Source organism: Panthera pardus, unplaced genomic scaffold (assembly GCF_024362965.1).
Source record: "Panthera pardus isolate Hobbes unplaced genomic scaffold, ASM2436296v1 HiC_scaffold_13, whole genome shotgun sequence".
NCBI classification, from domain to species: Eukaryota; Metazoa; Chordata; class Mammalia; order Carnivora; family Felidae; genus Panthera; species Panthera pardus.
The window spans coordinates 203853601-203991595 of record NW_026526688.1 but is presented as its reverse complement, the minus strand read 5'-3'; the positions used below and the strand labels follow the sequence as shown (position 1 = coordinate 203991595).

Sequence of the window (137995 nt, the reverse complement as noted above, 5' to 3'; positions counted from 1 at the left end):
GGACTGCAGGAAGAGGGTTTGGCGGGAAAGCACGTGCTCAGGCCCGAAGCACTCGGTTGCCCCGGCCGCGGGCGCGGGCCCAGCACCACCCCTGGATGACAAATGCGTTTGCTGTGTTTAACGGGAGACGCTGCAGAGATCATTTCTATTTGTTTGTGTGGGGTTCGGTCCGCGCCGTGTGCGTGCGTATTAACGCAGCTCTCTGAGGGAGATAAACGGGAGGCTGAGCCCTGAAGCCACACGATACCATCGAGCTCCGCAGGGAAAAAATGCCGCTTAATAATCTCGGGAAGCTTTTCTAAATTAAGACCAAACAGATGACCCGTGGCATATCGCCTGCATCAGCCACGTCCAGCAGGCTGCTCCCATCCGTCTCCGCGGACTCAGAGGGAAGACGAGACAGCCCCACGTCTCAGCCCCCACGTGGCCCAGGACGTGTCCGGCTGGAGCGCGGGGCCTGCCCACCACCCCCTCCCCGCCCCGGGAATTTGCCGGAGGGGAGGGTCCCGAGCAGGCCTGTCCCCGCGTGGAGTCCCCGCCCCCGGCCCGTCCGCCTGCCAGTTCTCTCTGTCGTGATGCTCACTCGGGGCTGGTCCTCAGGAGGCTCCGAGGCCACTTGGAAACTGCCAGGGGCCGTGGCGGTCCCCCCACCCCAGCACCTGCTCCCCTGGCCCTGTGCTAGGCCATGTTCCCGCGCCCCTGGGCCCAGCTCCGCTAGTGAGATCGGGCCAGCTGCAGGCCCCAGACAGTGTGGAAGCCATATGGAGCTGGCTGGCAGGTATGTGACAGCCACAGGTCGTCAGGAGTGCCCGGGGGTGGGGGCTCCATTGGGGGTCTGGGGGTCCCGGGCTGAGGTCAGGCTGCTGCCCGGGGCACTGGGCCTCGGGGCAGAATCCAGGCTCGGGGTCGGTGCCCCTGTGCCAGGCAGGCCTTTGGGTCGGTCTCTGCTCCGGGGTGCCCACAGGTATGCCGATGTCACCGTCTGCCTCTCAGGGTGCCCCGGAGCCCTGACACACCTGCCTGTCTGTGCCCCCGACTTCACGGCGCCCCATGGATGCCGTCTCCTCTTTCAGGCTCCATGAGCTTCGGACTCCAAAGCCAGGGCACCCCCCTCTTCAGCTTCCTGGGCTTCCCAGGCACTGTCCCGGCTCAGAGCCAGCAGGTGCCGCAGTGGGACTGACGCTGCGCCCGCGCACACTCCCCCTGCCGGCTTTCGGCGTGGCGGTGGCAAAGCGGGAACCCAGCCCGGGGCCTCTGCTGGGGTGTCACTGAGCGCCCTGCCCGCCCAGCCCGGGGCCTCAAGGCGAGGTCGTGGCCTGAGGCACAGCTTGGAGGGCCCCCAACTTGTGCCCCTCCGGTGCACACAAAGGGTAAAATATTAGGCGGCTGGGGTCAGGGGACGCACAAAGAGAAGGCCCCAAAGCCCAGCCCCCCTCTCGCCCCAGGGGTCAGGCCACTGCCCTTGCTCTCCCAGGCCCTGGCCGGCCTCTGGCCTCGTGGAAGCGGCTCTTGGGGCAGGTTTGGGTATCGAGGCCCTTTCTTCCTTCCACCCCCGACGGGAGCCTGGTGGACCATTCGTTGTCCCACAGGCGCCATCTTGGGTTGGCACGAGGGGAAGGTTCTGGGGAACCAAGGACAGTCCACTCGCTGCCCACAGCCCAAAGTCCTGGGAGCACCTGAATGGGCACGGGCACCCGTGGGGCGGAGGGGCATCACCGAGGGCTCTCACAGCTGGGCGAGGTGGGCGGGGACACCACCGTCCCATCCTGGCTGTCACAACACCGTGGCCGCCTCTGTATCTCACAGGGGTTCCTGTGCCAGCGAGAGGCCCCACCTGGACCGGCCAGAGCAGGGAGAGGGTTGGGGGCCATGGGATCCCCTCCCCTGGTGCCTGGGCACGGAGCTCCATCAGCCCCACCTCTGCCCCAAGGGTGCCCCCAGGCAGGCGGCCCTCACGGGTGGAGCCCGGCCGCCGGCACCAGGCCCGGCCTTTCCGGGAAGAGACTCAGAACAGCTCGATACCCCATCCTCTGAAGCGCCCATCGCCCTAACGCGAAGTCCTGACGGATTCTGGGCGCAGACCCCAAAGGCTGCCACACGCCTGCCCTGGGACACCGTGGAGTCTCAGGCGTCTGCCACAAGAGGGCACAGAGGTGGCCTTCCTCACGGGACAGCGGCCAGTGGTGCTGGGCCCATCCCACCTGGGTCAGCTCCCACTGAGGCCTCGTGCCATTCAGGGGTCGCCGGGCGCTTTGCAGCCCGCAACTTCAGGGCTCAGCAGGGGCACCCGCCCACCCCACCTGCCCGTCAGCACGGCCTCCTCGCCCGCCCCAGGGACGGAAGCTGGTCGCGTGGCCAAGAGCTGGCACCTGCAGCCGGGCCAGGCTGGGGTGGGGGCCTGCACGGCGGCTGGGGAGGCCACACAGCGCCCCCCCCCCCCCCCCCCCGGTGCAAGTCTCCACGGCGTGGGCGAGCTGGGGCCCCGGGGCTGCCCCTTGCCACCACACCCCACGCCCCGGCCTGGCTCCCCCTCGGTAGATCAATAGCTTTGGAAATCTGAAGAGAGCCCAAACAAAGAAGTAGGCTTGTAAGTACCCGGCTTGTATCAGCTGATAAATGGGCCCCTCTTTAAGGGACTTATCTCTTTAGGGCTCGCGGAATGAGGGATGGCGTCATTTGTCCTGTTGGCTCGTCTGGACCAGCCGAGCCGGATCTATTTAAAAGATAGTGCGATACTGTCGACAGCAATAGACAGGGTAATTGCAGAGCGACTGCCGGGGTATAAATTACACGGCTCTAAGTGGCGGAGTGGCCGCGGGAGAGTGGAGAAGTCCCTGACAATTTACTCGTCCCTCTGCCCCGCTGCCTGCTTATCACGGGCCAGCAGAAGAAACGCACTCCGGGTGAAAAAATTAAGTATTGATCAAATTAACAGTTTTTACTGATCTTTTTAAGGGAGGGAAGGAGCACAACAATTAAATTGAGAACACAAACGACGGGTCCGGATAACTCCTGACCCCAGCGTGGCAGAGTCTTCGACACCAACAAGCAGGAGATACGGTCTCGGCAGACCGCCGTCCACTCAAAATTTACGGACAGAGAGCTCCCAGCCGGCGATCGCGCGGTCACGCTGCAGCCGCGGGTCGGGGCGGCCGTGGGACGGCCCCCGCCTGTCCCCCAAAGACCAGCCGAGCCACATCCTGAGCCCCTCCCGGGCGGAGTCCCTCGTGCCCCACCCACCCCGGTTAAGGAGCCAGCAGCTGGGGACCCCTGCCGCAAGGCTGCAGAGCTGGGTAGGCAGACAAACGCAGGGGCCACAGCTCACGGCACAGCCTGGAAGGCTTCCTGGAGGCAGAGGTGGGCAGCCGGCCTAGAGGGGCAGACGGATGTTGTGGAGGGTGAGGGGAGGGAGGAAGGGGCTCAGCAGCCCTTGGGGGGCCCCGGGGGGCCCGTCATGGGTCAGAGGCTGATCACACCGCCTGCCAGATGGAGGGGCACATGGGGAGCGGGGGAGGGGCAGGTAGTGGAGACCGCTATGATCCTAACAGCTACTACTTCGGGGCTTTGTCTCTTTCTCCTCTCAAACTTCCCGAAATGCGGGCCTGTGACATCACAGTTCCGACCGGGGTTTCAGATCTGAAGGCTCACACCTGCTTCATAAGGGAGCACTGTGCTGTCAGAGAGGCCTCCTTCCTTCCCCACGCCAGCTCCGGGTGAGGGACGCCCTGCCCAGCAGCACCCTCGGGGCACAGACGGGGCTTGTCCCCAGGGCAGAAGTGCCAGTGGGGCCACAGAACCCAGAACCGCTGGGGTCAGAGGGCAGGATAGGACACTTGGGGACCCGGGGGCCACAGAGAGACGGGAAGACGGACACAGGGCGCCTCTGCTTGTCGAAGGCCGAGGACAGGGTGTGCGGGGACAGCAGGCCCCAGCCACCAGCCCTCCTGGGCCAGGTGCAGGGGCCCTGGGTCTGTCTTTCCTCTGGTCGGTCGGCCCAGACCACCACACAGCTGCCCCCTCCCTGGGGCCTTTGAAACGACGCACGTATTAAGTGGCCGTTGGGCAGGGAAGGGAAACGGCCCACCGGCGTAAACTCGTGCCATCGAACCCACAAGGCTGCTCAGGGCCCACCCGAGAACGTGGTCCCCACTCAACCCAGCCAGACCAGGAAGAGCCAAAAGGCCTCTCAGCGGGGCCCGGCTGTGATCCGCTCAGGCCCTTTGTCTCCTCCTCTCCCTTGACCCCTCGAAGGACAGCCCCAAACCAGCACCCGGGCTGCTCCTCTGGGCCACCCAGATGCTGACGGGGGCCCCTCAGGACTGGGTGGGGCCCGCGGGTCACCGTCAGGCCAGGTTGAGCACAGGACGGATGAGGGACAGAAGAGGGTGGCCGTCGGGCCTGAGGGGGCGTGTGGGGTCCCTGCCTCCGAGCCAGGCTAAGGACCCACACAGTGACAGCGGCACAAGGGGAGGGAAGACGCCGATGGCTCAGGGCCACCGCAGGCTACACCACAGACAGACGTACCCTTGGGCTGCCCGGTGAGGGGTGCGGCAGCGCCCCCAGGCTGGAGTCAGACCCTCGCCCGCCGCCCAGCTCCTCCCTCCAGTCATCCAGGCTGTGGCAGGCCCTTCCTGTCCCATACGAAGGTGTGGCATGGGGCGTGTCCCCCCTCAGCCTTGCAGGGCTGAGCCCTCTCCACGCCGCGCGCCCAGCCAGCCGCTCCCCCAGCTGGTCTGTATCACCCTCGCCGGGCCTCCCGCCCTGGGAAAGGGTCCGGGACCCCCCCCCCCCACCGACACACGGGAGGAAGCAGACGCTAGTGGGGGCGGGGAGGGGAGCCCCAAAGTCCCTTCCCTGTGGATCACAGCTGTGATCCCTGTGGGTAGTGCCCGAGCTCCCACCGGGCCACGCGCGGGCTGCAGCCACGGAGTCTCACACAGAAGCCGAGTGGAGGAAGATCTCCCTCCATGGGGTGCTGGGTGCCGGGTTCCAGGGGCTGGGTGCTGGCAGGCGGGGCCCCCCTGCATCTTTCCATCTTCAGTTGTTATTACACCTGCTGTACAACTTGTTTCTTGTTTTCTAAAACTTGTTTTTAATTAACTTTCTTTTGTGCTTTTAATTTCTCTATTTTTCTTTTATTCTAATTTTTTCGGGCTTCTGTCAGTTTAAGAGGTTTTTTTCCTTTATTTTATTTTACTTTAAATTTTATTTATTTGTTTTGAGAGACACAGAGACAGCGCGAGCAGGGGAGGGGCAGCTTCCCACTGGGGGACACTCGGGTGTGGACGGCCACCGCATGCCCGTCACTCGCTGAAGTGTCCAGCTGTGCAGCCGAAGCTTCCGAAATGATACTTCTTTAAAAAGGACAGACAGGGGCGCCTGGGTGGCTCAGTCGGTTAAGCGTCCAACTTCGGCTCAGGTCACAATCTCGCGGTTTGTGAGTTCGAGTCCCGAGTCAGGCTCTGGGCCGATGGCTCCGAGCCTGGAGCCTGTTTCCGATTCTGTGTCTCCCTCTCTCTCTGCCCCTCCCCCGTTCATGCTCTGTCTCTCTCTGTCTCAAAAATAAATAAAAAACGTTAAAAAAATTAAAAAAAAAAAAAAAGGACAGAGAGAGACGGACGCAGAGATCGGCCACTCAGGGGCCGGGAAAGGCTTGTGCTGGGACCCATGCCCACAGCCGTCACCCCACTTTAATGAGGCTCAGACAGGAGACACCCCCCCCCCCCCGTAGTCTTGGGTGGGCCCAGCAGCTCCCCTGAGCACACCCCGCAGGCGCTGGAGGTCCAGCCCCCCTGGTGACACCAGCAGGCCGTCTGGGTCCTGTTGGGGTGTGGCTCTTGCCCCCCGCCCCTCCGCAGGGTCTCCCCACCACCGCCCCAGGGGTAGAGCAGCTTCCAAACGTCACTCCGGCCTCGGCTGAAACAGGCCGACCGATCAAACCTGGCCGGGGCCCTCTGCCAAGCGCCCAAGCGCTGCCCCACAAGAGCCCGTCTGTCCCCTCCACAGGCCCCACCCCAAACACTAGCAGACGGGACCGGCTCTGTCCCCATGGCCGGGCAGAGGCCTGGAGGCCCTCGTGTGGCGGGGACCCACCAGGCGCCGCCCCCCCCCCCGAGACTCCCACCTGCCCACCGACCTGACCCCCAGCCCCTTTCTCAGAACTGACCACACACAAACCGTGCCGTGCCCTCCGAGGGGGCAGGTCAGGGGAAGAGGCAGAAACGGTCCGAACGTCCTTGGGGGCCGTCAACCCTCCGGGACATCTGCTCCTTGCAGAATGCAGTCCTCGAGCTTCAGAGGTGACGCGGCCGCGTGTGCCCGCCCGTCCCCGACAAAGGTGAGGGTGTTGGTGGAACGGGGGGAGTCGTGGCCGGCCCCCCGGCCCGGGTCCCCTGAGCCCTGGGACTGCGCCCGCCGTGCTCAGGCCACGGGCTCTGGGACACCGGTGCCGTGACTGTCACGCTGCACCCACGGACGACGGCTGGAAGGGTCACGGGGGGCGGCGGGGGGCCCGGACCCCCCCCCCCGCTCCCCGCTCTGGCCCTGCCGCTCAGATGTCCCGTCCTCACACCTGAGGCTGGTCTGGAGCAAAGCACCCCCAAACCAGGAGGGCGAGAACAGAAACCTGGAAAAACACACGGAGCGAGGGGAGGGAGGGAGGCGCGGAAGGCGCCCTCGCGAGCGGCACGTCTCTCCGAGACAATTTTTAAGCGTGGAGAGTCCCTGCTGCCGGATCCTTCTGGAATGCCCCCTTCCTGCTCGGGTGCCTTTTCTCTGCATAGTAATGTGTCTTCAAAAAAACAAGAGCCGCTGATATATGTTACAAGGAGTGTATCTCTTTCACCGAGACAGAACATTTTAATTCCCCGACACCTTTTAGTGATTGCTTCAATTTCCGAAGATTTTGATAAAATCGTGCGGTTTAAGAGGCTGGGGACGGAGCGCCCGGCGCGGGCAGAGCGTAATGAAATGCTCCCGCCTCGTACTCTTCATGACACAGCCCAGCTCCGGGGGCTAATAAACGCCGCGTGATAAATGTTGGAGCCACGATTGTAAAAATATACTTGTAATTGAGTTAATATGCCTTAAAATACTGCCCATCAGTTATCTTTCTCTCTCCTCTCTGCGGCGTGCGCAGGGGTGCGTGTGGGTGCGGCGCTGCCTCTCCGTCCCACCCCCGTCCTGCTTCCCTCCACCCCTTCCCTGCCCGGCAGACCCTCCACGTCTGTGACCGGATCATCTGGGGGCGCTGGAGGAGGCGCTGGAGGGCAGACGCCGCCCCAAGCCCCGCCTGGCGCTCTGTGGGAGCCAGCGGGGTGGCAGGAGACAGGTGTCCTCAGGCGGGAGAGCTGGGTGCACAGTGGGGTCCGGGGAGAGGGCCTCCCTCACTCAGCCCCGACTCTGGGCTGTCCCAGAGACAGGCCCCGGGTGCCGACCAGCAAGGTGGTGGTGAGGTGGGGTGGGAGGGGCAGCCCAGGAGAGGGCAGGGCCGTGTGCCCGGGAGGCCTGGGCTCTGCCCCAGAGCAGGGTGAAGGGAGACACTGAGGCTGAACTGAGGGGCTCAGATGGGACCCCAGAAGGGACCCCAGTGACCCCGTGGAGGGTTACCAGGCCCAGCCCAGTCCTTCCACCTCCCTCGTTGCCTGCTCCTGTGTGCAGAGGTGAGTCACGAGACAGCGTTGTGTTCTCTACAGCAGCCGACAGCCAGGGACTCGCCCTCTGAGTTCCCAGTGCCCAAACCGTGGCCTGGCCCCATCAGTGTCCTATGCACGTTTGTGGACTCACCGATCGGATGGGCGGGTGGATGGACGGATGAAAGGGCAGATGGGTGGATAGATGGGTGGATGGACTGATAGATGGATAGATGAATGGATGAACAGATGGGCAGATGAACACACAGCCCGATGGATGGATAGTGGAGGGAGGGAAGAAGGGGCTGGATGGACAGATGAACAGATAGAAGGATGGAGGAAAGGATGGATGGACAGATGGGTGGGTGGATGGATGGATGGATGGACAGATGGGTGGGTGGATGGATGGATGGATGGACAGATGGGTGGGTGGGTGGATGGATGGATGGACAGATGGGTGGGTGGATGGATGGATGGATGGATGGACAGATGGGTGGGTGGATGGATGGATGGATGGATGGACAGGTGGGTGGGTGGGTGGATGGATGGATGGACAGATGGGTGGGTGGATGGATGGATGGATGGATGGACAGGTGGGTGGGTGGGTGGATGGATGGATGGACAGATGGGTGGGTGGATGGATGGATGGATGGACAGATGGGTGGGTGGATGGATGGATGGATGGACAGGTGGGTGGGTGGGTGGATGGATGGATGGACAGATGGGTGGGTGGATGGATGGATGGATGGACAGATGGGTGGGTGGATAGATGGATGGATGGATGGACAGATGGGTGGGTGGGTGGATGGATGGATGGACAGATGGGTGGGTGGGTGGATGGATGGATGGACAGATGGGTGGGTGGGTGGATGGATGGATGGACAGATAGGTGGGTGGGTGGATGGATGGATGGACAGATGGGTGGGTGGGTGGATGGATGGATGGACAGATGGGTGGGTGGATGGATGGATGGATGGACAGATGGGTGGGTGGGTGGATGGATGGATGGACAGATGGGTGGGTGGATGGATGGATGGACATGTGGACAGATGGGCAGATGAATAAGCAGATGGGCGGATGGATGGATGGATGGATGGAAGGATGGACAGTGGAGGGGGGAAGAAGGAAGGGGGGATGGATGGACACATCTGGGTGGGTGGTGGTGGTGGAAAGGACGGTGGATGTCTATCGTGGAGTGCTGTAGAGCGCCTAGGGTCGACCCGGATCCGTGGGCTAGGTTGGGAGCTACTTTGCAGAGGCCAGAGCGTTGAGGACCTCTTGTTCAGACCAGGAGGGGACTCCCCACACTCCGGAGCAGGGGCCCCGGTTTCTCCCGGTCCCTGCGGCCAATGCTCATAGCTCACCCCCTCCTTGCTCCTGGCCGACCCCCTGCCCGCCACCCCTGAGGAAGTAGACACGTGAGTCCCCAAAATGGGGTGGGGGCTGGCAGGGACCGACGGGGCACCAGGGGGAGACCGGGGGCTCCAGGCCAGCTTTGTGGGGAAGGGGCCCCCTGGCCAGTGGAGCAGGTGGAGAGGAGGGGCCGCGGCTCCCACGGTAGAGACCAGGGGGGTGGGAGTGGTCGGCAGAGCCAGACCCCAGCGGTCTCAGCTTGCCCCTGGCCCCACTGAGGTACTGGGAATCTTCTGGTAGCTGTACTCCTGAGGAATGGGCCAGCCCGTGGGAGCCCACTGCCCGGACTCTTCCCTGGGCCACAGACGAGCACAAGCACGTGGCTTGGCCCGTTTCACGGGCCAGGAGGCGGGGCCAAGCGAGGAACTCCCTCGTGAGGGCCGGGCAGGCGGAGGCCAGTGGAGCTGCCAGGCTCGCCCAGGCCCGGGCGTGTTGTATGTGAAAAATCATCGTGCAGATGGCAGGGTATTTTTGAAGGATGATTCCGCTTCCCCTCTGCGGGGACCGGAGTGGTGCCCGCAGCTCGGCCCTGCCCGGAGGCCACACTCCCCCCACCCGCCCCCTCCGTCCCCCCCACCCCAGCCCCCACACACCACAGACGGACGGACAGACAGACACGCACACACGCACCGCCCTGCCCGCTCCGTGCAGGGCCCTGGCTCCTCCCCACCGCGCACCCCCAGCTGCTCTCAGCTGCTGTCACCCAGGCCTCCCCACCCCCCATGGGCGCACGGCCACCCCCACCCCTACCCCGTGCCTGGGGCCCCGCCTCCCGCCCACACACTCACCCAGCTGGGAAGTCCCTGACTTCCCCCTTTTCAGCTAACTTTGTGGAGCCCCACGGCCTCCAACGGTTTCTCCCAGAAGGAGATGAGTTTCACGAGGCCACTGGAGCTGCAGGAGCGGGATGGGGTGTTGACGGCGGGGGGGGGGGGGGGGGTGGCGGGGAGGGCAGCCGGCAGGGAGACCAGCCGGGCGTGTGTGGGGCCCCCGCTCGGCCTCCTCAACCCCGGCCATTGGGCCCACGAGGCCACACCGTCCACGAGACCCGCCGTCGCAGCCCTCCTGCTCCGGGGACACATGAGACCCGGGGCTGCCAGGGTGTGTGCGCTCCCACGGAGGACGCCAGCCAGTACCATGCTGGGCTTCCTCAAGCTGCCACTGTGGGGCAGGCGGGCAGGTGGGCAGAAGGGCAGGGTCCCCCCAGGCTTAAAGGAGCAGGAGGCTGCAGCCGAGCTGGCCCCACGCGCACCTGGCAGGCGGTGCCCAGGAGAGCGAGTCTCGTGAGTGGCTCCCTGTGTGGGTCCTGGGAGGCCCAGGTGACGGGGGGCAGTCTGAGGGTGAGGCCAAGGACCGGGAGGTACGGGCACCCCCCAGGTCACCCGGGACCTGTAGGCAGAACTCACATCTCAGGTTGGCTTCCCCGCTGCTGACCCCCCAGGGACAGATCACAGACCACCAGGCACCAGGCAGCCCAGGTGGCTGAGAGTGACTCTCCCTCACTCTGGGGACCAGGCTCAGTCACTGCCATTCAGGGCCGATGTCGATGGCGGGGCGTGGTGGCTGGGGCTGCACTGATCACCTGCTAACCTGGGGCTAAGGGTTGGCACGGTGGGGGTGACCCCCCGAGGTGAGGGGGCAGGCCGGCCCCTGATGCCGGGAGAGCCTCTCTCCTGGGGCTGGGGGAGCCTGCCCTCTGCCAGGGGGGTGGGAGGGGGTCTCTGCACCAGCTGCATGTGCACCCAGGTGCCCACGGAGGCAGACCATCATGTGCACAGGTGGGCACAGCAGCCCCCCAGGCCAGAAGGAGCCAAAAGCACCACACGGGGGGGGGGGGCAGATAGGCCAAGAGAGGAATAGCCCTCAACACCTGTGTCCTCCGCTCGTGCCCCAACCCCAGCATTGAGTCCCAGGCGGCTCCCCGCCCTGTGCACACCATCCGGTGCCCCTCTGCCCCAGGCACCCCTCGGGGACAAGTGTGCACGGGGAGCAGACCGCTGCATCTTCCACTCCGAGCGCTGTGGACCGAGGTGCCTGGCGCCCCCACCGCTCACTGCCAGCCCCGCCCCCGGCCCCACCTGCTGTGTCACCCCACTGCCCTTGCCCCGGGGCCACCGTGGCTGCGGTGTCTTCCTGCCCTCTAGGCATCTGCACGCGTTGCCCTAAGCCGTCTCCAGAGTAGGTGGCCTATGAGGACAGACGGACGGATCCCTCAGGCTCAGGCCATGGAGGGCATTGGACATCAGGGACTCCAGGACCCAGCCCTGTCCTTGGGGACCCATGGCCTGGAGGGTGGTGGAAAGGGGGCGTGAAGCTCCCACACCAGCAGGTGGGCACCCCAAAGGCCCCAGAGACCCCCCAGTGCCACACTGCCACACTTGGGCGCAGCAAAGCAAGGGTCACCTGGTCTCGGGGCCGCCTGTCCTCTGGGACCCGAGACATTCCCCGCCCCCCCCCCCCCCCCAGGCTTCACTGTGGGGCTCTCAGCCCAGCCCTACGGCCGCCACTGCCACTGGGCCTCAGCTAAACGTGGAGGGAGGAGGTCCCCGGTCCCTCGGAGCCCCAGGCCCCCGATCCCACCCTCAGCCCCCCGTCGCGTCCAGGGCTGGTCCAAGGCCAGTCTGCAGCCCCACGGGGCCGGCCTGCCTGGGAGGGGGGCCAGGGCGGGGTGCGTAATTGGATAATTCCGTCTTAAGAGACCAGGCACGGGAAGGGCCAAGCTGGGGCTCCGGCTCCCCGAATTGCCTCCAAATGAGAGTCTGTTCAGGTTGGGGGGGCGGCGCAGGGTGTCGGGCTGGGCGGGGGTGCGACCCGCCCGCAGGGGGCGATGGCCTCGCTGTCAGTTCCCAGGCCTGGAAGGAGACGACAGGCCGGGGCTCTGGCCCGCACAAAGGCTGCGGCAAATGAAACTGTGTTTGCCTGCTTATGTGCAGCGATGGAACTTTAAATGAATCGCTGACCTTTCTGGAATGACAGGTGACCCGAGCCATATCTGAGGTGGGTATCGAAAATTGCTGCTGCTGCCCGAAAATAAACAATAAGAGAGCAAATGTGGTTTGAAAAAATTGACTCACTTCAACACTGGGGGGAGAGAGTGAATTATTTCAGGCCGTCGCTCAGAGCCCTCAGCTCTGCCCTCCCCCCAGACAGCAGCAAGGCCAGCCTGGGAGGAGACCCCGTGTAGGGCATCGGCCCCCGTCCCCAGGGCTCGTGGCCGGCCCCGCGTGGGAAGGGTGGGTCGGAGGGAGGGGACATCGTGCCACCCTGGTCCTGAGGAGACGGCCCATCCTCCCGGCTGGTTCCACCGCCAGCCACCTTCCCAGGGCTCCCCGTTACAGGCGGGGGCTCTGAGGGCAGAGGTCCACTGGGAGCCCAGCGCTGGGGGACTAGCAGGGGGCCCGGGACCGCGAGGAACCTCTCTGGCTTCACTTTCCTTGACTAAGACACAGGTGACAGTGTGTGGGCTGCCCAGGGCAGTAAGCTCGAGGCCAAGGTGCCCCTTCGTGACAGGTCTACGTCACACGCTGGAACGGCACCCTCCGGGCAGCAACAGCCACGGAGGGCTGAGGACGCCCCCTCTGCAGGTGAGCAAAGGCCTCCTAGAGGTCAGGTGTCCTGGGCGCTTGGGCGGCAGGCAGCGCTGGGCTAACCAAGCCCATCATCAGAGCGGCCGAGGCCACTGCTGTGCTGGGTGCCCAGACCGTGGGCCGGCCAGGCCTCCCCCCCTCGGGCAGGCGGGAGCCTGAGGCCGCTCGGGCCCCGGGAGGGCCCCGGCAGGAGCACAGCACAGCACTGGGTGACCCCGTGGCTCCCCTGCCCCACACCTTCCCAGAGAGAGGCCCGGTTCCCCGGATCAGCCCCAGATCTGGCCCCCGAGCAGTCCAGTCGGCTTTCCTGGTGCAGGCCCACCACCTCCCAAGGGTCCCTGATCTTGGGGCTACGGCTCCCACAATAGAAGGACCCCCTACTCTGGGCAGCCCGTGTCACCTGCACGTGACCTCTGACATTGCCCCCGAAGCCCCCACCTGACCCTGGCACCGCCTCCCCTGCCCCCACCCCACACCCATTCCCCAAGAGGAGACCTCTCTCCTCGGGGGACTGGCTCTGACATGCCACTGCCGAACCCGATGGCCCTGTCGAGGGGGCCACCACTCCCAACTAGGCCTGAATGCAGGACTCGACGTTGGGGGGGTCCCTTGGGGACTCAGTAGAGGGAACCAGTCCCCTAGAGCCTGTGGACGCCCAGAGGTCATCCCACACCCTTCCTGCGGGGTCTGCCGAAGCGACAGCCCGAGTGCGGGCGCGCCCTGTCCTGGAGCCTGTCCTGCAGCCTGGTCCCACTGGCGGCCCTCACTCGGGGGCCTCCGCAGGGACGGGCCTCCACCATGGAGCCCCTCCGCACGCGGCCGCCTCCGGGGACTGTATAAACCAGAGACCGCGGCCGGCCGGCTCCCCGCGACCCCAAGTGCCTGGACCTCGGTGAGCGGCCGCCCACCCCCCACCGCGCCAGTTTCCGTGGCCACTGACCGTGTGTCTGGGCCCACGGGGTGCGCACCTCCCTTCTCCGTCCTTCACCACGGAGACCCTCGGAGCTCCCCCACGTGAGGTCTGCCGAGGCCGGCCGGCCCGCCCCTGCGCTTCCTGAGTACAGAGCAGCTCCCCGCCCCCCGCCCCCCACCCAGGTCCCAGGCCTGGCTTTGGGAGTCCTGAGGGTGGGGCCCCCACCCCACTGCAGTAGGCCCGGCCCAACACGTCAGGGCCAGCTCGTGGAGCCGTGACATCCAGACCACCAGGCAGGCGCCCCACCTGCCCTGCTGTCCACCAGCAGTGCCCACACGGCTGGCACCCTATGGGTTGGGGGTCATGTCCACAAAGGGCTTGGCAGACGCTGTGGCCACGTCAAAATGTGGCCAAGAGGGGCTCTCAGAAGAAAAGATTAAAGCGAATTTAAAGAGAAGGAAGATGGGGCCCCTGGGTGGCTCAGTCAGTTAAGGATCTGACTCTCGATTCTGGCTCAGGTCACGATCTCCCGGTTCACGGGATCGAGACACATCCAGATCTGCACCGAGCCTGTGCGGGATCCTCTCCCTTTCCCTCTGCCCCTCCCCTGCTTGCACTCACTCTCTGCCTATAATAAAAAGAGAGAAAAGGGAGAGATGTCACAAACTTGGGCCTCCTAGGGAGTGAGGCCCCCAGGGCAGAAGTTGCTGGCTGTGCAGTGTGGACAGTGAGCGACACCCCAGCCTCCACGCTCACTTCAGCGGCAGGGCGACGGGGCCAGGAGGCCCCACCCACCATCCAGCGCACACGCCCTGGCTCTGAGCGGCATCCAGTAGTGCCACCACCTCTGCCTCCCGCCAGGAATGCCCCCCGGCTGCGGTCAGGACCCCCATGGGAGCCCCACCCCCATGCCCAGGGCCAGCAGAACCCAGGAATGACCCCCCGGCTGCTGTCAGGACCCCCATGGGACCCCCCCCCCCAATGCCCGGGGCCAGCAGACGACCCCACGGAGTGGCCACGGCACCCTTCCTATCCAGACATTGGGGTGGGGGCAGGAGCCCTCGGGAAGGCCTTGGGGAGATCCAGAACCCCTGAGCACCTCTTCGGGCCACTTCAAGCTGCTTCATTCTGCTTATACCCCAAGGCTCCATGCAGAGGGCACCTGGGTGGGTTTTTTGGAATGGGAAAAGGGCCTGGGGGGCCTGGGGTTGCTGGTAGGGTAGGGTCCCCTGGAAGTGGGGGCCTGCATTGTCATGAGCTTTCTGGGAGCAGGAGGCTCTGAATCCACACAGATGGGGACATGGTCACTGCAGGGCTGAGGACAGAGTGGGAGGAGGGAGCGAGGTCGGGTTGTGGGGGACGGTGACAGCCTGCAGGGGAGAAGCAGCACCCCAAGGTCAGCACATCCCCACCGGACACCACGCCCCACCCCACCTGTTCCCGACAGCATTGGAGCCGTCTACACGGCCCCCAGCCTCTGCCCCCCACGTCTGCAGCTGAGTCTCCGCCCCTCACACAGGCCTCGGCTCCCTCTCAGCTGCAAGGGCGCCCCATTCCATCTCTCCTGCTCCCCGCGTGTGTAGACACTGACGCCCCAGGTGCCGTCCTGGCACCTCCTCTTCTCTGTCTACACTCGCTCTTTGGCGTTCCATTACCTACTGCAGCAAATCTAACCACTCCAACGGCTAGCGGCCAACGCCACAAGTTACGGTGCCCGCAGAGCCGCGGTCAGGACCTCGGACAAGACCCGGCAGGGCCGGCGGGCCTCTCTCCAGACTCTGAGCCTCGGAAAGGGTCAGAGTCTGGGCCTGACCGGAAGGCTGGGGCCACACCACCTGCAGGGTCTTCTCCCACGTCTGCGGCTGGGACCTCAGGGCAGGGCCAGCCAGAATCCCAACCTCCCCCCAGACCGGGGCCGGGTCCCAGGAGCGCTGTCCCAAGAGAAACAGGGGAGCAGTCTGGCCCTCACTGACCTTGGAAGTCACTCTGCTTCCGGGGTCGGGAACATGGGCCCACCTCCGGGGCGGTGGGGGGTCAAGACCCACGGAATGATAGCGCGTCGCAAAGCACCCGGTTTGCCCTCTGGTCACGGTTCCCACACACCATGGAAACTCCCCTTGCCCCAGACCCCCAGGGCCTCACCCCACTACCGCCACAGGTCAGGCTCTGGACCCACAGCGCTTCAACTCACACGTCCAGGAAGGGGTTGGGCTCCTTGCGGCGGCCTGAGCAGCTCCTGGGTCCTTCCTGACAAGAAGGCTGCCACGCACAGCCAGCTTCTGGCGGGGCGCCTGGCGGGGCACACGGCGGGCACCTGACGGGGGAGGCACCTGGCAGACACACAGCTTACATGGGACCCGCTCCTTCCAAAGAGTCTCCATGGCTCTCCGGACCCTGGTCAGCCCTCTCATGGGCCCTCCTGTTTCTTGAAATTCTGCCTGTGTTAGCTACTGAAGGGTTTCTCACCTTGTTCCCGCCCGTCAAGAGTTCAGGGGCCAGGAACAGTCTTCGTTTTGTGCCACCCCTGCCCTTTTTACCCCAAACTGGAAGAGCTTTCTCCTCTTTGAGCAGCTTTATTGGGGTATCTGGTACACCCTGGGCTCCTGGCTCCCCCTCTCAGACCGCTCCTCCCAGCCTCCTCCCAAAGTGACTGCCCCCCGCCAGCGTCCTCAGCCAGAGACCCGAGTGCCCTGTTCCCTCCCGCCTCCTTGGTCCGCACAGTGGTTCCCAGGGAGGGGGGGGCCTCCACCCTGCTCGGGCCGCTGGCACAGAAGCTGGGTCTACGCGTTCACACGCGGTCACGCGCTCATGCTCTAAAACGCAGCTTTGTTGAGATGAAATTCACACACCATGCAATTCACCCACTTAGACTATACAATCCATTGGTTTCTGGTATATTTCATTATTATTTCTTAATTGTGTTTAATATATTGTATATATTTCATCACTGTAACCGCTTTCACGTGGGCAGCTCCGTGGCATTGGGCACATTCGCAGCGGTGAACATCCCCAGCCTCCACCTCCAGAACTCTCTCATCTTCCCAGGGGACACTCTGCTCCATGAAACACTAGCTCCCCGTCTCCCCCGCCCCCAGCCTCTGACCCCCACCATCCACTGTCTGTCTCTATGATCTGCGTCCCCCACGGGCCTCCCGTAAGTGGAATCATCCGGTGCTCGTCCCCTCGCGACCGGCTTATTTCACGGAGCACAACGTCCTCCAGGTCCATCCGTGTGGCGGCAGGCGGCAGGACGTCCTTCCCGTTCGAGGCCGAGGAACATTCCGCCGTGTGGATGGACCACGTTTTCTCACCCGCGCGTCTGTCGGCGGACTCCGGGTTCTTGCTCGTCTTAGCTGATGTGAACAGTGCTGCTGTGAACGTGGGGTGCACGCACCTCTTGGAGACCCTGCTCTCAGTTCTTCTGGGTGCACACCCGGGCCAGACGTGGGCTTACTGGATGGCAGGGGGAGGCGGGCGTGGGCTTACTGGATGGCGGGGGGGAGGCAGGCGTGGGCTTGCTGGGTCGCAGGGGGAGGCGGGCGTGGGCTTGCTGGATGGCAGGGGGAGGAAGGCGTGGGCTTGCTGGATGGCAGGGGGAGGCGGGCGTGGGCTTACCGGATGGCAGGGGGAGGTGGGCGTGGGCTTGCTGGATGGCAGGGGGAGGCAGGCGTGGGCTTACTGGATGGCAGGGGGAGGCAGGCATGGGCTTGCTGGATAGCAGGGAGACTCTCTGTTTGATTTTGGGGGGACCCGCCACATTGTTTTCCATGGCGGCTATACCAGTTTACGTCCCCACCGACAGAGCACAGGGTCCCAGTTTCCCCACACCCTCGCCAAGGCCCGTGGACCCACTTTTCGGAGGGCCGTCTCCCCCGGGGTGTGACGTGGGGTCTCCTGGTTCCGCTCTGCATTATTGTGGAAATGTTAATAGCTAGACAGCAGTAGCGTCCCTGCGTGTCCCCACGCCCTGGGACAGGATCAGTGCCAGCACCTGGTCTGTCGGGCCCGGCCCCGGCCCAGGCTACCTGCAGTGCCCTCCCCCACACACACCTGGTTGCATCTGCCTGTGCCTCGGGGAACAGTTCTAAGAACTAAGGAGACTTCTACCGTGACCACAATGTGCCATCCGCTGAAACTGACCGCCTCTAAATCTCCAGTGTGGTCTCCCGGTGCCTCCTGGTGTTCTCCCGACGCCTGGTTTGCTCACAGCAGGACCTCAGTGAGCCCGACGCCACTCCCCATGCCACGGGAGACTGAGTCCCACCAAGCACCCCCCTGACACCCTCCCTGCACCCGGAGAACAAAATCCCAGAATCCCCAGTGCCCCCACCCGTCCTACCCTGAATTGTGTGGTGCTGCGGCATCCGGGGTCCCGGCCCCCTCCCCGCAGAGTGCCTGGAGGGCAGGGTCAGGGGACACTGGATAGTGCAAGGTCGGAACCCACCAATACCCCAGCGGGCCCTGGCCTCAGAGCGACACACAGTCGGTCCTCAGTAAAGGCCCAGTGTTCCTTGAAAGGTTCCAAACCTCTGAGCACCATAGGCTTGGGTGTGGCCAGTCTGCCAGGGGGAGTTGGGATAGCCCCCGGACAGGTGGACAGGGACACAGGGAGGCCTTTGAACCTGGTGTGGGGGGAGGGGGGTGTAGCTGGGTGAGGAGGCCGTTAGGGAGCTGCGGGCAGGGTGGCGCCTCACAGAGCCTCGATGGGATGCTGCCCCTCCTTCTCCACTGCCCTCCCGCTTCCCAGGGGCCAGAAGAGGTGGGGCCGGGGCCCCAGAACCTCGGGCCCCTGCCCAGCTGGCAGTGCCACCCACGAGGCACCCCGAGCCCAGCCTCCTCCCGGCACTCACCTGGTCAGATAGGAGGACTGAGTGTGGGCAGGGCCCAGCGCTCTGAGCTCCTCGTGGGCGCCCGTCGGCCTCTACGGAGGCTGGGACGTTTATCACCCGCTGTCCTTCACCGGCCCCCTGCTCCTCGCCTGAGGGAGAGCCATTTGGACCTGCCCAAGCTGAACAATACAATATTTCTGTTGAGCTGTGAAGTTGATTAATAATTTGGGAATGAAATCAATATGGGCCCTGCTTCTCATTCCTGGCGTATCCCCGTGCACAGGGACGCCGCCGAGGCAGCTGGCCTGCTCAGACGAGGGCCACCGGGCAGGGTGGGGGCAGCACGGCCCCGGACTCACACTCGCCTCGAGTTCAGGGCAGAGCCCTCTTCACCTCGGAGAAGGGCGGCCCTCCAGCCTTGGCGACAGGAAGCCCCCACCTGAGGGCCTGGCAGGGGCTCTGTCCCCTCCCCCCACAGGCTCCGTCCCCTCAGCTCTCGGGAAGGCCCCGACTGCGCCCACGCAGGCGTCTCCAGAAGCCCGAGTTTCCACTGAGGCCACTGACGTGGGTGCTCCGGCCACACCCCCCTGGGGCTCCCCTGAGCCTGAGCTCACCTGTGACCCCGGAGGGTCGCTGCTGACCTCCCCGCACGATCCCCACTGCAGCACTCAGGCTGCCCTGCGTCCGACTTGCTCCTCCCCTGCCCGGGACCCCCCTGCAGGGCCACCGCACCCCACCCACCGGCACACAGCCGTACGGTGCTGCTCCCCAGAGCCCCCCACGCCTCAATCCACCTACCAGCTCTCAACTGGGGGTCCTAGTCGGGTAGGGTTAGGGTTCATCTCAGGGCACAGAGGAAGCAAACAGCTGAGGGATGGGTGAACAAATGAATGAACAATGGAACGAACGAATGAATGAATGAACCAACAAGATACATCCAATGCCATGCTGAGGCCGGGTCCTGGATGAGCACAGGGAGTGCTGGCAGGGGGGAGTGGGGAGGAGGCCCAGATGCAGTGGGGCAGGTCATGGAATGGGGGAGAGAGAAGCATCCTGAGGGCCCCTCCTGCCCCAGGGTTGGTACGTTGGGGGCCAGTGCGCCTGGCCCAGAGTTGCGGCCCTCAGCTGCCCCCCAAGCCATCTACCTGGCCCCGTCGTGCCCAGCGGTAAGGGCAGGGAAGCCCAGCACCCCTGCCTGTAACGTGTCCCACACGCTGGTGCCCTGGGACCATCCTTCCTGCGGCCCCGAGGGTCCAGCGTGGCCCCTCTCCGGGACAGTTATGTGGGGGCAGGGGCCTCCGCCAGGCTGTCACATGCCCAGACGCCGTGGGCACTGCCCCTGCCCCCTAATGATGCTGCTGAGAATGGCCCGGCCTCTCCTGCCCACACCGGGTGCAAGGCACTAGACCAGACCTCGTGGCTTTGATCCCTGTCTGATGACCTCGGGTGGGTCTTAGAGGCCCCAGCCACCTTGCCTAGGAAACAGGGCACAGGACAGAGCCCCGGGCCACCTGGGGCTTCCCACTCGGTGCGGGCCAGGCACACAGGCAGCACACGACGTGGGCAGTCGTTTCCTTCCTCGCCCTCGCGTCGCTTGCTCAGCCTGGGCCGGGGGTCCAGCCCCTGGACCCCTGGAGACCCTCCCACTGACAGACCCCAGTCTGATGCCTTGATATCTGCAGTTCGTCTGCCTCTTCATCTGTCCCAGAGACCAGCCCTCGGACCCAGGCCCCGGCCATGGAGGGCGGCTCTGGCCTGGCCCGAAATGCCCTTTAACCAGCTCCCAGGGCGCAGCCGATAGGGCCTCTCCTGGGCACCGCAGGCTCAAGAGAGGACAAGCAACTTTGCCAGCCGGACAGTCTCTGCCCCGGGCTGGGCCCCGCGAGACACAGCCGGATGCCCACCGGGCCGGGCTGCACCTGTCAGCTGCAGGGCCGGGCCTCCGTGGAAGCCCGGCTCCCGAGTCCCAGGGTCTCGTCTGCTCAGCGGACAACAGGCCGGCCCCGAGGTCAGCCTGAGATTCTCGGCGGGCCCCCTGCCGCCGGGCGGGCCTCAGCACAAGCACAGCGGCCGATGACCCTGTCCGAGCGCCGCATCCGCCGGCCGGCAGCGCCCCGAGAGCCAAAGTCCCTTGACCCGCGCCGGGCGGGGGGGCCGGTTTTATAGGAGCCATTGACCGGCAGCATTGATCCCCGAGAATGTATCGCACAAATCATTTTGCACTAAACTGCGGAATCGATGGAGAAATCTCCCGGAAAATTTATATTAAAAGTCTCTGTTTGCCTAAATGAGTTCCCTGTGCCCCATATTGAATATTTGGCTGATGAATTGAATGGGTTTAAATTTGAACATTGCAGACCCATTAAAGAATGAATTCTTAAATCAAACCCTGCCATTTATGATTGAAATAGGATTTCCTCTGTGATGGGCCAGCCGCTACATAAATCAGCTGTGCGTTTTACACCGAACCATAAACAAGATATAATTCTTTTAATACACAACAGGTGCCTTAAATCTTTTGATGCATCTTGTATTTACCTGAAGTTGGGATTGCTGTATTTACACCAAGTCCCGTGGGGGCCTCTGATGGTGAAGGGGACAGCGGCCGTGCCCGTGGGACCCCGCCCGAGGACCTTCCAGAGAAGCCCGTGGGGGGCCAGGTGAGGCCACGCCCAGCGTCCACCTGTGCCCACAGCCGGGGCCCCTCAGACACCCGTGAACCGGCACACGCACGTGCTCATACATGCCACGCACAGGCCACATGTGCACACACACGCAGCCCTCGTGCGGGCACACAAGGGAACGGACCCAAGCACACACATGCTAGTGGGTGTGAGTGTGCTGCAGTGACCTGTGTGTGTGTGCACACATTTGTGCAGGCGAGTATGTGCATGAACACGCTGTGCACACACACGGAGTAGACCCACAAGTACACACTCACACACACACGCCCGCACCATTCTGTACAGATGTGGGCACACACTCGGTCACTCCAGCACGCCCACACATGTGTCTTCACACCCTCAAACACACACTCAGGCACACACACACGGCAGATGGCAGGGTACGGGTACCTGCCCAGCTTCACCAATTCACTAACACACAGTGCACACGCACACGCCCCTGCCAGTGGCTCTCGCTCCCCAGGGACCGAGGGTCTGAGCAGTGGCAGGAGCAGGGCCAGCCCCACGTCGCGCGTGGTCCCTTTCCGGGGCCGCGGGCTCCACCCCCACTGGACCTGGGCTTCCGGGGGCTGAGAGAAGCCTCCCCATCGAGGTACCCAGCTACCCCCCTGCCCACGCGGGCAGGACGTACGCACAGGTGCCCCCCGGGTCCCCATGCCCCCCCTCAAGCCAACGTGTCCTCTGGCAAGAGCTCGGCCAGGCACCAGGAACCACCAAGTCACTAGAGAAGCCAGCTGGGCACCCAGGAAAGCTTCCTGGGGGAGGCGATGCCAGCAGCAAGCCTGGAGGATGAGAGGGCTCCCCCCCTTGGCTTGGGGGCCAGAGAGGGGCTCCAGTCCAGCAGGGCACATCTCTCTTTCTCCGTCCTTGGCCTCTCCAGCCAGCCACCTCTGCAGACTCAGTGTCCCCCCCAACACCCAGGCCTCCCGCTGGTGGGGGCTCACATTCAGGCAAATGCGCTCAGTGGCCCCAGCACCCCCACCACCGGTGCACCCAGCCCAGGCTGATTCTCCACCCCAAGCCGGCTAGGCCGAGCCCGGCCCTGTCCGAGCCCCCGGGGGCAGGCATCCTCCCCGCGCTCCTGTTCTCACGCTTCTCACGGCTCCCCACGGCCGCCCGCCCCAGCCGGCCTCCCACATCCCCTCCACGTAACCCAGAGCAAGTACTCAAAACACCATCCAGAAAATGCATCAAAGTGGCTGACTTGAAAAGTCCAGCATGCCCCACGCAAGGCCCCAGAGCCAGCCAGCCCCAGGCTTCTCAAGCCGCTCCGACTCCCCTGCCTGCTGTAAGCCATTCCAGAAAATAGACGAGAGAAGTCCGCACCCTGGCTCACGAGGTGGGGATGACGCTGATGCCGAAGCAAAGCACACGCAGACAGCACGGAAGAGAGATTCAGAACCCGGACGAGAAAATGCGGGTACGTGTGTATACACGTACAGGTGTGTGCGCACAGAGGTACACGTGTGCACAAGTACAGATCCACGCATTTTAAGTGAAATGCTTCTGTGTTCTAAGTGACCCCGTGGCCAAGCAGGAGGCGCCTCAGAAAACACGTCCGTGCCTTCAGCTCCACCGAGAGCCTAAGGCACAGAAACCACATGATCATCTCAAAAAATGCAGAGTGTACGTGCTAACTAGCCATCTCTGGTGTTTTGTTGTTTAATCTCTCAAACACGAGGAATGAAGGGTGATCGGATCATCGCATGGAGAACGACAGAGCCGTGTTCCTAGCTCGGACCCCACGTAGGCTGAGGCCACATCAGCAAGTTTTGGAAACTGGTAAGAAAAAGTTGGAGGGGCACCTGGGTGGCTCAGTCGGTTGAGCGGCCGACTTCGGCTCAGGTCACGATCTCGCGGTCCGTGAGTTCGAGCCCCGCGTCGGGCTCTGTGCTGACAGCTTGGGGCCTGGAGCCTGCTTCGGGTTCTGTGTCTCCCTCTCTCTCTGACCCTCCCCTACTCAGGCTCTGTCTTTCTCTGTCTCAAAAATAAATAAAAACATTTAAAAAAAAGAAAAAAAAGTTGGAAAACAGAACAGAATAAGTGAGCAGGGGATTTGCAGAGGGAGGCTGACCCCTCCATGAAGAGGCCGACCCCGACAGGAATCAGATTCATGCAAAATCAGACACACTCACTGCTCAGATGCCAGCGCTGGCAGGGTCCCGGGGCCGGGGACCGGGGACCCGGGGTGTGGGCGGACCTCGTGCCAGGGCCCACGTGGCCGGGCTCCCAGGTGCCACGGGCAGGCTCGTCCTGTGTGGGTCGGTGGCCGCCCAGGTATCTGCCGTCGCGGGAGGGATGAGAGGGGGACAGAAGATGCACCCAGAACGGCACAGGAGACAGAGCCACACTGGGTCGCAGCTGGAAGGCCACGCGGAAGGTAGGCACGGTGGCCCAATGCCGCGGGTAAGCTCAGAACGTGCAGTCCGTTGGTGGCGTCCGCGGCCGCCGGGATCCGTCAACGCGGGAACACCGGCTCGCGGGGAAACGCAGGGTCGGCTCCCTGGGAGCGTCGGGTCACGTTTCCATCCGTGGCTCAGTACGGAGCCGTGTTCGGTGCGTACTTCCGTCCAAAGACACTTTACCTAACACGTGGTCGATCCGTTCGCACAGAGTCCCCACGTCAGCGGACCTCGCGCCCCGACGGGGCCCACCTGACACGGGGTCTCCTCCGCGGGCACATCTCGGCCTCTGGGGGGACTTGAGCAGCACGCGGCAGGGGCGGGGGGGCGGGGAGGGGGGCCGTGTCAAGCCGTGGAGTCACCAACAAAAAGCACAAAACTGCGGGAGACGTCGCGCTAGACGGACAGCAAAAAGGACCCGTGTTTACAGCGTGAGCCCAAGCGAGGAGACGGGGCGTGGCCTCCTGCCGCCTCCGGCCGGACGTGCCTGTCCCGACACTGATTCCTCGCTGCTCTGTGCGGTCCCCGGATGACCGGGAAAGCGCCAGCAGGGTTAGTCGTGCGGTCACCAATGAGCGTCCGCGGGCAGGTGAATCTGTGTCAGTCGCACGCACGGAAACAGTGCCAGGCCCTGGAGCAGGAGCCGCGCGCGTAGCGAGGCACCGACCACATCTGCAGCCTGGGGGGAGGAGCGGGAACGGGGGTAGCGGTGGAGATGCTCGGGGGACGCTGGGCCGGTTGTTCTGACACCAGCTGGCCTTGACTTCACCGCCGCCTACCCTCCCCGGGGCGCTGGGCCCCAGGCCCCGACCCACCCCGCAGGGCGGCAGGGACAACCTCAGCCACACGGGCCCCGTCTAGCCACAGCCCGCGAACAAACTTGGTCACGTGGCTGTGAAGCGGGCCACAGGCTCGCTCGGGGAGCCCTGTTATGAAAAGCAAGGAGGAGATGGTTCCCGGAGGACGACGAGCCACAGCGAATCAAAACGAAGCGTGAAACGACAAACGGGAGATGTGCCAGGTGGGGCCTCACGGGCCGGCGCGGGTGTGGGAGCCCCGCCCGACAGGTGCGCGCCCCGGTCGCCGGGCGAGGGGGGCACCTGCAGGAGTTGGCTCCGTTATTCAAAGGCGGTTCGTTATCGTCCTCATTTGTTTAAGTTAATACCCAAATTTAAGGCCAGAGCATGTGAGTTTTGATGTGTAATGTTCTCGGTATCATTATTTTCTGAATTGCCCTTAATGGTTGGGCTTTTGTTTCCTGTTTGAATCAATGGTGATTTAAGGAATAAAGAAAGAGATTAAATTTTTAGCCGGCTGTGAGGCTGTTTAGTTGGTTTGGCTTTCGTTATTGATTCTTAGCGTTATTATATTGTAGCCGGAGAATATAAATGGTGTCACTTCTGTTTGAGGAATTCATCGAGATTTTCTTTGTGGGCCATCAGATACTGCTTTTCAATGAAGGTTCCTTAAATGCTGAAAATGAAGGTGTTCTGGATGTGCAGCGTGAAGCTTGGTACATATGAACACACATTAAATTAGCTCTGAGCGACTTTACTCAGATCCTACATACACACGGGTTCTCATACGCCTGCTCAGGCCAAGGGCACCGCAAGTGTATCCCTGCGGCGGCTCCTCTGCTGTTGGAAGCGCCGTCCCTTCAAATGCTTTGATGCCATATTGTTCATCACCTAGAAGTTTATGCCTCTGATCTCTTCATTGTGGATTTTACCTCTTGTCAATAGAAATTTACTTTTTCTCCAATTTAAAGCTTCTACCTTTAATTACACTCAGCCTGCGGACCTTCTTAAATGCCCACACACCCCTCCGTCCAGCATGAGGCATTGAACGCCTGTCCCTTGAGTGTGGGCTGGACACGGTGGCCCGCGGAGGGTGGGACAAGTGATGGTGCAGGACGCAGGCGCTGAGCCCCACCCCCACCCCCACCCCAGAGAGACCACGTGTGGAGGAACAGCCACACGAGCCAGGCATCTTGGCTGCGGGCCCCGGCCCCGGCCGGGCCTTCAGATGACGTAGCCCCAGCGGACAGCTTCCCTGCCACCCGGCGCGAGACCCCAGCCAGAGCCCCCAGTTAAGCTGTTCCCAAATTCGCGACCCCGGACAGTGTGAGAGAATCAACGTTTACTTTCTGAGCTGCTGAGTTTGGGGCTAACTTGCCGCGTGGCAAAGGATGAGTAGCTCCCCTCTCCGTTCGCCTCCGTGTTTACCCGCTTGTTCGTACCCCATGAGTGCGATTCTGTCTCCGGCACACACGTCAGGTCCCCAGCAGGAGGCAGAGGCCACCCCAGCCCCAACGAGGAGGCTGGAACGAGGGGGCGGGCACCAACCCAGGCTGTGTCCCACACAGACCTGGACACAGACACCGCCGTCACGTTTTCACGGGTGTTCAACTCATCACGCCCGCTGCCGTGCCGTGTGGACTCGTCCTCGCCCGCTGTCGAGACATGTGCTTGTCACACTTCTGTACCTCAGGAGCCAGGTTCTTCCTGCTTCCTGTTCTCCCCACCTCTGCTTTTGGCCTAAGAGTTAGATTTTCCTTGCCTTTTTCTCATTAGCAATTTTATTTTAGTTTATTTTATTTTATTTTTATTTTGAGAGAGAGAGAGAGAGAGAGCAAGCTGGAGAGGGGTAGAGAGAGAGAAGGAGAGACAGAATCCCAGGCAGGCTCCACACCGTCAGCATGGACCCTGATGTGGGGCTCAAACTCACGAACAGTGAGATCATGACCCGAGCCGAAATCAAGAGTCGGACGCTTAAGCAACCGAGCCACCCAAGCGCCCCTCTCATTAGCGATTTTAGAAGTGAACACGCATCCTGGGTTTTAAACTTATGTGTGGTCACATGTGCATTAAAAACATGACCTTGAACGCCATTTCTCCTTTTGTCAGCTATCCTTATTTTGATCCATCTTCCAGGAGGACACCTTTAAGTAATTTCTAAAGGAAGGGGACACGGTGGGCTATTCTCAGTCCTTTCATACTTGAGAGTGTATTTCAATATCTTTACACGTTACGGGAATGATTAGATCATAATCTTGTTTCAAAATCTTATCGCTTATTCACTGATGAAATTATTGTTCATGTGGAAAACCCTGGCCTGGCAGGAAGCCTGTGGGACGGCCTGGCACTCACACCTTACGTCCCTTCTCGGTGTGCACTGGACGTTGTGACTCACGTCGGATGGACAGAACCACGTGGGTGATGGGCATCACTCGGGGAATTCAGCCATGAAAGGATCCCCACCTCGCTCCCCTCTCTCTCGGGCCACTCGCCTGGGGCCACAGCTGCCACGTCAGGGGGTAGGGAGGGTCTCCAGGGGGTGAGTTTGGAGGTGGATCCCCACCCACCCCGGTGGAGCCATCAGATGAGACCGTGGCCCCAGCCAACAGCGTGAGGACAGCCTTGAGCCAGAGACCCCCAGTGAAGCCACGCATGGGCCACTGACGCTTAGAAACGGAGATCGTCAACAGCTATTGTTCTAAGCGAGTAACTTCTGAGAGTGATTTGTGAAGCAGCAATAAATAACTAACATAGCAAGCAACCCACAACACAACTACTAGAACTGACAAATGGCTTTAGCGACATCACAAGAAACAAGGTCAATACACGGAATTCAATTCTACTTCTAGAAGCTGGTAGTTAGCAATTAGAAGATGAATTTTTAAAAATCTGTTTAAATGAGCACCAAAAATAAAATGCATGGAGAGAAGTCCAATGAAATATGAGCGAGACCTCACACAGACCCTGAGAAATCACAGAAGGCAGCTAAGCAGAGACACAAACCGTGTCCAGGGGTTGGAAAACTCAACCGCACTGGGACAGAAGCTCTCCCCCAAACTGTATGTAGATTTAACACAGTCCCAATCAAAATACTAACAGCCTTTTTTGGTAAAACTTGCTGAGTCAAATGGGATTGCAGAAAGACTAGAATGGCCTAAGATTTCTGGCAGAAAGAAAAAGGCCGGAAGGCTTTCACCACCTGATTCCAAGTCTTCCTGTGAAGCCACAGTCATCGAGGCCACGTGACGGGGGTGAGACAGGGCAACAGAGACAGGCCCCGTACACACGCCACCAATTCACTTCTGATGGGACACCAGGGCTCCTTCACGGGGGGTCTTTTCCAAAAATGGCACGGGGCAGCAGGTGAGTGTGTAACGTAACCCACGACAGACCCCAAATTAATCACAGATCCAAACCTAAAAGCCAAAACTATCAATCTTCTGGGAAAAAGCCATGGGAGACTGTCTCCATGAGTTTGGGGGTCATTTACACGTTTATCTAAATGATCTGGAGCATGTCCCTTCACGGCACCATTCAGGCTCTGCTTAGAGGTGGCTCATCCCACCAGGTCAGCGGGTGGTCTCCTTAGCTTCGCCCGCGGCGACGCAGTCCTCAACTTGTCCTTCACACTCAGGCTCCCTGCGGCCATCAGAGCTCCGGTGCACGGCGGAGGGAGGCCGCAGGCCCACAGAGTCCTGTACACGTGGGGACTGGGCTGGTGGCAAGGGAGCACCTGGGCCGAGGCTGGGCCCCAGGGCACAGACCCCGGACCTTTTGAGCCCCACCCCAGCTCCACACCCTGCATGACCAAAGAACGTGCCCGCCCCCCAGTGCCCACTTCAGGGGGGCCCCTGACAGGTGACCCAGGAGAGAGGCCCTGCTGGCTGGGGATCCAGGGGCTGGGATATGTGGGGAGAGGGGTTGGGGTGTGGGGAGAGGGCAGGGGGACGGGTGTGGGGAGAGGGGCTGGGATATGTGGAGAGAGGGTCTGGGGTGTGGGGAGAGGGGCTGGGGTGTGGGGAGAGGGGCTGGGGTGTGAGGGAAGGGCAGGGGGGTGTGGGGAGAGGGCAGGGGGGTGGGGGTGTAGGGAGAGGGGCTGGGGTGTGGGGAGAAGGCTTGAGTATGGAGAGAAGTCTGGGGTGTGGGGAGAGGGGTTGGGGTGTGGGGAAAGGGCAGGGGGTGTGGGGAGAGGGCGGGGGGGTGGGAAAAGGGACTGGGATGTGGGGAGAGGGGCTGGGGTGTGGGGAGAAGGCTGGGGTGTGAGGAGAGGGGCTGGGGTGTGGGGAGAGGGGCTGGGGTGTGAGGAAAGGGCAGGGGGAGTGTGGGGAGAGGGCAGGGGGTGGGGGTGTAGGGAGAGGGGCTGGGGTGTGGGGAGAAGGCTTGAGTATGGGGAGAAGGTTGGGGTGTGGGGAGAGGGGCTGGAGTGTGGGGAAAGGGCAGGGGGGTGTGGGGAGAGGGCGGGAGGGTGGGGGGTGGGAAGAGGGACTGGGGTGTGGGGAGAAGGCTGGGGTGTGGGGAGAGGGGCTGGGGTGTGGGGAGAGGGGCTGGGGTGTGGGGAAAGGGCAGGGGGCTGTGGGGAGAGGGCAGGGATGTGGGGAAAGGGCGGGGGGTGGGAAGAGGGACTGGGATGTGGGAAGAGCGACTGGGGTGTGGGGAGAGGGGCTGGGGTGTGGGGAGAGGGGCTGGGGTGTGGGGAAAGGGCAGGAGGCTGTGGGGAGAGGGCAGGGATGTGGGGAAAGGGCGGGGGGTGGGAAGAGGGACTGGGGTGTGGGGAGAGGGGCTGGGGTGTGGGGAGAGGGCGGGGGGGTGGGGAGAGGACGGGGGCTTTTGGGGCGGTGGTGAGACGGAGGAAAGGCTGCTTGGTGGCTTCGGGGTAGGCCGGCCAGCTGCTAAACGGTCACCAAATCCTCCCTTGCCCCTGGCACGGAGCGGCCTTGCTGTCAGGTGTGGACAGGAGAGCGCGCCAGAACCGCTAGGCAGACCGGAACCGGCTGGGCACAACCCACCCGCCCCCCGTGTCCCGCCGTGGGCCGACCCTGGCTTGACAATGGAAGGAACCGGGTCCCTGACCAGCAGCGGCCTCGCTGGGCTAAGCAGAGACACCCCTGGGCTGCGGGGCCCCGAGGGCTCAGGGATTCCCTGGGGCAGCTGGGAAGTGGACCCTTAATGGGTCCGATACGTAAGCGGGTTCCTGCATTCAGACACCCCGACCTGAGCTGCTGGGTCTGGGGTGGGGGCACCGGAAGGAAGACCCCGGGGTCAGCGGGGGCGGTAACTGGGGACCCTCGGCGGCAGATGGCCCGGGAGCCGCGAAGCAGCCGCACGGTGGGGGGGGGGGCCTGAGCCCCTCGCCCTCCTCGAGGCCACCCCTGGGCTCCGGCCCCTTCTAACTAAACAAATCACGAAGCTGGGGAGGGGCGCTGTCCCGCCTGCCCCGGGCCCCCGCAGCCATCACCCCACCAGGCACCAGCGTCTCCCCTGCTGGGACCTCCCACGGGCAGGGAGGGCGTGGAGGGCGGCCTCAGCTGGCGTGGGGAGTCCCTCTGAGCCACGCCGGCCTCACCCCGTGGTCTCCCTCAGCCACCTCGTGTTCACATTGTGTCCTGCGTCTCCACGTTTCCCGACATTATGTTAAAAACCCGGGGACGCCTCGTAAGGCGCCGCTTCATTTTCTCTTGATAAGTGGTTCCCAGTGTTCTTGGCCGCGGCCGGGGAATGAAATGACCCCTCCTTTCACAGAGCCTCCCACAGGCCCCGCCCCGAGCCGGGTCCACTCTGAGCCTCACACTGTTTCCACACAGGGCACTTCTCCTCGGTTTCTGCCTCGGTTGGGAACGGTGCCGGCCGATAGCCCACCAAAAACACCACCAACGAAAGTGGCTTCGGTAGGACACAGGTTCATTTCTCAAGGAGACAAGAGTTGGAGGTGGCCACACCCGGGCCGTTCTGGGCCCCACAGTCATCAGAGACACAGGCGCCTCTGTCTTCCTGCCCCACCTCCTTGCACGTGCGTGGCCTTCTGCCTCGAGTTCGCCTCCTGGTTCAAACAGCTGCCAGAGCCCCGGCCATCACACCTCTGCTCAGGAAGCGGGAAAGAAGAAATGCAAAGGGTACGGGTGCTTTTCCACTTGTAAGGAGCTTCCCCCAAAGTTCCACCCGACACTTGCACTCACGTCGGCCAGAACAGTCACATGGCCACACCCAGCTGCCAGGAAGATTCGGGAATGCGGTTCTGGGAGGGTATCCGGCTTGACCCTGACAAGCAAGGACCCCAGCAGCCGCACGTCTGCTCCCCACTCAGCACAGGGCAAGGACAGGGGCTGGGATGAGCCCCACAGGGTCCCCGCCACAGAGCCAGCAGCAGCCGCTCCCCGGGGGGGCTTGGGCGGGTCCCCCCAGCCCTCGCCCTCGCTGACCCACGGCCCCACCCTCTCCGGCACCGAGACCGCAGCAGGGCCCAACGACTGGGGCAGACGTCAGGTCTTGCACGGTCTCTGTCGGGGCACCCGCGGCCGATGGCCTGTCGGCCCCACGGTTTTCAGCACCCCTGCAATGGGGTCCGGACACAGGCCACCCTCGGGTCACACTGTCTGGCCCGTGTGACGATCGAAGCTCAGGCCTGGACACCTGGGCTGGAGACAGATGTGGTTGGACCGGCCCCTTGAGCGCCCCCCCCCCCCCCGCCGGGCCCTCCGGGGGTGGACCCCCTACCTTTTCCCTGGGGCCTCCCCGCCCCCCCCACCCCCCTCCACCCCGCCCCTCCACCCTGCCCTCTAAGCAGCCCTGCCCCTCCTCCCCGCGGGGCCCCCCAGGGCCCCCCCACCGAGATCCGCCTCGGCCTCTCTCTCCGGCCCAGCGCAGGTCCCAGCCCTCGGGGTCGGCCGCCACACTGCAGACATCCGGGGATCAGGCCTGAGGTCAGCAGGCGGGGTCCCCGGGCGGGGGCAGGACGGAGCTGCTCCTTCCCCTCCAGAGCAGCGCGTGGCGGGAAGAGGCCGGACAGCACGAGCCGAGAGGGGAGGTCCCACGTACGGGCTCGGGAGCGTCCGGAGACCCTCACGCTGTGTCCGTGCTGCCACCTCTGCCCCCCCCCCCCTTACTACAAATAGGACGCGCGGTGCTACCCCGTGGCACAGGTGGGGAAACCAAGGCACACAGCGCTCAGGTGACCTGGTGACCGTGGTCACGCAGCTGGACAGGCCCCCACAGTGGCCCTTCCCAGGAGAGGGACACTTGGCTACCGTCAGCTCCCGGGCTCAATCCCGGCCGGGCCACCGGGGACCGGGGTCTCCCGAACACCAGGCAGCTGCTCCGCGCTGGTCAGCGCTTTCCGGGGGCTCCTGCCCCTGCCCCTGCTGTGGAGGGGCTGTCGTAGGTGGACCCCCGGGGGGGGGGGCGGGTTTCTAATTCCTCGTGAGGCCCAGCCATGGCCTCGGGGAACACGGGCCCCAAGGTTGACTCGCCCGGGTTTTACCGGGCACGGCTGCGCTCCGTCAGCCCCCGGGCGGGCAATTTTCGGGAGTCCACTCGGCCGCCCACCTTCCCCAGCGTCGGAGGCCTGGCCGGCCCCTCCCGCGGAGGGTGGCGGCTGCACCAGTGACCTTGTGATAACCCGAGTGCCATCCGTCAGCGGCCGGCCGCCAGGCTCCGGAACACTGCGGCAGCTCATCTGAATTCAAATTACCCTGGGAGACGCGCGAGGGTGCCAGCCATAACTCAGCGTGCGGCAGGAGGAACGCGGCCCGCCCGCAGATTGGACATTACCATACATTCCTGGGGCGTCGGACAGGGCTGCTAATGAAAATATCAATCAAAAACTCGGCTGACTTAATGGTCAATTTAAATTAATTAATTGGGGAGGAGAAAAAAGTCGAGGGGGCAGCGTTGACGGGCTCCGTCTCCGGCGGGCAGCGAGAAGCCCGGTGCCTGGATGGGCACGGCCCCCGGCCCGGGGAGACAGGGCGTCCCCTCCCCAGAGACCCCAGGATGTCCGAGGGCCCAGGGCTGGCCTTCCCGCCTGGCGGTCTGTCTGACTGTCCGGCTTCGGTGTCCACAGGGAGAGCCGGCTGCCTCCGGAGAGGTCCCCCTGGTCGTGCCGAGGAGGAAAAAGCCACTTCGCCCACAGGACTGGGGAGGGGTTGGAGGAGTGACCCGGCTGGACTGGCTCCAGTTCAAGTCCCCTCCAGGAGGCCTCCCCGCCCCACTGGGCCTCGCCCCTTGTCCCTGAAAGGGGACGGTGGTCCCCACCACCAGGGCACTGCGGGTTAGGGGCAGGAGGGCCGCAGCGGGACTCGCGCAGTGACTTCTGAGGCTGGACCCCCCGAGATCCCTTGGGAGGGTCAGTAAATTGTCTTCGACATGCAAAGAGAGAGGGCAGGTCCCCAGAGCTCACCTCAGTATGGCAACGGTGGCTGGAGCCCAAGGTATTCCGTGTCCCTTTCGGCCATGTGGCATTGGGGGGAAAGCTCCATAAGCCCCAGGAGATGGGAGAGCAGGGTGCCAGTGGGTCCGGGCATCCCAACTCCTCAAGGGGGAAACGGAGCTCACGAGGCACGACTAGCCACTCTGAGCCCCAGATGTGGCGACCCAGGGGTCGCTGGGCCAGCTGCCAGGGAGCGGGGTGGAGGGGGAACCAGATCCCGGCAAAACCCACCAGCAGATTCCCACCCCGGACCCACTAGGAGACGTTCTAGGCCCTTGGAAGCATAACAGAATCCTACCAGTGAACAAAGGGGAGAGAGGACGGCAGGCAGGCTGGCCCGGCCCCGCTGCAGGGCACAGGCCAGGCTGCTGGGTCTTTCCAAGAAAGCCGGCCTAGAATTCTGTCCCAGCGACACTGCCCTTGGAATCAGGTGGGGCAGAAACACCCCTCCACACTCGTTCTCTCACAGCCTTTCCCGAAGGCCTCGCTCAAGGACATCACCCGCGGCGTGAGAGGTGGCACAGACCCGGGCCTGGCCCGTGTGGTCAGTGCTGGCGGAGCCTGGGTAGAGGGGCCCCAGGTGGAGGGCCGAGCCCAGGTGGCCAGGGGCGATCGAGGGGTCCGAGCCCCCTGCCCTGCTCCCAGTGTAGGCTCCTACAGCCGCTTCCTCTGCAGGAGTCTGCACGGTTGTCTGGGAGGCTGGCCAGGGTGTCCCCACCCCCTGACTCAGGCCAGAGACCTGACCTGACCAACAGGACGTGGGGGGATGTGATGTGCTGCGTGGTGGGCCTGCCCCCTGCCCTGGCCCGGGAGGAGCTGTGCCTGGCCTGCCCTTCATGGGACATTAGCGACACCCTTGCCATCAACCCGCGTTGGGACTGGCGGTCGCGAAGCAGCATCACAACAGAAACTCCTGGGCTCACGGGCCCAACAGGAAAGCCCTACCTGCCACAGGATCCAGGGGGGTCCCCAGGAAGGGTCTGTCAAGGACTTGGAGCAACTCAGACAGAAACCCGAGGACGACATCCTGGGCACAGGGGTCGTTCATCCAACAAAGGCTAAAGGAGTCCCGAGGCAGGGATGGGGTCTCTGTGCCCCTGTCTGGGGAGGAGGGGCCGGCCGCTCCCCCAGGCCCCCAGGTGGGCAGGCTGCCCCAGCACAGGGCTGCGGGTGGGACACCCGGGGCTTGGAATGGGGTGGCCCCCAGAGAGCAGAGCGAGGCCCCGGGCTGAGATAACAGGTAACAGACAACGGGTTTGGGGCAGCTCCTGCCCATCCCCCCCCCCGCCCACCTGTCCACCTCCAAGGGCTGCAGCCATAGTCAGGAGTGGGCAGCTCCCATTTGGGGTCTCTTGGGCTTTGGGAGGCTGTGGGGAGGGCCGGAGGGTCCCGGACCCCTGACCCCCAGCAGTAGTGAGTCTCAGTGAGGTAACCGGAGGGTAGGACGGGTGGGGTGGGGTTAGGGGGAGGCACTAGGGTGGGGGCGAGCCGCGTGGGCTCGGGATTTGGGACGGGTGGCGGTTGTGGCTGGGTCCAGGCTCAGGTGGGATTTGGGGTCAACCCCGGGGCTGCTGCGGTGGTTGGCTCAGGGTCCCGGGTGGGCTCTAGGCAGTCCCTCCTCCCCCGACACGGCCCGCTGCTTCTGCCGGGCCCAGGGCCTGAGGGAGATCCTGCGGGGGTCCAGAGAGGGTCAGAGAAGGGCACACGGAGGCCTTCGTGTCTGGTGCCGGGCCAGGAGGGTGCGGGGGGCCACATCTGCCCGTGAACCATTAGGCCCCAATCTAGGCGCTGCCTCTGGCCCCTGCCGGGTCTGCAGAGGCTGTGGCCCCCTCGCCCGGTGCCCACCCCAGCCTGGCCCGAGTCCCCCCCACGGCTTCCGTGGGAACCAGCCAGTTTCCCACAGGCCGAGCACGGGGGATGCGGGACCCTTCCTGGTCCAGCAGGGAGGGGACTCAACCCCCGCCCTCCGCCCCAAAGGGCGCGTCTGGTCTGGCCGGGCCCGACCCTGCCAAAGCCACAGGCAGCCGATCAGCCGGTGGCCCTGTCCCTGACCAGCCACACCCTCGAGTGACAGCTGGGATCTGCCACGGACTGCCTCTGGATGGCACACTTCCCAGGACCCTTCTGCGTCACGGTCACTTCTCCGATAGTCTCAGGATCAGTGGCACCAGGGGCCCCAGACTGAGGGAGTCCGAGGGTGCCCAGCCCGCCACCTTCTGAGCCCACCCCCCACAGGGCCTGGGTCTGACCCTACTTGTACTCCCCAACCTGTGACAAGAGCCAGTGGCCACACCAGGCCAAGTGGCCAAGAGCTGCAGCCAAGGCCAGTGTACAATGGGGGAGGGAGCCCAGGCGAAGGCCCTCACTAGCACCCTCCCTCTGGAGCTCCCCTCCAGGGGCCCCAAGCCCCTCACGCCTCCCCTGTGGTCCCAGCAGCAGCCCCTCTCAGGCTCTCTGTTCAGTGGGGTGCCCCCCCCCCCAGGGTCATGCAGCAAGTCAGTAGGGGCCTGGGGCTTAAAACTCCATTTCCTCAGAACCCACATGGCTCCCCCAAAACCACGGAGTGACCCCTGGAAGATTCCAGCTCTGCTGTGAGCTCTGTGGCCTCAGGAAAGTCACCGCAACTCCCTGGGCTCAAGGTCCCCTCCATAAGTTACACATGGCCACCTGGGACCTCATATAAAGTCAGCTGGACCACACCCACAGCCACTTGGGACACACATAAAGACACCTGGGACCACACCCACAGCCATCTTGGGCCACAGCCCACCTGAGCTCACACCTACAGCCACCTGGGGCCATACCCACACTCACCTAGGACCACACAGAGTCACATGGGGCCACACAGCTGCAGCTCACCCTGCCCACCCCACCCAGGGCTGGCACACTCAACGACACCCTTGGACGGCTGGGCTTCACGAGGGTGGGGCCGTCTCTTCCCCATCCACGTCCCCCAGGAGGCCAAACACTCTCTTCTGGGGACAGCAGCACAATCCCGTCCTCAGACCAGCCCCGGCCTGGCAGTAGAAGGAGCCACCGGAGGGCCTGGAGCACCGGGGTCGGAGGGACTGACGAGGGCCCCAGAGGGTCTGCACCCCCAGCCCCCGGGCTCCAGGCCCCCCACAGCCCTGCCCACCCCAGGCAGGCTGCCGAAGAAGCCACTGCCAGGGGCGATCTTTGCTGCCACCCCGCGGCCGCCAGGGGCGGTGCGGCTGGGGCTGCAGGGCCCTGCAGGACCACCCACCCAGCCGCAGGGTGGGAGAGAGCAGGGCCTCCAGGGACCAGCCGGGGGAAGCAGAGCCCACCCTGGGCTAGAGCCCATGCCGGAGGGCAACTGGGGGCCGAGAGGGGGATCTCAGGCCAGTTCTGGGCAGAGCAGGACACCACCCTCCCCGGGGGGCGCAGCGGTCACTGCCTCGGCCTGTGGCCATCCTGGCTGCCCCAGTTCCGGGGAAGAGGAGGCGAGCCGTCCGCCGCCCTCGGAGTCCCCCTCCGGCTCCTACAGGTGTGTGTGGCCACCCCGGGAGCGCAGGACTCCCCATCGCTGGAGTGTCACCCGTGCTCAGACGTGACGGGCGGTGCCTCTGGGCTCGCAGACGGCAGCAGGCCGTCGGAACTGGGGGCCCCCACGCCGCCAGACAGCGCCAGCCCGTGCCTGCCCACTGCATCCCCAGGCCGAGGAGGGCAAGGGGGCGTCCCCATCGTGACCCCGGCCGCTCAGGCCTCCCCCACACCCCGGCCTGAGGGCCCAGGACGTCCACGGGCGCCGGGTGAGCATTTCTGGGTGGGGGGGCTACTCACTGCAGAGCCCCCCCCCCCCACGTGAGGGGGCCTCACGTGGTCACAGCCTGGGACGCTGGCAAGCCCCTCCCACGCTGGGCTTCGGCGGGTCGCGGGGACAGAGGAGCACGAGGTGGCGGCTGGAGCCCAGCAGGCGGGGCGAGGCCCGGCCTTCACTCCCTGAGCCCCAAGTGGACGGAGCCCGACGTTCCCGGCCTGACGCCCCCAGGCCCACACGCTCCACACCCGAGCAGCCCCTCTGTCGGTCCCTTCCTGTGGGGAGCACAGGCCAGTCCACAGAAACAGGGCGGCCCGGTAACTGCCGGGCTGGGGGGTGGGGAGGGAGGAGTGGGGGGGGGGGGACACGGACAAGGGCAGGGACTTTCCTTTGGGCCCCGGGACCCAGCTTCTCGAACCGGAGGGAGCTGGTGGCTGCGGCACAGCCACGTGAGTGCACTGAACGATATGGCACGTGAATTTCACCTCAGAAACAGATTAAGACACAGGATGATTGGTTCAGAGGTGCAATAATATATAAAATTAACACCCAAATGACAAATGTCGCACATACTAACAGTAAAAGGATGTTTCCAGTAAATGACTAGAACACCATAAAATAACAGTAACACAACGGACAGAGACCAGCGCTGTCGCCCCCGGCCTGCAGTCCACCGGGGTCCCCATCGCCCCCGCCACACAGGCGCAGGTCCGACCCGGGGCCTCGGGCTCGGCCCAGGTGCCACGATGAGCTCTCACCCCCGCGGGTCTGGGGACGGTGTCGTGCGTGTCACTTGTCACTTGGCGGCGTGGCTTCCTGTCCCCCGAGCGCATCCCAGACAGACAGACAGCCCTGGGGGAGCACGCGGCACACTGAGGCCAGCGAGGAAGGTCCTCCGGACTAAAGGACCCCTCACCGCAGAAAGGGAGGGCTCTGTACCCGCGGCCTTTCAGGTGGCCGCTGAGATGTCCCACGACCCCCACCTCCCGGGGCTCCCGCCAGGCACGGCCGCGCACTGGGGCGCACGTCCGGTGAACAGCGTGGCCGGGTGCAGACGTCGCCGCCAGGACCAGGCCCCACAGACCACGGCCCCCGCGGTGGGGGCACCATCCCCGACCTGCCGGCTGGCTCGCCCCTCCTGTGGAGAGGCCCGCGTGGCAGGAGCCGAGGACGACCCTGGAAGAAGCATTTGCCCAGAAAGGGCCACCCGAGAGGAAAGCACACGCGGAGACCAGATGGTCAGCGGCTGGGCACCACGGGAGTAACAGCGTCTCTCTCGTGGGGTCGAAAACAAAACTGTCCAGAACACAACAGCAGGACGGCGCGAGCAAGAGGGGAGCGGATGGGGTTCAAGGGATCTGAGGTTCTGGTTCTGTCCAAGGGGGAGGGTGTAGACGGAGTCTTTGGTTCTGTCCAAGGGGGAGGGTGTAGACCGAGGCTCTGGTCCTGTCCAGGGGGAGGGTGTAGACCGGACAAGCTTCAGCTTTATCCCGTAAGGGTGCTTGTTACAGTCTGGGGTGTCCACTTATGGGTCAGAAATAGAATTCAGAGCATCACAAATAAGGGACAAAAGGCACAGTTTTGGGTGACAGAAATGATAAACAAAAACACACGAAAGATTCCAGGTAAAAGCTGAAGGTCGGGTTAAGAAAACTGCTTTGGTCTTCCAAAGACCTGACGTGGAAGGCTCCAGAGAGACTCGGCGTAAAAGGATGTAAAATATACACCCGCTGGCTTCCACTTCTGCTTAGCCCTGGGTCCCACGGCAACAAGAGGCATCACACTTCACATCCTGCTTTGTCACAGGGCCAGTGAGGGAAGCCATTCCGGTGGGCAGAGCCTCGGAGCAGCCCCAGACCAGGGTGGGCACCTCGCTGGCTCTGTGGGTCTGCAGAAAACACGTCCGCGGACAGGGATGGGGCCACGGCAGGAGCCACCAAGTGGTGTGACGTACGTGAAGCCAGAGTCCCAGACGGAAGCAGACAGGGCGCTACGGAAAACCACCCTGAGCCATGACGAGAAAGATCTGTGCTGACGGCTCAGAGCCTGGAGCCTGCTTCGGAGTCTGTGTCTCCCTGTCTCTCTGCCCCTCCCCCACTTGTTCTCTCTCTCTCTCTCTCTCTCTCTCTCTCTCTCTCTCTCAAGAGTAAACAAACATTAAAAAACTTTTAGAAATTTTTGGAAAAGCCTCCAGGAAACACACAGGAAACACGAAACAAAACAAGACACGTGACATACAGGGAAAACAACAAAATCACTTCGGACTTCTCATCAGCAGCTATACGAGCCAGAAGGCAATGGAATTGTTTCTTTAAACCTTAGGAAGGAAGAGACAGACTGGAATTCTGTATCCGGCAAAACCATCCTGCAAAAATTCAGGCAAGAGGAATGTATGTTCAGATCAATGGAAGCTGAGACACTGTACTTGACTATGGCAGATGTTAAAGAAAAACGTTCAGGCTGCAGACAAATGACACCCAATGGAACCTCGGATCCACTGGAAGGGAGAAAAGCATGCAAACTGGCCAACACGGTGACCGGAAGAAAGACCGCGTCTATACCAAAGCAAATGGGGTAAACACAGACCACCGGAGACAAACAGGGCCAGTTTGCAATTACAAAAGTTCAAAGCAACAGAAATACATAACGATTCCAAACGTGAGTGCAACTAGAAACCAGAGGAGAAAACAGACAAATCAGCACCAGAGTCTAAGTTCTTGGTGCACCAGGTCAACCAAAAACTCAGTAAGGATGGAGAAAATCTGTACAATAAACGTGGACCTTACAGACATATGCAGAAGGCCGCAGACGTTTTGGAATGTATTTCCTTTTCAAGAACAGGTAGGATATCTATACAAATTGGCGATGTGAGGCCACAAAGTCTCAATAAATTTCCTATTATAATGCAGGTAAGTCAGGTTTCAACAGCAAAAAACTCCACAGACCCGACGTCACACCCCGTGGAAAGACGGCCCTAAGAAAAGCAGGTCCACGGGCCTTGTCGAGGGTGTGGGGAAACTGGGAGCCCATGCTCTGTCGGTGGGGACGTAAACTGGTGCAGCCGCCATGGAAAACAATGTGGCAGGTCCCCCCAAAATCAAACAGAGAGTCCCCTGTGATCCAGCAAGCCCGCACCCGCCTCCCCCTGCCATCCAGCAAGCCCACGCCCGCCTCCCCCTGCCATCCAGCAAGCCCACGCCCGCCTCCCCCTGCCATCCAGCAAGCCCACGCCCGCCTCCCCCTGCCATCCAGTAAGCCCACGCCCGCCTCCCCCTGCGACCCAGCAAGCCCACGCCCGCCTCCCCCTGCGACCCAGCAAGCCCACGCCCGCCTCCCCCTGCCATCCAGCAAGCCCACGCCTGCCTCCCCCTGCCATCCAGTAAGCCCACGTCTGGCCCGGGTGTGCACCCAGAAGAACTGAGAGCAGGGTCTCCAAGAGGTGCGTGCACCCCACGTTCACAGCAGCACTGTTCACATCAGCTAAGACGAGCAAGAACCCGGAGTCCGCCGACAGACGCGCGGGTGAGAAAACGTGGTCCATCCACACGGCGGAATGTTCCTCGGCCTCGAACGGGAAGGACGTCCTGCCGCCTGCCGCCACACGGATGGACCTGGAGGACGTTGTGCTCCGTGAAATAAGCCGGTCGCGAGGGGACGAGCACCGGATGATTCCACTTACGGGAGGCCCGTGGGGGACGCAGATCATAGAGACAGACAGTGGATGGTGGGGGTCAGAGGCTGGGGGCGGGGGAGACGGGGAGCTAGTGTTTCATGGAGCAGAGTGTCCCCTGGGAAGATGAGAGAGTTCTGGAGGTGGAGGCTGGGGATGTTCACCGCTGCGAATGTGCCCAATGCCACGGAGCTGCCCACGTGAAAGCGGTTACAGTGATATATTTTATGTTATGCATATTTTACCACAATAAACAAACTGGCGATAGGGTCTTTAAAGCAGTTATTAGGGTAAAATGACGTCACTGTTGCAGGCCCTAATCCAGTCCGACTGGTGTCCTTAGAAGAAAAGATTAGGACACAGCCATGTACGGAGGGACGACGACGTAGGGATACTGGGAGAGGACGGCCGTCTACACAGCACGGAGAGGGGCATCAGAGGGAACTCACCCTGGATCTCAGACCCCAGCCTCCAGGACTGAGAGAATAAATGTGCTGTTTGAGCCCCTCGGGCTGTGGTAGTTGCTACAGCTGCCCTAGAAAACTCATGTGCAGATTAAAAAAGAAATGTCATATAATCATCTCAATAGATGAATAAAAATAGTAAAATCAGGGGCGCCTGGTGGCTAGTCGGTTAAGTGTCCGACTTCGGCTCAGGTCACGATCTCACCGTCCGTGAGTTCGAGCCCCACATCGGGCTCTGTGCTGACGGTTCAGAGCCTGGAGCCTGCTTCGGGTTCTGCGTCTCCCTCTCTCTCTGCCTCCCCCACCTCCGCTCGTGCTCTGGCTCTTCTCACTCTCTCTCTCAAAAATTAATGAACATTTAAAAACAAATAAATAACGTCAAAACTTAAAAAATAAATACATAAAATTAACATCTATTCATAACTTTTTATAATTAGCAGACTAGGAATTAAACTGGACTTTCTGTTTGAGAACCGCCCGGGCCCCCCCACCCCCACCCCACCCCAGCACTCAGATCATCTGTCCAGGCTGCCCTCCGAGGTCGGGGGGGGGGCAGGGGGCAGTACGATCTGAGCCACAGGACAGGCCTGGGCCAGAGACAGCCGTCCCCCTCAACACCAATACCCTGGAGTTGCCCCGCGGCCTCTCCCCAGTCACCCACCGAGGGGCCCCTGAGACGTCTCTGTGCCCTGTGAACAGCAGACCTGGCCGTTGGGCTCTAAACGAGGGGTGTGAGATCGGGAGTATTTGTTGTGAGCGAGGAGGCGGGCCTGTCGGAGCGCCGGATGGCCCCGCCCTCACCCGGAGACCCAGGTTCGGGGATGACACTGGAGTGAGGACAAGGGCCTTGAGGCCTCTCATGGACATCCTTGACTGGGTGACACTCGCCTGTCAGAGACCACAGAACATGCTACGTGCATGTACATGCACACGCACACGGACACACGGACACACGGACCCACGTGTGCTCGCATGTACACATACCTCACCGCATTCCAAAGAGAAAAACGCTTGGGGGCCTCATTATGTAAACCAATGCAACGAACCTAAGAATTAATAAAAGGATCTAAAAAAGAAGCCAGATGATTTGGAAATTTGAAGACGCTTGCCTAAATAACTCCCGGGTCAGGGAGTTAATAAAAGTCACCGGGACAGGCGATTTACAGCCGTGCCGAAAGCAGAGACGCACGTCCGCCGAGCCGGCTCGGGGAGGGGCCGGCGGGGAATTCACAACCTTAAATGCTTTTATTACTGAGCAAGAGAGACTGAAAATAAATGGACTAAACATTCGACACGAGGAGGGAAAACAGAACAATAAAGTAAATCCACAAGCAGGAGGGGTGAAGATAAAGGCGAATTAATGAATTGGAAACAAGAAAAATGGAAGGGCTCATCAGTAAATCCAGGAGCCAGTCCTCAAATAAATACATTAAATAAACCAACCTCTGACCAGTGCGATCAACGGAGAGCAGGACCCGCACCGTGAGGGCCTCGCACAGGGAGACGGGGCAGCCAAGACGCAAAGTAGCAAGCGTACGTCTGATGTTCTCGATGAAATGGACGGTTTTCTAAGACAATAGAAATTAACGAAATTAACTCAACGAGGCCTAAAGAAGTTCTATCCATAACTGCGGGAAAATCGAAAAGGCGCTGGGCGTCGGGTGACAGCAGGGCGGAAGTCAGGAGGGGTGGAGCTGCGGGGACACAGGGCTGGTGACCCTGGAGGGCAGGGATGAGGGCTGGAGGAGCCAGACCCTGCTTGCCCAGGACCTTGACCTGGGGGTGCCGCGGGAGGGCCCTGAGTCTTCGTACAAACAGGACCCCCTGTGTCCTGGGGGTGGCTTCGGGGCGTACTGCCCAGGCGGGCCCAGCTGAGGCTCCTGCTTACCCTCCGGGCTCGGTCCCTGGCCGCCCAGTCCCCTCCACGCCATCTGGAAGGCCAGCCCCAGGGGGCCTCTGCGCCACCTTGGCCACGGCGGTCAGCGGACGGCCTTCAGCAGCCTCGCTGTCCGTGTCCTGATCTCAGGTCAGGATGACAAGCGTCTAGTTTGCAGGACTTGCCTTAAACGTCAGCTGGCGCTGGTGTTTTCTTTACAGGAAGACGTGAAGTCACCGTTTCGTTTTATATCGCGGTTTCCAGGATGAGCCCTGGCTTCTCTTTCTTCTTGAGTCAGTTTTCGGCAATGTTTTTCCAGGAACTTGTCCACTTTTTCCAAGCTGTTCCTACTATCCCCCCTGTCCTATGGCCTCCGCCGCTCCTCGGGTCTGGCCCCCTCCCCCTCCCCTCCCCTCCCCCCCTCGACCCCCCCTTCTCCGCGTGGCTCCCAGACTCACCAGGTGGGTCAGAGGGTCTTTCGCTCAGGTCTGTTGTCCGGCTCACGCATGGCTGCTCTTATTATCTCCTTCCTTTTTTCCCCTTTGTGTTCATTCTTTCATTGCCCAAATCCAGGGGTCAGCAAACAAGTGTGCGGACGAAATCAGAGGAGGAAGAGGGAAGGACAGACACCACCTGCGGTCCTCAAAATCCGAAATATTTACAATCTGGCCCTTTCCAGGACGTTTGCTGACCTCTGCCTCACGGTTAAACTGGAAGCTTGGCTGATTTTCCACGTTTATTTTTTCTGCCATAATCATGGAGGTTACGAATGCCCTTCTTTTTATAACTTTAGATATATTCGACAGGTTTCAATATGGGCTATTTTCATGAGCATGCGTCAAAGTATTTTGTAACTTGAACTATGGCTTTTTCCTTGGCCTGTGAGTTACATAGAGTGCATTTTTAATTTCCTGAACGCATGAGGTTTTGTTGGCTCTCTCGTTGTTATTGAGGTGTGGCAAGAAAACATGGTCTGTGTGCCACCAAGTCCTTGAAATATATTGACATTCTCTTCTGGCCTATTAGTGGTCGATTTCCTGCAGCTGCCGTGTGTGCCTGGCATCGATGCAATCCCCCTTGTTAGAGGTACATCCCACAGACGTCCACTGACAGCCAGAGCTCACTGACCAGGGTGACCACATTTGTGTCTGGTTTCCTTCTGGGTCTACTTAACCAGAGAGAGGGGCATCAACTCACAGCAGAATGTCGGATTTGTGAGTTCTGCTTGTAATTGTGTGAGCTTTGGCGGTAGCGTGTAACTTCTAGAAATAGCTAAACGTGTAGGCGTCCCTCGCGCTCATTGCAAATTTTAGTCTATTTCCATTCAGAGCTTACGAGGACCCCGTCCCACCTGCCCCTCGCTCTGTGCGCTCCAGCCCCTGGCCTCCCGGCTGCTCTCGAGCACCCAGAAGTGCTCTGGCCTGGGGGCTTCTGCAGGGCCGAACATACACCCCAGGCACCCTCCCCTCCCCTCCCCACTCCACTCCCTGACCTGCGCCCGCACCCTCGGCCAGGGACCATTCATCCGCCAAGTGAGCGAGCGTGTGGGCTCCCGAGACCTGGGTCTCTGATATTTCTACAGAGGGGTCTGCCTCTGCCCGCCAGGGCAGGTGTCAGGAGGCCACTGGGGCCAGCGTGGGGTTCGGGACCCTCCAGGGACGCCCCTTACACCCAGAGGCCAAACAGGCCGGGAGCTAAATCCAGTGCTCTCACAGCAGATGAGACCTTTGACTGGCCCACTGGGCAGAGGACACGCTGGGGGACACGCTGGGGGACACGCTGGGGGAAGGGCGAAGACTGCAGACACCCCACCCCAGGCCACCACTGCCCTTTACCATTTGGCTACAGCCTGGAGGGAGGCCAGTGGTCTCAGCCTGGGCACTGGCACTCAGGCACAGGAGGCCAGAGAAAACCCATGTCGGGGACAAGGGGCGAGGAAGGCAGGCTGTCCCTGCAGACCCCGGCATCGCCCACCGCGGCTGAGGCCCCAGTCTGCGTCCCCCTCCCTCAGAGCCACCCCAGCCACCCGGTGGAGGGAACTGCAGGCAGGCGCACAGTCAGCGGGGACAGCGGCCACGGAAGGCCCAGGCCCAGGCCAGCAGAGAGAGGGGGGCTGGTGACGTGGGCGGGGGTCCTAGGGCCACCCCATCCCCAAGGGGCTGCCTTCCCTGGACCTGGTCTGCAGAGGTCCCTCAGCAGGGACATTGGGGCCACAGCAGGGAGGGGGCAGCCCAAGGGTGGGGCCAACCCCCCCTGTGGGGGTCTCCGGGAGAGTGATGGCTGAAGGCAGGATAGGGCGATGGGGAGCCTGGGCTGTGAGGGCAAGTGGAGGGGTCTGTCCCATTCCCACCCCCAGCCTCAGCCCCCTCCCTGTCCGGAGCCCACCAGTGCCCCCTGCCCTGGGAGGCCCAGGGTGGGGGTGGCCCAGGAGAGGGGACGGGGTCTGGGGGGAGAGCAGGAGCCCCGGGTGGGGGCAGGGGACTGTCTGGAGCAGCCCAGCCTCCAGGTGGAAGAGGTAGCTTTGGAGATCCGCAGCCCAAGCCCTGTCACCTGAGACCCGGACCCCTGCCCACTCCCCAGAGCCACGGTGTCCAGCCCTCTAGCCACCGCTGCCCAGGTAGGGGCTGCCCCAACCCAGAGGACCCTGCCGAGGACAGAGTGCTGAGGCAGATGCTGAGGATGGGCCCCAGAGGCTGGGCTGCGCTGCAGGCCTCCTCCCAGGCCTCCCGCCTCGCCCCGTCCGGGGTCCCCAGGAAAGGCCGTCAGCAACGTCAGGCCCGCCCATGGGTGAGAAAGTGGCTTCAGTAAAAAACAAAACTGCAGGAGCTCCCCCCTGTGTGTGCAGGCCCTGCGCCCAGGGTCCCAGGGCAGGGTAAGGGCCCCAGGCAGCCACCGGCCCTCCCACACCCACAGCTGGTGGAAGTGAGACCCCCACAGAGACAGGCGGGCTCTTAATCCCGCCCCCTAAGCGGGGTGTGGGACACCTGAGTGGGGGGGGGGGGGCAGGATGTGCAGAATGGGGGTGGGGAATGGGTGGAGAAGGCAGCCAGAAGCAAGCTCCAGTAGAGGGGGAGGGGACGGGAAGCCCAAGAGAAGCAGGTGAGGTCTCAGAGAGGAAGCCACCCCGCCCCAGAGGGAGCAGCCAGGACAGGCTGGGACAGGACGGGGGAAGGCAGAGGGGGAGGGAGGGAGAGGGAGGGTGCAGGGCCCAGGGCAGCCTCAGGGCTGCTCCATATCCAGGAGGGGCTGAGGGCACCATCTAAAGGTCGGGAGGGGCAGGTCAAGTTCACAGTCGGTGCCCAGTCCCTTGCCCCCACCTACCCAGGAGAACAGGCCCTCTGCTCGGTGGGGGCGCAGAGCAAGCTGTCTGATCATGAGAACAGGTGGGACGTGCTCCAGCCCCAGACGAGGGGCTGCTCCCAGGGGACTGAGCTGGGGACGCCTCCCTAAGCCTGCTCACCGTCCGGCAGGAGAGGACACAGGACGGTCACCACCAGGGACGGCAAGGCAGGGCACAGGGCACAGGGGTGAGGGGTCCTCAGAGGGAGCTGTGTCCTCTGGGCCCCTCATCTACCAGTAGGGTTCACAGGAGTCCACACTCCTGCCACCACACAGCCAGGACTTACTTGGCCTGGCCTGACCCCTGTGACACAGGCCCCCACTGTGCTGGCCCTTCCCACCACCCCCCATCAGCTCCCCACCGCCCCCCCACCAGCTCCCCACTGCCTCCCACCAGCTCCCCACTGCCCCCCCACCAGCTCCCCACTTCCCCCCCCCCAGCTCCCCACTGCCCCCCACCCGCTCCCCACTGCCCCCACTGCAAAACCAGTCACTGACATGGTGTAGGCCCTCTCCCGGCCACCTGGATGTGAGGAGCCCGCCCCCCACCAACCCGCCACCTGCCCAGAGTCCTCAGGTCTGGGAGGCCAGCTGGGCCTGCTCCCACCCACAGTGCCTGCCCTCTCTGATCCTCTCCTGCTCTTTCCCACCAGGCCAGGATCCCCATCCAGCTGCGGCCAAGGAGTCATCCTGGGAGGGCTCTCCAGTCACCTGACACCACCTCCAGGATGTCCCCCAAGGCCCCTGCCCATCTCCCCCCACCCCTGTTTCTGCCCAGGCTGCCCCATCCCAGAGGCCATCAGTGACCTGTAGGCCCCACAGCACCGTGAGCCGGGCTCTGTCAGCACAGGGACCTTGCCCCACACCCAGCCATCTGGTAGCGTCACCCACCCCCACCCCACCCCCGCCACGGGATCCACAGGTCAACCCCAGAGCAGAGTGCCGAGCGGGAACCATCAGCTTTATGCAGGTAAGCGCATGGAGCCTAACTCCAGAAATTCACCCCAAAGCACAGCCTCGCAGCGTAGAATCTGGCAGATGTGCTGGAAATCCAATGCGGGGGTCCCAGGACCCGAATCGTGTGCCCCCCAGGGGCCTGCCTGCAGATCCCGGAGGCTCTTTGGGCCCCTCCACCCCATCAGTGGCCAGGCGGAGGCTCCGGGGACGCTGGTGACACTTTTAGGCACCAGCAGGACCCCAAAGGCTCCTTTGCACTTCAGGTGGCCTGCTGGCTATGGTCCGACTCCAGACCCACGCTCAGCCCGTGAGCTCTGGGAGGGGAGCAGCTTCGGCCCCACCCAGACGCCGCTGCGGCCCCGCCTGCTGCTGACCAAAGGCGCCCCGCACCGCAGAGCAAAGGGCTCTGTGCACCCGGATCTTTCATTCTTCCTCTTCAGGTTAAACCCGGAACGCTCCAGAAAGCCCCGCCGTGCAGGCGACACCCCGCGTGGGCCCAGGCGCCATTTCTTTTTAAGCTCCGCAGTGGCTGAGAGCCACTCACGGGACAGGCTCTCCACACCCGCCTGACGCGGGCCACAGGGCACGTGCTGAATGCTGCCCTCTGCAGGGACGCGGTCGCCGCTCCCGCAGGAGTCCAGCCCGTGAGCTCCAGGACAGAGCGGTGCCCCTCTGGAAGTCTCAGGGCCCCTCAGACTACAGCCTAGATTCTAGGAAGAGAAAGTTCTCTGACACCCTCAGAGAAGCCATCATGGCCACTGCAGACTTCTGCAAATCAACATGTCAGACCTGGTGCTGCCGATCTGCCCACGTGGCCAGAGGTCAGCGCAGGGCGGGCCTGAAGGACTGGCCGTGGGGCCCTGCCCCCCATCGTGCAGGGAAGGGGCTGGCGAGCAGTTCCCCCAACCCTCGTCCTGCTCCGGGCTCTGGCGCTCGGCCTCAGGAAGGCCAACCCGGGGAAACACACTTCCCAGCTTCACACACCTTCGATGTGCAGTCCGCGGCAGTTAAGGTGGCTTCCGCGAATGACTGTGACCTGGGAACGTTTTCTCAGGGGGACAAAAATCAAGAAAATGTCTCCGATGATCGTTAACGTTTTCTCTATCACAAACTCCTTCCTCTTACCCAGAGTTCCTGAGCTCAGGGACTTCGGTAGGAATCCCTGATCTTATTAAATTAGGAATGAAAACTAAGAGACACCCCTCCGTCCTGTGCTACCCCAGACCCACGGGCCTGACGCCTGACTGCTTTAAACCAGGAAATAAACGCGTGTAACGCAAGGCCTTTTACTAAAGTCACAGAGCAGGCGCTGCCAGGACCACGGTCCTCCCGGCCCGGCCAGAAGCTCCTCAGCGCAGAGACCGCCGACGGCCGCTCGGAAGGGCAGGCGGGACGCTGGAGGCGGCAGGCTGGCCGTTCGGCACCCACGGACGACAGCGCCCAGCAGCGGGGCCGGGCCTCCGGCGCCTTCACGGCAGGCCTTTTACCGAAGGACACACACCCGCACCGGGGTCCGCACGTGGGCTCCCGCTTGATGAGAATTCAAAGTACAGCCGCTTTCTCCAGAACTGTAAAAGCCATAAAACTCCAAAATACTTCTTTAGGAAAGGCTGGACCCGAATCACACGTCACGTTCCACACGCCGGGAAGACACGAGGAGCGGCCCCCCGACACCCAACCCGCCCGCCCCGGGGTCAGTGGCTCTGGATGTGCCCCAGGTCTAGCTCTCAGCAGTCGGGAGAGAAGACGCCCTCCTCCCCCGCGCTGTCCCAGTCGTGGGGTCTCTGTCGCTCCTGCCCTCACCCTCAGCGGCCATCGGCTCCCGAGGGGCCCACGGGCAGGGGCTGATGTGGCGGGGCCTGGGCACATGCTGCGTGGGCCGGCGGGCATAACGTTGCCCATGAGGCCGCATGGGTCGTACGGGGAGGACACGGCCTCTCCCCTAGGGTGTCATCTTCTTCACAATCAAGGGAGCAAAGGTGTTTGGAATTTTTTAAAGTCTGCAACATTAAAGATACGGGCTGGGGCGCCTGGGTGGCCCAGTCGGTTAAGTGTCCGACTTCACCTCAGGCCATGATCTCGCGGTCTGTGAGTTCGAGCCCCGTGTCGGGCTCTGTGCTGACCGCTCGGAGCCTGGAGCCTGCTCCGGATTGTGTCTCCCTTTCTCTCTGCCCCTCCCCCACTCGTCCTTGCCCCTCTCTCTCAAGGATGAATAAACGTTAAAAAAATGTTTAAAGAAAAGAAAAGAGAAAAGATACAGGCGTAAAGCATTTCCAGGGGGTTACGCAGGAGGCAGCATCCCACTGGCCCGGAAATGGGCGTCCAAGTTCACATAAAGTATCCGTGGTCCCCTGTGCGCCAGTCACACACCACACTCAAGCCTGCCCCACTCTGCAGGCCCCCAGTGGCTGAGCCAGGGTGCTGTCCCGCTGAGACCCGACTCCCTGGTGGGGGGGGTGGGAGGCGGGCGAGGGGGGGGGGGTCGATTCTTCCCCAAGCCATTCAAGACAGAGGCTCCCAGGGCAATCTCCCCTCAACTGCAAACTGAGCCCCGTCCACTCGGTGGCACCTGTCCTCGGCCGTCCCACAGGGTCTAAGACCCAGCCGGCCCACCCCAACCGTGCGTAGGGCTCCTGATCCAGGGCTGGGCAGAGGGAGTGTGCTGGCTCCCCCACTCTACCTCCTGACCACTCGTGGCACGACCACTGCCCTGTCCCCCTTGATACTGAGCCCCGGCCCTGACCCTGAACTCCTGGTCCTGAACCTGTGCGTCGCCTGCCACGTGCTCACCCCTCTGCCAGAGCAGCCCCCCGCCCGGCCCCACCTGCTAGGCGTGACCTCGGTGACCGGGCGGTCAGCCTCCCCTCCGGGGCCACAGACACACTGTCCCGGACAGGTGTCACCACGTGGTTCGGGGCTTCTACAGGCCCCCCGCACACGGGCACCTACAGGGCCCAGAACCCACGCCAGCCGGGCCAGCACCACAAACCTTCCCGAGTGACCGCCTGGCCCGAAACAGGCTGTCTCCCTCTTTGGCGGGAGGACTTCTTAGAAAGAGTTCCACGGGGAACCCGAGTACATGAGCACTTCCCCCTTAGAACAGACTCCCTCTTGGTTTTTGTTTTGTTTTGTTTTTTTCAGTTTTGTCTTGTTTATTTTTTTCAATATTTTATTTTCAGTATTTATTTTTGAGAGAGACAGAGAGACAGAGAGAGAGAACGAGCGGGGAGGGGCAGAGACAGAGGGAGACACAGAATCGGAAGCAGGCTCCTGGCTCCACGCTGTCAGCTCAGAGCCCGACGTGGGGCTCGAACTCACAAACCATGAGACCACGCCCTGAGCCAATCAGGAGGTGGATACTTAACTGACTGAGGCACCCAGCGTCCCCAGAGTCCCTCCTTGAAAGCAGCCCTTTTAAGGAAATTATGTGGCTCTATAAGACAGTCGGCCTCACTCTTCCGGTTGTTCTAATAGTAAGCCACTGAGAAACGATTGATCCAAACCTTTAAAGATACAACTGGCCACACATCTTGGTCACAAAACATGGATTCATGAAGTAATTTCTTTATTCAAATCAAGGGGGACTTGATTTCACGCCTCTCTGCAAGCCACGTGGCCCACCTCGAGGTCACGGCTGGTCTCTGCAGGCCGGCGGGACAGGGCCACAGACGGGCGGCGGCCCCTCGCCTCCGCTGCCGTGCTGGCTCCCGCCCCTGCCTTGGTCCACGTGTGGACGGCGCTGGCCCCACAGCACACACGCAAGCTAGCAGGAGCGTCCCCGGGGCAGTGACGAGACGGGGGCAGGAGAGCCGCTGTGGAGAGGTCCTCCGTCGCCGGGGCACGAGCCCATCTACACGCCATCTGTGAAAGAGACATGGTGGCCGCCACACAAAAGAGCACGAGCAGAGCAGTGAATCTACACTCGGCATCAGCCACGTGGCCCGAGAAGGGGCGTCACCACCACCTCTCCCGGAGGCGGGCCTTGGCATGTGGCTGAAGACGGCAGAGAGGAAACCAGGGTCTGAGGCCAACTCGGACCTGGCCCGGGGCCACACTGACATGTGCGACCCTTATCACTGGACAGGCCTGCTTCTGGACCATCACTCGGTTTCCTATTACCTGCATCTAAGCAGACGAACATAAAATATTTTTTCAAGGGGTGCCTGGGTGGCTCAGTCGGTTAAGTGTCTGGCTTCGGCTCAGGTCGTGATCTCACGGTTCGTGAGTTCGAGCCCCGCGTCGGGCTCTGTGCTGCAGCTGCTTCGGATTCTGTGTCTCCCCCTCTCTCTGCCCCTCCTCCACTCACGCTCTGTCTCTCTCTTTCTCTCTCTGTCTCTCTCTCAAAAATAAACATTAAAAAATAAATAAGTAAATAAATAAACAAACATTATTTTTTTTTTCCAAACCCAAAGGTCAAGACTCGGAGTTGTAAGTCAGATTTTGAGTTATAAGTCCTTCAACTAGTGTGCCATCTGTGGGGATGCACCCACAGACAGGCCCCGACTTCCTGCCCGGCAAGAGCACCCCCCCCCCCACATCATGTCTCCACCACCCCAAGCCGAGGTCACCAGCTACAGCTGAGCTGGTGAGACTCTGCAGGGAAAACAGAAACGCCCCTGTGAGCCATCCCAAATTCCTTCAGCGAGGATCCAGGGCCTGGCCCACGCCCAGTGCACCGGCTGAGGCAACAGGCCATAATCCGAACCACAGCACACAGATCTGCGCTCCTGCGAAGCACGGCCCCAGCTACGTGTGCGAAGCTCACGGCGTCTGTGCTGGACCAAAGCAGGCCCTGTCCACGGGGTCCCAGCCCTCCCAGAAGGCCGGAGCTGAGCAGGAGCCCCGGGGCGGGGCGGGGGTCTGGAGCCCAGCACTCACGTGCACTTGGCCGTGGGGCCAATGTGACGAACTCCAGTGCCTCCCTCAGAGGGCAAAGGGAGAAGGCCGGCCTAGCCGAGGCCACCGAGGCCTGTGGGGTTCATGATGTCCCCGCCACAGGTCGGGGCAGAGATGGTCGGAGGTGAGGGTGTGCGTGTGCACAGGCCGGCACACGCGTGTGCAGGAGTGTGTCTGTGTGTGTTGGGTGAGGGAGCTGTAATAAGGAGGCCTCACTGGAGACACAATTGGATCCCTAGACCCCCCCCACCCCCCACGTCTGGGCCAGCGCCTCTCCCAGGCTTGCACAAGAGTGGGACACTGAGCCCGGGGGCCCTGACTGTGCTCGCAGCCTGGCCAGGAGGGGGCTGGACGCGTTCCCTGTGGAGCCCGACCCCAAAGGAAACCCGGAGAGATGCAGACATGGGGCTCCCAGCAGGCGGGAAACCCAGCTCACCCCCCAAAAGCTCAGGCCAAAGGGCCGCAAGACAGAGCCTCTGGTGGGAAACCAGGAGACGTGCAAATGTCCCAGCAAATGTCCCAGGTGCCCAGGCGCACGTGAACACGGAGACAGGCCGGCGGTCCAGAGGGAAGGCAGTGCAGGAGGAAGAATCACCCCCAGACCCAAGGCTCCGCCCCCAAAATAAGACAGAAGGTAAACAGAGAAACAGGAAATGCGAGGGTCAGCAGGGGCCCAATCTCAGAGTGGGGGACACCGGGGACGCCAGGGACCTCTGCGCCACCAATCAGCCCCGGATAATCCAGGAAGACCCCCACATAGCCCCCGGCAGAGCCCGGAGCCCCGGCACCGGTCTGTCACCCAGAAACCCCAGAGAGGAAGCAGGGGGCCCAGCGCTCGGCCCTGAAGGCATCCAGAGTCTGAAAGAAGCTGTTCCCACGGATTCAGCGCCACGGAGACAAGACAGAAGACCCTTTTGGATTCACAAGGTCCCGAACCACACCCTCCTGGCAGCCCCTCTCAAGAAGCAGCTCCATTGAACAGACACGGTGGGACCCTGGAGGGACCCTGGCAGTGAGGGCAGCCAGACCTCGCCAGAGGTCGGACCACGGGGCGCCTCCCACCCCCCGCATCCCACCGTTCACAGAGCACCTGCTGGGCTGCTGGGGGAGGGGCGGGGGGGGCAGCCTGTGGGGATGCCCTTGTCACCACTCAAATATCCGTGCTGACCCCGCAGGAGAAGGCCATGGTGGGCCTGATGGGTGCCCGCTCCCACAACCTTCCCCTACCTCACGCCCGGGGCTGCCACACTCCCGGTGCCTCAGCCACCCGGGCCCTACAGGTCCCACCCCGAGCCTCACCTGGTGCCCACACCTGACCCCTGACCCTGGTGCCCACTTCTGACCCTAGGATCCACTCCTGACCCCAGTGCCCACACCTGACCTCTCACTCTGGCATCCACACCTGACCCCAGTGGCCACACCTAACCCCTGACCAATGCCCACACCTGACCTCTGACCCCAATGCCCACACCTGACCTCTGACCCTGGTGCCCACACCTGACCCCAGCACCCACAACTGACCCCTGACCCCAGGGCCCACACCTGACCCCGGCACTGACTCTCTCAGAAATGGGGAGCAGAGTGTGACCCCCGAGGCTTAGCGGCCCCCCGGCTATCGCCACACGGCACTGCCACCACCTCTGCCCACGGCTTCCACGTGCATCACCTTCCACCTACAGGTAAGTAACAAAACAGGAGAACGACCGAGTTGCGAAATGTTAACGCAGAGTCGATGAGACGAACCTCCTATAAAACAGTCGGTCCGACTTCGGGGAAGGCGACAGCAGAAACGATAAAAGAGCGGGTACCAGCCGCTCCGTCCGTGACCCTGACGCGTGTGGACGAGAACAGGCCCGACAAGACGGAAGGTCAGCCCGGGAGGCCCGCGGCAGTGGAGGGCTCCCTGGCGAGGCGCGGCCCCCTCACCCCGAACACCGGCGGGCGACGGGGGAGCGCCCCCCACCGCCATCACCCTCCGCCTCCGACGGGACGCCAGGGGCTGGGCCCGCAGCTGAGTCCGGCAGGGAGTCTGCACGGATCCCGCGGCAGGGAGCCACGCGACGCGGACTGTCATCACACCGCAGGCGGCTGAAGATCTTCTCTCGGCCACAAAAGCTTCTGAAAGCCGTGAAAACACGGTTCACAAAAACCGGTACCTGTTGCCAGACTCCGCCAGCACCGTGGCTAACTTGCTCACTTCCAGTAACGACATCTTAATTTCAACTTTGAAACACAGGTTTGCCAATAAAAATAGAAAATCCTACACATTTCCCGTGGAAGCAATCGCTCACCAAGAGTGAGGACTCGGGAGCAGCAGTGCCTCCACGTGGACCAGGGCCAGCTGTCCCGCTCTCTGCAGACGCGGGCGCCGTTCTGACACCCGCTGCGCTTAGTGCCGATGCCGGAGGCTGAGGGCTCCGCCTCACGAGACCCCCCCTCCTCAGATGCCTCCTGCGCCTCCTACCGACCAGCTGCGAATCGGGTTCCCGTTACCCCCTCCCCGGGCCCCGCGGTCGGCCAGCGTGGCTCGCGGGACTCGGGAAAGCACCTCGCTTCAGGCACAGGGGCTGGCGGAAGCCTGGGGCGGGTCGGGCGGAGCTCTAGGACCGGGGCGCGGGCCATGGCAATGCACCGACCAAGGGAAGCATTTTGGAGAGATACACAGGCTTCCCGCGTCCTGGGCTTCGTTCCTCGGCGACGCCGTGCCGCGCCTGGCCCGACCCTGCAGCCCGCCCTCTGCGTGTAGCTGGGCCGGCCCACCCGACCACTGAGCCCCATTCCGCCCTGTCCTGCACGCCGGCCCCCTGTACAGATGGGTTGCCACGGCTGTCCCACCCCCAGGAGGGCAGGGGACGCGAGAACCACAGGGACACGTGGGACCAGGATCCCCACACGCGCACCTGCCCGCGCAGCAGGTGTGTGTGCAGGTGTGTGCTCAGGCACACACGCACGCACACGCATGCACACACACGCACAAGGGGCTGAGGGCGACTCACACCTGCCAGGCCCGGCAGGTGGCGTGGCCACAGGTGCTAGTGCTGGGGACGCAGCCACCTCAACCCAGCGAAGCCCAAAGCGCCCTCCCGGGCTGCCCACCTCCTGCCGAGGGGCAGAGATCACCACGCCGAGGGGCAGAGATCACCACGCCAGAGGAAACCAGCGTCACAGCACAGCCTGCGGCTGGCTGCCAGATCGCACGGCAGAACCTCCCCGAGCCACCAGCTCTCGCCGCGGGGGCGCCCCAGGCCACAGAACTGCCCCGAGCGGTCGGATCTCACCCCAAGCTGCGGGCGGTGCCAGTGGGGCGAGCACACCGCACCGGAGACGAGCCTCACCCCTGTCACTGCAGAAAGTCCAGCGAGCGCCCTCCTGTCACCTGCCCCTCGCCCGGATGAGCCCGGCCACCGGCCCGGCTGCGGGGTGGACGAGGGGGTGCTGCGGGTCAAGAGCAGGGACGTGCCCGCTTCCGCCGGGTGCCGTGACGGGGTCGGAGCGCAGGGCCCTACGGGTCGCCAAGGGGGACCGAGGTGCCCTCACCGCCAGCCACGAAGCCGCCGCCGGCAGAAGATAGCTGGGGCACCGTGGGCGAGGTAGGGCGGCCCCGGGGAGGGCATGGCCTGGCAATGTGGCGCTCCCCGGGCAGGCTGGCACCGGGCTTTCCCGCGGCGGGCGCTCCCACCACCGTGGCGTCACCTCTTGGACCCCAGAGCCCAGACACTGGAGCCGCAGGGCACCATGGTGCACGGCGGGCGCGTCTGCTCGTCCGGCCCCAACAGGAGCGGCGGTGTCGCCTGGCAGCGGTGCCGAGGATGGCCCTGCGCCGTCCTGGGACCTAAGGCGCCGACTGCACCCAGGCCTCCGTCAGGGCCACGTGTGCCCACGGCCGCCTGACTTCCAGCAGCCCGTCCTCCACTCAAGACCTCCACAGAAGCGACAGAGACAGGGGAGCAGGACACAAGGCAGGTTCTCTGCCCTGCCGAGGCCCCTGACCACTGAGGGGGGACGGGACGCGGCCTGACACAAAGCCTCACGCCTTGCGGGGACGTGGCGGCACCCTGGTCAGCACCGGCCGCGCCCGCGCTCCCCGCTCAGGTCGGCCGCGGAGCCCACGGGCCACGTCTTCCGGGAAGACGTGGACAGTGCCACACGCACGGGCCCACGGCCAGGTTCCCGGAGGGCGCTGGGCCTGGGAGGTGCCGGTGTCAGCGAGGCGGGCTGGCCCCACCCTCTGGCTCGGGGCCACCAAGCTCCGTGTCCTGGCTGCGATCCGCCCCGTGGAGTGTGAGGGGCCCCCTGGCGAGCCTCTACTGCTCTGCCTCCGCCGACTCTCCCAGCCCACCCCCAGGGGTGCTGCGCCCGCAACCTGGGGGCTGCACACGGGCCACCGCCATCTGGCTGGGCCCCCGGGCAAGCCCCCGATGCCGTGGGGACACAGAACCATCTTGCGGGGGTCCGGGAGCGGCGCCGCTCAGTTTTTTCTGACTTTCTGCTTTGGTTGCCTTTCAACCTGCACCAGCACGTAACCTCGATTACGCCCAGCTTCCTAAGGGGTCATGTCCTGTGACTTCCAAACAGAGATACAATCAGAAGGAAATCTCCGGTTGCTTCCCACAAGGGACAAAGTTACCTCGTGACTCAGAAAGAAGACACTCGTCAGCAGTCCGGCTGGGCAGAGACAGGCGGCCGCCCCGGGGCCTCGGCCCCCCAGCAGGGCTGCGTGAAGCTGGTGGGACCTGGCCCAGGCGAGCGGACCAGGTGACCGGAGTTCTCCAAGCCTGAGACACGGTCAGACCCACGATGAGGAAGCAGCCCCGAAACGACCAGGAAACTCCGTCAACACACAAGCCACTCACACCATCAGGGATCCGTACTTGTCTCTCAGCAGCTGCAAATCCTCCCCACAGACCGGCAGCACCCCCACAGTCCCCCCAGGGGCCCCCATGGTCACCCCCGGTCTACCCACAGCCCCCACCATCCCCTGCAGTCCCCCCACGGCTCTCGCACAGTCCCCCCACGGCCCTCCCACGGTCCTCCCACAGCCTCCCCACAGCCCTCCCACGGCCCTCCCACAGTCCTCCCACAGCCCGACAGTCCTCCCGTGTTCTCCCCACAGTCCCCTCACGGCTCACACCACCCCCCCCATAGTCCCCCCATGGTCCCCACCATCCCCCACAGTACCCCCACGGAACTGCAGCCCCCACCACTGCCCCTCATGGCACCCCACAGACCCACAGCCCCCCCACGGCACTCCCACGGACCTTCGGGCCCCCCACAGTCCCCCACGGTGTCCCCACAGTGCTCACCAGGGACTTGGGCAGGCCAGCTCCTCCGTGTAAGCCTTGGCCTCCCCACCTGGGGCTGAAGTGAGAGTGGGAAACCTGCTGACCGATGGTGGACAAAGGACAGCCATTTCCAGGAAGGCCACCAGGCCCACCACACGTCCACACAGAAAGAAAAAGGAAACCCTCAGGGCGCCCGGGTGGCTCAGTCAGTTAAACGTCCAACTTCCGCTCAGGTCATGATCTCGCGGTTTGTGATTTCGAGCCCCGCGTCGGGCTCTGTGCTGACAGCTCGGGGCCTGGAGCTTGTCTCGGATTCTGTGTCTCCCTCTCTCTCTGCCCCTCCCCCACTTGTGCTCTGTCTCTCTCACAAATAAATAGACATTAAAAAAAATTAAAAGAAAAAGAAATCAAACCATCAGGAGGGGATGTCATGGTCACAACGCGTGATACAGTCACGGTCCGCGGGAAAAGCCAGGGACAGCGCAGCTCAGGACGGCGACCCGGCCTTGTGGACACGTGTGCTGCCCTCGGGAAAGGCACGAGACAAACAATGACCGCTGGAGGCAGGTGTGGAGAAGGAAGCAAGCAGCAGGACAGCCAGTTTCGGGGGCTCAGAGAGGCTCAGACAAGGAAGCCGAGACCGACGCTGACCGGGAGGTGCCAGGAAGAGGGAGGCAAAGCCCAGACTCGGCTCGGGGCCCACACAACGGGTGCCGGTGAGAGAACCAGCCGGCTCACGGACAGACAGGGGTGAAGCACGGGCATGGGGCTCCAGCCCGAGAGCTACGAGGACCGACGCAGGACGCGTGTCTGGGCTCCTGGGCACTTCTGGAAGCACACCTGAGCTCGGACACCCGCTGTGGCTCCGCGTGCTGGGAGCCGTCCTTTGTGACCCCACGTCCTCCCTTAACTGTCTCACCCCTGCAGCCACACAGCACCCGCCTTAGAGGCGCTGGTCCTTCTGTGCAAGCAGACCACTGATTGGGGTCCCCCACCGCGCCCACTGCACCCCACCTCCGGGGGCCGGGCTGTCCCTTCCCGGCACTTGGCGCCCCCCAACCAGCCCAAAAGGAAGCAAGCCGGAGCCCCAAGCCCCAGAAACCCCCTCCGTGGCCGGAAGACAGAGGCCACGATCCTCAGGCTGGCCCGCGGCGTGTCATCTACACACCCGGCTCCTCCCTCCCGTCGCTGCACGCGAGGTGCTGTGGGACGCGCCCTCTCCGCGGACTCGGCCCGGGTGCAGACGCCAGCCCCCCGCGTGCACTGGGACTCCTTAGCTGGCTTCTGTGGCCCTCTCATTCTCTGGGAAGCTACCTCCAAAAAGGGCACCTGAGCGGGCTCTATTTCTGTGTCCGTTTCAATTGATTAACAGAGTCAGAGGCAGCACTTGCAAAGGTACACGAGTGCCCTGGGGACGTCGTATCGGAGGGCCACGGAGGAGGCGGCTCAGCACAGCGGAGAGCTTCGATGTCGCGGCGCGGAGGCCACAAGCGTGGGGGTCGAGGCGTGGGCAGGACCACGCTCCCTGCGAAGACGCTGGGAGGCCGTGATCCCGGCCCTCCGGGGGTTTCTGGCGGCTCCAGGGCCAGTGGGGGCAGGACCCTGTGTCTGTGGCCACACCCCTTCCTCTAAGGCCCCGCCCCGTCCAGTACCGCCTCCTCCTTCTCATCCCACGTTTGGTGCGGCGCCCCGTTTCCCAGCAAGGTCACACTCTGAGACACTGGAGTGAGGGCGTCAACATCTGGACCCTTAGGTGACACAGTTCAGCTGCTAAGCCACAGATGTTTTACCATGGCAACGCGCGGTCTAAACACCAATCCCGCCGTTTCTTTCACCCACGGAGGGTCCGCACCACCAGCTCCGCTCCGTGGCCGCGTTCACCCCTCAGCGCCGCACTTACTTCTGTCGACATCTAATAACCCGTGTACGATGGTACCCTGCACGTTCCAGAACATTCTCCAGACGGTGAGGAAGAAGAGGGTGCAGATCTTGGCAACACGTCCCTATACCAGGTCCCACACGTCCGAACCGCCACAAATGGCTACATGACCCCTTGACTAGGCCATCACTCCCAGCTCAGTTCCCCAAAGTTAATAACCCCGCTTTCCTTACAGTCTTTGCCCAGTGCAAACCCCTGCCCAAACCCCCCCAAAGAACGATGAAACTCGACCAACACGCTTCGTTTGGTCAGAGGCCTGGGGCCACCCTTCAGCCCTTCTGGACCTCCAGCCCCGCTCAGGTGTGGGTGGCAGCTTCCTGAGCAGGGCACCTGGGCGCAGGGGACACCCACACCCCGTCCCTCAGCAGCTACTGCTGCACCGGCTCAGCTCCCCTGTCCTCTCTGCTTGTTCTGGTCTCTGAGATCAGGGTGGAGGCTTCCTCCGTGCCTGTCACCTTGGCTCTCCACTCACGCGGAGAGGGAGAGGGGACTGCCTCCCCGCAGAGGGCTTCACACGGCCACAGTCCCCTCCAGGTGGCCCCCAGCAGCGGGAGCCTGGCAGACGGACCAACCCCCTCTCTGCCTCCTGAGTCCCAGGCAGAGGCCTAGCTGGCACCCCACCTGGACCCCCTCACTGGCTGCAAGTCAGACACCTGAGCTCAAGTCCGGGCTCTGGACGGCCCACCCCAGCTCCTCCAGGCTGGTTTCCAAAGCACAAAATCAGAGAACAGCTGAAGTACCTGCCTAGTCTGTTGTGCCCAGAGCCTGCCCCAGAGTTCACGGTCAGCAACCATCCCCAGTAATGAAAGGCTAGGGCCGGGCCCATTCTACAGCCCCAAATCACCAGGTGCCCAGGGTGGGTTTTCACAGAAAAAGACAACAGTCAAGCCCACCGATATTGTTCGGCGGCATGCATTCCTAAAGGAGCACCCTGCAGACTCATGAGCTCACCGCTCACACAGCAGATCCAGGCCCAGGTCTCGAGTTTTCTCTCAGAGAGCACACGAGCAACCTCGCAGTCTGGCGGGAAAGCAGCCGTGTGTGGTCTGAGCCCATGCAGCCGCAGAGCCTCCCGCCCGGCTCCCACATGAGGCAGTTCACCTTGAACATGGCCCCTTGAACATGGACAGAGGTGAGGCGACTTCCAAGGCCAAAGTGGGAAAGGCGCTACGACTGCCAGGCTCTCTTACAGGACGCGCCCCAAAGCCACCACTCTGGGGAGATAGAGAGCCCGGGGCCGCCGCTGCTCCCAGCGCGGGTCCCCAGGTACCCACGGGAGCGGGGACGCCCTCAAGGGATGCTCCAGCCCCAGCCCCCCATCGACCAACCCGAGCAGAGGCTGCCAGACAAGTTGCCTGGGAATTCTGAGCCCCTGACAGCATGAGCAATAATGAACGATTACTGTTGTTTGAAGCCACCAACTCTGGAGGCTTTGGTAACGCTGCGAAAATAAGTAAAGCGGTGACACTTAACAAAGCGAATGGAGCCAAAGTTTGGAGCCAGACCTAAGCCTCACTCCTGCGTCACACGGATGCTGGGCAGGAAGGGGAGAGGAGTGTGCTCACACTCACGCTGCGGGGGGATAAGCCATGCAGGCGGTTACTGCGGACCGCGAAATCACAGCTGTCGCCATCGGTGGAGCAGAGGGGCACGGCTCCGTCCCAGGGGCTGAGTGCCTTCCTGAACGGACACATCTGGATGTCATATCAGCGGCTCCTAGAAAAGCCTCGGCTAAAGCTCTGTGTTGGTGCCACAAAGCTGGTGGTGTTGATAAACTGTGCAAGACCATTGAAATCTTTTTGTAAAGACTTCAAAGCAAAGAGAGAAAAAAGTCATCCGTCCTAATGAAGCGACATCTTGCTAACATTAACACCCACAAGAGGGTCTGGACAGCCGAACGCATAACTGAAAGGTGCACGAAACCGTCTTTGAAGTGATACCTTTGCAAATCAACAAAGGAAAGAAAACTCACATCTTAAAATAGAGATTACCGTTGTCCCCTGTCTACCAATAGGTGGGAACTGTCCCACGTTGAAGAAGAAAAGCCACAACAAGTAACTGCATTCTGACAGCTAGGCCATAAGGAGGGCTCCAGTTGGCTGGAAGAAAGACCATGTTCAGACTCGCTGGGATCTCCTAAGCAGGTGACTCCACCTCTCGGGGTCTACTTTTCTGCACTGAAAACAGTAAAGAATCACCCGCTTGATGAGGCCACAAGGAATTAAATGACATAATACATGTGAAAATGCCCAGGTCCCTGGGACACACTTAAATATGGCCACTTAAAACAAATGCTCAAAAGACTGTGAAACTCAACTTTCCTTCAGGAAATATCACTTCAGAAAAAGCCAAAAGGGTGTATGTAAAATTTTCAATTTGCTGTTTTTTAAAAAAGTTGTTTTCGGGGCACCTGTGTGGCTCAATCAATTAAGTGCCCGTCTCTTGATCTCAACTCAGGTCTTGATCTCAGGGTCATGAGTTCAAGCCCTGCATTGGGCTCTGCCCTGGGCATGAAGCCTACTTAAAAAAAAAAAAAAAAAAAAAAAAAAAGTTGTTTTAGAATGTTTGCAAGGCACCTGTGAAAACTATCTCTAAGTGTTCTCCTGGTCCCTTTATCTACCAGTAAAAGGATGACAATCTCCTTATGTAACTAAGAAAGGTCCCAATAGATCCACTTAAAAAAATATATGACAGTAACTTTGGTGTTTTCTCCATTACATGTTTCCAGTAACAGTGAGAACTGTTCTCTTTTCCATGGTGCCCAAATCCAATGCAAGCCAAGAAAATATAATGATCCATCCAAAGGGCAGAACCGTTTTGATGGCTCCCATTCCCACCACACGCTGCCCCCCCTAGCAGTATGACCCTCAGAGTGCCATCCCAGGGCACAACAGAGGGACAGAACTTCTGAACCAAGTTCTAAGCTCATGGGCAGCGAGGAAAGCCAGGGGAATCATTCAAGCCACGGGAGGGCGCCACAACTGACCCCACCACTGCTCACAGCACAAAGGGGACTTAGGAGGTGGACGATGGCACCAGACCTGGGAAATAATATGAAGACTGGAAGTAGGAGAATTGTCTGAAAGAATCACTGTCTAGAATTCCTGCACAAACTGCCTCGATTTTCTTTCAAGCCACTGTTTCTAAACAATTTCTACTTTTATTTCTCTTTCAGGGCAATTTCACTTCCCTTCCTGGACCTGCTTTGATCAGGGACACCTGAGGCCGTGAGGTGACAAGAGGCCGTGAGGTGACAGCGGACTGTCTGAAGAAGCAGAATGTATGAGCTCAGATCCCTTAACGTGGTGGAATGAACCCAAACTAACCCATCTTCAAAAGCTCTTGGTGCTCAGAGACCTCTCTAAACGTAAGGGAGGGGTCGAGTTTGAGTTTCAGAAAGAAAATCCAGAAGTATGTAACGAGGGGGCGGCTTTGGGACCAAGCAGAGGCACCCCATGATAAAATGCAAAAGCTCCCGAAGCCCCGCTGGAGACGTGATCGGGCGGACACAGGTAGGGCCCGGCAGCACAGTGACCCGCCCAGGCGCCTTGCTCTCACCGCGCAGCCTCCGGACTCACGCCTGGCCAGTCTACGCAGGGCAGGCGGCTTTGGAATCCGCTCGGGTGGCCGTCCAGGCCCCCGGGGTCCCCTCCCTTCACGGGTTGGCACGTCCACCTTCCTGCTCCCTCTCGCTACGAGACGACCAGCCCCGGAGCGCAGGACCCTCCGGAGCCGCGCGTGTCCGGTCCGCAAGAGGCAGCGCGCCCGCTGACAGCCGGAGGGCGGGGTGGGGGAGGGGCGCGGGGGACCCGGGTTGGCCTGAGGGCCCGTGCGCGAGGCAGGAGACCCCACGCCGGGTCGCGAGTCCCGGAGGCCCCGCGCTCTCGCAGACCGCCCGCCTCGCTCTCCGAGTCCAGCCGCGAAAGCGCTCGACGCTGACGCGGATCTGGGAAAGCACGGGGCCGCGCCGGCCGGGATCTGCGCGCTGACAGCGGCGGGGACCGCGGGGCGCAAGTTCACGCGCGGGCGCGCACACGCGGGCGGGCGGGCGCGCACACCCGGTAGGAGCCTCGCCCGCCGCGCTCCTCCCGCAGGGAACCCAGCGCCTCAGCCCCGACGGAACACCCGCGCGACCGGCGCCCCGCCCCTCCTGCCCAGCTCATTGGCCGCCGCTGCCGCTGCCTCCGCCGCGCGCCCGGGGGGCGGGGCCTGCACGCACTGTCAGGGCGGACCTGCGCGGAGGGCGGGAGCGGCCTCTCGGAGCCCCGCCCTCAGCTCCGCCCGCCGCCGGCGAGGACACCACCCTGGCCCCGCCCTCAGATCGGAGCCCCGCCCGCCGCGCGCTCGCCAGCTTGCGCTGGAGGTGAGGTCGCCGGACGCGGCCGCGAAGCCTGGCGGCGGTGGCGACCTGCGGCGGAGGAGGGGGCGCTCGATCAGGGCCAGCGGCAAGGGTCTGACCCCGCCGTCAATCTGGCCATTTAGGGTCCCCACTCCCGGACCGTACGCCGCCGAGGCCGCAGCCTGAGTACCCATCCCTGCCCTGCCTGCGACCCGCGGTGTGACCTTGGGCAAGGCGCTGGCCCTCTCGGGTCTCGTCCAGATTTGCCCCGTGTGAGCGGCAGAGAGAAGCGGGGCTCCCGCCAGCCTGAGCACAATGGCCCGCTGTGTCTGGACCCCTGGGCGTCTCTAGGGTGTGAGGCTGGGCGGCCAGCAAACGCCTACCCTCCCAGAAGGGGTCCCTGCCTGGTCGGAGGCGGCCCCTGACTGCCCCAGGCCCCCATAGCAGGCGCTGTATCAAGCTTCAGGGGCGGCCAAGAGCTCCTGCCCTTCTGCATAGGCAATGCCTCTGTGGGTTTCATTCAAAGGGCACAGGCGGGAGGACACTCCTCAGCCAGGAGGAGTCACTAGGTCTGGGAGAGGCCTTTGGGACCAAGTGGTCCAGAGCTTAACCTGGGGCTGGTGAGGAGGAGAGGAGAGGAAGCTGCCCGCCTGCCACTCGTGTGCTCACCCCGGCCTGGGGGCAGGGGCGGAATTGAGGAGGGGGCTCCACTGGCCGGGCCCTGTGCAGGCCCTGAGGCCAGACAGATGCAGGAGGCCCCTGGTAGAAGGCATCAACAGGGCAGAAGAGGGAGCAGCATTTAGGAAGTCCCCAAAGGAGGTGGAAGCGTGAACCTCCCAGCAGCGTGGGATTGGGCAAGGGGAGGTGCGGGTTCTGGGCCTGGCGAGGCAGGTTCTGGGCCTGGCGAGGCAGGGCCTGGCCTGTACAGGCTCTGGGGCCAAGCCGGCTGCTGCCAGGCTGGGAAAGATGCAGCCTGTGGCCGTCTGGAAGAGCAGGAGTGCCCGTGTGGCTGGTGCAGGGGCAGCACCGGCGACACCTGAGGGCCATGGGGGTAGGTGCTGGCACGCAGGTGCCCAGGCCATCTCCACTGGCAGGCCTGCAAAGCCACAGGTCTTCACTGCTGTCCTTCTCGGCCCTCCGAGACTCAGTCAGCACCAGCCAGGGTGGCCAAGGGCCAGTGGCTGAGTGACCCAGGCCAGAGCAGGGCTCAGATACCTGAGGGCACCTGTGCCTGGAGAAGTCTTAGCTCGCCCTGACCCCTGACGACCACCTCGAGTCACCGAGGGCACCTTTGTGTTTATCGAAAAGGCTGCCCCTCTCAGCCCTTATTTGGATAAATCCTAAAGGCTTCCAGTGGAACAAGACAGTCTGTGCCACATTAATGTCTCTCACCGGCTTGGTGATCTCACGTAAAACTCCTGCAGCCAGGGACAAAGTTGTGGGGACGGAGTGGCAGCCTGGAGGTCACCACTGGGTCTTGGTGCCCACGTGTGGGAGTCCAACGCGATGGGATGCATGTTCCCATGGGCCGTGGGTTTTGTGTCATGGCAGTGCCACCTGTCAGGCTCCCACTAGGCATTAGCCACGGGACGGTATTAGATCGTCCCCGTGTTACAGATGAGTAGGCTGAGCTGGGAGCAAAGGGAAGTCCCAAGAAAACTGAAACTTTAGGTCAAAGAAAAAATTGTGTGCATTGTTGGTAGGAATGCAAGCTGGTGCAGCCCCTCTGGAAAACAGTATGGAGGGTCCTCAAAAAACTAAAAATAGAACTACCCGACGACCCAGCAATTGCACTACTAGGCATTTATCCAAGGGATACAGGTGTGCCGTTTCGAAGGGACACATGCACCCCCACGTTTATAGCAGCACTATCAACAATAGCCAAATTATGGAAAGAGCCCAACTGTCCATCGATGGATGAATGGATAAAGAAAATGTGGTGTATATATATATATATATACAACAAAGTATTACTCGATCAAAAAGAATGATCAAAAAGATCATAAGAATGATCAAAAAGAATGAAATCTTGCCATTTGCAACTACGTGGATGGAACTGGAGGGTATTATGCTAGTGAAATTAGTCAGAGAAAGACAAAAATCATATGACTTCACTCATGAGGACTTTAAGAGACAAAACAGATGAACATAAGGGAAGGGAAACAAAACTAATAAAAAACAGGGAGGGGGACAAAACAGAAGAGACTCCTAAATATGGAGAACAAACTGAGGGTTACTGGAGGGGTTGTGGGAGGGGGGATGGGCTAAATGGGGAAGGGGCACTAAGGAATCTACTCCTGAAATCATTGTTGCACTATATGCTAATTTGGGTGTAAATTTAAAAAAATAAAAAATAAATTGTGATATATAGTATTAATCTATTTGTCTTTAGACCAACGCCGCCATAAAATGTGATATTTATTTTCTTTTGCTTTATGGAGGAAGGGCCTTTGAATAATGTGGCCCTGCTGGGGTGAAGCCAGAGGAGGGGCTCCCCTCCCTTCACCTCCGTGGGGCTGGGCCTTGGGGCCTGGCTTCCCCAAGATAGGGGGAGGGCTGCAGGCTTCTCGTGACACACGTGCCATGCTCTGTGGCCACAGCATCACCCAGGGGAGACACAACAGCGTGTAGAGTTCTGCAGACTGGACGGAATCTGGACCGCAGGCTAGGCCAGGGCGCTCCAGGTTTGGTGGGCGGAGTTAGCCTGCTGGCCCTGCTGCCTGCCTCCTGTCCCACCGGGGAGTTGTCACTGATGGAAACTCCGAGGGGAGGCAGCCAGCCTCAGCCACATTTAAAGTGACTTTTTAGGCCGTCGACTTTCTCCGAGAAGATAAATGTCCTCGCAGGTTGACACGGTTTCGTAATTCTCTCCATGCTTAAGGGGATGGCCTCTCACTTGACCTTTGACACAGGAATTAAAAGCCCCATTTGAAGAGGAAGCCAGGACCCTGCAGGCCGGGGTCCGAGAGGAGCCAAGTGGGGCCGAGCCCCCGTTTTCAGCTGAGCCCCCGCACCCCGCTGCCGCTGCCGCCAGGACGGCTCCCACAATCCCCCTCCCGTGCCCCCTCTGTGCAGCCCTCAGCCTTCCTGGCATTCAGCTGCCAGCTCGCCCACCACTCAGCAGCCCTCACTGGGAGACCCCACAGGCCACTGAGGCCTCGCCAGGCGAGGAGATGTCCCAGCCTGCCGGCGGCTCTCGCCGGGCTCCACCGCACGCTCAGACTGCCAAGGCCACGACTCACCCGGAAGCAGGAGTCGGGTCACTTTCCTCTGTGCAGCCTACTTCTAACAGACAAGTCTGTGAGGGACTCAGCGGGAGGTGCAGATGGGGATGTGAGGCCCAGTAGCCTTTCAAGTGACTTGCCCCCTCTTCTCCCAGAGTGAAGACGCACAGTATTTTCAGGCATTCATTCCACGTACTGTCCACAGATGTTCACAAAAGAGGTCCTGCCGTCCAATAAGTGCGGGGAACACTTGGCAACTCCACTTTATACCGACTTCCTTATTACAGGACTTATCAGAGCCTTCAATGTGCTAATGTCACCGGGCAGCTCTAAGGAGACGTGGAACACAGCTTTGCCAGAGTCCTTTGAACTTGTGATGCCAGAGCGCCTGTCAGACCAGACTTTGAGGGAAGCTTGTTAGAAATGCCACAGGGGGGTGCCTGGGTGGCTCAGTCGGTTAAGCGGCCGACTTCGGCTCAGGTCATGATCTCGCGGTCCGTGAGTTCGAGCCCCACGTCGGGCTCTGTGCTGACAGCTCAGAGCCTGGGGCCTGTTTCAGATTCTGTGTCTCCCTCTCTCTGACCCTCCCCCGTTCATGCTCTGTCTCTGTCTCAAAAATAAATAAACGTTAAAAAAAAAAATTAAAAAAAAAAAATGCCACAGGGGACCTAAACGGTTTTCTGACTGGAGGGCAGAAACAGAACTCCTCATTTGAGCCAGAAGCAAAGCTCCAGAAGGGAGAGGCTTACCCGGGGAATGCCCTGGCCTACCCACCAGGTGCTCATGGGAGCAGCCTCCCATGCTGATGCAAGCTGGTGGCCCGTCAAGTGTCCTTGCGTCCAGTCTTTCCCCTCAGGCTCACGTCAATCCTGGGCATGCCCTCTTCCCATTTTACAGATGAGAAAACTGAGGCTCACGGAGAGGTTGCAACGTGTGTGCCCGAGACAGGCCCGGAAACCAGCCACTCAGAGCCTGGGTCTGGGTCCCCCTCAGGCCCTGCAGCAGCCTCGACGGACACCAGGGTGGCCAGGGAAGCGGGCCGTCGTCCGGACCGCGAGGGGGCTCGGGTGGGGCCGGGGCACCATGCCTGCACCTGCGCCGTGTGAGACGCTGGGGCCTCCCCTCCCGGCCCGCTGCCCGTAGAGCTTTGGGCTCTGAGCCTTTTGTGCGTCGTTGGTTTGCAGAATGCGTCCTGTGCTCTGGCAGAGAGTGTGGGGAAGGCCCTCCTCCGGGGAAGTGCGCACGGGCTGGGTGACAGGAGGACCTTCGTGGGGACAGGGACACCCAGGAGCAGCAAGGGTCCCCGTCTGCGAGCCCGCAGGGCAGGAGCTCCGCCAAGGCCCTCAGGCAGGTGAAGCTTGGGGCCCAGGGCTCAAGGGGAAGCTTTCCGTGACAGTTTTCACCTCTTGCAGTAAGAGACGGCTGGACAGACAACCGTCCAGACACCTGCACCCCACGCGGGCTGCTGGCGAGCGAATGGGGGGGCTTTGCCCCAGCCGGGCCTAGAAAGGGGGAGGTCCTCCACATCGCACCCGCCACCGCAGGGTCCCCGGCAAGTGCCAGCCGGTGACCCCCGCCTCACACAGCGCCACGGGACGCACCCTCAGCCGGCCCGCTTGCAGGAGCCGTGCGGGAACACACACAAACCGCGTGCACCAAGTAAAAGGCCGAGATACACCTTGTCAACACTAGCGCTCCTGCAGAGACACACGTGGAGAAGCCCGGGCGAGTGGGGAGGGAGCCGGGCGCAGGTATGGAGGTGAGGGGAGCCGAGGCACCTGGGGCAGCGCCAGCGAGACGACTCCCAAGTGACCTGCACACACCGTCACACCCGGTGGACCCAGGTGGTGGAAGGCACGGGGCGGGGGGAGGGGGGGGTGAGCAGATTCATCTGTTTGAACGTCAGTGTCCTTCAGACCCAATCTGTGTGGTTTTGCTCATCTCATTAAAGATGCTCGCTATAATTAGTTTCCTTTGATTTTCCCACAGGCTTGTTCAGGAATGCTATTTAAAAAAAAAAAAAAAAATCTAGGGGAGCCTGGGTGGCTCGGTTAAGTGTCCGACGTTAGCTCGGGTCGCGATCTCGCGGTGCGTGTGTCCGAGCCCCGTGCCTGCGGAGCCTGCCTGGAATTCTGTCTCCCTGTCTCTCTGCCCCTCCAGTGCTCGCTTGCGCGCGCTCTCTCTCTCTCTCTCTCTCAAAATAAATAAACTTAAAAGAAATTAGAGGGGCACCTGAGTGGCCCAGTTGGTTAAGCGTCCGACATCAGCTGAGGTCATGATCTCACCATCCGTGAGTCTGAATCCCACGTCGGGCTCTGTGCTGACAGCTCGGAGCCTGGAGCCCGCTTCGGATTCCGTGTCTCCCTCTCTCTCTGTCCCTCCCCCGCTCACACTCTGTTTCTGTCTCTTAAAAAATGAGCAAGCATTAAAATAAGTAAGTAAAATTGCCTAGTATTAAAAAATAAAAGAAGAAAAGGCAGCTGCAAGGAGCAGCAGGGTGGGTCTTCCAAACCCAAAAAACAGAATTAGCACACGACCCAGCAAGCCCACCTCTGGGTGCAGAAACACAGAAGAACTTAAAATTGGGTCTCGAAGAGAAATTTGTACCCTATTCTTGGCCTTATTCACAACAGCCGAAAGGTGGAAAGAACCCAAATGCCCACTGATGGGTCGATGGATGGATGGATGGATGGACGGACAAAATGTGGCCCATCCATACATACATCAGAATATTAGTCAGCCTGAAAAAGGAAGGACGTTCTGAGACCTGTCACGACACGGATAAACCTGGGGACACTGTGCTCAGTGAGATAAGCCAGTCACAGAAGGGCAGATTCTGTCTGACATAAACACATATATATCTTCTCGTATGAAAAAGGGGCAAATATTGGAATATATGTACGTGTCTCCCCATGTCCTATCGGTCCTCTTTCTCTTGAGAACCCTAACATAGACGCTAAAAACAATGGATGGGCAGGATATTTACGATTTCAAAGTACCGCCCCAAAGACCCCTGCCCGTCGGGAGGAAGAGAGCAAGTTTGGAGCGGGCGCCCCGGCTGACTGCTGGGCGGCCGGCTTGGCCAAGGCAAGCGCCCCGAGCCCCGCGGCAACGCCCAGAGGGCCCAGTTCAGGTGTAGATGGTGGCCACCTGGATGGGTGAGAGGACCTTGCGGGTGTGCCACGTGGGCCTCGCGTGCCCCTGGGGTCCCCTCCCCCGGGCGCCTCACTGGCCGGGTTTCTCTCACACGGCTTTTTAGAAAGCAGCCTGGAGATGCTCTTGGCGGATGAGGACGACGGGAAAAAACAGCTTATATGCTGTGGGTGCCCCTGACCTATCGACTCCGGCTTTTCTCTTGTGTCTAACATTCATTCATCTTTTTTCTCAAGAGTATTCTGAGAGCAGATCTAGGCTCACAGCCAACGTGAGGGAGGCACGGGGATGTCCCACGCCCCCGGCCCCCCCCCAGCCTCCCCCGCGATCCACATCCCCACCGGGTGGTGCGCCTGCTGGAGCCGAGGCGTCGCCATCACCCCGAGTCCACAGCAGGGTCACCGTCGGTGGTGCACGTCCCGTGGGTCTGGACGAGCGCGTGATGGCAGGCGCCCACCACCCTGGCGCCACACGGAGCTGCCTCGCTGCCCTAAAGCTGCCCCGGGCTCCGGCTGTTCACCCTCCTCCCCCCTCCCCTCCCCCCGTAGCCCCCGTGGTTCCGCCTTCTCCAGAAGGTCCCACAGCTGGACGCCCGCTCATTTTTGATACTTACGTAGTAAAGAAATGATGTGGCTTCTTCTTCTTTTTTCTTGGCTTCCGTTTCTCTCGCTTTACGATTACCGAATCATAAACAGGAGGTGCGGGGGTATCACCCTCAGAGACAGATGTGCATTGGAGCCCTGGGAAGAAGGGCTGGGTCTTGGACCCGAGCTGTGCAGCTTCCGTTGGGCTCCAGTTCCCACAGCTTGGTCCCTGCCCGTTCCTGTCGCCCCGCCTTGGGGCTCAGGGTTCACCCCACTCCCTCCGCCCAGGGTGGTGGCCCCTCCTGCCCAAGCCACCCCCCACCGCCCTTGCCCGGCCCAAGGCCGTCCTCAGAAACTCCTTTTACGTTCACTCCTGCCCGGCGCGTCTCCCTTCCCCATCCCAGAGGTCATGCGAACTTTCCCCGAAACCACCTCCTAGCACCTGTTCTACACTGAAATCCGTAGACGTCTGAGGCCTCCTTGGGCTGCTCCCCGGGCGTGAGTGAGCCAGCCCTGCCCCCGCACCCCCCGCACGATCACCTCGGCTTTCCTTACTTGCACCCGACAGCCTTCACAGGTCACCGCGTGCCTGGTGAGCGAGCAGCGTGGGCCTGCGCAGGGGCCGCCGGCGCCCAGACCCGAGGGGGAAGCCGGGGGCTGCAGCACCCTGAGCAGCGGGCACGGGGGACCCAGGCCACACGGAGGCGAGGCAGGGGCCAGGCCGCGCTGCTGCACCCCCAGTCCTGCGTGTGCTAAGAGCCGCTGAACCGTGCGTGCATTTGAAACAAGCAAAGTGCACGGAGCGCGGACTCGATCTCAAGGCTGTGTAAGAGGCGCACACCCTCCTCCTCCCCAAGTCGCCATCAGCCTGGCTCCAGGATCCTCACTTCCTTTACAAACAGTCGGAGGGCCCGGAGGTGACAGCCCAGACACTGCCTGTGCCTGCACCTGATGTCGCCCTGGGGTCTCGGGCCCGCAGAGGTGCGATCCGTCCCTTCTCTCGTACCGCGACGGACCGGGACCACAGGGCCTGTCCCTGGAGAGGCCCACGGTCAGCACGTGGCTGCTGTGTCCTCTGGGCAAAGGCCGGCACGACCTCCTTCCCCGTGACTTCCTGCCTGCTGGCAGCCAGGTCCGGGGCCCGGGTCGGCCTCCGCTCAAACCAGGGGCGGCTCGAACGGCAGGCCGGCACCCGCCGCAGGGTCCGAGCAGCCAGCGGCGCCGGTGCCTGTGTGAGTCACACGTGCTGAGCCTCCGGGTCCCTTTCCAACCCGTGCGCCGACCCCGTCAGAAGGTGGGGGAGGGCCACTAGAGCGTCCCCCAAACTGAGAAGCCACTTCAAGACCACAAAGGAAGCAGGCCACTCCGTGCCGCCTGGTCTCATTCAGGGTAACTTCCTGACGGGGCATCGGACGGACGACGCGTACAGCTGTGGTCACTCCCTGAAAACCCGGACCCGAGTCCCAGATGGTACAGAGCGAGGGGACACGCAGAGGGGCAGGGAGTGAGACCCAAGGGCTCGCACGCACCCCGAGAGCTAACCTCGTATGAGATCTGGTGGGGCCACCGGTGCCTCAGGAGGGGGACGACTGTCATCTGTAAGATCCACAGAGGCAAAAGCAAGTGTCCCTGCATCCTGGTCTTGGCGGGCACGTTTTGAGGGTGTGTCAGTCTCCAAGGGGCCCCGAGAGAGGTCATCCAGCGGACACGTGCACAACGGAGGGCCAGACCGGTCAGGAGGGTCAGCAGTCGGGCAGACCCCGTGGCACAGCTCAATTAGGTCGGGCCAGAGACAGGTGGTCCCCGCCCCCCCCCCCCCCCCCGGGGCCCTCATCGTCTTCCAAAAGGGACCCGTTTCTGGCTTTTCCCAAAATATCGTTATGAGCTCTTTAACTTAAAACATTTCAATGGGTTTTAATTCGTTGCGTCTCTTGTCCCCACTGGAGATCAAACTGTCCCAGTTTGGGGCACTGGGGGATCGCTTCAGGTCACTGCCGAGTCCTGTGGGTGTGACCCTCCTGGAGTCTCAAACCGTGGGGCGGTCGGCGGGACGCAGGCCCGGGCTCATCACGGACACCCCGCCCCGCACCTGGGATCAGCCATGTTTCCAAGAGGCCCTCAGAGTGAGCGATGGTATTTCAAGACCACGGTACGGGGGCAAAGGATGGTCACTGCGCCGGGTTGGTCACTGTCTCTAGAGCTTTTCGGCAGAAAGAGGTGGAGGGGAGACAAAGACGATACGGAGGAGATACAGACTACGGACATGTGGCTACGTAAGCCCAACAGACTGGTGGCCGGTTGCAGATAAGATACGGAGCGGAGGGAGGTATGGGCTGGACACAGGCTGCACGACGCCTTGACGCACAGCGTGTCCAGAACCCGCGGGAGGACATCTGGGTCATTCCCAGCTGGCCGCGACAAACACCACGGTACTTCCTGACGCTTTCCGTGCACACGGACACCACAGAGCTCTTCTGGAAGCCCTTCTCCTCCGGGTACCTGTGTCTCCCCTCCCACACGGAGGGCACAGCAGACGTGGGGGCCGGAAGACCCCGTAACGTCTCCCTGGGTCTTCCCAGTGGTGCGAGGAGCGCCGACACCCACGATAGGATCACTACGAACGTGAAACGTTTTTCTGTGTGGTCCGCCTTCCCCGCTCCATCTGGTCAAGCGGCTGCCAGAGCAAGGACCCTCCACGCGTTCACCCTCTGCACCTGAGCTGAGGCTCCTCACCTTGTGTTGGCGCGCCAGCCGACCGCACGGGTAGCACGCTGATCGCCAAGATAACCACGTCCCTGACCGTGTTAGCCGTCGGAGCCCATCTTCCAGCACATTCCTCGGGAAGGGCTCCCAGGAGCATGTTCTCAGAATTCGGCCTTCTCCCACGTGGGTGACCTTCTGCACCCTTTACGCCAGAAAGTTTTCTGGATATAAAATCCTTGGGACATATTTCTTTCTTCAAATCTCTTAAACATGCTACTACTCCATTTTCTCCTGGCATAAAGCATGTTTGTCAAGAAGTCTGATCATCTAATGCTTTCCCTTGTAAGTAATGTGCTTTTTTTCCAAGATGTCCAAAGGTTTGTTTTTTTTTTTTCTTTCTTTCTTTCTTTCTTTCAAGTCCAGTAATTTTACAAGCATATGTCTTGGGGTTGGCCATTCTGGCCATTCAGGAACGTGGCATGCTTTCAAATCCTGTGTTTCAGGAAGGTCTTCGTGAACGGTCATGTCCCCCTAGGATAGCATCTTGCAAAATTACAGCACTCTCTCACAACGGGGACACCGGCACGGACAGTCGGTCCCTGTGGGGACCCACGCACGCCCGGGTGGCACTCCCGGGTTTGCCCATTCACCCGCTGAAGGGCATCTGGGTCATCTCCAGTTTGGGGATGTGAACGCTTGTGTCCAGGTTTTTGTGTGATGTGTGTTCTCACTTCTGGGAAAAACGCCAGGAACACAGCACACTCTCCCCCGTGCGCCCCTTCGGGGAGACCTCCCTCTACACCCTTTAGCCCACTTTTATTTTTGAGAGAGAGAGAGAAGGGGAGAGAAAGAGAGAGTGCGAGCAGGGGAGGGGCAGAGAGAGAGGGAGACACAGAATCCGAAGCAGCTCCAGGCTCTGAGCTGTCGGCACAGAGCCCGACGCGGGGCTCGAACCCACGGACTGCGAGCTCATGACCTGAGCCGAAGTCAGACGCTTAACCGACTGAGCCACCCTGGTGCCCTTCACCCACTTTCTAATTAGACTTCTTTCACTTTTGCGTGGACTGTTTATATACTCCATACGCAAGTCCCTGGGCAGATGTGTGGCCAGATGTGTGTCTGCAGTCTTTCTTTCCATCCTGCAGCCGGGTCTTTCACAGAGCAAAAGCTTTTAGTTTTGATGAGATATATCTGAACAATGTTTCCTTTCATGGATCACGCTTTCGGGGTCAAGACTTAAGAACTCTGCCCAGCCCCAGGTCCCAATGACCTCCTACAAGTTATATACTTTACACGGAGGTCTGTGGCTCATTTTAAGTGAACCTTTGTACAAATGTGAGATCTAGGTTGTGGCTCGTGGCTGTCCACCTGCCCGGCAAGCCCCCCTGAGATGCGCAGACTTCTAAAACGGCTCCAACGACCCACTCTCGTGCGATCCCCTCTCCCAGAGTGCCCGCTGGCCAGTGACTTGCTTCTTAATCAAACTAAGTGACAGGCTGTCACTTCCAAAAGAAGGCAATACAAGCCTGTGACTCCCATCTGGGCTGCAACCTGCTCGCTCGCCCTGCTCTAAGCAAGCTGCCACGTGGAGAAGCCCGCATGCCGAGGAACAGAGGGCAATCTCTGACCAACGGCCACGAGAGTGAGGCTGGAACAGATCCCTCCCCGGTCAAGCCTTCAGAAGAGACCCCAGCCCGAGCCAACATCTTGACTGCAGTCCCGCAAGAGACCGGACGAGAGGATCAACTAAGCCACAGAAACTGAGATACTGTTCTTGTGATCCACCAAGTCCCGGGGAAATCCGCTGTGCAGCAAGGGGCCTGCCTGCGTCGACGGCAGGCCCCCACCCTGGCAGTTCTGCCCAAGGAGGGGGAGGAAGTTCCTCAGGAAACTCAAATTCTGCCTTTTCCCTACGGAGCACGGCAAGTGCACTGATGGCCAGCACACTGAAAACCACTCTCAAAATCACATTCAGGGCCACCGGGCGAAATGCCACTCGCTGCTCACGTGGCCTGGCATTCTTGAGGGAGTAGCTCCAGGACCCCTCCCTGGGCACATCCGACCACCTCTCGGCCTCCAAGAAAGGGCTAGCACGTCTCTGTAATCGACATCCCTCTTCCTGAGTGCCTGCCTGATGACCATCCTCGCTCTGACTGGTAGTGAAGGAATGAGCCAACGTGCGGGGCTACGGGCATGCGCTGAACGGGTCCCTCGGCAACCACAGCGGGTTCTTAAACATGCGGCACCCGCTGGCTCCTCTAATCCTTAGAGACATCCTACGAGGTAGGCGCTGTCACCCCAGGTCTATAGATGGGGGCAGGAAGGCCCCGCCCCACAGCTGGAAAAGCCAGAGCTGGGACTGGGCGGCAGGTGTGCGCCCCGCCCCCACTGCACACACCGAACGGCCCCCAACGGGCCAGGCCAGGCGGAGAGCTGAGGACACGTACACAGTGGGTGCCTCTGTTGCAGCTCCAGCCACCAAAGCCCTTGGTGCCGCTATCTGGGGAGCTGGCTCCCTGTACTACACTGAGGGGATTATTTTCCCGGAAAATTTCGTACGCGTCTTTGAAATGGGAGTTTTAGGAGGTGGCGGAGGTCCAAGCGAGGCCTACACGTTAGAAAGCAAACAAGACGGCCACAACGCAGCACGAAACCACATACACACGCATGCAGGCACACGTACAAAAACCACCCTTGAATAAAATCTGCAGGCTTCAGGATCAAAAAGGTGGGGCGCCTGGGTGGCTCCAGTCGGTGAAGCACCCAACTCTTGCTCTCAACTCGGGTCACGATCTAGCGGTTCGTGGGTTCGAGCCCCGTGTCGGGATCTGTGCCGACAGCTCAGAGCCCGGAGCCCTCTTCAGAGTCTGTGTCTCCCTCTCCCTGACCCTCCCCCACCCACACTCTCTCTCTCAAACATAAACATTAAAACAACTTTTTTAAAAAGGCGCACTTCCTCCCACCCAGCCAATCCAGGTTCAAAGAGGGCAGCTCAACTATTAACTTGCCAAGGCATTTTCAGTTTGCCAAGTACTGTGACAGGACTTTGCCTGGCAGACTTTTCAGATTTGCTAACCTGGAATAAAAAGACCCTGTAACCACTCCATTGACCAGAGGATCCACCCGCATGGGTCCAGAAAGCCAGAAGCGCAGGCTTTTGGTTCAGGCAGACTGCGGACTCACCCGAGGGGCTCCGGCGAGGTCTTCCTACCAAAGGGAAAGGATCCAGATAGACCAGCAAGAAACAAGAATGGTTCACAATGCAGGAAAAAAGTAAGTTGGGGACAGAGGATGACAGCCCTGATAAGCGGACCCCATCTCTGCGTGGGGAGATAGGGAAATGAGTCACCAATGGGAACGAGATAGCCATCAGCCTGGAATTAATCATGGCAGACAAACTTAATTTAGTTCTGACACTTCTAGGTTCGATGTACAAGAGTCAAGAATAAAGACGACTCAATTCTAGCCGGTGGTTATTTGTAACCTCGTACAGAAAATACTAGATTATGTTAACGGCATTAAAAGGCAAGAACTAAAGCCTGAAAGGTGACTTCCCTGCCGCTTAAGGGCACTCCAAGAATTCAAATGCAAAGCAAAAGCTAGCAGTCAAAATGATTCTTCTAGAACCTAAATCAGAGGGCACGTCCCCTGCTGCCCCCCTCACTCAAGAGTAAAGCCCAAGTCTACGTGTGCCACACCCCGGCTCCAGCCAACCGGCCTCCTCGCCCTCGTTTAAGGCCACTTCCGTCCACCCTCTGGCCACAGGTTAGGGACAGTCCCCTCAAGGCCTCCAAGTCGCCTCCTCCCACGCCAGCCCAAACAAAGGCCCGAATCTCCTCCCCGAGAGGGGCTCTCAGTCTGAGGGCCTCCGAGCTAGAGAGACGTCGGATCTGCCGTCCGTCCCCGGCCCCCACCACACACGCCGCACAGCAGCGGGCCGGGCTGGACCCGTCCGGAGCGGGTGGAGACACGGGCGCCACCGGCCATGCGGCTCCCGCTCCGTCAGGGGGTCTCCGCGCGTCCCGGCTCTGCGTCTGGGCTGCCGGGTCCACCCTGTGAATTCTCGCTTTTCCACAGAAGGCAGCGTGTGTTCTTTGCAGCCGTGAGCCTTCCTCCGCCCGCTTCCTGCCAGGTGACTCGGGAGGCTCCAAAGGCCCCTTTCCGTTTCCTGCTGCCCGTGCCTCTCAGTCCAAACTCACGGCTTTCTAACAACCCAATTCTCCCAAAAGCTCTCCGGGTCCCCGGGGAAACCTCTTGGGGTACGATTCCTCACACAAGAGCCACAAGCGCAGGCCTCCCCAAAACAAGCCCCCCGGGTCTCGGGGGTCTGCAGAGGGACAGCTCCGGAGCGCCTCGGTCCTACCGTTCGGCGGTCTCACGCCGCACGCCCACGGCTTCGTCACAGACCCGACCTTCCCGGCCGCCCCGCGCCGACGTCTGCTCGAAAGCCACTTCTGAACGTCAGCCCCGCGTGCCACCGGGAAGGCGGAGGGCGAGGCGGCCAAGGGGTGCCGCTCCCGTGCACGCGAGCCCCGTCACCGGCTTCCCGCTCCACCCCTGCCTTCCAGCCTCGGTGGCAGGACGCAGAGGTGCCCTCGGCACCGCCTCGAAATCCTGTCCGGACCAGCCGGTCCGTCATCTTCCACCCCCACGCTGAACTGCCGCCACATGGCCAGGACCCACTCGGCTCCGGTTCCTAACATTCTCACATGTTCCCACCCACCCCCACTGGGTCTCCCCACAGCCCGAGGCGGCCCCCAGAACTTTCCTCCCCAAAGTCCCGCCAGCTCCTGACCAGCTACAAACTCTGTCCCACACGTGAGGATTTTGCTAACGGTCTGTACACCAAACTCCTACCTCCGGGCCTTTGCGTCTGCTGCCTCCTGGGGTGGACGTTCTTCCCGGAGAGCACATCTGTTCACACGCCACCTTGTCGGGCATCTCTCACCCAGCCTGAAAAAAATGGCAACCTCCCGCCTCCCGGGCGTCCCCCTGCCCCCTGCCCGTCTCCACTCACCCCTTAACCCGACTCCGTATTGGCTATCTTCTGTCCCCACGGGAGCGTGAGCACAGACTGTGGAGCACCCCGTCTCCTGCACATCTCCAGTGTCTACCAGGACTGACACACGGCACAGGCTCAACAAAGGGCACGAAGAGGGCCTCCTGCCCTTTTGAAAGACCGTGAACAAAGTTGCCAAAACCCCCCCTTGGCCTGAGGCAAGTTCAGCATCACTTCTGAGGGGCCATCCTTAGGGCACGTGGCCGTGGCCGAACAGCAAGGTCCGTAGACAGAGTTTCCAGGGTTTCAAGTGTACGGGTACCAAGTACGTGCGGTGGGGTGGGGGGGCACCCCTCGAAACCCAGGTCCATGGCCCGCTCCGCTCCAGGGTAGAACGTGCAGCCTGGGTCTGTCTCGGAAAGAGGGAAAGGCCGCGACACCCCAGATGCCCCGTAAGCGTCCAACCTGGGTCCGTCCCCCAGCTTCTCTGCACATCCACCGGTCACACGCCAAACGCGGCCGGGCCCTGCCGCGTCAGGTCTGGATGGTTCCAGCCTGACAGAGATGCCCCAAGAGCTCCAAACCCATGAGGTCCCCTCCTCACCGGGTAGTTTCCTGATCCTGGGTCAGGCTTCCTTCACCCCCATGTGCCGCCCCCCAGCGTCACGTGACAAGGAGATACTTAGATCCTCCAAACGTGGGAATTACCTCAGCAGGCGCCGAGCTGGCAATAAATCAGCTAAAGAAGGTTCTTTTCTTTTTATTTTTGCAATATCGTTCCATACAAAAGCAATAGAAACATAACAGTCTTAACAAGAAGTTTACAATTGAGTATTTGAACAGAAAATCTGTACACATTATCATTTACAGCAACTTTACATGGTGAATTAACTGATTGTAAAAAAACATCCATTCTAAGCCCCTCTGCTGGCAGCCTTACTCTTGGAGTGTTACGGGTGGAAGGCCTCCCTAGTGCTATTTACAAGTACCAAATTAAGACTGTATAACTTACATAAAATCCATTAACTTAACGGCTCAATTTACTAACTTTGACTATTCAGTGCTGCGGATGAGGCAAAAAAACACACCTTGACATACTGACAAAAGACCCAAAATTTAAGTTTCCGTAACGACATTCAAGTTATCCAATTATGAGAACACTCAGTCAGCTACCGGAAAAGAGAGCCGCCATGAGACTGGTCCTGTGAGCGTGTGGTTAAACCCAAACCAGCCACCTGACGAGTGGAGACCGGGTGTCTAACTTACTGGTGGAGAATCAGTTAAAAGTATGTTTGTCAGGTTAACTTGGAGAATGGCAGAGATTAAGCAATTAAGTTTTCAAGTTCCATTTTCCTTGGATTTAGTTCCATTTACAATTTAAAACATGCAAAATACACTCGCTATACATAAAATTAACGCTTCTTAAGAAAATAAGGCAAGAATAACAGTTCACCATGAGCTAACGTGATAATGAACTATGAACAGAAGCCATCCGGTTACAAATGCAGGACACATGCTTGGCCGGTCCCCAACCTGCCGGGCAGAGGCAACTCTCGCTCCCAGTGGCCTCTAGGTGGCACCAGTTAGCTCATGGCTGAGAAATCTTTCAAGGGCTCCGTTAAACAAGCTTCCAAGTCAAATTCGTCCTCCACTCCGCAGTCCACGTGCCTGACTTTAGTGGGTGTGCCAGAGTACACATCCTAGAAAACAGGAGCACGGTCACGGCTAGCCCCCAAGACACGTGGGACTCGCTGCCGCTGGCCCCAAACCCAAAGCTGTGCGCCCCAAGGCAGGGGGTGCCTGCCTCCTCCTGAGCCCACGGCCCCGGAGGCCGAAAGTCCATGCGCGCTAGGATGCTTGGGAGAGAGAACTCGAACCATCACCTACTTCAAATTCACGGGCAACGGCACACTTTCTTGGAGGTGGATTTGTCAAATCCCTACCCGCTAAGCAACCCCCACCAGAGGCTGACTAAAAGCTGACACCTTTAAGGTGTCCGAGCCCCGGCCCTCTGACCCCTAGGGGGCCGCAGAGTGGACTCAGCCTACCATCACCCACGCACCGTGCCTTGTGACGCCGAATCGCACCAAACCGCAGGGCACGTGCTCACCGGCCAAGGAGGATCTGTCCTGGCTGCTCCTTCTCCAGCCCACCTCACCCCCAACACGGGGGCCACTTCCTACACCCACATTTGGGAATCAAGTGAGAGAAAACGCACGTCAGGCTCTTTGCCTTTGCTCACTCTAATAACTGCGCTGCCAAAGGGACCGTTACGTACCATACGCGAGGCACTGTGTAAAACAAAAAGTCCAGATATGAACACCCACGTGCATCTTTTACAAGCACAGAACAGATGCTGAAAAGCTAGACAAAATGCAAACAGTGGCTCTCAAGGCAGGATTTGGTAATGGTGTGTAATGCATTTCTGAACTGCTTCAATAAACAGGCGTTGCTTTTTTCGTTAAAAAAGTTTAATTACAAGGTCATACAATCAAACCTTAGAGTTTACAGTTTAGGGCATTTAAACCCACTGAAGTCCAATGTTTCATCCAACTTAAACCAAAGTTATAAATGAAAGTTAAAACAAAAAAAAGTTATTTTGGGGGGGAGCCTGGGTACACCCCCCACCATGGTCATATTCTTGCCTAAAGGGTTCGATCTGAATCTAGTTCTTAAAGAAACAGAACTCCCCAATGAGGAATTCCGCATTATAAAAACTAGCCTGAATCGCCCCAAAAAGCCAAGGTCATGGGGGAAAAGGCAGGAAGACTATTCTAAGTTAAAGAACATGTAAGACATGGCAATTCAGACAAGTAGCCCTTGATTCAACTGTGGATTTAAAAAAAACAAAAACAAACAACTTACAATAAGGACATCATCAGGGCAACCAGAAAACCCAACTGTGGATGCTGATGAGACAGTGTTCTGTCAACATGGCATTTCCTGAGCACAGTGACACCGTGGCTGTGTCCAGACTTGGTAGAGCGGGTAAGGGATACACACAGTTCTGGGTGTTCACAGCATGAAATAAGGTACTCAGCCAGGCTTCTCTTCCTTTAGCAAACCCAGCCATCTCTGAACCACCTCCTCCTGGACCCCCCAGGACCTCCCACCAGGAGGACCCCTGCCTCTGATCTTTGTGGTCTGGCCCCCCGTCCCCTTGTCCCCTGGGCCTGAGCCATCTCCCTCTAACTTCTGATTTGGCAGGTGGCATGTTCAGAATCTGTTTCTTGAGCTGGGACAAGGGTTCCTCTTCATCCAAACTAAGGATACCACCAGCTGACATTTTCATGGGTTCCTTTTTAGTCCTGCATACGTGTGAATAAATATCCATAAAACTGGGATCATTCTACCATTAAAAAACCTGTTTTTACTTATCTCAACAATTTCCCGCATCATTAGTCTTCAAAAACCTTATGACAGAAACATAACTTTGCTAGTCTTCTATTGTTTGACATTTGTCTTATTGCTCACCTCACGGTCACAAAGAGTGGGTCAACAGAGGGTCCACAAGACGGGATGGACCTATGCTGGGCTTACCAAGGAGGTGACACAGATGAAGGGGAAAAAGAGTACTATGCACGTTTATTTTATAGGCTTCTGAACTGTTCAAACACAGTGCAGGACGACCTCACACAGGATGACCTCACGTAAAGCATAACTGCTCATGTATATATCTGCTTGTACACACGCAGAAAAGTCTGGAAGAACATGTACCCAACCAACAGCTACCCAATCAATACTACCCAACTGACAGCTGAGATAATTTTATATATTGCTTTTAATCTTTGTAGTTTTTTTCTCCAAAAACACATCGTTTTTAAAAATTGGCAAATATGGGGGAAACCCTAGGCCCAAAACACACCTTTATTTTATAACAATTAGCAAACGGTTCTTGTACTAACAAATCACCAGCACAAACTGTATACAGCTTAAAATTAATGCCTGTGACGAGACCTACGTAAGCACTGGAACCAAAGGGAAAAAAGCCTTACATTTTTCTTCTTAAAGCTTATTTTCATTTTGAGAGAGAAAGAGACAGAGAGAATCCCAAGCGGGCACAGCACTGTCAGCACAGAGCCCAAGGCGGCACTCGATCCCAGGAACTGTGAGATCATGACCCGAACCGAAATCAAGAGCCGGATGCTTAACCACTTAACCGAGAATGAAGCCACCCGGGTGGCCAAGGCTTTTTACTTTTAAACTGAAAATGGTGGGGGCACCTGAGTGGCTCTGTCGGTTGAACACCCAACTCTTGGCTTTGGTTTAAGTCATGATCTCACAGTTCCTGGGATCGAGCCCTGTGTCGGGCTCTGTGATGACAGCACGGAGCCTGCTTGGGATTCTGTCTCCCTCTCTCTCTGCCGCTTCTCCACACATGCGTGTGCTCTCTCTCAAAATAAACTTTACACTTATCTTAGCCAAAAGGCCGAGAAGCAATAAACCTCAAATTAATTAATTAATTGAATAAGTAAAATGAAAATGGTAGGACTAACTAGGTGGATCAAACCAAAAACCTAGATTAAGGCCAATACAGAGGGACTCCACTCAATCTGATACTCTAATGACAACAGGAGAAAGGGATAAGGAGCCCCTTACTCATAAGCAGCAAAATCAAACTCTGGCCTCAATGTCAGTTTACAAAGTGGCACACATTGTCAACAATTAACTGGAAACCAAGAAAAGGTACTTACAAAGTTATCCTGAGAGCTTGTCTGGGATTCAGAGCTGCTTTCTGCGGATTCAGTCTCCATTTCCCCGAGGTCCACAGGATGTCTGCGAAGTGAAATCAAACAGGTAAGTCAGTCACCAAAGCCAGGAGACACATGATGCAGGAAGGTGCTCCAAGGCTGCTCACTAAACACAAGCACAATCAACACCATGCTGCCCTCTGACAATGGTCACTCCTGTCTCCTCTGCTCCTGAAAGCATCGAGACGGTTTTCAATGAACCCTCCCTGCCCCAGTACTGCCCAACCAGCACAGGGAGAGCTGGCTACAGTTACTGCAAGCGGAGACATCCACCTGGCTCAGAGCACACAACCTGCCCGCTCTCAACTACGGTGCAACTGTTTACACCCCCAAGGGCATCCTACCAGGCAGAAGCAGCAATAATACGCCCAATGTGGGGAGGCAGTGGGGGCGGGTGCACACCAGAACAAACCATACAGCTGACCATCACTAATGTTTCCAATTTTCCACTCGTAAAGAGCACAGAACAACAGCGACACAGTGGGAAAAATTGTATGACAGGATGACATCTGTGAGACTAACTCTGTAAAGCCATGTTAGAAATTATCTCGGGGACTCCTGGCTGGCTCAGCCGGAGCAGCGGAAGACTTCTGAGTTTGAGCCCCACATGGAGTCCAGAGAGCACTTAAACAAACAAAACCTTAAAAAATCATTTCAGACACGAGTTTATTAATTTCCCCAGCACAAAGCAAAAACTCTAGTGTTTGCTAAATGAACGAATCTGTTTCTGAGGAAGGGAGAGGCTCAGATCAGGAGGGAGCTGAGAAGAGGTGCTCCAAGAGGGCACAAGTACAAGACCATTCTCTCCAGCTCCCTGTCCAACAGCCAACCCTAACCCTAGACACAACCCTAGGGCAAAACCCCAGGCCTCAGGCCTCTCCAACTAGGCTCCAGTTTAAAAATCCACAGGGACAGGGCACCTGGGGCAAGGCTCAGTCGGTTGAGCGACAGACTTCGGCTCAGGTGACGGTTTTTGAGTTCGAGCCCCACATCGGGCTCTGTACTGACAGCTCAGAGCCTGGAGCCTGCTTCGGATTCTGTGTGTGTCTCTCTCTCTCTGCCCCTTCCCCACTCGTGCTCTGTCTGTCTCAGAAATAAACATTTAAAAAGAAAAAAAGAAAGAAAATCAACGGGAAAAAGATAAAAGGTTTCCTGGACTAAAAGAGACCTTTTATTTTCATAGTTCAACATAAGTTACTCAAATACCTTTCAGAACGTTGAGTTTAAAACTTAATAGACCACAGCCCACATAGTACTAGGTTTATCACCAAGCTCTACTTTCTCTGGCTACAAAAAGTAAATCCAGGAAGCGTACTCTTCCCTCCACCACCTGTGCAGCCACGCAACGGCACACACGTGCGCGTGGGGAAAACGGACACGAGGCCGGGGCAGCGGGCTACTCTGCTCTCAGAAAACTTCCAGGGGCACTTAGTACGAGGCCAGCGTGCCACACAGGTGATCAAGCGGTATCGGTCACCGCACACGTCGCAGAAACAGAGGCCAAGAGTGCGATAAAGACACACATTTCTTGCAGACCACATCCTTCTTCAGGTGGAGGATCCCAAAAATGCAGCGCCACCTTCCAGAGTTTGATCTGCTGGTCCCACGATCGCCGACTATACTTCTTGAACTTGTTGGGGGTCTTGGGATGGATGCCAGGTTGGCGAAGGTGTCTGCAGGAAACAGGGCGGTTATTCCGACACACACTCTGCCCACATCAGCTTCAACATTAGCCCAACTGTGAGTTCAGAGTTACCAAAAACATACAGATCAACGGAGACCCTATAAAATGAGCAAAACTAACGTATACGACAGCACCGCCCCTTCAATTCTACTATTCTTCTGCGACGTGTGCTCCAAAAAAGTACATCTGAAGCCTAGTCCCACTGAGAAATCGACGCTCTAAGCTTCGCAACCTGCGTGTGAGGGAGCAGGGTAGGAAGGGCGTGCTGCTTGGACAAAACGAGGCAACGCTCAGGTTTTCCCCCAGTAACATCTCCACAGCCTGCAACCCGAACTTTACTTTCTCCCTCATCGTGCACGTTAATAGCTTTACGTTTATAAGACCACTAGAAGTCTGACGTGAAGTAAGACCTCAAATGTCTGCCAACACCCTGAACTATACGGTGTATTTTCTTATCTTCAAGTCCCCGGGGATCCCATCCGTGCCTCTTCGCTCATGTAAGTGCCTCAGTTGTTCAATGGTCCTCAGCAGACGTGAGCTACGCCCAGACTCAGATTCACCCCTGAAGTAACCATCCAGGCTGCAAAGCCCCGTGCTCCCTCAGGATGTGCCGGTGAGACAGGACTACCTTGGGACTTCTTTAATGTAGCGGTCATAGGCGATGGTATTCTTTCCGTAGTTGATCTGTTTCTGCCTTCTCATGAGCACGCTTTCATCGGTCTCTAAGTCAGCTGGTGCCGCGGACCCCGACTCCTTCGAATCAGAACTGAAGAGGCAAGGAACAGAACACACCTTAAGATCACTACGTAAGAAAACGGCGAAACGCAACCATGAAAGAACATCTGTCCTCCGGATTCCAAACCATGTTAATCTTAAACAGTCTAGAAATCTTTGTGTGTGTGGGAATTTACTACACAATCGGTACGGCTTCCAACGCAGTGAGGAAAGGACTAACCCGGTACATGCCACTGAGACAACCAGCACCTCATGCACAGTTGTTTCTACTAACAGACCGCAGGCCCATCAAATTAAAAAAGAAACCTTTACGTGGCATTTACCTTCCCGACGAGGACTTTCTCTCTCTCCCAAAGTCATTTATGAGGAGTTTTCTTTTATATCTGAAAGCAAAATAAACATCACTGATTTTAAGGCATAACTGAATTAACTGAATACAATGCTTTTAGAACTGAAACAGCCCCCAAGAATAAGGTCTTCTTCCCGAGCAGTGTAGTCTGGATTAATGAGTACAGGTAACAGCACAGTTGGGTGGCTTATTTTTTTTTTTTTTGAAGTTTTATTTATTTTTGAGACAGAGACAGAGCATGAATGGGGGAGGGGCAGAGAGAGGGGGAGACACAGAATCCGAAGCAGGTTCCAGGCTCCAAGCTGTCAGCACAGAGCCCGACGAGCCCGACACGGGGCTCGAACTCACGGACCGCGAGATGGTGACCTGAGCTGAAGTCGGACGCTCAACCGACTGAGCCCCCCAGGAGCCCCTGGGTGGCTTATTTTCAATCTGCCTCAGTCATCTTCTCTCATAAGAAGATAAGTTATACACCAAGATCGCACCAAGTGCTTAGGGCAACCAGGCTCTATGAGCAGCTGCCTCAATGCCCTTGGGCACCACCACATATAATAAGGCAGAGGTTCTCTGAACCAAATAAAGTCCCTAACAGTTTCAGGTTAAGTCGTAAAAGCCCAGTTTCAAAGAAAATAAACAAAAGTTGAAATAAAAAGTTAACTTCTAATACCACAACTAGTTAGTTACTAACAAGACGCGTGTGCCTGAGTCCCGCGAACCTCCTCCTATACCTGGAAGGAGAATGGCACCACCACCCCCGTTGTGTCCCCTGCAAACTTCACCAGGCATTTGACTTCTATCATCACAACAACTACCAAACCCCAGCTCTGCCCAGGTATGTCGGCCCAAGGACTGTACACAATCTGCCACTGAAACCACGAACCACCTCAAACCAGAAGCTCATTTGTCTGAAGTAGGTCATCACTGCATCTCCTTCCAAAATCCCCACCCCCAAGTTTGCTGAGGCATCCAGCAGTTTGGGCACTGGCAGGAATGAATGAGTTGACTTCCTGTGAACCCAGGAAACATCAATTCTATGCCAGCCTGTGACAACACAGAGAGGAGGCCCTCGGATCACTTTCCCCAGGGCTTCACTCTCTGTGACTCTAGTTGAAAAAGACTGGCTTCAGGTAGGACTAAAACTCACTTTCCAATTTTCAGAGAGCTGGTGTGTGGTATGTGTTACCCTCTTGAGAGCACAGTGAGTTAAATTCTGGTAAAACGTACAGCGGGCCACCACCATCGGCAACTCAGACCACCCAGGCCTTACTAAAGCAGCAGCCTTCCATCAGGAAAGGTGTGATCCAGGAACAGAGTGGCCCAAAACTGAGCAGGCCTGTTCTGCAAAGCAGAACAACTTTCAGAGGCAGGCCTGTGAGACAACTGAGGAGAAGGAGCCACCAAAGGAGTGTCCAGACAGACCAGGATCTCCACACATAGCACAAGAGCCGCGGACAGTCCCTGGCAAGGGGAGAAGGGGGGGTCAGGACACACAGGTGAGGCCATGACAGCTGTTATAAACCTCAGGAGCATCGCACAGAAACTACACAGACCAAATCAAACATCCCAGCTCTACAGTTGGGAAAATCGAGATCTACGTCAATAAAACAACTAATTCAAAACACTGGAGGGGCACCTGGATGGCTCAATCCATTAAGCGTCCGACTTTGGCTCAGTTCATGGGTTCGAGTCCCAAGTCAGGCTCTGGGCTGACAGCTCAGAGCCTGGAGCCTGCTTCGGATTCTGTGTCTCCCTCTCTCTCTGCCCCTCCCCCACTCATGCTCTATCTCTGTCTCTCTGTCTAAAATAAATAAACATTAAATTTTTTTTTTTTTTTTCTGAAACAAAACACTGGAGCCATACCTGTTAACTTCCGGTTCACCTTTCCAAGAGGTATATTGCCCCCCCAACACACACACAACACGTGTGGTCATAACCAGCTCCCACACTGCCTGTGCCTTTCTTAAGGAGGCAGCTAGAAATACCATCAAGCTGCAGATTCTGTGTTTCCCTCTCTGTTGCAGACGTGCAACAGGCAATGTGGCCCTGCTTCTCTGCAGAGAGAACACATTTTCATAAGAATTAAGAACCAATGGACTCAGTTTAACATTCCCCAGCTAATTATGAGCCACAGTATTTTAACTCAAAATTCATTCAGCTGGGGTGGATGGCATATATGGGGGGGGGGGACAGAATTTGTAATCAAGAGAGATAAACGGTGTTTAAGAGTGCATATGAGTACAGGAAGTGGCTTGGTCTTTGTGAGAACTTGGGACACACACAAGAATTTTGGGTACAACTGCAAGGGGTTTAGAGGCCCCCAGTTGGGGACCCCTCACCGCGCTCTCCCACTTCCAAGCCGGTATCTGAGCCAGGTGTCAGACAACACACTTTGCTGGGGTGGCAGAGCACAACGTGGTGAGTCAGGGCACATCACGGTGGAAGGATGGCCGCTAAGGCAGGGGTCCTCAAACTTTGGCGAGCAGCCTCATCTGGAGGGCTTCTTCAAGACATGGCCGGACCCCACCCAGAGTTTGCCATTCAGCAGGCCTGGGGTGGGGCCTGAGAATGTGCATTCCTAAGAAGTTCCCAGGTACTGCTAACATTGTGGTATGGGGACCAAACTCTTAAAAATCATCATTTTAAGACACATCTCAGATTTAACACATAATTGAAAGCACAATAAATAACATTCCAAACGGTCTGCAACGTATACCTTGCAATTTCCTTGTTAACTCTGGTTCTCATCTCATCCTCTTCGACTGCACTTGCCCAGTCTGAACATCTAGAACGGGGTTTGGGGCCCTCGGGAGTGGTAAAACTGCAATAAGATAAAAACGTACATGTGAACCATGGCACACACTTTCCGTCTCCTTTCAAACAGTACGTCAGGAAATGTTCACATGCTGTTTGGAGGGTGCCAAGGGAAAGGGCTCTGGGCCAATCTCTGCTCCATAACTTACTAGATCACTGAGTTTAGGCAATTTACTGAAAGCCTCTCTGGGCTTCATTTATCGAACTTCTGGGCACCTACCATGTGCCAGTGTTGGCTAAATCAGGAGGAAAAAGTCTACTGGGGGGAAGGCAAAGTCAACAAGGCATGTTCAGCCCTGAGAACGGCACCTAATACAATTTCCTTTATTTGTAAAATGAGAAGCTACTTTTCAGCATTTTAAAAAACCCTTAGGTAATACTTCATACTAAGCAAAGTGCCCAGCACGTGAAAGGTACTTAATACACAGCGCATACTAGTTAGTTTCAGATGCGCGTAATGATTCGGAATATACCACATAATTAAAACAAGAGGGTAAGAATTTACAACTGAGTCCCCGCTACAAGAACTTAACGCACTGATAACAGTGCCCCCCCTAGAGTTGGGTTAAGCGTAAACTAAGGGTTCAGTTCTATCTGGAGATCAAGGAAACCTTCGGCCAAGTTAAATCTTTGGTCAAATTAGGGAATTTGAAATCTGGCAGTCAGAATTGCTGGTATGTCCATTATCTGTAGATTAGACATAAACTGATTTTTTTCTACTGGCCACCACGGGCGAAGCCAAGCTGGACACGAACTGCAGCTGCAGCTCTAAGCAGCCTTCAGTACCTGAGCTGCAAACCAAACGGCGTGCTTTGGAAGCGCAACTGCGGTAACAAATGAATAATCTCTTTGCGCAATTATCGTTTATTCTCTTACGGTTTCCTCACCTAGAAAAACTAAAATTAGATTTCTAAAAGAAAATTTCCAGAATCTAAAAATGGGTGGCAGTGTCTGAAGTCAAATTAATGAACCAAAAGTTAATGTGACTCAGTAACCGTATCCCAGACACAGAGAAGAATCAAATGGGGGGATTGTCCAGAGCTGGACATGGACTTCTCACTAGTCTATCAAGGGGTTCAGGTCTCCACCACGGCAGTTTCCTGAACTTTTAAAGGGTGCTTACAAATGACCTTTTGCTACATCACATATTTTTGTAGAAAAGAAAATGCCTCTTGCAGAACTGAAGCCTCTTTTTATTTTTATTTTTTTTGACGTTTATTTATTTTTGAGATAGACAGAACACAAGTGGGGGAGGCGCAGAGAAGGAGACATAGACTCCAAAGCAGGCTCCAGGCTCCCAGCTGTCAGCATAGAGCCCGACGCGGGGCTCGAACCCACGAATGGCAAGATCATGACCTGAGCCGAAGTCGGATGCTTAACCGACTCAGCCACCCAGGCACCCCAAGCCTATTTTTCAGATTAAGTACATCATAGTCACCAACCTATCCTATCTCAGAACAAAAACGTTTTTTGGGAAGGTGCTGGAACAGAAAACAAAGCCTATTTTACACAATAAGCTAACCTCCCTCCACAGGAACTTCTCACATCCCGCGACAGATCTACTGCAGGCACCTGTATGCACTCCCCACTCCTCACCATGGCGGACTGGGGAGAAAAGCACTGCCAACGGCAGACACAAGGGCATTTCTGCCACGTTAGATGAATAAGGAGGCCCATGTGGCTAATGAGCTACAGGGGAACCCACAGGGACACCAAAGACTTTTAAGGCAACGCAAGGATTTAACATTTCGTCCTCAGCTAAATGGGAGACCACTGGAGGACTCAGACCCTGACCTCAATGATGTCTGACAGCTTCTGTTCACATCCACTCCGGCCCTGTCCAGGGCCTCTCCCACACTCAAGACCACTTCCCAAGTATCTCTTCTAGTCCTAAGTCTCTAAAAGGCATAGAACTCACACTTACGCAAAACGTGCGTGGCCTCCCCATCCACACCCTCAGGTCTCAATACCTTCCCGACACCTTCTCTTGCTCACGGGAGAAGCTTCGGCCTGACTATGGACTCCCCCCCATGCCAGCTCTGCTCTACCCACAACCTCCTCACCTCAGCACATGGTTCCACAAGAAACAAAGGTGTTCACAGCTAACGTTGGAGTCATCCTAGACCCCTCTCTGCACCCAACCCACCAGCAAACATCAGGAATCCTGCCTTAAAGAGTCAAACGTGAGGGGCGCCTGGGTGGCTCAGTCAGTTAAGTGTCCGACATCAGCTCAGGTCATGATCTCACAGTTCACGAGTTCGAGCCCCACGTCGGGCTCTGTGCTGACAGCTCCGAGCCTGGAGCCTGCTTTGGATTCCATGTCTCCCTCCCTCTCTCTCTGCTCCTCCCCTGCTTACATGGTCTCTCTCTCTCTCTCTCAAAAACGAACATCAAAAAAAATTTTTTTAATAAATTTTGATTTTAAAAAGTAGAATGTCAACCACATATTTCTCCCCATCTTTATTTTTCACCATCCCCTTCCACCTCAACCTAACAGCCCGCCCACCTTGTCCCCCTCCATTCAGGCTTCAAACAGGCCAAACGCATCCCCACCCGGGGGGGGGGGGGGGGGGGGCCTTGGCACACGGATCCTTGTGGGCCGGTTTGTCCCGTCACCACACAGAGGTAACCCAACAAAAGCCTTCCTTCCCTGTGGCCTCTCAAGAGCACCCTAGCCCTCGTCCCTGCCCTGTCTCCACCCACACCCCGTCCCTCTGAAATACCCTGACCAGCTGAGACACCCGCATCAGAGTACAAGCACAAGGAAAATGAAAGCGTGGTTTCCGAGGTATCCTAACCTCCCCAGCACACAACGCGCTCTAGAAACAACTCACGTGAACGCTGTAGCAAAGGCTCATTCAGAGAGAAAATACCTGGAGTCATCAGAATGAAAAGAAGGGTCTAGGAAGGGAGGGAGGAATTTGATGTTCCAGAGAATAAAAAACGTGCCCGAGAAAAAGAGGAGGAGGAGGAAGAGGAGGAGGAGGAATCTAGAGGTGCAGACTCTGGTTCAGGTCATGATCTCGCAGGTCTTGAGTTCAAGCCCCGAGTTGAGCTCTCTGCTGTCAGTGCAGAGATCCTCTGTCCCCCTCCCCTGTCTCTGCCCCTCCCCCACCTGCACTCACATGCACTCTCTCTCTCTCTCAAAAATAAATAAAACTTGGGGCGCCTGGGTGGCTCAGTCGGTTGAGCGGCCGACTTCAGCTCAGGTCATGATCTCACGGTCCGTGAGTTCTAGCCCCGCCTCGGGTTCTGTGCTGACAGCTCAGAGCCTGGAGCCTGCTTCGGATTCTGTGTCTCCCTCTCTCTCTGCCCCTCCCCCATTCATGCTCTGTCTCTGTCTCAAAAATAAACAAACACTAAAAGAAAAAAAAACTTTCCAAATAAGTAAAACTTAAAAAGCAAGAAGGATCTGGAACTCAAATCTCGGTCTGCGGCCTGGCACCTACGCCGTTTTCACTGCGGTGCGACGCCCAACTTCGCTAAGCTGAGTCTTCTGAGACCCCACCTAACCAGCTGCGCTGAAACGTGCTAAAAGCTTCCCAGTGTCCCTGAAACACAGGAAGGCTCGCCGGCTGAGGCTGAGACCCGTTTTTGTTGACACTTATCACCGGAGGTCCTGTGGGAACGTCACCTACCTCAGTCACGTGACACAGGGTGCTTCACACTCAGATAATGAAAATACCGGCACCTCAACCAAACGTTTGGGGAAACAGCTGCCTTCACTAGAACTAGTCAGGCGCTACGCCAGAGGTGACGTGACTAGCCAGGTGCAGTGACCCTCACTCGCCGTGGCTACCCAAGTGTCGTAGGACTTGGCAGCGCGGCCACTCAAAGAGCTGTGACCCCCCCCCCGGGCACCCTAATTGATCAGAGTCCAAAACCGCAAGCCCCTTAAATAATCAGCTAATGCGAGGCACAGACGCCACGAGCGGATCAGGGCGGTAACCCCGAGGGGCCATAAGCAGCCAGGACGGGGAACCCAGGAGCCTTAACCAGTCGGGACGGGGGGACCCCGGGCACCTTAGGCAGTCAGGACAGAGTCCCCCCAGGCGCCTTAACCAATCAGGACGGGGACCCCAGGAGCCTCAAGCAGCCCGCTGGGGCCCGGGCCCACCTGTCGGGTCTGCAGTCGCCCGGCGGCTTCGCGGGGCCCTCGGCGTCCTCGGGCTTCCTGCGCCTCCCGTCGGCTCTGCGCTTCCGTCCGAGGCTCCACCTCGCGGGGGCCGGCGGGCTGCGGACGAGAGGCCGCGTCGGTGGGGGGAGGGGGGGGGAGCGGCCTCGAGCCCCCCCGCCGCCCGCCCGCCGCCCCCCGCCCGGCCCGCCCGGAACGCCCCGGGACGCGCGGCCCGCCTCACCTGGCGTCGCCGTCGCGGCGGCTCCCGCAGCCGGAGGGGCTTCGCGGCCGGCAGGCCATATCGAGCGCAGCGGCGGGGTGCTGTGGCGCCGGGCTGCGTCCTCGGGCGGGGGGTCGGGGGCCGGCAGCCGCGACCGTTCCCGCGCCGGCGCTGACAAGCTCTGCGCGCGCGCCCCGCCCCCAACCGCCTTTATGCGCCGGCGGCCCCGCCCCTCCGAGCTCCCGCGCGCGCCGCGTCGGGCGAGACCATCGGGCCCGGGCGGGCGGGGGAGTCCAGACGGCAGAACCCGCTCCGCGGGCTGCCCGACCCTGGGCGGGGCGCCGCCGGCCCGCAGCCCCGACGTTGCCTTCGGGGAGGCGGCGGACCGACGCCGTCCGAGTGGACGAGGAGAGGCCCGAAGAAAAGTCGCCCCCCTCCTAGCATTGGGGCGGCCGCGCCTCCGCGGGCGGGGGAAGGGGGTCTTGGCGGGAGATTGGGGCGCGCGCGCGACGCGGGCGCTCCTGGGGGGAGGGGGTGCGGGCAGGCGGCGGGTCTCTGATTGGTCGGCCCCGCGGGGGCGGTCTCTGCGCTGGCGGGAAACGGGAACCCGGAAAGGGAGGCTGCGCTGACGCTGCGGTCTCGGCCCACGGCCGCCGCACCGGCCTGGCGCCGCTGGCCTCCGTCAGTCCTCCCCGCTGCGCAGTTTACTTCCGCCGCTTTCAGCGCCGCCGCCGGCTCTCCGACCCTCCCCCTCCCCCCCGTCCGTGCTCCACGGGCCCTCCATGACCCCCGACCCCTGCGCTTGGAGGCCTCACCCAGGACCCACGCCCTTGGGCCACCACAGTGTTCCCACGGGGGCCCCTACATCTAGAGTGCCTGCATGCTGACCCCAAGGGCCCTGGCCACAACCCCCTCCCCAGAACCGCAGGCCCAGAACTGCTGGGCCCACCCCCTTGGGAGCCCTGGAAACGGACTTCTTGAGACCCTGGCCTGCAACGGTTAAAACGGAGGGTAAGGTTCCTACAGCGCCTGCCTCCCTTCTCATTTTAAGAAAAAATGGGTACGTTGAAGTGGGCACAGTGCTGCTCCTTCTCAGCTGGCTTCTCCCCGTTACCAGTTCGAACATCAAGAAAAACAAAATATTCCATTTAAGTCGGTATGTTTTCAGACTATCATTTTATTAAATACCGTATCGCTTAGCTACAATACGTTTATCTTTATAAAACTAAGTAACTTTCTTTTGTAATAAAAATAACCTGACCTAGCCCTCCTTTGGCAGCACCGGAAACTGGGCTGAGGCTAGGCTTGTCCTCCCCTCTGATGGTTGGCCTTCATTTGCAGAGTACCCTGGGGGTCCACAAAACTGAGCCACCTCCACTGCCAAATCCCTGGGGTTCCGGTGTGGCCTTGGGCAAGTCCAACGGCTGGGTCCATCACCCCTGCTTAAAACAGCCAGGCTTAGGGGGCTTAGGACTACGAATGTGAGGGCTCCAAGCGAGGACCCCCTCCGGCAACCACATCTGTCAGAGCTGGGCCCGGGACTGCCCTCTCAACTGTGCCACCAGAAATTGGGAAGAGGCACACATCCCTTTCTGACACAGGAGGACCCTACTGGCCGGCCCTGTGCTGTGTCCCAACAAGCTTGTTGCCTGGACGTAGGACGTCGCTGTGTGTGTCTTCAGCTCAGTGCCCCCTCTAACCAGGAGTCTGAAGCTTAGCCTTTCCCTGGACTCATGGGGGCAGCAGTAGGCAGGGAGGTGCATGCCTCTCCAAGAGATAGGCAACCCCACAAGCATGCAACTAAAGAGCGGGAGTTGAGAGAAGCCAGCCCCTCACCCAGCCTCTAACAGGAAGCCCAGGATCTCCCCCAGGCAGGGAGCAGGTAGGGGCCACCCCATCCAGGAACAGCCACCAGGAAGCCCCAGACAGTGCTCCTGCCCTGGACTTGCACCCCAGGCCTCTCTCTGCACCGTCAGACTCTCCCCCAGATCATCAGAGCAGCCTGGTGGGGTGCGGAGGAGACACAACACCACAAGGCCAGCAGCCAGCTTGGAGATGGGAGCCTGGAGGACAGACTGCAACCAGTTTAGATAAACCTGGGTCCGGTACGTAACTAAGAGGCAAGTGTGCTGCATAAAATTAAGGCAAGTGGTTCAGGGTAGAGCCACAGGGGCGGACTCCCGGTCTCCCAGAAGATAGCTCAGGTGGCCTCAGAATGCTCCAGAAGCAGGCCCCACACCGCACCGGATTCTGTGTCTAGCACCTGTCCTACCTGGTGAAACAGAAAGCAAAGGAAGCAGAGGCACAGAAGCCCCATCCCACGGTCACTGCCAAAGCTGCAGCAGAAAACCTCCCCTCCTCCTACGTCATGCCGGAAAAAGAACCCTTGGCTGACAACACAAACGGGCCTGCAGGCCTGGCTGCTCCTCACGGTGGCTGTGGGGTCCCCAAGGCCACTCCCTCGCCCAGCCGGCCGGCTCAGCGCACGGCACACACGTCCAGGATGCAGAAGCGAGCACGGCAGGTGGGGCAGGGCACGCGGCTAGCGAGCCAGGTGTCAGGGCGCTGCGGGTCCTGGCGGCTGGCGAACCACTTGCCCATGCAGGTGAGACACCACATGGGGCGACAGTAACACTGCTGGCACTCGCCCTCGTCCGCCTCCTGGCAGGTCTTCACCAGCTTCACGCTGGCACGCGTCTGCATGCAACCAATGCAGGCCTCCAGCTCCTGTGGGCGGGCCCAGAGGGTCACCAGCAGTGTGGCCGCGCGGCCTTGTGGGGCCACCCCCACCCCCCCGACCCCCCGCCCCCGAGGGAGCCTGACCTGTGGGAATCCACCCACCCCGCCCGGCCCTCACCTGGCTGCTGGGAACCGAGTAGGTCGGATTGACCTCCACCAGAGAAGCAAATGTCTCCAGGAACAGGTCGCCCAGGCTCTGACGGATGACCACGTTGGCCGCACTGCGGATGGGTGCGCGGAGTTTCTCACACAGCTCGCCATACTCCGTGGAGTTCAGCCTGCACAAGGTGGGGACTGCTGGGCTGGGGCCGTCGGACCAAGGCCCTTCTGCAGGGTGGGGCTTCGTCCCTAATGAGGATGCCAAGGCGCCTCTAGGGTGACGGCACCCACGACCTCCCAGAACGCCAGGGGGCTCAGACACAGCCCAGCTGCCTGATGAAGACCAGCCAGCAAAGACAGCCCTGAAGCCAGAGCCCACAAAACCAGCACCACCCACCTGCCCCAAAGGGATGCAGCCAAGGGCAAAGAGGGACCGAGGGGGGGGGGGGGTTGCAGCTGAAACACAGAACACCTGACCTTCAACGGGGTCAGGCCCAAAGTGGGTCCCGGGAGAGGGACAGCAGACTGCAGAGGGCTGCAGCCTGAATGGGATGGGAAGACCCCAGCTTGGGCCCCAGAGCTAAGGCAGCCACCAAGCCTTGGTCCTGTACCACCCCAAATGTCCCCAGTGTGCTGCCCCGAAAAGAGCTGTGGAAGGCGGCTCAGAGTACATGGAAAAAGCAGCAGAGAACACCCAGGAGCGCGAGGGGGCGAGGCGCCTGGAGGGAGGGTCCCGCTGGAGCGGTGGCCAGAAGAGCCCGCTCTATCCGTCATGGCCTCCCAGAGAGGCGCCAGACTGGAACCCGGGCACCGGCCGCCTCTGGCTGCACCAGCCTCACTTTCACCCCAGCCACAGGCACACCTACCGGATGTCGAAGGCCTGCACAGCAGGGCTGGTGCTGGCCACGTGGATGGTAAGGAGCTGCACAGGCAGGTTGGAGTCTGGTGAGAGCTCGTGCTGCTGCGATTCTGTCACGGTCAGGTGCACATCCTGCTGCTGAGCCACGTGCACACGGTATGTGGTCACCTTCATCACCCACGTGTCCGTCACAATCACGCGAGCACCAGGTGCCCCTGTGGCAAACTTGTCGATCCGCCGGAACTCGGTGTTGACGGAGGAGGCGACGGCCCACCAGCCTGACTGCGGGAGGGCATAGAGGGCCAGGGTGCGGGCCAGTGGGTGGCAGGCCCACCGATCCCAGGACCAGTAGTAGATCAGGGTGCAGGCAACGGTGGGCAGGGTCACTGCCAGCAGGAGGAAGAGCCGCCAGGTGTCCGGGGCCTGGCTGGGGGAGTAGAGTTGCTTTTCTGAAGCTGCAAAGCACATGCCCACGTAGTACCCTACGAAGGATGGGGAGGGTCTCAGTAGAAATCGGGACTGCCAAGCCATTGTTCTCCCCTCATAGTGCCCACCAAGGGCCACAGTGCTGTCCCTGTACCTCCAGGGGGGAGGGGTGCTTCCCCTCATCCCCAGCCCCGGGCCTGGCCCTCTGCCCTGTCGGCTCCCACAGCCAGGCCATGGTACCCCAGGGCAGGCGAGCCTCACCTGCCTCCACGGCTGGCCCAGTTCAACCCTTGCCCATGACAACGGGAAAATAAACGAGGAAAAAACATTTTTAATTTACATCTTCAGTTTTACATAAGTAGTAGACAATTACTGAAATAGGAAAAACTAAAAATGCCAAAACGAATACGAGAATTTTGTGTCCCCCCAAGGCAGAGCTGCACACTGGCCCTCCCAGGGGTGGGACCTTGGCCTCTCAACCCCACCCCTTCTGAGGAGGCAAATCAGAGCGTGGCCCATCCCGGAGCACAGATGTCCTCTGCCAAACAGTAAGCAAAGAATAATGGCGCACAGCACAAAGTCGTGGGGACGCTCCAGGGCCCCTGCAGGCCAGATCCGGGCCAATGTGCAGGTCAAAACAAAGTAAATAGTGAAGGCCTGTGTGGGCACACTTAAGGTTCCAGAAATAATGGTAACCTGTTTGCTGTTGCTCAGGTTGCTACATTTAAGGTAACTTACTAGGTAGCAGCAGGTAATACACAATAACGTTTCAAAGCTTTTCAAAACAAGTTCCTAAAAGACAGACTCCAGGACTGGCCACAAGTCAGGCTGCATCATCTCCTCCACTTGCATGAGTCACTCAGCTCCCCAAGTTCTGGTTTCTGTCCGTCTGCAGCATGGTGACGGCTCAGCTCCTCACAGGTTATAGGAAAGGTGTAGATAAAGGGACTCCAGAAAACTGGGGGGGTCCTTAGTTCCTGGGGCAGAAATCCAACCCACGACCCTCCCAGGAGCCCAAGTTCTGAACTGCACTTTCCTCATCTGAGGGGCACTAAGGGGTACTAAGGGGTACTGGGGTCTCAGGCTGGGAAAGCCATACGGTTACCCTGACAGCAGGTGGAGAGACCAAGCTGGCCATGGAGACCACCAGCTCACCACGAAGACCCAGTCTCCATCCTGCCATGGGCTCCCCTCTGCTCACCTTCCCCATCAGGCAGGCAGCCCTCCTGTTCACGCCTGGCCTCAGCCCAGCCCCTTCCAGGTGGCTCTCCACACCTAGCCCAGGCTGCTGCGCCCTGCCGGCAGCTAGAAACTCCCGAGTCCACAGAGCCATAGACAGGGCCCCCTACCAGCCAGCCACCAGCCCTTCCAGACCTGCTTCTGCTCTGTATCCTCCAGAGAACTCCCCCCCACACAGGCAGCAACCGGCTTTCCAGCCAATTCCCGTGTCCGCCCAGTTGGCAAACAAGCCTCGGAGAGGCCCGATAGCCCCTGGATCACCGCCCAGCCCAACCCCTGGGCAACGTGTAAGCGTCTTGCCCCAGCCCTTTGCACCTGTGACACCCCCATGGGGTTACCCATCTCTGCCTCCTTCTCACTTCCACCTTCCGTTGGAATCTCACCGCCTCACGTAATAGCTCACGACCTGCCCTGGCTGGGCGAAGCATCACTAGGCTCCCCGCTAGTATTCTAAGCCTACACTTCCGCCACCTGCAAGCGACCAGCTGCCGCCAGCACCTTCCTCTCCACTCCTGGGAGCAGCGGACGCGAGAGGCCCGGCTCAGAGCGCACGGGGCGGCCGGCCCACAGCCTCGGCTCTCGGGGTCAGTCGTTTCTCCCCAGCTCGGGGCGACCGGGGATCCGCTCACTCTCCCCCGACTCTTCTCCACACGGAGGTAATCCCGCGGCCCAGCCACCTCTGGGATCCCGGAACTCGGCCGCGAGCCCGAGGGGCCACTTCTGTCCACCAAGGGGGACACGGGTCGGCGCCCCGCCCCGGGGACTCTCTGGGGGAGGGTCCGGCCTGCTCACCGAGCGGCAGCAGCGAGTGGCACAGCAGCGTGGCGGACGTGCGGCGCAAGTGGTAGGATACAAAGGCGGCGTCCTCGCTGCCCAGCCAGCCCGACAGCAGGTTCTGCACCGTGAGCCCGGCTGAGTGGAACTCAGTGGGCGTGAACACGAAGCACACGGCGAACACCAGGTAGGCCAGCGTGAAGGTGACCTCCGGGCTGTCCATCGCGCTGTCGCGGCCGCCAAGAAGCCGGCAGGGAGAGAGGCCCGCAGCACCCGACGGGAAACAGACCCGACAGCTCCGAGCCGATGGGCGCCGGCAGGTGGGCGCCGGCCGGCGCGGGGCGCTCTGGGAGATGGTGTCCCCGCCCGCGGGGCATTCTGGACCATGGGTCCCCACCCACAGATCGGCGTGGGACGCTCTAGAAGACGTCACGTCGACGCGGGGCCCCCTGGGGAATGGAGTCCCGCCACCAGGTCTACCGCGGGGCACTCTGGGAAGTAGAGTTGCAGCGCCCTGCACAGCACAGCCCGAAGTCGCGAGTCCGCGACAGTCCTCGCGAGGGTTTGGCTCTATCCCACGACCCGCCTTGGGGGCGGTGTCTCAGCTAGCCCCATTTTACAACTGGGGAAACTGCGGCTTGGGCCAATGGCTGTCATGCCCTGGCCTCTCCGCGGAACCCAATCGCGTCCGTAGCCGAACCCGAGATCCCCGGGCGACGGCGAGCCCAGGTCACCTCCCCGCCCGCCAGCAGCCCTTCCCTTCCCCTCCGCAAGCTAGACGAGCCGCGATTCCGGCGGCTTCCGGCGCCCAGCGTGCCCCGCCCCCGGAAGTGGAGCCGCCGGCGCCCCGTGCGTCCCGCCCCCGGCCGCGCGCTGATTGGCCGCGGGCGCCAACCGTCGGTATTTGAATCGGCGGCGGGCGGACGGTGTTCCGGACTCGGCGGCGCCTCCCGCTCCTTCGGCTTTGTATGGCCGCCGGCAGGTAGGCGGCGGCGGCGGCGGGGTCCTGGGCTTGGGGCTCCATCCCCGCCTCTTCCCCCGGTCCCGCGCCCCGGCTCCCGACTCCGCGACAGCAGGGCTACGCCCGCCCTTGACAGGACCTCCTCCCTCTCCGGCTTCTCCGGAGGCTCCCGTGTCCCCTGTCCACACGGCACCCCTTCACCCTTGAGCCCAGCCCGCCGGCTCTTACGGCCGCCGTTGCAGGGGCACCTTCCTGCCGGGGCCCCTAGCAGCCCGCGTGTCCTGTCGGTCTCCGGTCACAGCCCGGGAGTGGAGCTGGCTGACTTCTTCCCCGCTTCCCGACGCCTGGTGGGCTCCTGCCTACTGGCGCCTCCCTTCTCCTTCGTCGCCCTCTGGGAGGTCCATGCGTCAGGGTCCTTCGCGGCCTGGGCCGCTGGCCTCCCCTCCCATCACCCCCTGACCTCGTCCAGCCTCAAATACCACCGGTAGGCGTGCCTTGCAAATGTGCACCTCCCACCCTTACACCACCGGCTCGCTGCGTGGTGTCCGAGACTGGGCTCCTAATCTCCAGCCCTTCCCGGCTCTGCGGGGCAGCTTCATGCTGCTTTCTCCACACCCCACCTGGGAGCCACGGCTGACTCCAGCTGCACCTGCCGCAGAAACCTAGGCTCCAGCCCTCCCGGTGTTGCCGATTCTCCCCACCTGCTCAACGCAGCTCCGCCCCCCCGTTTCCTGCCCCACACTTCAGCTCACAAGGCCGCCTGGGCTGGCCGCCTCTGCTCCCGGCCGCCATCGTCAGCCGAAGCCAAACCCGACAGACCCCGCCAAGGTCTCGCCAGCTTCCTCAGGGGAGAGAATGCCAGAAAGGTGTCCTCTAGACCCTTCCCTCATCCACCCCACAGCCATCCTGCCCCCTTCCTGCTTTCCCCAGTTGTTCCCCAAAAACCTGAGTGGTCCTTGCCTCCTGTTTCTCTCCCTCTCCCCAGTGCCTCGTGGGCCTGCCGGCCAAGCCAGAGCCTGTCATTCCACCCCTGACCGTCTGCAGGAGCTTCTGACCCCTCGCTTCCCTCCTGCCCATTCCCCAACCTCCACACACACGGCCCCATCCCCACATCTTCCAGGGCATCTTGTTGCCCTGACCTCGCCTCTTTCCAGGCCCCCTTTGCCCCCTCTGTTCCAGCCACCCTGGCCTTGCTCTTCAAGCTGCAGCCTCCAGCAAAACACCTGTGATGTTCCCTTGGCTAGGTCCTCCTGTGACTCCTGGGTTGGGAGTGTGATGCTGGTAACCATCATGAGGACCCTGGGAGGGCGGAGGGGGACTGTTCTAGAGCCCCCTGGGCCTCAGTGGAGGTCCCTGGTGCGTGTCTCTAGACTCCCAAGTCTCAATGTAGAAGCTCCTCAACCCCTACCAAGTAATTCCTCACCTTGCTGGTCGCTGCCTCGTCCCGCTCTTCCTCTGGGCCTTGGCCCTGGTGTACCCCCAATTCCCAGCCTGTGGTGGAAGAGAAGTCACAGCACCCCTCTGCTTTCCTGTCTTCTGCTAGCTTGGCAGCCTGCTCCAGCTGTGCTGCGGCCTCGGTGCCTTCAGCAGAGGCCTGAGGGGAGACCCAGGTTTCTGAGAGGCCAGCACACCCGTCTTCTGACTTTTACCCACAAAACCCAAGTTGTTTTGAAAACCCGATTCTTCCTCTTTGCGCTGCAGGCCGAAGGCCCTTCTAGCTCTTTGTCTTGGGAGGCGGCAGGTCCCCTGATGCAGTACAAGGACTGCCTGGCAGAAGATGTGCTGCCTGAGATGTGACCCACCTGCGCAGGAAGGGGACATCTGCCTTGCAGGGCTAGCTCGTCGTCGTGTCTGTTCATCCGGACTACACAGCCCTCACGCTGACACGCACTGTTTGCTTTTCCAGGATGAGTCTGCAGATCTGCAACGATGAAAACGTCACTGGTGACAAAAGTGCAGAAAACTGTGAGTTCCTGTTTTCGCCACCAGAACCTACCGGAAGATTATCTGTGCTTCGTCTGTCCCAGAAAGAAAATGTGCCACCCAAGAGCGTAGTCAAAGCTATGAAAGTAAGCACGTTTTGCCTGTGTCACATCTACCGTGTGTCACATGTTAGGTCACCCTGGGACTCGTTCTCCTGGGGACGTCAGGGTGGGCGGGGGGGGCACTGCCAGCAGAGTGGTGAAGACGCCAGCTGTTGAACGGGTCTCCTCCTTCCCCAACAGGTGACTTTTCAGACTCCTCTGCGAGACCCACAGACGCACCGCATCTTGAGTCCTGGCACGAGCAGCAAGCCCGAGGCTCCTTTTGCTCTGGAGGACACTGTTGGGCTGGAAAATTCTCACCAAAACTGGGCCCAGAAAGAGAAGTAAGTGTCGGTGCTGCTTGGTGTGCTGCCGTTCGCAAGCACTCCAGCAGACGCGGCAGGAAAATTCTGTCTGGTCGAGTTCCTCCTGGTTTCCTCTCTAATGGTGTGCAGTGCGGTGCCCAGCGCGCTCGCGTCGGGAGTCATTTGTTAGTAGAAAAGCAGACAATGAAACGCTTAGAATAAGGTTAAGTTTCGTGTCTGCTCCCTTCCTATGCCTTCGCCAGCAAATCGGCCTGGGCGTTTCAGACCTTTCATGAAAGGTCTGATCGCATCTTTAAGGAAGGACACTCTGGCTTCTTCCTGGTTTCACACCCCCCTGGTCACCTCTCTCCTTGCACGTCAGCTTGGACACTCTCGGTGTCAAAGCCTGCTGTGTCTGCGGGCAGAGTTCTCGATCTTGCCTTTCTCTGCAGTGAAAAACCTTGATCCACCTGTGCCCTGTCCCTGACTATGTAGCTAGTGGTCCCGGCTGAACAGGGAAGATAGGCTAGTACAGAAAACCTTAACTGTGACTATTCGTTTGTCTACGTCTCTCGGAAACCCACGTGACCTAGTTGGCCCAGCAGTGTTGACTTATGAGGAAACGCTTGAGAAAGTTAATCCCAGGAAGAAGATCGACTAAACATTCTTTTCTTCTGTCTTTAGCTCATGTTTTGTTACTAAAGTCTAGTGAAAAAGCTAACGGGTTCCTTAGCGTTAACTAAGTTTGTTTCTAAAAAGCCAACAGTTCACCAAGGAAGTTGACACCAAAATGACCAATGGAATTGTCCAGAAACCATTGATGGGCAATGCCAACCTGCCTCCAGGGGATGTGAGACCAGCCTCTGAAGATGGGCCGTTTTCCAGTGGACCCACCTCTGCTCCCCTGGCCAGCCTGGGTCCCTCAAGCTCTCCCCAGATGCCAGAAAGTCTTGAAAATCAAGTGGCATCTCTAGGACAAACGTCTAGGAGCCCTGAGCAAGCCTTGGAGGAAAATGCTTGTTCTTGTTTCTTCGAGAAAGGTATATCCACCTCAGAAATCCTAGAAGACCCTTCCCAGATGGCTCTCCAGGACAGAACGGAAGGTCCCCGTGGGGCTGCCAGAGAAAGCTCCAGCCAGGTCCCTGCTTCCTCAGCCGGGGCTACTTTGCCCCCTGCTACTGTCCTCAAAGGAGCAGGTGGAGAAGGGCCCCCCGAAGACCTGCCTGGCGAGGCCCCCGCTGGCCCTGAAGACACTTCTGGTCCTGGGAACACCATCCTGGACAGCCCCCTGAACGCTGGAGGGGTCACATCCCCAAGTCCTCAGAAGGAAGAAGCCGACGGCCAGCAGGCTGCCTCTTGGAGGCGCGGGCCCACAGGGCTAGAATTTGATTTGTCTGCCAATGCCGTCAGCAGAGGGAAAGCGGGGAAGGGACCCAGCCTTAAACCTCCCTCTAGGATACCAGAGCCGAGGCAGGAAAAGGCACCCGAGGAGGCAGGTGAGGGGCCCGTTCCCCTCCCCCGGGGGTCTTACGACCTGGATTGGAGCAAGCTGGATGACCCGAACTTTAACCCATTTGAAAGTGGAGGAGAGACCCTATCCCCAGAGTGCCCCCAGAGCAGGCCCGCAGGGACTGTGACCAAGCAGCCGCAGGCCGGCCCGGAGGCCACAGGGCACTGCCCCCTGAGCCAGTGAGTACTTGGTGGTGGTGGCGGTGGGGTGGCTGGTCACTCAGCACACCAGAGGACCCCAGGCCAGAGATGCCACTTACACGTGCCCCCGAGGAGGGGCCTCGGAGCATACATAGGCTGCACAAGGCAGCTGCCGGTCGTGGGTCTTGAGACTGAGGAGGGGGCTCGCGGCCACCTTAGATGGCTGGTGAAAGATCACAGAGGGGAGTGCACAGCGGTGCCCCGTTCCGTCCACTCCACGGGGGTGTGGGCAACTCTTGTGCTATTTTTTTTTGTTTCTTCAATTTTGTTTTTTCAATTTTTTTTTTTAATTTTAGAGCGTGTGCACAAGCAGAGGAGGAGAGGGGCAGAGAGAAACTCTTAAGTAGGCATCACACTCAGGGCAGAGCCCAATGGAAGTCAAGAGTCAGATGTTCAACTGACAAAGCCAACCAGGCACTTTTTTCTCCCCCCAAGTCTTTGTGCTTTCTTAAGAGCATTATCTGTAATGAACCTGGAAACCTAGAAAGGTTTCTAGCAAGTTCTGTCTACTTCCAAAGCCGGTGGAGTGGCCATCCACGCTTGGGGTGGTGTTTCATGCTCTCTCGCACTCTCTGGAGATGGCTGCTGAGTGGCCACCAAGTGCTGGGTCCCCGAGAGAAGCTTAGCTGGTGCCCGGCCCCCACACTGGTACACACGGCCTTGGTGGGCATCTGGGGACTGCCCCTCTGGCACGTGCACCCTACCTGCCCGGTACTGGAACCACACCAGGAGGGCCTCCCGGCCCCAGCACTCACTTCCCCTCCCTCCAGTGTGTTTTGCCAGTTTCCTAGTGAAAAATGAAGGCTTGGGGTTTGCTTTTTGAGTTGAAACAGCCCCGGAGCTCCTGGCCCGGGTGTCCTTTGAGGTTTGTGGTTCTTGTGCAGTTGAGGTGGGCCGGGCTGCAGGCCTCACCCCTGCACCTGGCTGGTGGGGGCACAGGGGTGCAGGCCCGGCTGACCCCATCTCTTCAGGCAGGTGCCTTCGGCCTCAGCAGATGACATACCCATGATGCAGACCGCGGCAGGGACCCCAGGTGCAGGGGGCGAGGTAGGGCCGCGTGCACGTGTGTGCTGTCCTCATGTTCATACGGGGGCCGGGTGGGACACAGTGCCCAGACAAGACTGGGTGACGGAGGGGTCCTGTGCAGGACCTTCGGCTGCCCCAGGGTGCCCCCACGGAGCCATCCTCCTTCCAGGAGGGAGCCGCGGGCCGTGCCAGTGCGTCAGCGCCACCCCCTCCTCCGCACGGGCCAGAGCCCCCCTCGGACCTGGATGAGGAGCACTTCCGAGACCCCGCTGAGGGTACGTACGTTGTCCCCAGTCACCGGTCTGTCCCTGCTGGAGGCCTGCCGTTCCGTCCGTGCCTGTGCCTGGCGGCGGCTTCCCGGCAGCTCTCTTCCTGGGCTTTAAGTGATCCACGCAGGGGCTTCGGGTTGAGCAGAAGGTGGCCGTTCTCGGGGCACAGCCGCAAACCGAAAGGACTTTTAGGAACGGAGGTCGGAGGCTCAGGGGAGTAGGCGGGAGTCACGCAGGAGGTTCTGTGCAGATTCACAGGGTTGCAGAGTTGCTGTTAGGACAGAGCACCCAGGCTGACGGACCGGAAGCTCTGAAGCTTCAACACGGGTGGGATCGAGTTGCCCTAGTAGACGTGACACAACCTGCCGGGGTCTCCATTTTGGTTGCTTAACGTCCGGGCAGAGGGAAGACTGGCAGTGGCACGTAGGGCTCGTCTGTGGCAGGATGATCGAGGGTCCTCACCGTACGGGGGTCCTGAAACCGCGGACAGGCTCGGCTGGGGCAGGCCCGCGTCCCCACAGGGACCCTGGAGTCCCGTGACGCGGGGTCTCGTGTCTGGTTCCTTTCACCGAACGTGACGTTCTCAAGGTTCGTCCACGTCGTAGTGGGTGTCAGCGCGCCCTTGTCACGGCCGAGATCGTTCCACTGTGTGGACGGACCACGCTTGCAAAGCACTCAACGGCCGGTGGACGCGTGGGCCGTTTGCTCTGGACGGCTGGTAGAAGGCTGCCGCGAACATCTGTGCACACGGATTCGCGTGGACGTCAGCTTCCCGCCTCTCCTGGGCGTACGTCTGGAAGGGGTCCGGGTCCGGGGTCGCGGTGTGTGAAAGTGCCGGGGCCACCGCCGGGTGGCTTCCCGGAGGGGCGGCGCCACTTGGCGACCGTACAGCCGCGGTGTTTGGGGGTCCCCGTCAGCGCCCGCGCGTCTCGGACTTCGATTCCCACCGTCCTGGGGGCGGTGAGGCGCCACCTCGGCGCCTCCCTGGGGACCGGCATCTCTTCACGTCCCCCCACAGGTTTTGTGGAAGGCCTGCTGGGTACTCCGTTGTCTTTCTGGAGTGTTCCTCTTTGTTACCCGGTCAGGGTTTCAAACCTGTCCCCGCTGAGGGTTTCCTGTGAGATCTAGGGCCTGGAGAACGTTCTCTCTGGGGGTTGTCTTTTCTTTCTCGCTCCTTTGAAGCACAAACGTTGACCTGGAAGTCCGATTTACCTGTTTTTTCCTTCGTTGCTGGTGCTTTGGGCCTGAGGTCTAGGAAACCATGGTCAAATCCAGCACTGTGAGGATTTGCCCACCGGCTTCCTAAGGCTTTCGCGTTGTTCTGTTTGGCTTTTCGATGCACGTGGGTCGATCCGTGTGGTGTGAGGCGCCCTGAGGCCTGGTGAGGACAGGGGGATGTCGTCAGGAACTCCAGGAGAGCAGTTCCCGGCCTGGGCGGTCCGGTCCCCGGGGGACCCCGGGTGGTCCCGCCCCGAGAGCCGCCGCTCTGCTCCCTGCGGCGCACGGGACAGCCCCACGGCGTGACGTGGCCCCGAGCGTCGTGAGAGGCCGGGAACCCCGCTTCGACGTGAAGGGTGGTCGCTCCCGGCCGCGGGGGTGGGGGGGGAGGATCCCGGCCCGGGCCGGCCCGCCGCGCCGACACGCCGCCTCTCAGTTCTAGGCACGGGGGCCGACGTGGACTACCTGGAGCAGTTCGGGAGGTCCTCGGTGAGTCCCCGGCGCCGCCCCGTGCCGCTGTCGCGCCCCCGAGGTCACGCGGGTCCCTGTGCTCGGGCACCGGCGGCCTCCGCACCTTCCCGGGATGCGGGGCCGGCGTGGGGACGGCCGCGCGGGTCTCCCGGGGGCCCCTCGGGGCCCCGTCTCGGGCCCCGGCGTGGACGTGAACGCCGCCCGGGGGGTGGCGGCTCCTGGTGTGCTGTGGTCCCCCTGTCGGGGACCTCTGCGCGACCCCGCTGACGTGCCCGTCCCTTCAGTTTAAGGAGTCAGCCCTGAGGAAACAGTCCCTGTACCTCAAGTTTGACCCGCTCCTGAAGGACAGCCCTCAGAGACCGGTGCCCGCGGCCCCGGACGCCAGCAGGTAGCCCCTGTCCCCCACCGTGGCCGTGGGCTCCGTGCAGCAGGGGAGGTCTCCGGACCAAGTGGGGACACCGTGGCTCGGCCTCGGGAGCCGCCAGGTGCGGGCGGGACGGCCGGGCGGCCTCGCTCCTGAGGCTCCGTGGGCGCTCGGGTGCCCTCTCGGTCCCGTGTCTGTGCAGTGCCCGCGTCCCCGTGCCCGTCAAGAGGCCGAGCCCGAGCACTTGCAACAGGCCGTGCGACCCACCAACCCGAGGACGGTTCTTCTCTGGGCTTTGGGGGAAACGGGTGCGATTACCTTCCCTCGTGGGGTCTCAGCACACAGGACGTGGCCGCGCCGTCCTCGGGAAGCCTGCCCGCGGCGAAGCTGCTAGACCTCGACTTCCTAGGAGCCCCGGGCGCTGCCGTAAGTGACGCACGAATGCGTCTTGTCAAGGGCCTGACTTCATGCTGGGGGGCGGGGGGGGGGGGCGGTGAGGGCCCCTTGGTCGCCGTGCGGCACCAGAGGCCCCCGGCCTCTGCGGGCCTCTCCCCCGATGGCAGGGTAGAGCTGGAGGTGCGTGTCAGAGCATGTGGCCCAGCTGCTGTGTCCCCTCTCCCCACCCCCGCAGGTGCCGGACGCCCCTCCGTGCATCTTCGGGCCTGGGGGTCCCCTGCTGCCCACGGGCCCCATCGTGGGCTCCATCGTGGAGGTGCCACAGTATAGCCAGAAGGACATGGACGCCGCGGTGAGGACGAGGCGTGGGGCGGCCGGCTCCCCTCGTGCGGCTGCAGGGAGGGTCGTGGGTGTCGGCTTGCTGGGGCTCCCGTGTTCCCACCCGGCATCTCATGGAGCACCTGTTTGCACACGGAGGGTCTCGGGTGTCCTCCGATGTCACTGCTTTGAGCCACCCCGGGGGTCGTAAAGCAGGACCGCTGGACCTTGAGCCCCCGAGTCCCCTCGCTGCCCCCACCATCCCCTGGGCAGTATTTAGCCAGGCCTCTGCTGGGAGGGGCCCAGATGGGGACATCCTCTGCCAGCAGCAGCGTCCTGTCCAGTCCCCTGGCCCGCTGGCCCCGTCCCTTCTGCTGGCTGCTCTCTGTCTCGCCTATAGCGGGAGGCATCCCCCACAAACAGGCATGCTTCCCGGGGGCTGCAGGGACCCCTGCTACATGCCTGCCCACCAAGGGGGACCCGCCCGTCTCTGACAGACGATGCCCCCAGGGGACTTGTGCTCTCTCTGGGTACCAGCTGGCCTCGCCCCTGCAGGGCTCTCCACCGCTCATCCCCCCTCACCCCTCACCCCTCACCCCTCACCACCTGCCGTGTGGTCTGTGCAGGTGGAAGCCACACGACAGGAGAACGTGCTGCTCAGGAGCAGGTGTGAGACGCTCCACGCGAAAAACCTGGAAATGGGGTAAGGCCCGTGGCCGGCTCCGCGCAGCTCGGGGTACCCGCCGCGGGCCGCCACAGGCACGTCTGTTCTCCCCGCAGGAAGATAATGGACGGGTTCGAGGGGATCGTGTACCAGGCGATGGGTGAGTGCTGGCACCTTGCAGCCCCGGCGGTGCCAGGGGCCTGGTGCTGGTCAGCCCCAAAACGGGCCAGACCCTGGGCGGGTACCTGGGGCCCCTGCAGGCATCAGGGCAGCACACCGCCCTGGGCGCTGTCTCTGCGGTCTGCCCCTGCACCCCCAGGGGGCTGTGTGTCAGGCGGGGCTCGGAGGGGGCACCAGTCTTCACCCGGGGCAGAGTCTTGAGCCCCGTGGAGCCCCCCACTCCCCGGCAGTACGGACAGTGGGGACAGACCGGTGGCTGCAGGCTCCGTGGGGCCCTAGGTTCCTGTCGCCTGACCCGCGGCTGCTGTGGAGGCAACGGCTGTTCCCGGGCACTTGTGCCCCCCCCAGGCCCTGCTCTGCAAGGTCACCCCAGAGAGGGGCCCCGTCGCCCAGTCACTAGCAGGACCATGGGTGGGGTCGCCCGCCTCTCCACCCCTCCACCCTTCCACCCCTCCACCCCTCCACCCCTGCTTGCCCTCGCCTGTGCTCCTCTGATCCCCAGTGCCCCTTCCTCTTTTCTCAAGAGGAGGCTCAGAAACAGAAGGAACTCGCAAAAGCTGAGATCCAGAAGATTCTAAAGGAGAAAGAGCAGCTGACTGCAGACCTGAGCTCCATGGAAAAGTCTTTCTCTGACCTGTTCAAGCGGTTTGAGAAACAGAAGGAGGTGATCGAGGGGTACCGCACGGTAGGTGGCGGCGAGCAGGCATGTGCCTGTCCTCCCCCAGAGGGTCCCTGGGGGGCTGTGGTCAGCCCCCGACCAGGCCCGTCCTGTGTCCTGACCTTGTCCAGGAAGCTGCAGTCTCTCCACGAAGATAACTCAGCTGGGCGCCGGGCTATGTCTTTCCTCGCCGGTGGGCCCAGGTGTGGGGAGTCCACCGGGTGCCTAGGGACGTGCGGGCACGTGAGCAGGGGCGCCGAGGGGCCCAGACTGGAGGCAGAGCCCCGCGGGCCCCAAGGAGTAGGCGGCTGCCTTCTGGAGGAGGGCCTGGCCCGTCGGGCACGGTGGGCCTGCAGGAGGGCAGAGGGAGTCTCACGCGTGGTAGAGGGACGGCCCGGTGACTGCGAGATGCTGGGACCGGCCTGTGCCGGGGGTGGGAGCGGTAGCCTGAGGCCCCTGAGGAGGGCCGGACGGGGCCTGGAAGGTGCCACCTGCCAGGCAGGAGGGAGCCAGCCACACAGAGAGCTGAAAGGTAGGGCCTGTTGCCGTGAGGAGTGGGGACTTGAAGGGCCCTGGAGGACGGGGACCAGGCCGAGCTCGCGCTGTCTCACCATGACTCTGGGGCAGCTGGTGGTGTTCCTGCTGTGCGGAAGAAAGTCCCTAAAGCTTGAAACTCCTTGAAAGGTGGCTGACTAGTTAGCACAGGAGACTGGAAACACCTGAGCCAGGGTCACAGTCCATAGAAACAGACCCACAAGGTGGCAGGTGAGGGACCCGGGTGGGGTGTGCCTGCACCTCTCAGCTGTGGTGGGGGAAGCCGCCCGGGCCGGTCTGTCGTTGGCTGGAGGACCCCCACCCCCACCCCCACCCCCACCCCCCCGGCTGCCTCCTCCCCTCCAGGCCCGTCCACCCCCGCACTGCCCTCAGGTAGGCACTGCCACAGGCCGACGGCGCCTGATCCCCGTAGTGACGAGTGTCCTTGCAGCAGAGCCCTCAGGAAAGGACCGGGTGGAGGTTCGGGCCCAGGACTAAGGTGGAGCATGACTCGGGGGACACGGCCGAGCCCGGCTGCCGTGAAGCACCAGCACAGGGGGTGTGGGGGCCTGACTGCAGCCCCCAGGGCGGGGGGGCCGGCGGGGGGGGGGGGGGGAGGCGGCCTGACGCAGGGGGGGACCCGAGAGCCGTCGGGCCATACTCCTTGCGTGGAGGGAGCTGGCAGAGAACCTTCTACAACCGGGAGACGGTTTAGGAGCCAGCGCTGTTCTTAAACATGGGGCCAGGGGACGGCGTGGGACCCCGGGGGCATGGGGCCTCAGCCTCTAGCCTTCCCCCTGGCCACACCCCTGCTCCTCATCTGTGGGTTCTGTCGTTGCCCGAAACCAGGCGGAAGACTGGCCGCACGGCTGTCCCCACGTGGCCCTTAGGTAGACGGCCCTGTCCACGTGTCCTGGTGTCCGCCCGTGGTCAGCGGAGAGACGGGGCCCTACCCGTGGGCTCTGCGTGCCGGGCAGGCTGAGGGGGGTGGGTAGGGGGGCTGCGGGCGGCCACGGAAGCCGGGAGGGGAGGCCCGCTGCTGCGTCCACGCAGCCTGCCTTGTCAGAGCTGTTGTGTTAACACCCCAGAGCCCCTTGGTCGTGGGCGCGTCCACGCCTGACCCGGGATCCCCCAAAAGCCGGGCCTGACGGGCTCCAACAGAGTTAGCGGTTCACGTCTGCTCGTTCTTTCAAGAACGAAGAGTCGCTGAAGAGATGTGTGGAGGATTACATAGCGAGGATTGAAAAGGAGGCCCGGCGGTACCAGGCCCTGAAGGCCCACGCGGAGGAGAAACTCCAGCGGTGAGTGGTGGCGCGAGGGGCCCGGCGGGGCTGGGAAGGGGTGGAGAAAAGTCCGGCCAGCCTGGGGAGGGAGACCCTCCAGCTCCCCCGGGCCCCGGTCCTTGACCGTCTCAGCCCCGCCCTCTGCGTCTCCAGCGCCAACGAGGAGATCGCCCAGGTGCGCAGCAAGGCCCAGGCGGAGGCCTTGGCCTTCCAGGCCAGCCTGAGGAAGGAGCAGACGCGCGTCCAGTCCCTGGAGAAGACGGTTGAGCAGAAGGCGAGCGCGTGGGGCCCCGGCCCCTGGGTGGGACGTGAAGGGAGGGACCCTCCCGGCTTGGGGACCTGCCCCGTAGCAGGGGCTGGTCGCCAGTCCCTTCTAGCACCGGGCCTTCTAGTTCTAGGCCCCGTGGTCTACTCCCGGGAATCGTGTAGAAGCCAGGGGTCCGGGCCGGCCGGCCGGCTTGGGCAGTGGCAGTGGAGCGCGTGACTCTTGATCTTGGGCCGCGAGCTCAGGCTCTACGGTAGATGTGGACGCTAAAATCTCTATATTAAAAAAGTCAAACCCCTGTTTGTTTTTCTCCCTCAGACTAAGGAAAACGAGGAACTGACCCGAATCTGTGATGACCTCATCTCCAAGATGGAGAAGATCTGACCAGGAGGCCCCCTCCCAGCACCCCTGCCCCGTCTGTCTGTCTGTCTGTCTGTCTGTCTGTGGGAGGTGTCGTGTTCTTTCTTTTTTCTTGACTTCAGCTCGTTTTTCAACTCGATTGCTTTAACAAGAAGACTAATAAAGTTTCCCTTCGGTTCAGGTGTTGGAGCTGCTCTGGTTTTGATGACATTTGCAGGTGCCTGGCTTCGGCCGGAGGCTGCCCCCACCCCGCGCTGCTGCCCCCGCGACCCTGCCTTCTCCTCCACGTGGCCCCTCGGTTCCCATGGTCCCCACGGGGGACCGAGTGTCCACCTCACGACCACGGGTCAGAGCCCAAACGACGAAGGTTCTCGTGTGGAAAAGCAAACTGTCGACGGCCTGGGTGACGGTCAGCCTGTGTCCCTCGCGAGACCGCCGTCCCTGCGGATGGAACTCTGGCCAGGGGTCACGGGCACTCTAGTGCAGTTGACAGACATCTGCTAGAAGGCAGGTTTCCTGGGCTGGAGCCCACGGCCCCCCCCGGGCCGGTTCTGCGAGCGCCGCCTCCTGGACACCCCCCCCCCCACCCCCCCGCCCCCGGAGCAGACCTCTGTAACTGGCGAAGCCACGGTGTCCGAGTCCCTCACCCCTCCGGCCCCCAGGCTGTCCCAGGGGAGGGCCCTCTGAACCCTCGGACGTTGGCCTGAGCACGGACCTTCCCCGCGTCCTTCCCCTACCTGCTCGCTGACCACACGGCAAGGGGATGGGCCCGAGAGGGGGGTTCTCGGGGTGGGACACAGAGTGGGGCTCAAAGCAGCCCCCAGGAGCCTTTCTGAACCGGGCGGCAGCCGGGCCTGCAGGGGCATCAGGGGACCCCGGTCCCTGGACGTCGACGGGCGGAGAACTGGCCGGACACCGGTCTCCAGGGCCGCTGATACGTGACTTGAGTGCCCCGGAGCCGTGTCCCTAACACCACGATCCCCACAACCAGCCGGCGGCACAACGCCTCCTTGGCGCCTGACTTGGTAGGTCTGGGCAGGCTGAGGACCCACAGTCGTGACCTGGTCCCAGCTGGCGCCGGTGCTGCCAGGCCCAGAACGCCCCGTCCTCAAGCGGGCACAGGGCCCAGGCGAGGAGACCCGCAGCCGGACACGGGCAAGGAGACGCTCATGCCCAGGCCTGGAGGAACTGCCCACGAAGGGGCATTTTCTCTCGTGAACAGCGAGCGGGCGTCCCGACACAGAGACCCAGCCCGAGGCCTGCCCGGCCGGAAGGCCTCTGAGCGTCTCTGTGCCCTGCACCCAGCTGCGACTCAGGCTGGCGAGGACCCTCCCCGGAACGGACCTGAGGGCGGGCAGCAGTGACCTGCCGGCCACCACCAGAGGTTGCTGCCCGGGCCAGGGCCCGAGGCCTGGGGTAGGAGGTGACTGAGGGGCCAGGACTCCTTACGCGGAGGACCCGTTTGTTCTCAGAGCGTGTGCAGGAAAGTGCCCGGCTCTGGGACGAAGGCCGGGCTGGGGGCAGGGACCGAGGGGCCACTCTGCCCCAGGCTCCAGGGCTCTCACCTGGCTGTGGCCGCCGGGGGTTCCTTCCGCACTCTCCTGTCCTCCAGAACCTGCTCCGGGCTCTGGCCGGCAGGAGGCTGCCCGTGGCCGTCACCGCCTGCCTCAAAGCCACCTTCCCTGGCCCCGACCAGGTCCGTCTGGGAGCCTCTCGCTGGCCCTGCCCAGTGCTCAGTTTAGGGGGGCTCGGCCCCTGGAAGGCGTCTCCTTAAGAGCAGATGTGGGTGTTGCAGGAGGTGTGGGCGAGGATCAGGGGCCCGCCTGAGCCCCGAAGCCGCTCTCTGGGCCCCCCTTGTCATACCGGCCCCTTCCCCCGAATGACCCAGGCTTCTGCTCTCGGCGTACAGTCCCCCACCCCCGTCAGCCCTAACCCTGTCCACCCCCTCCACCTGCCCCTGCACGAGATCCTGCCCCATCCCACCCCTCCCCTGCACGAGGACTCCACTCTTCTCTCCCTCCCAGGAGGAGTTTCAAGAGCCTACTGAGAGCCACGGGGACCAAGGGCCGTTGGCAGGGAAGAGGCCAGGCGGGGCACGGGCGGCAGACGCCACTCTTCTGCGGGGGACAGGGATGGCAGGGGGGCGAGCGCCTTTAGGCTCACCAGCTGCTTCTCCTCAGTGTCATCACCCACCCACGGGCGCGTGCGGCCGAGGGGGCAGGGGTGGCCACGTGGCCGCGAGGCTCCCGTCGCTCTCTGCAGGCTCAGGGCCGCTGAGGGGTCTGTGGTGGCAGGGCCTCGGCCGGCGCAGCCCGCCCGGCCTCTCTGGCCGCTCTGCGCGCCGCCACGGGGGCCCTGACCCCCGCCGGGGCCTCTCTGAGCCGGGCCGGGAGTCTGCCCAGAGAAGGCCACTTGGGGCAGCTGGCCGTGCTGAGGACACGGGCCGCCAGGCAGCATCCTGGGCCAGGAAGCTCTCTTCGGGACAAAGGGGCCTTGTGCGGCTGAATGGGTGTTTATGCTGGAGCCGGAGTTCGCTCTGGGCTGCGAGGCCAGGCAGGCCTGGCACCGGGCTCGCCCGGGGAAACGCGGCCGGGCCAGGCACGCAGCGGCGGGGCTGAGCTTCCGCACCCCTGTGCTCCCCGCGCGTGATACCCACGGCGCCCCGGGGGCCTCCTGCCCGGACGGGGACGTGGGCAGATGGGGAGCCGTCCTGGGGCGCTGCCTCCAAGTCCCCGGTGCCGAGCAGGAGGGAAGTCGTGTCAGCAAGGCAGCGGCGGCAGCCACAGAGGTCTCGTGGACCGGGCACCGCCGGGGCCGCCTCCCGGGCGCAGGGCCGCCCCGGCTTCCCGGGGCACGGAGGTGAGAGCCCCTGCTGTGGTGGCCCGGACCCCCCAGCCTGCACTAGAATCCCACTCCTTTGAACTGTTTGCGTCCCCCAAGCCCCTATGTGGAGGAGGGGGCCCTCTGGGGCGGATGAGGTTAGATGAGGTCATGAGGGTGGGGCCCCGGGGTGGCGCCAGTGTCCTCACGGAAGAGGGGGAGAGGGGACAGGTGTCTCTGTCCTCGGTGTGAGGACGCGGCGAGAAGGCGGCCGTCTGCAGGCCACCTTCTTGGCTCCAGCCTCCAGGACCGCGAGAACGAAGTGTCCGTCGTGTAAGCCGCAGCCCGTGGGCTCTACTGAGGGCGGCCCGAGAGAGCGAGCGAGCGAGCGAGCGAGCCTCCGGCCGACCGGCTGCCCAGCCCGAGGCCCGCCCACCGCCCCGCCTGTGACCCCGCAGCTGCCGCGTCCACACCCCTCCGGGAGGGTCCGTCGGGCCAGGCACATGTGGGCGCCCTGGCCAGGGGCCGCCACGTGGCTCGGTTCCCATGGGGGAGGGGGAGGGGGAGGAGCGGAGGCACTGTCCCCGCCGCCCCCTGGAGTCGAGCGCCGCCTCCCCTCACGGCTGCCCCCCCCCCCCCCCCCCCGCCCAGGCTGAGCCCCAAACTCTCCTTGGCCCCTCGAAGGGAATGAGGACTTCCACGTGGCCGAGCGGGGGCCCCAAAGGTCCTTCTTTGAGCTGGCCGCCCACCTGTGCCACCCTGCCCTCTGGGAAAGACCAGGTCACGTGCCACGTGCGCCTGTGTGACCGGCGTGCAAACCCAGGCTCCGAGCCCCCTCACCGGCCCCTCGGGCCGCCGGGGGGAGGGGCGAGGGGTGGGAGGGCCTGGGCTCCTGTCACTTGTGTCCTGTTGGGAGGTCCGGGCGGGCGGGGGCCAGCAAGCCACCACACCACTTAGGAACCGGGAGCGGGGCCGAGGGGGCTGCATGGGACCAGGGAGGGGGGGGTCCTGACTCAGCCGAGGCCGTCTTTGGGCGACCCTGCTGGGGTGTGCTTAAGACGCGGGGGGCACCGTCCGCGCGGTGGAGAGCATGCCAGGAGGGGGCTGCACGTGTGCGGACGGCCCCACGCACCCTGGCCCCAGCGTCTGCAGGGCCCCATTCCCGGGACCCCTGCGCCGCCCCGTCCCCGGCTCACGACGGGGCCCTCACGCTCTCTGCCCGGGGCCGTGAAGGCTGGGAGAGCGCCGCGGGGCCAGGCGGCCTGCAGGGGGAGCCATTGGGCCGGCCCGAGCCTCCTCCAGCCTCGGCAGCGACCCGGTCCGAGCGGTCCGGCCTCACCTCCAGGCAGGGGGCGGGGGGCATCCGGCGGCCACCTGCCCGGGCCGCCCGCCCAGCTGTCAGGGGCCGCCTGTCCCCTGTCCCCCCTCTGTCCTGTGGACCCCCGTGCGCCACCTGGCTAGGCCCCCGCAACTCCAGCCGCCGCAGGGGTGCCGGGCGAGGGCCTCCCAGAGAGGTCCCTGGGGGCGGAGCCTGTCACCCGCGGGGGGGCCCAGCCCCTTCCCTCCACCCCCCACCTCCACCCCCAGTTCCGGGTGGGGGGAGGGTGGGCCTTGCGCGGCGGCCCCTTGAACCACCACCCTGGCGGGGGGGGGGGGGGGGCTCACGCCCCGCCACCTCAGCGCTACTTTGGGAGCGGGCCGGACTCCCCAGAGGGACACCCCTGTCCCCCGCCTGGCCCCGGGCCCCAAGCCAGACGGTTCGCAGGCGTCTGTAGAGTGAACAAGGGTAGACAGAGGGGCGCTAAGAGGCCACCCAGCCCCCCTCGCTCTAGCACAGGGGTGAGGTGGGGACGCCCTGCCCCCGGGGCACAGGCCTGGGGCAACGGGAGTGTGAATGAGGGAGGGGCTGTGTGAGTGAGTGTGTAAGAGGGTCAGTGTGGGAGACGGTATGTGAGGGAGCATGTGTGCAGGTGAGTGAATGTGAGTGTGAGGGAGTGTGGGGGTGATGGTGGTGTGGGGGGTATGTGGGTGAGTGTGTGAGGTGTGAGGGAGTGTGTGAGGGGTGTGTGAGCAAGTGTGTGGGTGAGGGTGAGTGTTGGGGTGTGGGCGAATGTGTGGGTGAGTGTGAGGGAGTGGGTGAGTGTGGTGGTGAGTGTGAGCGTGTGGGGGGAGTGTTGAGGGAGTGTGCAAGGGGTGTGTGGGTGAGTGAGACAGGGAGTGTGGGCGTGTGTGAGGGAGGGAGTGTGTGGGCGAGTGTGGGTGAGTGTGAGGGAGGGAGTGTGTGGGCGACTGTGAGGGAGTGTGTGGGCGAGTTGAGGGAGGGAGTGTGTGGGCGAGTGTGGGTGAGTGTGAGGGAGGGAGTGTGTGGGCGAGTGTGAGGGAGGGTGTGTGTGGGCGAGCGTGAGGGAGGGAGTGTGTGGGCGAGTGTGAGGGAGGGAGTGTGTGGGCGAGTGTGAGGGAGGGAGCGTGTGGGCGAGTGTGAGGGAGGGAGCGTGTGGGCGAGTGTGAGGTAGTGCGTGGGCGAGTGTGAGGTAGTGCGTGGGCGAGTGTGAGGGAGGGAGCGTGTGGGCGAGTGTGAGGTAGTGCGTGGGCGAGTGTGAGGGAGGGAGTGTGTGGGCGAGCGTGAGGGAGGGAGTGTGTGGGCAAGCGTGAGGGAGCGAGTGTGTGGCCGAGCGTGAGGGAGGGAGTGTGTGGGCGAGTGTGAGGGAGGGTGTGTGGGTGAGTGAGGGAGGGTGTGTGTGGGCGAGCGTGAGGGAGCGAGTGTGTGGCCGAGCGTGAGGGAGGGAGTGTGTGGGCGAGTGTGAGGGAGGGTGTGTGGGTGAGTGAGGGAGGGTGTGTGTGGGCGAGCGTGAGGGAGGGAGTGTGTGGGCGAGTGTGAGGGAGGGAGTGTGTGGGCGAGTGTGAGGGAGGGAGCGTGTGGGCGAGTGTGAGGGAGGGAGCGTGTGGGCGAGTGTGAGGTAGTGCGTGGGCGAGTGTGAGGTAGTGCGTGGGCGAGTGTGAGGGAGGGAGCGTGTGGGCGAGTGTGAGGTAGTGCGTGGGCGAGTGTGAGGGAGGGAGTGTGGGCGAGTGTGAGGGAGGGAGTGTGGGCGAGTGTGAGGGAGGGAGTGTGGGCGAGTGTGAGGGAGGGAGCGTGTGGGCGAGTGTGAGGTAGTGCGTGGGCGAGTGTGAGGTAGTGCGTGGGCGAGTGTGAGGGAGGGAGCGTGTGGGCGAGTGTGAGGTAGTGTGTGGGTGAGTGTGAGGGAGGGAGCGTGTGGGCGAGTGTGAGGTAGTGCGTGGGCGAGTGTGAGGGAGCGTGTGGGCGAGTGTGAGGGAGGGAGCGTGTGGGCGAGTGTGAGGGAGGGAGCGTGTGGGCGAGTGTGAGGTAGTGCGTGGGCGAGTGTGAGGTAGTGTGTGGGTGAGTGTGAGGGAGGGAGCGTGTGGGCGAGTGTGAGGGAGGGAGCGTGTGGGCGAGTGTGAGGTAGTGCGTGGGCGAGTGTGAGGGAGTGTGTGGGCGAGTGTGTGGGAGGGTGTGTGGGTGAGTGAGGGAGGGAGTGTGTGGGCGAGTGTGAGGGAGGGAGTGTGTGAGCGTTTGTGTGGGAGGGTGTGTGGGTGAGTGAGGGAGGGAGTGTGTGGGCGAGCGTGAGGGAGGGAGTGTGTGAGCGTTTGTGTGGGAGGGTGTGTGGGTGAGTGAGGGAGGGAGTGTTGTGGGCGAGTGTGAGGGAGGGAGTGTGGGCGAGCGTGAGGGAGGGAGTGTGTGGGCGACCGTGAGGGAGGGAGTGTGTGGGCGAGTGTGAGGGAGGGCGCGTGTGGGCGAGTGAGGGAGGGAGCGAGTGTGTGGGCGAGCGTGAGGGGGGGAGTGTGTGGGCGAGCGTGAGGGGGGGAGTGTGTGGGCGAGTGTGAGGGGGGGAGTGTGTGGGCGAGCGTGAGGGAGCGAGTGTGTGGGCGAGTGTGAGGGAGGGAGTGTGTGGACGAGTGTGTGGGTTAGTGAGGGAGGGAGTGTGTGGGCGAGCGTGAGGGAGGGAGTGCGTGGGCGAGCGTGAGGGAGGGAGTGCGTGGGCGAGTGTGAGGGAGGGAGCGTGGGCGAGTGTGAGGGAGTGTGTGGGCGAGTGTGAGGGAGGGAGCGTGTGGGCGAGTGTGAGGGACGGAGTGTGGGCGAGTGTGAGGGAGTGTGTGGGCGAGCGTGAGGGAGGGAGTGTGTGGGCGAGCGTGAGGGAGGGAGTGTGTGGGCGTTTGTGTGGGAGGGTGTGTGGGTGAGTGAGGGAGGGAGTGTGTGGGCGAGTGTGAGGGAGGGAGTGTGTGGGCGAGCGTGAGGGAGGGAGTGTGGGCGAGCGTGAGGGGGGGAGCGTGTGGGCAAGCGTGAGGGGGGGAGCGTGTGGGCGAGCGTGAGGGGGGGAGCGTGTGGGCGAGCGTGAGGGGGGGAGCGTGTGGGCGAGCGTGAGGGAGGGAGCGTGTGGGCGAGCGTGAGGGGGGGAGGGTGTGGGCGAGTGTGAGGGAGGGAGTGCGTGGGCGAGTGTGAGGGAGGGGGCATGTGGGCGAGTGTGAGGGAGGGACCGTGTGGGCAAGTTAGAGGGAGGGAGTGTGGGCGAGTGTGAGGGAGGGAGCGTGTGGGCGAGTGTGAGGGACGGAGTGTGGGCGAGTGTGTGGGCGAGTGTAATGGACGGAGTGTGTGGGCGAGTGTGAGGGAGGGAGCGTGGGCGAGTGTGAGGGAGTGTGTGGGCGAGTGTGAGGGACGGAGTGTGGGCGAGTGTGTGGGCGAGTGTAATGGACGGAGTGTGTGGGCGAGTGTGAGGGAGGGAGTGTGTGGGCGAGTGTGAGGGAGTGCGTGGGCGAGTGTGAGGGAGGGAGTGTGGGCGAGCGTGAGGGAGGGAGTGTGTGGGCGAGTGTGAGGGAGGGAGTGTGTGGGCGAGCGTGAGGGAGCGAGTGTGTGGGCGAGCGTGAGGGAGGGAGTGTGTGGGCGAGCGTGAGGGAGGGAGTGCGTGGGCGAGCGTGAGGGAGGGAGTGCGTGGGCGAGCGTGAGGGAGGGAGTGCGTGGGCGAGCGTGAGGGAGGGAGTGCGTGGGCGAGTGTGAGGGAGGGAGTGTGTGGGCGAGTGTGAGGGAGGGAGTGCGTGGGCGAGTGTGAGGGAGGGAGTGTGGCCAGTGTGAGGGAGGGAGTGCGTGGGCGAGTGTGAGGGAGGGAGTGTGTGGGCCAGTGTGAGGGAGGGAGTGTGGGCGAGTGTGCGGGCGAGTGTGTGAGGCAGTGAGCGAGTTCCAGGGCTGCGCTCACACAGGGGTGCCAGGCTCCCTTAGGCGGCATCCTCTGCACCCCTGCCCCCCCCCCAGGGTCGTCCGTGACCTGAGTCCCCCTCCCGGTGGCCCTGCGCTGTCCCCCCATCCCCCTCGGATGCAGACTGGACTGGCGGCGCACCCAGCGCGGGGCGCGGGGCGCGGGGTGGGGGGAGAGGGTGCGGAGGGGCGGGGCGGGAGAGGCAGGGGCAGGTGTGGCGAGCGCCCCGCTTCCCGGAGGAGGGGGCTCCCGAGCTGGGCTGCCGAGAGGCCGAGGTCCCGCGGGACCCTCTCTCCGGTGGGCACGGATGACCAGCGGGCAGCGGCTGGCGCTAGGGGGGCGGGGCGGGGCCGGCAGCTCTGGGGAGACCCCCACCCTGACCCCTAGCAGCCCCTGAGAGGAGGTGGGTCCCCAGACTCTAAGATGGCTTCACAGGCTTTGTCACCCGTTCGCTCCCACGACGGACTCGCGCAGAGCGCCTTCTCCGTTCCCAGCGCTGTTCCGGGCCTTGGGGGAGAGTCTCCGCCCTGAGGAGCCGGCCTTCAGGCTGAGGGTGGGGACCGGGGACAGACGGGAAGGAGTAGGGTCCCCGAGGTGAGCGTGCTGGGGGTGAGGGGCACAGACTGGGGCGGAGGGGGTACAGGTGCATCTTGGGGGATCTCCAGGTGCCCCTCCGGCCAGCGAGGTCCAGCGGCTGCTTCCCAGCACCCCTCCCTCCCGCACACCGCGGACGCTAACCCACTTGTGTTAAGCTTCCTGGGCTGGGGTGCTCGCCCCCCTCCCACGCCGCCCCCCCCCCCCCCGCCCCCACCCAATGAGTTCACGAGCACAGCAGCAGGGAGCCCGGGGGAGGGGCCAGGGTGGCCTCGAGGGGCCGGTGGAACATTCCCACGAAGAGCCTCCGGCAGCCCCCTCCCCCAGCGGCTCAGCCAATGAGCAGGTGGGTGGGGCAGAGATGAGGCAGGCCGGCTCGGTCCCCTGCTCTGGGAGCGCAGGGGGGGGGGGACACTTCACCCTCTCTGTGCGACACAGAAGTCCTGGGCCAATGGCCCTCAGGCAGCCTCCCGCTGGGAACCAGAACGGCACCCCTCAGACGGGCTGGGGCCGCCGGGTGTGTCCCCCCACCCCCACCCCGGGCACCAGGCCAAGTGGCCAGAGCAGGCCGCTCACGGGCCTGCCCCTAGTTGGGGAGTGCATCTTGCACAAGCGCCACGCCGGGAGGCCCCAAGGAATCAGAAACACACGGCCAAGCCAGCTCGGTGTCCCCGTCTCTGCATCAAGCCCGAGGGCATCTCACCCACAGAGCAGAGCCGGGGCGGGACCTAAAGGCAGGCCTCTGCCAGCCTCCCTGCCCCCACCCGCCTGTCCCCGCCTGGGACGCGCCATCCAGTCTCTGTGCCCTGCTCTGACACTCGGGGCCTCCACGCCCGGCCTTGTCAGCTTGAGGTGGGCCCTCAGAGCTGCAGGTCAGGAGTGCTCACCGGTGAGCAGTCCTCCTGCCCCCGCAGCCTGGCCCCTGCAGGACCCGGGCCTCTGGGCTTCAGAGAGTCCTTCTGAGCACCAGTCCTGGCCTTCCTGGCAACCACGGGGCTCCCTGCACTGGAGGACCCCCCCTCCCCCAGCAGACTGACCCTGCTGCTGCCTCGGGAGCAGTGGGCTCAGCGACCAGGCCTTGGGACCCTGTCACGCTCTTTGTGGGTACAGCACTACGGACCAGCCCAGCGCTGCAGGGCTTCCTGGAGGAGGGGGCTCCTGAGCTGGGCTCTGCAGGGGGGAGTGGGCATTGCCAGCAGAGGGCCTCTCTCCCAGAAGACGCTTAGAACGCGGGTCAGTGCCTCACGCGCCCGGCCGCCTAGGGGTCGCTGTGTCCCCTGGGGAGGCCCCGCCCAGCCCCAGGGCCACCTGGGCCGGGCAGGCATGGGCCGGATCTGTGCCCGCCCTGACGTGCCCACCTCGCGGCTGCTTCCCTCTGGGGGTGCGCCCTACTCGCCAGGTGCTGGCTGGCCTGCCAGCTGCGTGATCTCACTGCGCTCCCCCTTGGTGAGGCGGGCCGGGGCAGTACCGTACCCCACAGGCGACGTGACTTGCCTGAGGTCCCACAGCCATCTCGGCCACACCCGCCCCGCCCCGCCCTGGAATACCCCAGGGCTCCTGAGCCGACGTGTCTTCACTTGGACAGGGACAACCCGGAGCGGGGCCCTGCCGGGGCCAAGGACGGCCAGGTGGCCGGTGGGCACGGTGGACAGAAGCACAGGCGGGCGCCGTAGCACCAGAGAATGCAGTGACAGGACCCTGGCTGCGCCAGGGGCGCGGGACACGAGCAGCTGGGCCTTGTCCTGTCAGGACGCCTGGGAGGGCAGGCCTTCCGGGTCTTGGGCAGAGGGCAGGCTCCGGGGCTTTGGCGGCCAACCCTCCTCTCGGCAGCAGGATGAGCCGGGCTCTCCCGTGGGCCACTGGCCAGGCCTTCTCAATGATTCTGGGAACCCCCTCCCCATATGTTCAGAAAGCAGGAATGTGCCTTCGCCCTGAGCCCAGGCTTGTCTGGCATCAGGAGCCCCACGGGGCCCAGGCTGACATGCCCCTCCCTCCTGTCAGGGACAGCTGTGCAAGGCTGCCTCCCTGGAGGAGGTGCCCTGAGCCTCGCCGGACACCAGCCCGAGGGGAGGCTGGCAGGCAGGGACTCTGGACGGAGAGTTAGCTCAGGCCAAGGAAGAGGCAGGAGACAGAGACCGCGTGATGAGGCGTCTCCCTCTAGCTGTCTTCTCACCAGGCTCCGGAAGCCGTCTTCACACTAAAGTCCCCGGGCCCTAAAACTTGGGCTCCTGACCACCACCTGCACGGACAGGGACAATAGGCAATGGGGCCACATCCTCCTGCCGGTCAGGCCAGCTCCCACCTTGCTCCTGTCTCCAGCCTGTCCGCACAGCACTGTGCCCACTCTCCCACCAAGCCCTGCTTGGCGAGCTTGGCCAGGGCCTTGCCCACGGGGGTCTGGGGGAGGGGGCTGCTTGAAGTCCCTCCCCAAAAAACACCCCGACATAATGTGCCCTTCCGAGAACTTCTGCTTACAGACCCCGGGCTCCCCGAAGCAGCCCAGAGGCTCAGGGAGAGTCCGGCAGGTGAGGGGCTTGGACGCAGAGTTGGGGGTGGGGGTGTGCAGAGGCGGCGCCCTGGCCTCAGGACCCAAGTCCACAGGAGGAGCTGGCCTCAGGGAGGGACGGTGTGGGCCGAGAGGGTTCTCAGAGGGTGGATGGCCGGGGCTGTGACCTTTGGGAACTGGCCCCCACTCGGGTGTGGGTTGTGGGCACCAACAGCCCCGGGGGCGGGGGGGGGGGGGACATGGTAGGGGCCCAAGGGGAGGCAGCCGCCTGTGCCCCGGGGGAGGGATCCTCAGAGTGACTGTGGCTCCCTGAGCCCCTCCTAGGGCCACACCAGGGCCGGGCAGGCGGCCCGCAGCCCGAAACCGCTGGAGCGTGTCGTTCGGGGCCCTGTCCAGGCACTCGCCCTGGGTTGTGAACGTCACTCCGCCAGCCCCCGGGGCTTCCTCCTCCCAGGGAGACCCTCGAGTCCCACCGCCAGGGGCCAGCAGGGTGCGCGGCCAGGCCAGGGCCCGTCCCCCAGCTGACGCGGGAGGCTGGGTGGGGTGGCAGTGAGCGACTGTCCTGGGCCTGCACTGAAGCTCTCTGCTCGGGCTCGGGCTGGGCGCACAGAAGGCCCCGGTGGGAGCCACGTCTCAACAGGGCCCTCTACGTCCCCTCCCCTCCCTGAGTCCCCGAGGGGCTGTGACAAGACACAGCAGCTGCTTCCAGTAAAACTGTCCCAACATTCTCAGGTGGCCCCTGCCCTGCCGCCCCCCCCCCCCCCCACCAATGCCAGCTCTGGACTAGGGGAGAGGCCAGCAGCCTGGGGCCAGGGGTTGGGAGGGGGACAGGGCCTCAGGGGAACTAGAGTCCAGGGTGGGGTGAGTGGCCCAGCACTGCAGGCTGAAGGCTCCCTGAAGGAGGAGGCGGCCGGCCCAGGGCCCTGCCCCTTGGGCTGCCAGCTCCCGAGGCTTCCGCGGGGCGGTTCTCATCAGCCCCTGGAGCCAGCGGTTTGGCGTGCGCGCCTGGGCTGGGGGAGGGGCCGGCCTCAACCCGGCAGGCACCCCTCTGAGGCCCCCTCAGGCCCCAAACCCTTCCCCGCCCCGGGCAGGATGACCCTGGAATCTCAGAGACGGGGCTGTGTGGGGAAGGGGGGGGCCCCCATTCCACCATGGGGCTGCCAGCTTCCTGGGGGAGGCAAGGCCTGGAGGATGAAGAGCCAGGAGAGGGAAGGCAGCTCCCGGGGAGAGGAGCAGGACGAAGCTGGGCAGACTCACTGCCGCACAGACAGCAGCCCTGACCAGAGGGCCGGCCGGGGACGCCCCCCAGAACAGGGTCACCCAGAGATGGGAGGTGGGGGGGGCAGGCAGGACTCAGAGACACCACCACCACCCCCCACCCCCTCCCGTCCGAGTTTCGCCCGAGGCCATGAAGACAGGCAGCCGGGGCTGGGGTCAGATACTCCCCGTGCCTACCGTCAGCGCGATCCTGTTTCATAACCAGGCTGGATTCCACCCGGCCAAGGAAAGAGCATAAAAAGCCAATATATTTTAATTATATCTTTGAGGGCCACGAGCACAATCGTTTCCAGATGGGGACCCCAGCGATGGCTGCTTTGTGCAGCCCTGGGGTGAGGGGAAGAAGGGAGGACGGGCCAGGCTCCCTCCAGGGTGACAGTGGCTGCCGGGGCACGGGGCTCGCTGCCCAGATGGCAGTAGTTCTTATCGCTCATGATTGCCATCTTATAGATGGGGAAACTGAGGTCCGGACCTGCTAGGCTGCGCAGCCCGAAGCAGAGCGGCTGGTACCCTGGCCCGGGGGGCCTTTCCGAGCAGCGGCCTCCCTGGAGTGGGCAGGCCCAGACCCCAGAGCAGGAGCCAGCAGGAGACCAGTGTGTCAGGGACGTCCGTCACTGGCCCGGGCCCCAGGTCAGCAGAGGGCCTGGACGGCACCCGCCTTGCTGACCGCCGAATGCAGCTCCGTCCTGTCTCCAAGTGAGCACAGTGCCGTCCCACGGCTTGTGTCCCGGCTGCTGCCTGGGCCCCCCCCCCCGGCCGAACGGGCCTCCCCGTGCCCCCTCCACGCAGGGAAGCGCCCAGAGGCCAGCATCGTTCCCAGCTTCGAGAGACACCTGGGGGCCGGGCCGGGACCAGAGTGGGAGCTGGGGGCCCTGGTTCTGCCCGCTCAGGGAGACCCAGCCCCAGAGGGCGAGGGCTGAGGGCGAGGGTACGCCCAGGGCGGGCGACGGAAGAGAAAGGCCAGTAGGTGGTCAACGCTGAGGCTGCAGAAGCCTGCCTGGTACTAGGATTTTCCTCCTCGTGCCCCCGCCCACTCCACGACCCTGGGATGACCCCGAGTGAACCGAGGCTGGCAGGGTCACGGCGGGGACCCGGTCCGGCACCGGGCAGAGCACCCCCACCCGCCACACCTCTGGGCTCCATGCCTGCTGCCAGGCCCTGGGGCGCCCGCGGCAGACGTGATGTCATCCTGCGGCCTCACCTCCGCGGGGAATAATGAAGGTGCTCCATGGGCCCACTGAGGCAGGTGTGGGTGTGCTCCTTCACCCGGGCTCCCCGAGGCTGATGACTCACCCCTCCCCACCCACAAACAGCCCTCAGCTCTGCGCCAGGCCTCCCCGACCCTGGCCAACGCTGGTGGAGTCCAGCTTCCTCCCGGTCCTTCCCCGGCTCCCCCCCCCCAGACCCCGCACCAGTGACGCGAGCAGCCACCTCCCAACCCGAGGCCACCTGGCACCAGCAGTCCCGACACATCATGCTCTCTGACACCCAGGACGGAGCAGACCAAGCGTGCCTCCCCTATGGACTGTCACCAGCAGCTCAAAAAGCTATACTTTCTGGGTGCGAACTCCCGGGATTCCGTCCAACACTGACTTCCATTTCCATTCTCTGTCCTCCATATCCTCACACCTCCCCCGCCCGCCACCCTCCACATCCTCACCCCTCCCCCGCCCGCCACCCTCCACATCCTCACCCCTCCCCCGCCCTCCACCCTCCACATCCTCACCCCTCCACACCCTCATCACCCACCTGCCTCCCACGTACGAGAGCCCTGTATGCCCAGCAGCCCTCCCCATCTCTTCACCCCACAGTGTGTACGCAGCCCCCCATGCCACGGGCCACCCACAGACCCACTGGCTCACCAGACAGCTGTGTGCACTCCTCTGGTTACCATCCCCTCACTGCGTCCCCCGTCCTGCCACTGGACCAGTGGCGGATCCATCCACCGACAAACATTACTGACCATGCGTGTGGACCCAGGCACTCCCGGGGCAAGGTCGTGCCCAGGAGCTTCCACGCCAGCGGCGAGGACACTGCCAGTGGATCGGCTGAGTGGGGTGGCCACCGGCTCCGAAGTGGGTGTGGTGTGACGCGAGGCGGGCAGGAGCACGGGGGCTTTAGCGGGGCAGGTGGCAATTGGCAGGTCCTGAGGGGGGTGGGCCAGGAGGCGTGTGGGGGACGACAGACCTGGTAAGTGGAGTCTGGGACCCCAGGAAGGAGCCGAGGGCCATCTTGGGACAACTGGGTGTGGGGGTGAGGGAAGGGTCCACCCCCCCCACCCCCCCACCCCGGGGCGTAAGGGCCACACCAAAGCCTGGAGCTCGAAGGGGGGAGGGGCGACCAGACACCCCCACCCCCCCCCCCCCTCCAGGGCTGCAGCCTGGGGTTCCGGGAAGGCCTGGCCCAGACAGGCCTGAGCAGGCACGATGGAGGCAAACCTCCCTCCCATCCCGCTCCCCCCTCCAGCAGACGGTGGGCCGGGGCCGACACCCCCATCATGACCTGCCTGCCGCAGGCCCCGCTTGGGCTCTGCCAGGGCTCCCTGGCTGGAATCCGGCTACGGGGAGCGACGGCACGATCCCACCAGCGGGGCTGGGGCCTACCCACCCCCACGGCTGCTCTTCACGCCCGGCGGTGAGGGGGAGATTCTGGTCGAAGGTGCCCCCGAACATGGATCTCCGGGGCGCCGGTTGGGGAAAGCTGTCAAGTGTCGGTCCCCCCAGTCCCCCCGCCGCCCCGGGCTCTGGCACCAGGCCAGCGGAACCAGCTCCGTGAGGCCGTGAGGATCAGAAAATGCCACCCCTGTGCCCCCCACAACTGGGGTGGGGGGGTCTGCAGGCAGTGGGAGGTGGCCATGGGGCTCAGGAGTCACTGTCAACGGCGTGGGGGAGGGTGGTTCTGCCTCACCGCCACGTCCCCTGGGCCGGCATGGCACCTGGTCCGAGGTCTTGACCCCCTTACGCCCCTGAGAACAGGGAGACCGGGCCCCCTCCTGCTCTCAGTCGGGGCCCGTGGCCCCGGCCCCTGAGAGCCACGGGCAGCAAAGCTGCCTCAGGTGGAGGGCGGACATCTGCGGTCCTCGCTGCGCTGCACCGGGCTGGAGTCACACGGGTGGCCGCTCGGTCGATAGCTGGCGGAGTACCAGGCAGGGGCAAGGCGAGGAGCGTGTCCTCTTGGCTTGCCTGTAACCCAGGTCCCCTGCCCAGCTGAGTGGGAGCTGGGAAAATTGGAGTTCAAACCAAGGACGATTCAAGAGGACCATCCTCTGGCAGTGCTGGGACTTGGCCAAGGTCCCCGGTAGAGCAGAGTGGTGGCGACCCGTGCAAATCCCGGCGTCCAGCTGAACCCCACCCTCCGTGAGCACAGGGAAGGGGGGCAGGAAGGCCTCTCCGTCACTCACACCCTCTCTGGGCATCTCCTTCATGCCCACAAGGTCCCCCGGGCCACAGAGCAGCTCCCTGGGGAGAAGGGGGGCCCTGGGACCCTGGACGGCTCCCCAGGGAACTGACCACCACCACCCTCCTGGATATGCCTGGAGAGGCCCAGGGCCTGAGAAAGAAGGGCAGGTCCGGGTCCCACGTCAAGGCTTCTGGTGCCCACCCGCATGCCTCAGCTGTGTGTGGCCCCGGGGGCCCCCCCCCCCGCCCCAGTCAGGACGCCACCATGCCCCCCTTCCCCGTGCAGCAGAGATAACGTGTGACTGAGGCACGGATAAACTTGCCTGCCCAGGACCTGATTAACGGCAAATCCCGGGAAGTTCCCGCCCCATCCTGAAACTCCATCTGCAGCCTGGGCAGTGATCCCACCCATCCGGGGCAGGCCTGGCCCCAGAGGCCGCCACCACCGGCAGGCACCCGCTGGCCCTCCCTGAGACGCCAGCCTTCTCCGCCCACGTTAGGCGTGAGCTGACTGAGAGTCCCCAGGACCTTCCCCACCTGACTTTGCCGTGGCCAGGCCAGGGCCCCATAAATGGTGGACCAGCAGGCTCCTGGGTGAGGGCTCAGCGAGGAAGCTGGTTTGTGCTTTCTCAAGTCCCCAGACCTGGTGGCCCCCAGGTCCCCACCAGACTGGACCCTGCCTTTGAAGTGGTGGGGGTCCATGCAAGGGAGTCTAATGGCCTGGTCAGTGGGGACTGGAGAGCCCCCGCTTCCCAGGGAGGTGACACAGGGAAAATCCAGCCCACCCAGGAGGCCCCCAGGGAGGGGAGAGGACCTGGTTGGGGGGACACAGGGGCAGCAGGAAAGGCAGCTGGGGCATGGTGGCCCGCCTACCCACCCTGGCCACTTCCCGGGCCCCCTCCAGCTGAGATGGGAGCTTAGGGTAGGAAGGCCTCAGGGCATCAGGGTGGGACACTGGGACGAGGGCCAGGCACCCGGGAGATGTGGGGTCTCGAAGCCTGGCACTAGGGGCCATATACTCACCCAGCCTGCACAACAGGCACATGAGAGCAAAGGGGCCTTGGCTGTGGTCACCTGCAGGTCAGTGGCAGAACCGGGAGGGTGCCATGGGCAGCACAGGCTGCTCAGAGCGGTGAGGCGGACGGAGGCAGACACCCCTCGAGCCCAGCCCCCTGGACAGGAGGCTGGGTGGGCTGCGGTGGCCACAAAGCGTGGGCAGGAGTGGCCCTCGGCTGGTGCCATCGGGCAGATGACTTAATCACAGGCGGGCTTTGTCCCCGGGCGCTCGCCTCCCTGCCCGGATCCTCCGCCCGGCCCGGCCGCAGGCCGCACGCCCCCACCCCCCAGCCAGCTCCTAGCAACCTGCAGCCGAGCGTGGGCAAATGTGAGGAGGGCCTGGGAACAGCGCAGGGGTGGCCGTGGGGTGCGGCCGGGGCGGATCCATCCCAGGCTGGGCTTGGGGGATGCCTGCCTGGCCTGGCCCGTGCCAGCCCCCGGAGGAGGGCATCCTGGGAGTGGCAGAGGAGGCGCCAGGGCCGGGGGCGGGGGGCTTTGTACACTCAGGCCCCCTTCTCTTCCTGGGCCCCCACCCAGCCGATCCTGTCAGAGCCTTACAAAGTGAGACAAAGGCCCGGGAGGCCCCGGGAGGGCTGGGACACAGGCAGGAGATGGGGTTTTAATGACCCAACTATAACGGCGGGAGTGGAGGCAGCTCGTTAACCCTGTCGGGCCCTTGCCCTGGGGCTGCCCACGCCCAGCCAAACCCCCATCACTGACCCCTTAAGATGGGGCACGGAAAGAAAATCTCGTCTAAAGGAACAGGGCCAGGGGCCCGGGTCCCCGAGGCATCAACCCCGGCGCCCTGTGCCCCAGTCCCCTGCCCAAGGCTCCAGGTGAGACTGAGGGGCCGCACGGCAGACACACACGCGCGGGGGGGGGGGGCAGCACCTCTGGGCTTGCAACCTTCCTGCCTCCTGACCTCAGCGTAGGACCAGGCGCCGGGCTCCAGCCGGCTCTCACCTGCAGGTGGGGGTCTGCCCTCCACCCGCCCCGATGTCTCCACAGGGCTCTTCCTCACCAGGGGACAGGGGAGGCCTCCGTGGGCCTCAGAGCTGGGGCGGCCCTGAGTGGAAGCACCCCGCGTGTCCCCAGCGCCCCGAGGTCCTCAGAGACACCCTCCCTTTCCCTTCCCCACCCACCCCATTGCCCCCAAACCTCCTCCCACCCCTGCCTCCATGTGCAGGACCGGGCCTGGGCCTATCGCCAGCTGTGGTGCCCTGAGCCTCATTTTCCTGGAGGACCAGGTGTCCAGGGACCTAGAGTGGAAGTGGGGCAACAGATGGAAGTTTCCAGTAGCAGCCACACCGGACAATCCAGAGAGAGCACCGAGGGGGGTGCTGGGAGTGAGCAGCCCCTCCCCCCACCACCCGAGGCGGCAGGCCAGGACCGCTCATGGGGGGCGGCGGTGGGAGGAGGCACCCTCGGGAGCACCAGGCAGGGCACATCTCCCCCTGGGTGCCAGATCCCTGTGGAGGAGGGCCCGCCTCCGCGGCCCGAGCCCACCTCCAGGAATGGGCTCCGCGTTCCGCCCTGGGCTGGCTCCACGCGCTGGGCTGGGGTGCGGACTCTGGGCTGGAAACACAGACTCCAGAAAATGGAGAGTGATATGATTTCAGCTACTACTGGAGGGCCGTCTTGTCCAGGTGGACTCAGGATGGGGAGCCCAGCCGGGTGGTAGACAGAGGTCAGGGCTTCTCCACAGGGTCACCTCTGCTCTTGGACCTCAGCCCTGGCAGGTACCCACCACCCACATCTCCCCAGGACCCCTCCACTGGACAGACTATGGGGCCAGGTGGACACAGGGCGACCAGGGAGGGGCAGCTGTGATGGCCCAGGGAGTGTGAGTGAGGCCAGCCAGAGCGGAGGCCGAGGTGCAGCGGGGCGTCCAGGTGGCTGGAGGCTGGACAGACTCTAAGAGAACCCAGGGATCAGGGCTGAGAGCTGGTCAGTGATTGAGGGTCAGGAGCAAAGTACGAGCCTGTCAAGTTCAGGACACCCAGTCAAGACACCCCCTGGCCGGGTCCAAGTGCAGACACATTTGTATGTTCATGAGCATCCCTCTGTGCCCGTGCCACGTGCGTGTGCCCATGGGCCTGTGTAGGCCGGTCCAGAGCTGGGCCTGGGCCCGGAAGCGCCACCAGGGTGGGTGTGCGTGGCGGGTGCTGACGTCCAGGCCCTCACTGTGTGTCCACGAGTGAGAGAGGCGGCCCCCGCTGAGGGGTCACGCACGGTCCTCCCCGGGGACCCCTGGGCTCTGCCCCCACAGCACGACTGCCCTCGGGACGATGAACTTCAGCTGGGCTCTGGGCCCCCAGCCCCTCTTACAGGCGCCTTCCTTCTTCGGGTGGGAGTTCTAGGATGGCCAGGAATGAAGCCACTTCCTGGCCTCGGGCAGGCAGGCCCTCAACCCGCGAGCCTCCAAACCCGATGACCTTCCTGTGACTTGCCTGCCTCCGGTCCCCTCGGAGCAACCTGTGCTCCTGGGACGCACTGGAGTCCCGCCGAACAGAAAGGAAGAAAGGAAACTGTCCCTGCGGCGGTGGCCGCCCAGGCCCGCTCACCTGTGGCCAGGGCTGGCGGAGGTGGGGGCGGTGGCCGCGTGCTGCCGGGGCACAAACAGCCCGCCTTGTTTTCCCCCACGGGGTTCCGCAGAGTTTCCAAAAGTCTTAATAAGGAACGTGGCCTGGGCGGGAGCGTGGCGGCTGGGCCGTGAATGGCGCCTGTGAGCGCCGGAGAAAGGCCGTCCTCTGCGGCCAGCCAGGGGGGCCCGGGATAAATGGCCCCAGTCATGCCGCCGGGCTGGCCCAGCGAGAGTGTGCTAAGTTGAAGCTATAAATTACCCGGCCGAGGCCAGCGCCACCGCAGCGCAGGCGGGGCAGCGGGAGGGGGCGCGGGCGTCCGTAAATCGGCCCTTTCACCACTGGAGGCTGCGCACGAAAGAAAAACTTTGTTTTATTAAAGCAACATCAGGGTTGTGGCCGCCCGGCTGGGAGGCGCCAACAGCAGGGCCGGGCACCGGGCAGGCGGGGGGCTCCAGCCGCACCCCGGGGCCTCGGAAAAAGGTCCCGTCGGGAGGGACCGGCTCCAGCCATGGGGCCGGGGCTCGCTCCCGCACCGGGACCGGGAGGCTCACACTGCAGACTCCCCGGCCGGCCCCACGCTTGTCCCCCACACGCTGCCTGGGCCCCCGCAGATCCCCGGAGCCGGCCGGCGCCCACCCCGGAGCGGGGTTCCTGGGTGAGCCGCCTCCACCCCCAAGCGCTGTATCTTCCCCTTCCTGTCTGGGCTGAGCGAGGGACAGCCTGGGGATCAGGGAAGGCGTGGGCACGAAGACCCAGGCCCCGCCGTACTGGCCCCCAGTGGCGTCAGGCCCCGCTCAGTTGAGTGGCACTCCGCTGGGGGGGGGGGGGGGGGGGTGCCGCGGCCACAGGCCAGCCCTCGGGCACAGCCCCCTGCCCAGGCATCCACGGGCTCCCGGCTCCTCAGCTTTTGGGTCACAGGAGGCCGGGGGCTTTAGAAGCTGCCTAGGATAATATTTAGACAATTTAGGTGAAATGAATGGAAACCAGGGGCCTTATCTCTATTCTCCCACAACCAGGAGGACTCTAGGGTCCCACAGACCCTGGCATGGTGAGCGAATAGAAATTCAGGGGGGCTCCGAGTGTGGCTCTTTGCCACATACTGACCCCCAAAGGAAGCCCCTGGTGGCCCGCAGCCCTGGCCCCCCCCAGCCTAGCCCCTGTAGGGGCTCTCCCCCTGAGCCAGGTCCCCCGCCCTACCACCTCTGTGCCCCTAGCCTCCCGAGCACCCCAGCCCCGAGAGCCACGGTGGGAGCTGCGGCCCGAGGCCTCCCCCCTCCTCCCCGCCCTGCTGCGGGAGGGCAGGGCCGAGCTGTTCCTCCTGGAAGCCCCCAGCAGGGTAAGTGTCTGCTAATAAGACCTCAGGCACCACACCTGGCACGCAAGGCCTTGTTCAGAGCACAGGGTCATCTGGCCTCTCCGCTGAAGTGCAGCCGGCCTTGGCCCCGGCCTTGGCCCATGCCCTCGGGACCTTCCAGACACCTCAGCCGAAAACGGGGCCTGGAGCGCAGGGTGGAGTCTCCCTCTGAGCTTCAGAGCCCCTCTGCCTACGCCTCCCCGTCGGGCTGGAGGGATGTCCTCCTGCTTCAGCCGGGCGGCCATGTTCTGTGCTCCAAGCCTGGCCTAGGGCTGCCCCATTCCGGGTCACATCTGGCTTCCCCGTCCCCTCTGGTCCTTGCAGCAGGACCCTCCTGTCCCCCCGCCTCTGGCTCTCAGGGGCGTAGAGGTTCCCAGGGGCACAGAGAGCTGGACGGAGCCTGAGCCTGGTGGGAGGAGGGGCTGTCAGAACCACAACTCGATGTGCCCGGGCAGCGCCTGGTCCTCAGCGTCCCCAGGCCAGGCCCACCGGACTGCCACCTCTGTCACATCTAGCCCAAAGGAACCCCCTTGGCTTGACCAGGCCGGAATGGCCCATCACCACTCACACTGACCCCAGCCCCCTCTGGCTTTGCCCACTCGCCCTCTCCTCTAGGAGATGAAAGCGGGGGCCGCTGTGCAGGCAGGACGCCCCCCGCAGCGGGCTGGGGTGCGGTCTCCACTCCTCAGACCCGCTCCGCGCGGCCCGAGCCTGTCTAAGCACGTGCTGCTCCCAGAGCCTGCCTGGATTCCCCGCGTGGCTTCAGAAAGCTGGCCTCCCCAGCTAGTGAGTGGGGTCTCCAGGGCTCACACACCATCTGCAGATGCCACCCCCTTGTCGGGGCATCCACAACTCACATCTGCCCTCTGACTCGGGCGGGGGGCTCCTGTGAACCAGACCGGCCGGCCGCGGGGCTGGCCTCCCACCCGGAGACCGATCACAGGGACTCGGGTAGTGATACGAGTACGCAGCAACAGGGCAGGGAGGGCACCTTGGGTTGAGACCCGACTGATAAGAAGCAGCCAGGCCTGAGTGGCCCTGAACAGGGTCCCCGGTGGCCCAGTGGCCAGAGCAGATGGAGCTGGGGGGAGGTGGGAACCTGGGGCCCCGGGGCACAGGGCACCGGGTTCTCCGGCCTCCTGGGTACAGCAGGGACTCTGGCTGTAGTCACAGAAGCCACTACAGATGTCCAGTGGCACCGGGCAGGGTGGCAGGGCCCTGCGGAGGGGGCTGGGGTCCGGGCCAGTCCTGGGGAAGAGGCGAAATTCCAGGCCCTTGCACCGCGCTGCCTGTCCCCGCAGCCTGCCCTGGGGCTCTTCCTTGACGCAGTGGGCAGAACCCACGCTGGGCAGGGGCACGGGGGAAGGGCCTGGGAGGTGACTGTGCCCCCTGGGATCCTCCTGCTCACAGCCTACCACCCGGGAGATAAAAGGCCCTGCTTGGCCCTGCCCTGTTCAGGCCCCCACAGTGCCCTTTGAAGGCTGTGGGAACGCCCGCAGGGCAGGCGGGTGCCAGGCACCAGGAGGGGGGCTGCCGGTGGTGCGGCGGGGGCCGAAAGGGCCTCCTGGCTGAGCCCTGGCCACCTTCCCAAGGCCACACTGTCAGGCTCTGGCCCTGTCTGACGCGCCAGTGGGCAATGGGGGCTGAGGTACCCACCCTCCGTGACCCTGCAGAGAACAAGGTCTGTGCCCAGTGCCTCAGTCTCCCCACCCGTGCTCCCAGTAGAGGCAGAGAGATTCTGAGAACGTGAGGAAGCGAGATGCCTCCCCACTCACCCCTGCAGCGTCGGCCTCATTGACGACAAGGGCCCAGAAAAAAGCAGGTCCCGGAGGCCCCTCTTTAACCTCTATCTCCAGGCCACTGCCACCACTCGGTGGTCAGCCCAGAAGCTCCAGCCAGAAGTGGGGTGCAGAGCTGGGTCCCTGCCCTCTTCCGCCGGGCACTGACTGGGGAGGACGGGGTGGGCGGCGCTGGGAGGGTGGACAGCCTCCACCCTCACTCTGCCCAGGCTGGGAGCCCCCGATGGCCTGACCCCAGCTGCCATCGGGACACGGAGCCCGGACTCCCTAGAACCTGACAGCAGGGGCGGGGCTGGGGCTGGAATGTTTGCGTTCACTGTTTGCCTGAGGGGGGTGGTGCCTGGGGCCCCTCCCGGGTCCTCGGGGCCCCAGGCCCAGCTGAGTCTACAGCCCAGTCAGCTGTGGTGGGGGAGGGACCCTCCAAGTGGGACGCGGGGGGGGGGGGGGGGGGGGGGGGGGGGCGGCGGCTTTGACACAAAAGGGTCCTTCCTGCCTCCAGCCTGTCCCATCGCCTCCTCCGGGACCCTCTGTCCCCTGGACTGGGAGACCCCCCAGCCCAAATAGTTGCTCGGCGGGCTCCTCCCCCGCCCAGCCCTCCAGGTCCCGGGGCTTCCCAGCCCGGCTCGGAGATTATGCAAATCCCCGGCGGCTCCTTAATTAAATCCCTAACGAGGCGCTGGGGCCGGGCCAGAGGCGGCGCTGAAAGCCGGGGTCACGCTCCGGAGGGGCCCGGCCCCGTCTGCGACGTGAGGGCTCCCCGCGCCCCTCCCAGGCCTGGGAACCGCCGCGCAGCCGGAGGGGGCGGCCCGGCCAGCCCCCCTCCCCCCTGCCCGACCGGGGGCCCCCCCGATTCCCGACGGGGGGCGGGGGGGTGGCTGCACCCCAGCCCCACCCCGCGGCTCCGCCCTGGGCCTCGGTCTCCCCAGCTGGGACGGCCGGCGCCCGCGCACCTGCGCCCCGTCCTGCGGGCTCGGGGTCCCCGGGGGCGGGGGGCCGCCGGGGTCGGGGGCGTGGCGGCCGGGGGGCAGCGGCCCCGCGCGCCCCGCGCTCCCCTTTCAGACGCGGGTTGTTGGGCCAACAGCCCGGCCGGCCGCCTGAAAGGCCGGGATTAGCGCACATTAGCGGCCCTTTGAGCGGCGCCCAGGGCGCCCCTTCCGCCGGCCCGCGGGCGGGGGGGGGGGGGGGGGGGGGGGTGTTGGGGCAGGGGAGGGGCCGGCCGGCCGCCGCGGGTCCAGATCCCCCGCCCTCGGGTGCCAGGCCTCGGGTCGGGCTTTACCCCAGTCCGGAGCCGAGGGGCGGCCTGGACGGGAAGCGGGCGCCCCGCCGCTCGGTGGACCGGGACATACGGGCTTGCGGAGCCTCTCCCCCAACCCCAGCCGGGCAGGCACCCCCCGCGGGGAAGCCCAGCCCCCCTTATCCCCCGCCGCTTGCAGGGGGTGACCTGGGAAGAGCCCCAGCCACTTTCCGCACGTGGGAAAGTAGCCTGCACATGGGAAGACGGGCGCAGAGTGCCCCCTAGAACTCTGCACGGCTGTTCCCACGCCCACCTCCGTCCCTCGCTCCCAACCTTCTCACTAACCCAAGCGTCTCTTCCCCCCAGCGGCCTGCCCGGACTTTCCCAAACTGAGCTCCAGGCCTCTGGGTCTCCCAGACCTTCTCCTCCTGGAACCCCCTGACTCCAAGGTCCCCTCGGTGGGTTAGCATCCCTCCCCCAGCACCAGCTAGAGGCTCCCCTTTTCCTCTGAAGATAATTCTTGAGCCCCCCGGGCCAGTGACTCCCAAGGCCAGAGAGGAGACTACAGATAGGAGAAGACACCGTCCCCGGTGGGACTGGGGACAGTGCAGTCTGCCTACCACACCCTGTCCCTGACACCTGTCCCAGACTAAACTACCCAGAGAAGGTGTTACTAGTTGCCCCCATTTCACAGATGGGGAAACTGGGGTGCTGGGCAGGGAAGCCACCTAAGGTCACACTGCCAGCAGTCGGGGTCAAACTCTACACCCAGGGAGAGGCCCCCTGCACCCTCTAACCCAGCCACCCGCCTGTCTGGGGCGCCTGTTGGCCCTGGGGCCCTCACCATCTGCCCAGCATGACCAGGCCCGGACGTCCCCAAGGTGTGGCCTGCGCGGGGCCTCCTTTCCTGCTGGTGGCTGGAGCCCGGCACCAGCCCACCTGCCACCTGGACCCGTGCCCGAGGCCCCACATGTGTACACACGCACACGCATGCACACGCATGACGCACCACAGCAGTGCCCCCACCCTGGGAAGAGTAAATATCTCCTCCGGAGGAAGCAACAGGCCTGTCTCCCGAGAGAAAAAATGTGGCCAAACCAGACCCAGGAGGCCCGTGGGCCCCACTCCTGCTACCACCCCGGAGTCAATGGCCTCTCAAGTTTGGTGGTAAAACATTGACAGCCCCCCTCCTCCACAGGACAGGCTCCCAACGGGCGGGTGTTGTGGGGAGCGCGGGCCGGGCAGGCCTACGGGATCAGCTGGGCAGGTAGCAGTGTGGTGCCCCAAGTGCTGGCCTCTGAGTGTGAGCTCCCCCTGCCCCTGCCCCCCTGCCCCCTGCTCCCCTGCTCCCCCTGCCCCCTTACCCCCTACCCCTGCCTCTGCCCCCCTACCCCCTGCTCCCCTGCTCCTGCCCTCCTGCTCCCCTGCCCCCTGCTCCCGCCCCCCTGCCTCCCTGTCACCCTGCCCCTGCCCCGCTGCCCCCCTGCTCCCCCTGCCCCCTGCTCCTATCCCCCTGCCCCCATTCCCCCTGCCCCCTGCTCCCCCTGTCCCCTGCTCCTGCCCCCCTGCCCCCATTCCCCCTGCCCCCTGCTCCCCCGCCCCCCTGCTCCCCTGTCCCCCTGCCTCCTTGCTCCCTTGTCCCCCTATCCCCTGCCCCTTGCCCCTGCACCTGCCCCCTGCCCCGAGGAGTGGCTCTCAAGGCTCGTAGGGCCCCCAGGGCTGCCCCGTCTCCCCATGGGATCTTGCCTAAAGAAAACCAAGCTGTCTTGGGGTGCCTGGGTGGCTCAGTGGGTTAAGCACCCAACTTCAGCTCAGGTCATGTTCTCACAATTCGTGGTTCAAGCCCCACGTTGGGCTCTGTGCTGACAGTTTGGAGCCTGCTTCAGATTCCGTGTCTCCCTCTCTCTGGCCCTCCCCCACTCATGCTCTGTCTCACTCTCTCTCTCAAAAATAAACAAACATTAAAAAAATTTTTTTTTTAAGAAAACCAAGCTGTCTTGCCCATGGGCCCATAGCTCTGCCTCCTGAGTGTCCTGTGACCCCTAGCCTGTGCCCCAGGTAGCTCGGGACCGGCTGCAGACAAGCTTGGGGCCTGTGGGCCTTAGGGAGAACCCTGGCAGCGGGAGGCCCCCCGGACTGAGGCCCCCTGGGTTCTGGCCCCACTGGGATGACGAGTCCAGGAGTCCTGCCTTCGCTGGTTTCAGGTCTCCACTGCCTCTCGCCCCTTGCCCCTGGCAAGAGAGGCAAGTCCAGACCCTCCCCTGCCCGGGGGCCCCCACCCGCCTGGCCAGGACAAGGACCGGCCTGGCCAGATCCTATGACTCTGGAGAAACCACACGGAGCCTGGGGTTTGCGTCGGGAAACCCGATCAACTAATGACAGGGTTGACGTGGGGGTGGCCGGCCGAGGGCCCCGCCACAGGCCCATCGGCAGCAGAG

General features: G+C 62.1%; 3 protein-coding genes across 12 annotated transcripts; 1 reads left to right on the top strand and 2 right to left on the bottom strand.

Moving 5' to 3' along the window:
* Positions 1 to 18471: 18471 nt before the first annotated feature.
* SLBP (stem-loop binding protein) lies at positions 18472 to 92736 on the bottom strand. 3 transcript variants are annotated; one of them, XM_053901789.1, is made up of 8 exons: positions 92570 to 92736; positions 92329 to 92445; positions 88114 to 88218; positions 85375 to 85434; positions 84945 to 85082; positions 84156 to 84305; positions 82576 to 82657; positions 18472 to 18552 (listed from the first exon to the last, which is right to left on the bottom strand). In XM_053901789.1, exons 1-8 carry the CDS (start codon positions 92626 to 92628, stop codon positions 18487 to 18489), a joined length of 777 nt encoding a protein of 258 aa, XP_053757764.1. In that variant the 5' UTR covers positions 92629 to 92736; the 3' UTR covers positions 18472 to 18486. The 3 variants fall into 3 exon arrangements, with proteins under 3 accessions (XP_053757764.1, XP_053757763.1, XP_053757765.1); XM_053901788.1 differs by lacking the exon at positions 18472 to 18552 and adding an exon at positions 78626 to 79581 and having other exon boundaries at positions 92570 to 92735; XM_053901790.1 differs by lacking the exon at positions 18472 to 18552 and adding an exon at positions 79746 to 81189 and having other exon boundaries at positions 92570 to 92735.
* Positions 92737 to 93707: 971 nt separating this feature from the next.
* On the bottom strand, positions 93708 to 101586 carry TMEM129 (transmembrane protein 129, E3 ubiquitin ligase). 4 transcript variants are annotated; one of them, XM_019436878.2, is made up of 4 exons: positions 101448 to 101586; positions 96253 to 96727; positions 95406 to 95565; positions 93708 to 95275 (listed from the first exon to the last, which is right to left on the bottom strand). In XM_019436878.2, exons 1-4 carry the CDS (start codon positions 101464 to 101466, stop codon positions 95027 to 95029), a joined length of 903 nt encoding a protein of 300 aa, XP_019292423.1. In that variant the 5' UTR covers positions 101467 to 101586; the 3' UTR covers positions 93708 to 95026. The 4 variants fall into 4 exon arrangements, with proteins under 4 accessions (XP_019292423.1, XP_019292421.1, XP_019292424.1 ...); XM_019436876.2 differs by lacking the exon at positions 101448 to 101586 and adding an exon at positions 98703 to 99020; XM_019436879.2 differs by lacking the exons at positions 93708 to 95275; positions 101448 to 101586 and adding an exon at positions 98703 to 99020 and having other exon boundaries at positions 95419 to 95635.
* On the top strand, positions 99408 to 111870 carry TACC3 (transforming acidic coiled-coil containing protein 3). 5 transcript variants are annotated; one of them, XM_053901784.1, is made up of 16 exons: positions 99408 to 99666; positions 101552 to 101714; positions 101871 to 102013; positions 102734 to 103663; positions 104656 to 104731; positions 104880 to 104985; positions 106634 to 106686; positions 106953 to 107056; positions 107371 to 107458; positions 107664 to 107780; positions 108373 to 108449; positions 108527 to 108570; positions 109115 to 109275; positions 110977 to 111083; positions 111219 to 111339; positions 111649 to 111870. In XM_053901784.1, exons 1-16 carry the CDS (start codon positions 99653 to 99655, stop codon positions 111712 to 111714), a joined length of 2370 nt encoding a protein of 789 aa, XP_053757759.1. In that variant the 5' UTR covers positions 99408 to 99652; the 3' UTR covers positions 111715 to 111870. The 5 variants fall into 5 exon arrangements, with proteins under 5 accessions (XP_053757759.1, XP_019292416.2, XP_053757758.1 ...); XM_019436871.2 differs by having other exon boundaries at positions 104832 to 104985; XM_053901783.1 differs by having other exon boundaries at positions 104832 to 104985; positions 107260 to 107458.
* Positions 111871 to 137995: the final 26125 nt, after the last annotated feature.

Excerpts from the sequence above, each read along its gene's own strand:
- SLBP (XM_053901788.1), bottom strand. The coding sequence starts at position 92,628 with ATGGCCTGCCGGCCGCGAAGCCCCTCCGGCTGCGGGAGCCGCCGCGAC. Across the intron at positions 92,446-92,569 it reads CGCCGCGACGGCGACGCCAG|CCCGCCGGCCCCCGCGAGGT; the intron begins GTGAGGCGGGCC and ends TCTCGTCCGCAG. Across the intron at positions 84,306-84,944 it reads TACATTAAAGAAGTCCCAAG|ACACCTTCGCCAACCTGGCA; the intron begins GTAGTCCTGTCT and ends TGTTTCCTGCAG.
- TMEM129 (XM_019436876.2), bottom strand. The coding sequence starts at position 98,907 with ATGGACAGCCCGGAGGTCACCTTCACGCTGGCCTACCTGGTGTTCGCC. Across the intron at positions 95,566-96,252 it reads GTGCAGGCCTTCGACATCCG|GCTGAACTCCACGGAGTATG; the intron begins GTAGGTGTGCCT and ends CACCTTGTGCAG. Across the intron at positions 95,276-95,405 it reads ACTCGGTTCCCAGCAGCCAG|GAGCTGGAGGCCTGCATTGG; the intron begins GTGAGGGCCGGG and ends GCCCGCCCACAG.
- TACC3 (XM_053901783.1), top strand. Across the intron at positions 101,715-101,870 it reads GCGTAGTCAAAGCTATGAAA|GTGACTTTTCAGACTCCTCT; the intron begins GTAAGCACGTTT and ends CTTCCCCAACAG. Across the intron at positions 104,986-106,633 it reads CTTCCGAGACCCCGCTGAGG|TTCTAGGCACGGGGGCCGAC; the intron begins GTACGTACGTTG and ends GCCGCCTCTCAG.